Raw genomic sequence first — 137,771 nt, 5'->3', positions numbered from 1 at the left:
AGAAGGGAAGGCCAGGGTGTCTTCTGCCCATTTGATGAGAGGCAGAACTGAGGCTCAAGAAAGGTGCATGATCAAGGGCACGTGCAGCAGGCAGGAGCACACTGGGACTGGGGCTCCCTGGGCCTGGGCCTCACCACCTTAGGCCCTGTTCTCCCAGGCGCGTTTGGGGACATGCTTGTGCCTTCCATACCGGCAGCGGATCATCCCACACCCCAGATCAAACTTCCTGGGTTTTGTGGAGGAGGTTCGGCCTGCAGCAGGGAAGATTCACCAACATGTCTTCAACTATTTAAAGGTTTCTCAAGTAGATGCTGTATTAGGCTAGCTCCAAGGCTGGAACCAAGGAAAACTCTGAGGGGTTAATAGGAATGTGGAGAAGGAACATTAGGAATACATGGACCTGGGGTGTCTGGGTGGCTCAGTGGGTTAAGCATCTGCCTTCAGCTCAGGTGATGATACCAGGGTCCTGGGATCAAGCCCCACTTTCGGCTCCCTGCTCAGTAGGGAGCCTGATTCTCTCTCCCCCTCTGCAGCTCCCCCTGCTTGTGCTCTCTCTCTCTCTCATTCTATTTCTCTCTGTCAAATAAGCTCTTTAAAAAAAAAAAAAAAAAAGGAATACACAGACCTTACAGATGGAACAGGCTGCCTGAAGGGGTAGTGAGCTTCCCGTCACCGGGGGGTGCTCAAGTGCAGGCCTGACACAGCTCAGAGGAGAGTGAATTCTGAGTAGGGGCGAGAGGTGGGGGGGTGGGGGTAGAGGCAGGCTTCTCAGCCTGGGCACAATTGGTGTTCTCTGAAGCAGGGCTGTCTTTGCATTTGTAGGATGCTCAGCAACATCTCTAGTCTTTACCCACTAAACCACTAGCACCACCCTCCCCACACTTTGTGAGGATCAAAAATGTCTCTGGACACGGTCCAGTGTCCCCTGGGACAAAATTGCACCCCCAGTTGAGACAAATTGGCCTAGATGAACTTTAAGATGCCCTGAGATGCCATAATTCCTTAGTTCTTGACAAGGAGCCACAAGAACCACTGCCATTGTTTGAGCCCCTTGTGGTGTGCGTGATGCTGAGAGTCTTAAACACACCATCTCGTCTAATGTTGCAATCTGCCTTGGTGGGTCTGTCTTCTTACTCCGTTCTCCCCTACTCCTCTTCCTCCTTAGGTCCCAGAGTATTGCTCCACCTGGAGCCCCTTCCTGCTCCCCATCTCATTCATGCCCTTCTCTGTAATTCTATCCCAGCACCCTATTGCTCCCCTAAATAGCACAGTATCTCAGTGCCTGCCTCCCAGTCTGTCTTCTTGTTAGACAATGGACGCCTAGAGGCCACCTGGGTCTTGCTGCCCTTTGGGTCCCCACATGGTAGGGGCTCCACGCACACGCATGGAGAGTGCCAGGGGGAGGGGTAAGGTCAGTGCGTCCCTAACCTGTCCCGGGCAGCAGGGCCGCCTGAGTCTGCAGCCCTAGTCACCTACCGCCCATGCTGCCTGAGCCAGCCCCCCAATACCACCTCGGGAAGCCACCCACTGCCTGGCCGTCCCCAGCATCTCCGAGCACAGGTCTCTGACCCAGACACTGGCCAGTGTCCAGACAGCCGGCTCCACAGGAAGGACAAGGGGCGGGGGATGTGGGCAGGACTCTCCCCTGCAGGAGGAAATGACCTGGCTAGAGACAGTGACCACAGACTTGTTCAGTAAATCCTGGGTCCCTGAGCGGGTCCCTCTCTTCAAAGCTGGAAGGAGGTCACTCCAGGATAAACAAAGGGAAACCCGGTCAAATCCTGGCCAGGGGATGGTCAGGCCAGAGGGTGGTTCTGTTAACTGGGGATTCTGATGGAGGGTGAGTGTGGCACAGGGTGGCAGGAAGCTCGCCACCCTCTGTGGGCTCGGGCTGGGCTTAAATCTAGCCCACCCCCTGCCCTCCATGCGCCGGTGGCCCCGTGACCTCGGCTAAGTCTCTCTGGTGCTCGGATCCGCAGAGATTTCTTTTGTAAAGTGAGGAAGATTTGAACTACATTGGCGGTTTCTGAGTTTGGGGGGTAGGTATTTTGTTTTTAACAAAAGCAGCTCCCCTTCTTAAAGGGAAATCTCATGTGAAAACCCAACAAAACCCAACGTGTAATAAAAACCCGAGCTCTGTCTTCCCTGCGTGCTCTGTTCTTCCCCACCCCCAAGTAGTTCTGGGTTACCTCTCCTCCCCACAGGGCTCCCTCAGGGCCAGTCTGAAACCCGCAGGGGTTTCTCCGAGGCCCTTCTAGTTCCAATGGCCTGCAATTCTACAAATGACCCCACCAAATGGTGAAATGCGACCGAACATAATGGGGGCCTGGGGTATATGTGGTGGCCCCTCAGGGTCTTGCAAGGCCTGGGGGGTGGCTGTGACTTGGGTTATCCTTGAACATGCTGAGATGGAAAATTCTGGTCATCTGAGTATTCTGTTTATTTCTGTGGGTCCCTGGATAAACAGGAATTCACAGTACCCAACAAAGATAAACTTATGGAACTCATTACCCCAAAAGGGGTTATAGGCCCAGGACATGAGCACACCGCAGCAGGCCCCACTGTGTTTGGATGAGTGGAGCGCAGAGTAGAGACACCGAGGTCTGGTCCCAGCCTGACAGCCTGATGTGGCCACATCCCCAAGGTCCTGAGGCCGCAACTCTGAAACATCCCACAAGCCCTTTCTCACCCCTTTGCTTAAGAAACTGAGGCTTAAGGAGGTAGAATCACGTTCAAGTAGCAGAAGCCAGAGTCCTCAGCTCCACTGTCTGAAGCCTCCCACACCATCCCCAGGGTGGCCAGCAGCAAACTCAGGCCTGGGCTCCTCTTCTGGAAACTGGAGGTGTTTGACTGGGGCATGCCTTCCCATCAACACCTGCAGGCCCAGATGGCTCTGGGCAAGAGACTGAGTTAGATGCTGGTAGTAGGAGAGGAAGTGAATAAAGACACGGCCTCTGCTACATCAGAGGGACCAGAGGCCAGAATTAACTCTGCCAAGCAGCTGGTTGGTGAGCATTTGAAGAAGGTTTCATTGAGAGGGATTGCCTAGGTCTACTTGGAGGCTGAGTAGTCAAGCGGCAGATGGAGGCAGCAGGGAACCGCATTTCCCCCAGAGGGAAGAGCCTGTGCTAAGGCGGAGAGGCGCAAGAGAGGATCTTGAAGAATTTCTCCAGGTCTAACTGCCTCGGGTGTTGGGGGTCATTAGGGGCTGATAAGGGAGAAAAGGTGGGTGTCCCAGGATCAATACCTCAGAGAAAGAATAAGGGTCTCTTACCAGAGTCACCAGATTCTCAGGCTTCAGGGACCCTGGGACTGCCCATGAGAAATCTGTCTGATAATTGTAAGAATCTCCTAATCAGTTCTTGCAGGAGCTAGGAGAGCCCTTTAGAGATTATGAGTTTCCTGTGGCTGCCATAACAAGTCATCACAAACTGGGTGACTTAAAACAACAGAAATCTATTCTCTCACTGTCCTGGAGGCCAGAAGTCTTAAATCAAGGTTTTGGCAGGACCTCACTTTGTCTGAAGCTCTAGGGGAGAATCTTTCCTTGCCTCTTCCAGGTGGCTTCTAGAAGATGGCTCCAGGCATTTCTTTGCTCATGGCTAAGCTACATCACTCCAACCCCTGCTTCCATGTTCACACATTGTTCCATATCTCAAATATCACTCTGTCTTTCTCTTATAAAGACATTTGTCATTGGATTTAGGGCCCACTTGGATAATCCAGGATGATCTCATCTAGAGATGCTTCACTTAATTATGTAAGACCATTTTTCCAGATAAGGTCACATTGACATGTTCTAGGTTGTGGACCTGTCTTTTGCGGGGGACACCATTCAACCTTCTACAGGGATCAACCATCCCATAGCCTTATTTTGAGGACACTGAGGCTTAGCCAGGGAAAGGTTTTTGCCTGTGGCTAGCCAGTCAGTGATAGAACTGGCACAGGGACACTAGTACTGATGCCATCATTGTGATCATAGCATAACACACATACCACTTAGCATAGGCCAGACATTGTTCCATGTTGCACATTTATCCATTCAGAGTGATCCTATTCTACAGAAGAGCACAGAGGCACAAAGAGATCTAGGAACTTGCCCAAGGCTACACAGCCAGTCTGTGAGCTTACACTCTGCCCTGAGAACCCCAAGTGTCTCCTGATCTGTAGGAGTCAGTACATTTGTGAGTGTGAGCCATGGAATGGATCCTTTGTTCAACTCTGAGGCTTCAAGGGAATAGAATAGGAGTCTGAAGTCTAGGTGGAGAGATAGACACATACAAGATAATTTCATAGAATGTAGGGAAGACACCAGTCTAAGGGCTCAAGGAGGAATCTCATAGGAAAGAGGCCAACATTAGGAGGCCCTCAAAAGAGGAATGAAATCATACAAAGAAAAAAGAATGGGAGGAATGTTCTAGGCATGGGGACAGGATGCACAGAAGCAGGGAAGCATGAATGAGCATGGCACAGCCTGGGGACCACAAGTAGTTTGGTTTTTCTGGAACATAAAGTGATGGAGAATGAGGTTCAGGCGAAGGCAGAGCATAGAGCACAGGCTAAGGCTTTGGACTCCATCCTGAGTGTACTGGGAGTGCCACCAAGGATTTTCAGCAGAAGTTACATTGGTTGATTTGTGTTCTAGAAAGACTACTTGGGCCCCAGCCTTGACTCAGCCCCTGGGCCAGGCCTAGTATTGTTGGGATTAGATAGAAGAGTTTCTGCAGGGACCTCTCTTGAGGGTGCCACGTGCCCTGCACCTGACATTCAGTTCTGGTCCCTAGCTTGGCAGGAGTGAGATGAAGCTGAGATTTGGAGCAGGGGAATCTGTGCCTGGTTGTTTTCTCCTTCCTCTCCCGTTCTGTTCTAGAAGCCCAAACCATGCTGGAAGACTAGGGGCATGGAAGAGAAAAGGTCTACAGACAGAATTTAGCCCTGCACCCCTTTAAGTTGGGTAGGCAAGTGGTGGCTGCTGGAAAACATGCCTAATAGGGCATTACAGGAAGTTGGCACATCGCCATTTCCCAGACCGTGTCCATAGATGTAGTTCTGGAAGATCCATGAACGCACTGTCTGTTCGATCCTCTTCTGGATGTCTAAAGGCTCTGAGAAGTCCTCCAAAGAAAACATTTTTTTTTTTTAAGTAAGTTCTACATCCAGTATGGGGCTTGAACTCATGACCCTGAGGTCAAAGTCACATGCTCTACCCAGTGAGCCAGCCAGGTATCCCTGAAGATCTCTTTTTGATTTTGTTTAACCCAGTGTTCCCCAAACTTTTTTTTTTAATTGAAGTATGGTTGACACATAGTGTTACATTAGTTGATGCAGGGTTCTCTGAACCTGTATTCTCTGAACACCAATGAACTTCCCTTGAGAATGGAGAGCAGTGGAACCCATTTTGGGCCATGCTGGTACAGAAGAGGGAGCACCAGGCCAGGAGTCAAAAGGCAGAAGTAGAATTGGTCCTTGCAGAGACACCAACCACTTCTCCAAAAAGCCCCTATTTCCTCCCTGCTGCCTCCTTTGGGGGCAGTTGTCTTCTGTATCACAGTGACCACATGGCCTCCCTGTAAAAGGGATCTTGTGCTTTCGCCGTGGGGTCTAGTGCCCGGCACAGAGCCAGGCACCGAATGAATACATGAATGAGAGTCTAAAATGAGACCTGCCTCTGTAATAGGATTATTAGGAAATTAAATAAATGAATGCCTGCAAGATGAGTTTTACGTTAACACACTTTATAGCCTTGTTCACCTGTAAGGGACTATTTTTTATATACCCTGTAATCCAAGAGGGCTTTACCCGCCCCCTGACTTGCCATGTGCCAAAAATTCCACCATTAGTCACTCATTGCCTTTGGGTGCTGAAGATCCAATTAAAATGTAAATGTGTGACCTAGAGGTGTCTCCTTTGGGCCACCAGCACTCCGACACAGCATCAGACCATCATCGTTGGCAATTTGTCCATCAGATTAATCCAATCCAGATGAAAGAACTCAAAAGTGGGAAGCTCCTATTGTGGGAGGGGGAATGTGGGACATAAAATGATGTTGCTGGGGATTCTGGGGGGCTTGGGGAGCAGAGAGTGAGGCTCTAAATTAAACTTGATGGTCGTATCGCCAACCTCTACCACTGCTCCCTTACAGACAGGCCTGGGCCATGGTCCTTCCTCCCAGGACATCCAGGTCAGGCAGTTGAGAAGGGGACGGGCCAGGCTAGGAGAAAGGCTGGCCCATTTTGCCCAGGGCTGCTGGTCTGGCCAAGGGGTCTCAGCTGTGCTCTGCAAGAAACCCACACAATACAACCCTCCTGGTCCTCCACCTCACCACTGGGGCCAGGACAGTTTGGCGAGCTATGGGCTGAGGACCAGACACTCCTGGGACTGGGCAGAGGAACACAAGAAGGGAGGTAGCTGCTGCTGGCTGGCCGTGGTCAGGACTAGGACCTGCCTCCCATCCTCATTTCTCCCCATTACTCCCCAGACCCCCACCCTCAGCACCCACCAGGTGGCAGCCCTGCTGGTGGCAGCCCCTCCTGTCTAGACCAGAGGATTCTCTCTTCAGGATCTTTTGCAAGGGGGTTTAGAAGAAATGTTGCCTCTTGGCACGAACTGATTCATTCCTGCCTTAAGCAACCCCGGGAAGCCCCAAGAAGGCAACAGATGGGGAAACTGAGGCTCCTCCTCCAGCATGTCTCCACTCGAATGTTGCTTCTCTGGTCACCCAGCTCTGCCACAGCAGCCCTGGTATTTCCTCCAGGGCATTTCTTAACCTGTTGACATCAGCTATCGTGTGGACTCATATATCATCTCTCACCCCACCTTGAAATGAAGCTGCATTAGAGTGGGAACCTGTGTTCAGTGGCATCTAGCACACAGTAGGCATTTAATAAATATTTGTTGGGCAAATGAAGGAAATAAGATTCGGGCCCAGAGAAGGGGAAAGGGACTCTGCCAAGGTCTCTCGGAAGTCGGTGGAGAGCCAGGCCTAGAACCTGGGCCCCTGGGCCCCAGACCAGGGCTCTTTCTATTTTCTTCCAGGCTCTGTCCCCAGGGTGACACTGCCTACTTTCTTCTGCAATAATCCTCTATCCATCACCCCGAGAAAGGAGTGTTTACTCTATGGGCTCCAGCCACACACGCCACCACCCTATGGCAATCATTTCCTAACATACGCCAGGGCTCAGCAAACTTTGTCTGTAAAGGATCAGATACCATTTTAGGCTTTGCAGGTCATGAGGTCTCTGTTGCAGATGCTCAACAATATTGCAGCCTGAAAAGCAGCCAGAGACAGTATGTAAATGAATGGGTGTGGCTGTGTTTTAATAAAGCTTTATTACAAAAGCAAGCAGTGGGCCAGACTTAACAAGTCAAAATACAGGACATCAAGTTAAATTTTAATTTCAGTGTCCTGCATTTTGTCTACAACCCTAGGCTGGTGGGCCAGTGTGCTGACCTGGGCTGATTCTGGGTTGGCATGAACCTTGGAAGGGACAGGGAAAGGAATCATCATGGAATGCCTACCATGTGGGTGGCACTGGGTTGGGCACTTTCTTTTCATCTTCTCAGCAGCTCTGCAAGGTGAGATGTGGGGTCTCCATTTGACGATGTACGAGAACATGAGGACTTAAGGAAAGCAAGGAGCCCAGCTTTTCATAGCTGGTCAGAGACAGAGCCAGGATCTAAACCCATGGCAGTCTGGCCCCAAACCTGTGCTCTTTTAAATCAATCTCATCTTATTTTTGTGGAAACCAGTGCTCAAAGAGGTGAAGTGACATGACCAAGGCATAGAGCAGGGGGGAGTCCTGTCTGGACTAGAATGAAGGCTTTCTGGCCCCTCATTCTTGGAGCTTTCAGGGGGCACCCAGCAATTCTGTGAATGAAATTGTGTTGTTGTCGGCCTATTGGTTACTTCCTGTGTGTGTGTCTGTACACGTGTGGATATAGGTGCACACATGCATGAATGCATGTAAACAAGAGCAGAAGCCATGGATCCTGTCAGTTTTGGGAGGCTGGATCTTGTCTGTTGCATATTAGATGCTGCAAAATGGTGTGTTGATTGATGGATTTGTTTTGACCAGGGCTTCTCAATATTGGCACACTTAGGCCGGGGGGGGGGGCTGTCCTGTGTGTTGTGGCATGATTATCAGCGCCCCTAGCCTCTACCTGCTTGATACCAGTAAGTAGCACACCTATCATTTGTGTGTGACACTCAGAAGGGTCTCCAGACATTGCCACACATCTCAGAGTTAGGGAAGGGGATGAGTGGGTTGGGAAGAAATAGCCCCAGGCTGAGAACTACTAATTTTGCCTAATTCAGAGATTTGAATCTCCTCGGAGGTCTCCTGGGGAAACCTGTACTCACCCACCCTCCAGAGGCCCACACATCTCCCTACACTTCTGGCCCAAACATTCTGAGTCTCAAAAATGGTACCGCTGATAAACCCCAAAAAGCAGAAGAAAGAGTTTATATTAACCAAGCCATGATAAGAGTTGCTGTGAACATGGAATAAACCACAGTGCCTATAGCCGGGCTCCACAGACAGCAGGTGATGCCTGAAGCCAGAGGTTCTGGAACCTGTCTCTGCACCAGAGCATCCTGAAGCTCTTCAAAGGCCCACTCCGGGGTGTCCTCACGGACCCACATGGACTCTGGAGGGTAGGCCAGGAGCTGTCTGTCCTGTTTCCTCCTGGCCCAACTAGCTCTGTTCCAATAGGTGTTTGGGGCCAACTCCTGAAGGCCCCTCAGAGGGAATGAAATGGAGGGAATTGGGGGCCTGGGGCTGCTCGCAGCGTGAGGCTTTGGACAGGGGACTTCGGGATGCAGGACTACTGCCACGTGGGTGGCTGGCTTCTTTGCATCAGGCCAGTCTGGTGGAGAAAATGACCTCACCTGCTTGGAAGAACCCTTGGTGGTTGCTGGGATCTGGGGTCGGGGAGGGGTCCCAAGGGCCAGACAGAGAGGAGCTTAGGGGCTGAGAATACCTCCCCCCAGCCTGGCTGCAGCCCAGCCTGGCTGCCTGTGGTCTGGCCCAGGAGCTGGGGACAGACCTCCCCCGTGGCTGGCACCCTCTCAGCAGCCTCTTCCCAGCCACGGCGGGGAAAGTGAGAGGGGCTGACGTGGGGCTGACCTCACAATCGGCTCCCCATCCTCCAGTACCTCCCTAGGGGTTTCACAGCTGCTGGGAAGCAGGACCTCCCTGGGGTCACCAGGAGAAGGGAAGTGACTAGAGGATGCCACAGGCTGAACTAGGGTGGGGGTGGGGTAGGGAGGCTTTGGGGGCTGGGTCCGCAAGCCAGGGCCAGGGGCGGGTGGGTGGGGGAGACAAAAGGCTGCTTTGTACCCCAATACCTCCTCTGCTGCTGACAGGAGATCTGAGGTTTCCCTTAGGAGAGTCATCACGGTAGAGGGGCTTTCAAAGTTCTAGAAATGAATCAAGAATGGATGGCCCCGGGTGCCTGGGTGGCTCAGTGATTGAGCATCTGTCTTCAGCTCAGGTCGTGATCCTGGGGTCCTGGGATTGAGTCCCACATCAGGCTCCCCACGGGGAGCCTGCTTCTCCCCCTGCCTATGTCTCTGCCTCTCTCTGTCTCTCATGAATAAATAAAATCCTAAAAAAAAAAAACAAAACAAAAAACGGTGGATGGCCCTTGTGGACAGTGTAGGGAGAGGCAGAGGGAGGGGATGTGGTTATTTAGATGCTACCTGGCCACTCAGCCTACATCCCAGACATTACTGCATCTACTTCTCTCAATGACTGTAGGAGGGCCATGTGACAGATGAGGAAACTGGGGTGCAGAGAATTTAACAAGCTTGTCTGAGCTCCCCTAGCTGGAAAGATCAGAGCCCCAGCCCTGTGCCTGGTGCTTACTGTAGGTCAAGCCTTGTCAGACTCAAGTGAACAAAATCCCCTGATAATCACCCTGAAATACAGATTCCAATTCGGCCTGTCTCAGGTAGAGCCTGAAATTCTAAATTTTTTCACTCCCAGGGAGTATGGGAGCAGCCAGTCTGTGCTCTACTCATTTTACACAGGCTAACACAGTTAAGGGCCTGGCACAGGCTTTCAATACATGGAAGCTTTTATTTCTATTACCTGTGGAAAGTACTCACAACATGTTTTGTGCAGAGTAGGTGCTCCATAAACAACAGTTGTCCTTGCGAAACAAGATCACATAAAGGAAGAGCTTGGTGAACTCAAGAGCTCTTTGCGAACATATAATTAGAACTAAAATGGACTTTAAGACAGTGAAATTGAAGGAGTCAAGGAGGGCTCCATGGAGGAGGTGACATTTGAGCCAGCCCTTGAAGGACCAGAAAGAATTTTCCATGTAGCAAAGGAGGAAGGGGATTTTAGTCAAAGGGAAGAGCCAGAGCAAAAATGTATAGACATGTGACATTTAACAGATCGCTAAGCCACCTCATAGCCAGAGGGAAGGGGGGAGTGAGGGAGGCAAGCCCAGAAGGTTAGTCTGGCAGGAGGAGCTACATGATTCACAAAGTAAAAAATACAGAGCTCCTTGGAAGAGATCGGGTGTGTATATTAGGGTCCCTGGCTGCTGTAACACTACAAACTGGGTAGCTTAAAACAGCCATTTATTCGTTCTCAGCCCTGGAGGCCAAAAGTCCGAAATTCAGAGGTTGGCAAGGCTAAGGCCCCTTGCGAAGACTTTAGAACGATCTTTCCCCGCCTCTTCCAGATCGGTGGGGGTGGGGTGTGAGTGGGTCTTTCTTCAATGTCTCTTATAAGGACACCTGTCCTTGGATTTAAGGCTCACTCAGAACATTCGGGATGACCTCACCTGGAGGTCCTTAACTTAACTACATCCGCAAAGATTCTTTTTCCAAATAAGGACACATTCACAGGTTCCAGGGACTAGGATGCAGATGTAGTTTTCAGGGGCCACGCTTCAAACCGCTGGAGTGGGCGATGCACCCTTCAACCCACTGGTCCCTCTCCAAGATGGGACCGGAAGAGCAGACAGAGGAGGAAGCTGAGACTTCTACCCGTAGGCTGCCCGTCTGGCCTTTGCCTATGACACACTCTTCCTTCGAAGAGCCAACCGTCCTTCTGGGGAACTGGGAGGGTTCCAGCTGGCCTGCCTGGGTGGGGGGGTGGCAGAGGGGTGGGGCCTTGGTGAGCAGAGCCAGGAGAAAGCCTGCTGACAGGTAGAGCCATTCCTGGCTTTGATTCATTGACCGTCAGGGCAAGAGCTGGACCAAGCCTCTTGGAATTACAAAAATGCCCCACACATATTTTCCTCCCAGCCGGTGGTTTTGTTCTCAGCCAGCAGAGAAGGCCTGTCTGCTCCGTTAACCCCCGCTCAGCCTCCCATCTCATTGCCCGGTCTGCGGCTCCCTCATCCACCACCACCCCCCTGCACCTCTCCCCCCAAAGACACCCTCTCTCCACCACCAGTCATTGAGGCTGGAGTGGGCAGGGCTTGACCACGTCCTCATAATTGAAATATTTGGCCCCTCTAGTGAGGCCAAAGCAGGGCGGTACTTCCCCTAAGTCAAAGGGACAGATTCAAGCTGGGCTCTCTCAGGCAGGAGGGGGCGTGGGAAGTGTCCTGGACACAGAAGCCAATGGCCAGCAAAAGATTCTCTGCTCAGCCCCAGAGGATCCAAGTGGCCTTGGAGCAAGGCAGGGGCAGACACTCAAGGCCCACTGACCCTCAAACCCCTGCCTCTGTCATGGTGACATCCTTTCCACCCTCCCCTCATGCACCACCTGGCATCACTCCAGGCTCACAGACTCTTCCAGGAAGGAGGAAGTCATCTGATGTCCATTTTGTGGGTATATTATACATCCATAAAAATGTTCTTCAAATCCCTGGGGACAGAGGGTGCTTCTGAAGCATGGCTAGCCCCTGCTGCACCCTTAGGACTCAGAAGCCCAGTGCTGGGCTGGGCCAAATCTCTAGCTTGTGCCTGTGTCATCCTGGGCTCTTGGAGAATCCCCTCCTTTGAGCTGCATTGGATGCTGGGCATCAGCTTTTGCCAAGACCATGGGAGAAACAGCCCCTAGGGACCCACTCACTGCAAGGCCCATCACATGACTACTACCACCCTGCCGTGGGTCTCAAGGAAGAAATCACCTTTGGAACCAGTCCCAGGCTAGGCTCCGTTTTCCCTGAGCCTCAAGAAAGCCTCTTCCTTTCTGACTATGGGAACTGTATAACAGATCACATTTCCCTTTTTTCTTTAGCTGCCAGGACTCTCAGAGCCAACTTTGAAGCTCAACCATGGTAATTATGTGGCCCTTTGTGATTTGAAACATTTATTTTTTCTTTCCATGATCTTAGTTTTCTCACTTTACTATTATATTCTCTGATGCTGATCCTCTATCTATTTTATCGATATTTTTATTAGATGCCTTATGTTGTAAGCTGTTTTGCATGCCGTTTAGAACAAAAAGGACTATAAATAAATAAATACATCTTGGTTCTATTATGACGTCAATTTTATTGTGAAAGTCAGCCTGGGTGGCTCAGTCGGTTAAGCGTCCAACTCTTGATTTTGCCTCAGGTCATGATCTCAGCCCGGGGCTCTGTGCTCAGTGGGGAGTCGACTTGAGATTCTCTCTTGTGCTCTCTCTCAAATTGAGAAAGAGAGAGCAAGTGAGAGTGAGCACAAGCAGTGGGGAGGAGCAGAGGGAGAGGGAGAAGCAGACTTCCTGCTGAGGGGGGAGCCTGATGCAGGGCTTGATTATGACCTGAGCCGAAGACAGACACTTAACCTATTGAGTCACCCATGCACCCCAAACAAAATCTGAAGAAAGAAGAAGAAGAAGAAGAAGAAGAAGAAGAAGAAAGGAGGCAAGAGAAAGAAAGTAAGAAAGAGTGAATATTTGTGTGATAAGTGAATTCCCTGACTCCACAAATCTGAATTGAGGGCAGAGGTAACCTGGGAAATTAGCTTTCTTCTGCCACTAATCTTTGAGCTCCTTGGGTATAAAGCCTGGCACACAGAGGCCCTTACTGGTCTTGAGCAGGTGAGCGTACAGTGAGTGTACAGGTGGTGAATATAAAGATGAGCCAACACAATGGGCATCTCTCACAAGCTGAGTGACATCAAGGTAGTGCCTTAGCCTCCTGGGGCCTCTGCTTCTTCATCTATAAAATGAGAACAGTTGATAGTCTAGTCCCACCCTCAAAATGGTTGGGAAGATGCAGTGATGAGTTTGGAAACTAAAGTGCTAGACCATCACAGAGCCTGTGGGCTGTGTGTCCAGTGGGATCGCTGTTGACAATCATCTTGGGGTGGGAGTTCCCCTGTCCAGTTGGCTCCTGAGAGCCAGGGTGGGAGGAGGCTCAGCTGTGTATCTGGGCTGTCCCTGGCTCCACCATATCCCTGAGGTCAGGAGACCGCTCTGTGCAGGTGTCCTCCAAGTTGGGGACTCGGAGCACTGTCAGAGGAGCCATCAGCCGGACATTTGTCCACTCTGCTTACCCTCCTTCCCGTTAACCCGGCTCCTTGGCCCCCTGGACTCAGGGTTGTCAGATCCCCCCTTCTGCATTCCTGGGGGGAGGAGAGGACCCCTTTCCCCTGCAGAGAGAGCACCATGTCTAAGATTCCTGCTGCTTCCTCCATCTCCACCTTGCCAGGACCTGATTTCTACAGCCCTTCCATCTCCCTGCTCATGGGCTCCCCTTGGCAGCCCTGTGAAGTAGACAGACCAGCATTCATCACTGGTTCCTCTTGCAGTCTCACAGATAAGAGAGCTGAGCTCACCCAGGAGGGTCACAGGACTGCACGTGGCAGAGCCGCTGAGGACCAGGCCTCAAGGGCAGGGCCTTCCCAGCAGAGCAGATGGCCTCCCTTCCTCCCACCAACTGATTGCTTTTGCCTATTATTGGGACAGGACGGAAATCCAATAGCCAATCAACAGTGTTTGTTCTCTCTGGTGGGGGACAGAGCAAGGAACAGAGTACCTGCCCCCTCCTCGGCAACAGAGAACTCAGCAGGTGCAGGTGAGAGAAGTACCCGAGGCCCAGTGGCCCAGCCAGACCCACGGGGTGGCAGATAGGGTCAGGCATTGCTGTGCTTTGCTGTTTGTTTTCCTCTCATTTCCTAGTAAAGATTTCTTTTGTAAAGTTTCAACCTTGTCTCCCAGGAGCGAAGGGGAAGCAGGGTGATGCTGGCGGGGTGTGGCCTGGTGCTGGGATCCAGCCCACTGGGAGGGGCCTTCGCCAGTGTCCCAGGGAGGAAGAGACCGAAACAGCTGTGGGTCAAGCTCCAGGGACCAGGCAGCCTCTCTCTCCCAAGCAGCAGCCTGTGCTGTCCTCGGTGATTGACACTTGACATCTTCATAGTCTCAGGAGGAGTGAAAAATGGAAGGAGGGCAGGGTGGCCTTTCTCAGACTTGGACGGGCACACAAATCCCCTGTGATCTTGTTAAAAGGCAGATTCCTATTCAGCAGGTCTGGGGTGGGCTTGGGGGGCAAGATTCTGATCAGCTGCCGGGTGAGGTCAACGTTGCCCAGTGTCGTGGGTCAAGTCCCTGCACAGAGAGCAAGGGAGGACCGGCCACCGATCGCCCTGCTGACACCCGGTGCAGTGAGTGCTCTCTCTATCTTGGTCTCTGGCACCTTCTGTGTGCCTCACCATAGCTCACATCCTCCCAGATGCCCTCACTCATTGTCCCCATTAGCCTGTGAGCTTCCAGGAGGCCTGGGTTGTATCCTCTTCACCTTTGGAACACAACACAGGACCTGACGCTTCTAAACATTCATGAATGGGCAAGTAGGTGACTCTCAGAAGAAAAACTGTCCAGATCCTCAAATGAATCTCAGCTGGAGAAGCCTCAGACCCAAACCCCAGGACTCCTGGTTCCAACCTCCCTTATTCCCCAAGGAAGGGGTCCCAGGAGACTGGGAAGAAGGTTGCAGTGGAAGGGGGGGTCCCAGAGGCCAAAAACGGGGACAAGACAGCTGTGTCCACTGTGGGAGGGCTGCCTAGGCCCAGAAGAGCCCAACAGAAAAGCAGAAAAGCCCTGGTCTTGGTCCCAGTATCTGGCACAATTCTGGATGTGACCCTTAGATTTCCTGCTCCACAGTCACTCATGCTTATGCCCTTTAGCTCCCCTTGGACAGTCACTGGACCACTGAGGGCAGAAAATTGGCAACTGGTATCTTCAAGGTCCCTGGAGTTCCACACAGCAGAAAGAACATGAGATTTGGAGCTGAGAGGTGGCCCTAAAACCAGTGACTGCCACTGGGACCCTGGGCAAATGGCTTCATGTCTCTGAGACTCAGTTTCCCCCTCTGTTAAATGGAGATGATGACTCTTAGAAAGTCATGGGGCTACCATGAGAGATGAGGGCCAGGGGCCTTTCTGGGCAGCACCCCACAATCTCGAATCCCATCCATCTTCTTCCCTCTGTGCCTGTTCTGCCCGCCCCACCCACCCATGCTGGCCCCCTCGCCCCCTCTTCCCAGCCTCCCCTCCAGCTCCTGGTAGAGCAGAACTCCACTCAGTTGGGTGTCCAGGATAGAGACAGTCCCGGCCCCTCCAGCCCTGTCTCCCCACATCAATACAGTCTGCAGAGCTTGCCAAGAGCAGATTCTTTATTAATTTCTCTTTTTTTCTTAAAAAAAAGTATTCCTTCAGTATAAAAAATAAATATTTTAAATATGACATTGAATAAATAAAAATAATCTGTCAGTATGAAACATTCCCACAGGGTACATTCATCAAAGAGGAATTTGTCCCTCAAGGCCAAGTCCTAGCCAGTAGAAAGGAAGGAGGGAAACACAGAGGGACAAACAGAGCTAGCAGTGCGGCTGAAAGAGACACCCAGGTACTGGGGTGGAGGCGCGCAGGAGGGGGTGATCTCAAAGTGAGCGCATCTGTACCATCTGAAGGGAAATTCCCACTTGATTCTGGTCTCTGACCCCACATGCTCTATCTGTTCTGGAGAGCCAGCAAGGTGGGACTGGGCCTCTTCTGGAGCAGGGGGTGGGGGGCAGGGGGCGTCCCCCAGGAGGGCCCAAGGAGAGGGGGAGGAGAGACAAATAAACTAGCGGTGCTTCTTTTGTTTAAAATGTTTTTAAATAAATAAAAGTTCCCAGTACTCCCTTCTCCACAAATTGCAAAACTACTGTCCTACCCCCTCCTCTGCCGACAACCTCTCCCTCCTCCTCCTCTTGACGCAGGATGCAGGTGTTGGTCAACCACCAGCAGATGAAAAAGGAGGAAAAGGAAAGCTTCCTGCCCTGCAAAGCTTTTTCCACACAAAGGCTCCATAACTCTGGGATGCTGTGCAGAGTGGTCCGCTGGAATGGTTCTAGAAAGAGCGCTAAGGATGGGGGCTGAGGAGCAGAGCAGGACATAGGGACGGTGGGGTGGGGGTGGGGGCAAAGGCAGTGGGAGTGAGGCAGAGGGGAGGTTTGGGTCCCAGGGAAGAGATTCCTTTGGCCTCTGAGCCTCAGAGGCTGCGCAGGTGGGCTCAGCATGGGGAGTCCGTGTAAGGGAGGTGATGGGATGATTAGAGACCCAGCTGGCCCCCAGCCTTCTGAGCCACGTTCACGGAAAGAGCAGAGCGCAGGGACGACAGCAGGCTACGACACTGCAAGGGTGAGTATGACCCAGATTCAGAAAACATGTGGCTGTCATGGTCTCCTCTGCCACCCACCACAAAATAGCCTTGCCTCCCCCTCCTACCCTGCTGCCTGCCCACCTGCCACCCGGTGTGTGCGGGTAAAGTGCTCAGGGAAGACAGAGAGGTGCAAAGTGAGTGCAAAGTACCATAATCACATTGGCTGAACCGCTAGGACCGCCACCGCTCAGGGTTTGAGAAGAAGCCAGAATGCTGCTCTTAGCAGCTGCCCCAGCTCCGCACCCCCTCCCTTGCTCCCAGACTGGAGGGCGTTTCTCTACTAGCCTGGCCCCAACACAAAGGAAAGGATCGGGTTCCCTGCCTGGGAGCCCAGACATGGGTGGGGGTGTGGGGAGAGGTGGGGCAGGAGGGACCACAGCTTCCTGGTCGCAGGCCCAGGGCCTCCCTATGCTCTTCTCCAGAGCAGGGAGCTCCTCCCTGCACTGCCCCGGCTTCCCAGAGGGTCCAGCCAGGCCCTCTGGCCCTTTGTGGGTGTTTGGGCCACCGGAGAAGGAGCTTCCCCACTGTGTGCAAGCATGCTGGATGCTGGGTCAGGACTGTTCCAGAGCCCCTCAACTGCTGGTCTAGAGACAGTATGGGAACGAGGAAACAGCAGCAGGGCGGGCCACCAGGACTGCCTCATCCAATGCTCCAGGGCACCATTTCAACCATGAATGTTGCCCCTCACTGCACAATTCCAAGGGCCGCCAGAAAACAGTGTTGAGTGAGCCCCCCTGGAAACAAGCAACATGGTGGCCCTGGGAGAAGGCCCCCGGCCACTCCACAAACCGGCCCAGCCTGCCTCCAAGCCAGGATCCTGAAACCCCCAAACCAAGTCACAGTTGGGATGGGGTACGGAGCTGGGTCCCCTGCTCCCCCACCCACAGTGACCAGTTCTCTCGGGTCCTGACCCTTGTCTGAGCTTCACCCGTAAGGCTATTCCATCTGTAACATCTTTGACTTCTGGACCAGTCCCTGCTAAGGCTTGGCCCTGGCTCCTTTATGAGCCATTGTATTATTTCTGTTGAGTAGGAAGCAGGGAAGAGAGAGCTAATTTTGCCATTTAAAGCACCAATAAGTTAATATAAATAGGGCATCATAATAAATAGACAATCATGCTGGGTCAGACACACAGCACTCTTGGCTCTCAGGCTTCTCTGAGACCCTGACCTCAGGTCCTGCTGTTCCCTTGCTCTAGGAACCAGAGATGGCCTCTAGTCCCCATCAAGTACCTTTGTGTGACCTCACGGGACCTCCCGCGTGAGCTGCCACTCTGAATTCCCCAGTCCTTCCCATCCCTTATAGACCCTGGGCCAGAAGAAGACTCTGGGTCCCCTTAGAACCTTTTCACCTGCCCACCTCCCCAAACCCTACCTCCGGGTCCAGCCACCGGACCCCGGCCATCCCAGGCTTCAAGGAAAGACTTCAGGGAAGAAGGAGAGCCTGCCAAGGCTTTCAGGACCTCCCTTCCCAGGCCTGAAGGTGGGAGGCTCTCTGCCTCCCTATGAGCCTAAGTGCCAGTGAGCTCATCCTGGGACTTTCTGCCTCACAGTCCCATCCCTAGACCTGAGCTCTCCCCAGTCATGCTCAAGAGAATGAACATCTCAAACCATAACTCTCCTAACTTCCACTCACTATACTTGTAGGGACCAAGAAGTCCTCTGGATCCCAGCTCCTCTGGCTGGCCTGAGCCCAAACTTTCTAAAGCCTGCATAAGGGGCAGAGGCTGGATGGTGGTCATTCTGTGGGGCTGGGCAATTCCTCTGACCCCAGTTGTCTCGCCCCACGGTCAGGGTCGCCATGGATAACTTGTACAGTTTTCTTACAAAGCCCCTGGCCAAGGGGCCAACTGGGGACAGAGGTCCAGCCCCCAATCCCCGCAGCAGCCCAACACCCTGGTGCCTGGCCATAGTCTCCCAGAGGAAGGGGGGTCCTTCTTCTAATTGGTACTGTAGACAGGCCCTGCCTATGGGAGTTTTGATTCTGCTCGGCTTTGTCACAGCCCACCCTTGAGGGAGTGGACTGGCCAGGAACCCCTTGGGGTCTGCCAGCAGCCCCTTTGTGGGTCCGGCAATGCTCTGGGCCCTGGCCACAGTCTGAGAGCTGCCTGAGCCCAAGATCTCAGGTCGCCTACTGCACGCTTCAAGACCTCCTGTCTAGAAGGCCTGGGCCACCACGGCGATGACCTGCTTATACTTCCCCAGGAGCTGACAGCCCAACTTCTTCTTCTGGAAGACATCCTTGCCCGAGGTGTCGGGCCCATAGGCCACGTCCACGTGGGCCACGTGGTACTTGCTACACAGGCGGCAGAGCACGTTGCTGAGGAGGCCCCGCATGATGTCCGCAGTGGCATTCAGCTTGCTGTGGAGGCTGAGGGCATTGGGATTGAGGACCTTCTGGTCCCGGGTGATGTTGCCCAGGGAGGCACCAAGGTAGGCGATGATGCGGTACAGCTCCACCAGCCGGGTCTTCTCCGTGCTGTTGGCGTGGAATGGTGGGAAGTCTGTCACGTTGGGGCCACACAGCTTGTCCAGGTTGTTGGGGAATGGCTCCCCCTGGGCTGTGTACTGAGGAGCAGAGAGGGAGAGGGGAAGTGACGTGGGGATCGGGGACAGATGTTCCAAACCTGCCACCCAGTCTTTGGGCAAGCTCTTGGGTCTCAGTTTCCCACCCCTAGCATAGAGACCCATTACGTGCCCTCTAGGCATCTCAGGATGGTCCTGAGAGCCAGAAGTAATCACGGTGCAAACATACTTCGCAGAGAATCAAGGCCTATGTCATGCAAAGGATTTTCATCACCCTCATTAGGATCATATGGGGACCGAAAGGAAAATACCATGTCTCACCTCCTGCGGGTACGCCACACACACTTGCCCTTTCACCCACTGTACACACCTTCTTCCTGGTTGGCTTTGCACCCCAGACACCCACAGCCTACTTTCTCTCTCAGCAGCATCTCCCCAGCCACCCTACTTCCTCTCTGTCTCTCACTGGCCTCCTGCTCCATGTGGTAGAGAAATCCCTAGACCAGCAGTGCCAGGCCTCTCCCTCTCCCCACCCCCCCCAGCTCTGCCCCGACATAACTGGGCACCCTAGAAAAGTGGCTTCCAGTCTCTGAGCCTGGGGGTGGGGGCGCCAGTGGCTCGGAAGCTGGGGGGGTCTGGGTGTGGTTGAACCAAGCCCCTTCCCCACACTCTCCTTCCAGCTCCAAAAGCTCTCTTTCATGGCCAGCCCCAACAGCCCAGGTCAGTGGAGCAACCCCCCCGCCCTTCCTCAGGACCTGGAAAGGGGACTTACATAGAGAATAAAGAGGGCATTGGCGCTGCCATTGAGCTGCGCCAGTTGGTTCCTGATCTGGTTCATGAGGTTGCTGTGACATGGGTGGCGTGTGGCGCAGGTGGCGTTGACAGGGGTGATAGGAAGGGGGCTCCCTGCCCCGTGTTTCCAGTGCAGAACCAGCAGCAGGGGCACAACTCCTGGGAACAGGCAGGAAGGAGCCATGAGCAGGGAGGGTGGAGGTGAGCGAGAGGGCTCATGGTAGAAGATGCGCTTCACCTCCCCAGGGACACCAGTGCCCCAGCTCCACCTCCAGCTCTGTCTTCCCCTGGCTGCTACGAGCTTTCATGATGTCACTGCATCTGTTTCTCTCTGCCTCCCTCTCTCCAGATCTCTATCTCTGCTTCTCTAGACTTTCTCTTATTTTTCCCTTCTCCTAAGAGGAGTAAGGGGGTAGGGCATGAGCTGTGCCCACCAGCTGGGAGCTGGGTCCAGGGTGACACAAACCATCCAGCCCTTTCCCTCAGGATGGCAAAAGCCCCTGAGGCCTCCTGCCCCTCTGGTTGGAGGGCACTATGCCCCAGGCCCAGCGGGTCTCAAGTGGCCCCAGTGGCCCCTATCTTCCCACCTTGCAGGATGGTCCAGATTCCAGTGCATTGCTTCATGCTCACTGGCCCATCGCAGGCCAGAGCTCCCAGATCAGGCTCCAATGGGAACCCGGCGTGGGGGTGGGGGGTGGGAGAGGGTGGGGGGATCTTCTACTGACACTCTGTTCTCCCTCTTAAACCTGTCACTTGATGCTGGCTCCCTGGGTCATTTGTCTCCTAATTCCGCCACCCTTCCCCATCTCTTCTGCAGCGCCTCTTCTCCAGATGGGGCCATTCTCCTATCTAGGACATTCAACTCCACCCCAGTTGTCCAGTTCTGCCCCTTCTCCAACCCCAAACCATCATTCAGAACCTCCTGTCCCCCCAGCTCTGCACAGCTCCTGCCTCCATGCCACCCACCTCTCCTCTACTACTTGCCCCATCGCTGGCTTAGGACAAGGAGAATCCTGGGGTCCCACAGGTCCTCAGAGCCTTGGGGAGGGAGAGGAAATGGTGCAACCAGAAAAGAGAAAAGGGAAAAGGTCGCAGGCAGCCAGGTGGGCGGGGGAGGAAGGAAAGTGAAAGGTGACAGGAGAGCTGGGAGCCGTCTGGGCCTGTCCTGGGTCGCCCCTCCCCCCAGGGGTCCCGCTTCCCAACTTTGCTCTCGGGTCCCCTCTGAGGGGCCTTTCCCAGTGGCCCAGCAGCAGGAGCTGGGGGCGACACACCAGTGAGGCTGGAGAACCGGTGAGGCTGGGGCGAAGGGGGGCGCTGGAGCCCTGGGATCTCCCCTACTGGGACGGTGGCAGCCTCGAGTTCGCCTCTCCTGGGTCCCCTGCTCCTCCCAGCATCCCCAGGCAGTGCTGAGACCCCGGAATGGTTGCCCCCCACACACACCCCCGGCTCACCTAGCAAAGACCACAGCTTTCCAGGCACTAGCAGATGGAGGCGGCACCTGCTTCCGTCCCGGCCGGAGTTTGCAAGCTGCTCGGAGGCCGGTGCCCCTCCCTGGGCGCAGCCCGGGACACGGTTGGAAAAGAGAAAGAGGAAAGACAGAAAGAAAGAGAGAAAGAAAGAAAGAGGGAGGGTGAATCGGGAGAAAGCAGAGCGGGAAGAGCAGACGGGAGAGCGGCCGGAGCGAGGAGGAGGAGGAGGAGGAGGAGGAGGAGGAGCAGGAGGAAGGCTGCGCGGCCCCCTCCCTTGCCCGCCAACCTGCAGGCCCCCGGGCGGGCTGGGCGCGCGGTGCCGGGACCATGTGCCTGCGCTCGCTCCCCGCCGCCACCCAGCGCCTCCGGTGGCCCGGACCGGCTGCACCGGTGCCCCAAGTGTCCGTGTGTCTGCGGCGAGTGGGTGTCCCGCTCGCGATCGCCAAGCGCCCCAAGTTGCCGCAGCACCCGCGGTGGGGCGCGGAAGCCGGCGCGGGGCGGGTGGATTTACCTGCCGCCAAGACCTTCATTATGGGCTGGACTCCAGAGGGCCTTGGAGGAGACCTTAGATGCCGGCAGTTTTCAGAGGTTCATGCTCAACGGGGAATTTGCCTGATTTATATACTGGAGCCTGTGTTGTAAGACAGAGAGAGAAACAGCTATATTTAGCAGGGATCCCCGTCCAGGAAGTTGTTTGAGGTGCATCATAGGAAATTATGAATGGAAGAAAGTGAGAGTGGGGGGGGCAGTGAGGGGGGAGGGGGGAGAGAGCAGACTTTTTTTTTCCCTCTTCTAAGAATTTGATTGATAAAATTATAATGAACTCTTCAACAAAACACCCTGTGGTTTTCCTGAGTGGCTTGCCCTAGGAGCTGTTTGAAGTTGGGGAGGGCAAGGAGGGTCCCCAGGCTAGAGTCATCGGGGTCCCCAGGGGCTGTAGGTGCTCCAGACAGCCCTGACTCACCTGGGTTTGGGGAGGTGGCCTGACACTAGGCAAGCAGATGGAGGATGGCACCTGTGGCCCCCTGATCAAGGGATTTGGGGGGCAGTGGGGAGGAGGCAGGCTGGAGCTTGGCTGAGAAGGAGGCTCCAGGAAGAGGGGCTGGGGCCGGGCTTGGACTTTAGACAGTAATAAAGCAGAACTGAATGTGGGCACCTCAGAGGTAGCCTTCCCCAGCCTACCCATTGCCACTAGGCAAAGTGGGGCTTCAAAGGGAGCAGGCTGCCCAGAGTCCCCCAGGGTCTGGCCTCCTGACCACCATCAGCAAGCTTACACTGCTGACCACAGGTACCTGTGAGGCTGGGGAGGGGGCTGGGAAGATGGGGAGAGAGGGAGAGGGTTTTGTGGTCACTTAGTTTTTTGGGAACAGCCTAAGGAGGAGCTTCTGAGAAGGTGTTGTGTGTCTGTGGTTTACCAAAATTCATTGCCATCCCACCTCCCCTTTCAGGGAAAGGTGGTCCAGCATTTCCATTCTGAGGGACACCTGGAGCAGAGACCTAGGGAAGCTTAGTGGATCAGACCCAGGTTTCTTCTTCAGGATGCTGAGAGCTGGCTGGGGAGAAGAGAAATAGCCTTCCTCCCAAAACCTGCCTTGGAAGCGCCTTGGGGCTCAGCCTCAGAGCATAATGGTGACCCTCAAAAGGTGTTTCTAGAGTCTGTAAGTCAGGGTCACAAATTCTGGTGTCTATCCTGGCCAGTTAGATTTGTGAATGCATGAGGAGAGGCAGGAAGGAATGGTGGGGACCAGGGCAAAATGAGCGTGGGACTCCTCCCCCCCCCAAAAAAAACACTTCTCAATAATGATGTGAGCGAGCACTGGCCAGAGGATACATAACTGGCACCACACTGTCCCCCAAGTTTCCAGGGGCACCCTCTGTCCCAGGAGATGTCTCATTCCCCTGGGGATCCCACCCCAGCCCTCCAGCCTGACCCTAACCAGAAAACAAGGCGGGAGAGTTGGCTTTCCAAGGCCAGGGAGACACAGCCTTTCTCTGGCCCCTGCTCACCCCTTACCCATCCTCCATGCACGCTCCCAGCTCCTCCTCTTACCACATCCAGGACCTGCCCAGCCACGCGTTCCTCCCTCATCGTGCCAGGACGAGCCCTCATGCCTGCTCCCCCCACACACTCTGCCCTGTGCAGGCTCACTTCCCCCAAGCTCTCCCAGCAGGACCTGGGATGTGGGGTGATAAAAGTGCCCATCCCAGCTGGCACTTCCCGGCAGGGAGGAGGCTGGTAGAGTCACAGCGGCTCTCCTTCCTCCTCCCTTCCTGCCCCCCTCACACCTTGTCTCTTCCTTGGAGGGCCATAGAAGACCCCACCTGGCACTTGCCCCTCCCATACGCGTACTATGGGGTCAGCCTACATCCTCTGGAGGCCCACCTACCCCAGCCTGGCTCAGAAGACCCCATGGCCCCAAACATCCCAGCTCACCTCCCTCCCTTCACAAAAAATCCAACCCCCACCCCCCTACAACTCCTCTACTCTCCTGCATGAGAGCCTGATGAACACAGAGCACGTGAACATGAATGCCAGGTCAGCCTCCAGTCTTACCGCCACATCTCCTAGACCCGTGTCACCTGACTCAGCCTGGTGCTTCTGAAGTGGACCGAAAGTCCATCTGACCTAGACCCCACTGTGGCCCCATCTGTGGATCCCTTCGTTCCCCCACCTGAGACTCTCACTACGTGCCCTGATTCTCCTGGAAGCTGCCACGCTGTCCCACCACTGTCCTGCCTCCGTCCCTCCCCTACGTCCCTTCTGAGTGGACCTCCAGGTCCTCATACTGCCTTCTGGCTCCCTAGATCCCATGCCAGCCCTACAATCTACCCCCAGTCGCCATGGAATCTCAGACCCACCCCCACAGGAAACAGGAAGTAGGGGCAGAGTATAGAAGACACTTAACTCCCTCCCCGACTGGCCCCCCAGGCCTCAGTTTCCCCTCTCACGGTACCTGATTTGGTCCGTGCTCCCCAAGAGCTGTGGGCCCCTCGGCACTCTAGGCCCGGCCTCCCTTTCCTGTCCATGTCCAGGCACCCTCTGCACCTGGCCTCTGGGGGGAAGCTCGGGCAGGGTCTTGGAGCCGCCAGGCCAGGAGCTGCCTGCAACGTGGCCTTGGTCCCCAGGAATCAGCCGCCCAGACCGCGCTCCAGGCCAGCTTTGGTCTCCCGGAGTTTGTTTTCTTCCCTCCCTCTCTATGCTGTGTGTGTGTGTGTGTGTGTGTGTGTGTGTGTGTTTGTGTGTTTGTGTTTTCCCCTAGGCTTCCTCACGGAAGGCATCCTCCCTTCTTGGCTGCATGCTCCCAGGGTCATGACCCCAGGCCCCACCCTGGAGTGGCAGCCCCAGCTCGGCCCCTTCCAGCTGTGACTTCATCCCCGGCCTGTCCTGCTCCTGCACACTGGGCCTGCTGGGGATTTGACCAGCCGGAGGGTGAGGGGGACAGTTAGGGTCCACATGGGGCCCTTCGCCTCGGCAGGGCACTCCTGGGTCAGGGCCCCCGGGTGCCGTCTCCAGGTGGCTGTGCCAGCCACTTGCTCATCTCCCCTCTCCAGGAAATAAGCCCATGTGTCCGCCTTCCCAGGGGCCCTCGGGGCTCTTTTGGTCCAAGTCGCTTTGCTACATGTGGCCACCCGGTCCTCCTTTCCTGCTGATTCTCCCCTGCCATTCATAAGCCTCTCCTAGAAGGTCATGGGCATCTTATCTTTCAGATGGGTAAACTGAGGCTTGGAGCAGCAAAGTCACTTTCCCAGGGCTATGCAGAGGCAATCGGGTGGGGGCTGGAACCCAGAGCTCTGGCTTGTAGGCCACGGCGATGCCAGAAGCACCTCCAGCTCTGGGAGGAGCAAAGGTGAGGAGGAACACATAGGCCGCTTCTTCCAGGAAGCCTCCCCGGCCACAGCCCCGACCAGCTTGAGTCTGCCTGGTCCTGCCTGCTCTCCTTTCAAGTGGAGACAAGTCTTCTTCCTCACTCTTCGAGGGTTTGGATGGGGTCTGATACTCATTTGTACTCCTGACAGCACCTGGCTCAGGGTTACACCAGAGCAGATGCTAAGTATTTTTTAAAAGCATTTCACAATTTCCAAAAGCCGCCCGTGCCAAACTTCTCATAGAGAGACGGTGTGGAGTTGCGTGGTTTAAAGCATGGACTTTGGCCTCAGTGAGAGCTAGGTTGGAGGTTTGGTTTTGCCAGTTATGAGCTGGGTGACTTTGGGGAAGTGAACACCTCCTGGCCTCAGTTTCTCCATCTATAAAATGGGAATGATGGCACTTATGCTGTGGTTTGCTGTGAGGTGTCGGGGCTCAGAGTGGTTCTGAGCACCCCACAAGCCCTCTATACCTGTCAGCATGTATTCTTACCAGGTGAAGATCCTCACCACACCCGTGAAGTAGGGGTTTCTGTCCCCATTTTACAAATGAGGAAATTGCGCCCACTCCAGGGCTGAGGAGGGAAAGCTGAGAGGAACATGTGCATCCTTCCCTGATGGCTAACGGAGGCAGGACATCCTGATGGGTTCCAGCTTCAGGGGCACCCCAGAAAGATAAGGCAGGTCATACGGGGGGATGGCGTGGCAGTACTCAGTCTCCCCATGTCCCATCCTGGCCCCTGACCAGCCCCCCCAAGCCTGAGCTGAGGACAGCAGCTGACCCGGGCTCACCGCCCCCAGGAACTGATTCACCCCCAGGCCCCATCTGAGAAGGAAGGAGACATAGCTCAGCTCAGAGGGGCTTGAATCACCAGCCGCCCCCTGCGGAGCCCGGGGTGGGGGGACGTGGGGGCGGGAGACAGCCCCCTGCCTGTCTGTCTCTTTCCTGGGCCTCAGGGGCACTCAGGGGAGAGGGCAGTGTGGCAGTGGCCATCGGCAGGGGGGTGGCGGGGAGGTACCCTCGCAGTCAGGCATCCTGTGTGGGCAGCCAGTAGCAGTTACTCACCAGGTAAGCAGCTCTCTGGGCATCGGGGAATTCCCCAAGACCAGTGACCCAGAAACAGAGTACTCTGGGCAACCCCCACTGCCCAGACCGGCCCCCTCCTTCCTTCACCATCCCCTCCCCTGTGCCCAGCTGAGATCTCAGTTCTCTGAAAACCCAAGCAGCAGCTGCTCTTAGCCACCAGCTCATGCCCAGCCCCTTGCCTTGATGTGCCCACCTGGGAAATGAGCACAGGGGAGTCAGGTGGGAGGAAGTCAGGGGTCAGAGGCTGTGGGCCAGGATGAGGGCTGGGGGGGGTGGGCGGCGGGCAGCCAGAGTTGACAGAAGCAGCTCAGGAATTCCTGGCACAACCCTGGCAGTTGGCTGTCCTGTCCGAAAGGCAAAAGCACCTCATTATTCAACACTTGAGCAATGAAGGTGCAGCTACACCCGTGGCCCAGCCTGCACCCCGCGGCACCACGAAACCATCGTGGACTTCCCTGTGGCCCATGGCGCCATGTCGAAAGTCAGCTGTGGGCCAGCCAGGGCTAGGCTGGTGGTAGAGCCTGTGGGTAAGGGTGTGGCTTAGAGCCAGGAGAACCTGGGTTCAAATCCTGCCCACACCACTTACCAACCATGTGGCCTGGGGCAACTGGCTTCCTCTCTCTGAGCCTTGATTTCCCCTCTGGAAGTGGGGAACACTGTGGTGTTGTCATGAGGATGTTCCGTGGGAAACGCAAAGTGCCTAACACATGACAGTCATTCTAACCAGACTCCGAGTGGTCACAGGAAGGGGCTCAAACCCCAGCTTGAGCTAGGGGCCTGGGTCTGAGAGTTAGGCCAGGGAGCGCTCGTGGTCCTCTCAGTTCACAGAGCATAGCATGGGTCCTGGGGAAACAGGCAGCCTTTCAGAACCTTCGAGGGGGCCTAAGTAATACTTCCCACCGCAGGATCCTGGAGAGCCCATATGTATTGGAGGCTCTTGAGGCCCAGGCTCCGGGCATAGAGTCTGCTCTTTCTCACCCTCACCCCATCAAATCTCTGGCAGGGACCAGCTACACCCCTCAGGGCCAAGCATGGGCCAGAAGCCATCCTGGCCTGCTGCCAACTGCCCCCATCATCACCCGAACATTTCCCGCCCGGTTCTGCGTCAGGAATCACCCCCCTGGAGGTGAATCAGAGTGACTGCATTTTTTTCTTCAATTCTGATAGAAATTGCAAAGGAAGCAGCAGCCCACAGAGCCCTGATTACATCCTCGGCAGGGGCAGGAGCCTGCCTCCACGGCCCATGTTGTCGCGTGACCCGCTTCCACTGCGGGCTCTGGCCTCAGCATCTCCATCTCTAGACTAGATGGCTCTCCTCTCTCCCCCTTCATCCAGCAGCAGTGTCAGTAAGCTCTCTGGCCTCCTCTCGGCTCTCCCCGAGTCTCCAACTAGCCCGAGACTATAGCAGGCGGATGTGCAGAGCGATACTTTCACACTTACAGGTTTCAGAGGCCGGCCTCTTAGCAGCTCATGGATTCAATTTAGAGCGTTGCTGCCAGCACTTTCAAAAAGGAAATGGAATAGCAAAATCACTGGGCATCGCCCGGAGTGCTGCTTCACAAACTTTTTTTTCCGTTGTCTATATGTGTCAGCGCGTGCATCATCCTCTGGTTGCAAGGTGCAGTGTGTTTCTAACTGTGGGTCGTGGTCAAAAACGTTTGCAAGCCACTGGTATCGATGATGAAAGCCAGGCCCTGAGGGGCTGAGGAGTGACTTGCCCAAGGTCATTCAGCAGTTGACAGCATGGGACTCATGACTCCTGTGTCACCCGCCATCCTTTCCAGCTCAGGAATGGGCAGGAGGTGCTGCAGGCGGGGCAGGGCGGGCGCTCCTGGTGTGGGGTGGAGGCCTGTCATCACCCTGCGTGGGACAAAGGCCCTCCCGGGTCCCAGCCTCCCATTCTCCACTCCCTCCCACAGCCTCAGACCCTCAGCTCCCCACCCTCCCTGCCCCACCTGGGTGGGGCGGGGATCATCAGGAGCCTTTCCTCACTCCTCCACTGGGAACCCTTCATCCTCACCGAGGGCGAGGGCGGGGCAGTGGGAGGAAGAAGTGGCCACAGCCCCTCTTCCAGGGTAGCCTGCAACCCATAGACTGAGTCCGTGTCTGGGAGCGCCTGCCGGCCACGCCATGGGTCTGTCTGTTTGTCTGTCTGGGTCTGAATGAGCATTGACACATGAAGGTCTCTGGGTATTTGCACGTCTGTGTCGGGCTGCGTCTGATCCTACGAGGGTGCACATGTGTGTCTGTGCTGGTCTGTTTGCTTGTGGGAGAGAGCTGATGCATGCACATCTCTAGCTGACTGTGAGCTCTCTTTGTGATTGTGTGGATGTGTGAGTGACCATATGCATGAATCCTGTACAAGCATGTGTCTGACCTTGCGTCTGTATGAGTCCACATGGCAAGGGGTCGGTGGGCACAAGTGGAGAGGCATGACCCTGCATGCGTGCGTGCGTGCGTGTGTGTCCCAAGTGTGTCTCCAACATCCCTGCCCCTCACCCTCCAGCTCCCACCCCTGGGAACCGTGTGGCAGCCTCACGTCACGGGGGCCACCAGCAGCTGGTTTCCTCCCCACCCCGCCCCAGGCCCCCCCCCTGCCCCCCGCCCTGGCCACCCTGATTCTTGGCGCAGGGACAAAGCTGATGTCAGAGCTGAACTGACAGCTTCCTTCTCCCACTGGATTTTCCAAAAGAGAGAGACCACAGCTCGGCTCCTATTAAATAATCGCGGGGTGGGGGGTGGGGGTGGGGGAGGATGTTTCACTCAATGATTTCCTGAACTCAGAGGCAATAAACAGAACAGGAAGCAGCCCCGTGGACCCACTCAGCCTGAAACTGGCCGGCCAGAGGTGGGGCCCAGCCTCCCTCCAGAGTCAGGCTCACTGGAGCCACCCCAACCCGACCCCAGAGATGATGTCAGGGAGGCAATCGGGCCCTCTCTCCAAACTGTCCCTCAGCGCCTACAGGGACTGAGGAAATGTTGTGAGGACGGTGGGTGGGAGGTGATAAGATGGGGAGAGTATAGAGTGGCCCCCTCCCAGTGTGGGGGGAGGGGGGAGGGAATGAGGCCTAGTTAGGGTTGGACAGTTCTCTTCCCTGGAAAGAGAAGAAAGGAGGAGCTCCCTGAAGTCTGGGGTGGGGGGGAACAGGACCAGGTAGGGGAACAGCTCATGTGGAGCAGGGACAAGAAGGCTAGGCCTCCTCCCATCTCCCTCGGGCAACCTGGATACGCTGTTGGTCTCCCACAAACCCTGCACCTTTGGGCCGCTCCAGCCCTGCTTCCTGCCCTTTCTGGGGCACATGGCTGGCACACTGCAAACCCCAAAGGCCATCATGGGCCTCTCCCCTACCCACGTCCTCAAAAGCAAACCATTACAAAGCACTTCCCTGAGCCTATTATCTCCAGTCCTAGCCCCCACCTCCAAGGGAGGCATTTTAATCCTGTTTCGCAGACATGGAAACTGAGGCTCAGAGGGCTGAATGTTTGCCTGATGTCACACAGGGTGTGATGGAGCCAGTTCTCTACCCCACGCCCCCCACACCCCCAGGGCTTCCCTATAACAGATACCAGGATGGGCAGGGCTCACTGGCAACAGGGGACATGGGGGTCCCCAGGATGAGTCTTCCCCAGGGAGCCCCTCCTGCTTGGGCTGGCCACTCAGCCGCTTATCAGCCACAGGACTCCATGACACAATCCTGCTCTGATCTCCTGCCCAGCGGGGCCCTTTCCACCCCCGCCCCACCCCTGGACCCCGTTTCCGCTTCCTCCCTTTCTGGGTGGGACTGGGCCAGCGCCGGCATCACAGTGGGCTATCTGCAGGGCCAGTATCCCTGCCAGCCCCTCAGCAGCCAGGAGCTCCCACATCCACTCTGGCCAATGGGTGGCCAGCAGGGGACCTTTACAGCAGGCGGATGGTGGCCCACAGTTCCCCATCCTTAGACTCCCTCCTGAGAGCCCACTTACCTCCCAAGAGGACTGCGAAGGAGAAGGGAACTTACAGAGACCATCATGGCCTCTCCTGGCCTCAGTGTCCCCACTTGTAAAGGGCACGTGTTGGGAAGATGAGATTGGCAGGTGGAGGGGAACTAGGTGGGCTCAGCAATCAGCCAGACCACACAGAGCGGGGTGTAGGTCCGACACTTATGAACTGTGGCCCCCACACAGGGGGCCTCCTCGCTCACATGTCTACAGCATGGGACTCCATGTCATCAACCCATGAGGGTAGCAACACCCTCTGGAAGGTGTGCCCGGCTGATATTAACCTCACTGTTAAAATTTCACAGGTGTGACCCAGAGAAGGGAAGTCACTTTTCCAAGGCCACAGGACACAAGCACATCAGCGACACATTCCCCAACGACCCGCGGGCTGCTTGCCTCCCTTGGACTCCCAGGCAGGGAGTCAAGAACCCTGATTTTTGGTTCCCGTTAGTTGTGAGAATTCCAGAAGGAAGCTTCTTGGAGTCTCGGCTTCCCCAGCTGCAAAACAGGTCTAGAGAAGGCCATCGGTCTCCAAGGATCTAGAAAAGGCTTTTGAAGGCGGGGACTTTGGGGTCTTGTGGAAGATAGAGGAGGGACCGGCAGGGTTGAGGGCTCGGCCCGGCCGCCCGGCGCCCCGCTGCTTAGGCCCCAAGGCGCGGGCTGCAGCGCCCCCCACCGCCCAGCGCCGCAGCCGCGGCACCAGCGAGCCCGGGCCGGTGGCTGCGCGGTGCCTCCCCCGGGGCCGGGCCGGGCGGGATTTGGGGACTGAGGAAGTGGGCGGGGATGCCCGAGGCTCGCAACGGAGGTTGAGCAGAGGCCGCGGGCCCAGGCCGCGGAAGGAGAGCCGCGGAGGGTCCTGGAGGGCCTCGGCCTGGTCCTGCCCCTCCTGCGCCGGGAGGGGATAGTGAAGGGGAGCACCGGCCGCAAGGGGGCGCCAAGGGCCACCCTCAGGGGGCTGGGGTGGGGCGGCGGGCCTCGATCCAGCGGGAGATCTGGAAGGAGGAGGTGGGGAGACCACCGCCCCTCCCCGCCCACCTCACGTCCCAGGACGACCTAGTTCCCACCTAGGACAGGCCCTGGGTACAATGTCCCCGCCGTCCCGGAAGCTTCTCCGCGGTCAGGAACTGCTGATGGCAAGACTGGGGTCCAGGCCCTTCTCCGGTTATTTGTGCCAAGGTGCCCTCTCCTGCGGTGCCAAGCTCTGCATAGACTTCAGTTATGTTTTTCCTTTTTCTTCACCATGGCTTTGGGAACTGGTACTTTCACAGTTAGACCCATCTTACAGAGTGGACAAAGCAGAGCGGTCGAGTCCTTTGATGGCCCAAGGTCAAAAGTGTAGGGGGCCATGACCTTTGACTGACCACACACCCCAGAGCCTCCCACAAGGGACTTCACTTTGGTAAACACCCCTGCCTTTCTCCCCAACGCAGAGGCGGGCAGGGGCCACCCCATGCCCCATGACCCACCACAGCCCCTTCTGGAGGGACAGGGACCCTCTGCCTGCCGCATCTCCATCCGAGGAAAAGCTAGGCTGCCCCAGGCTCAGGACCCTCTACAACTCTGGGGTAAAGGGAATTTGAGGGTTCCCTGGGAATCCAGGAATCAAGACCCTTTCCCACAAGAGGTGACCCCTTCTGGGCTCATGCAATGCCAGGATTCTGGCCTCTCCATCTGGTGCTGTCTCCTCTGCTCTTCCATGACCTTTAACCCCTTAGTGACCCATGACACTTTCGCATCTGGTTTGTCCACTTTACCTCAATGTTCTTGGTGAGATGGGCAGGAAATGCCTTACCATGCCCGTTACACAGCTGAGAAGACTGAGGCTTGGAGAACCGTGTGGGCCACCAGGTACCCCCCAGACACTGGAGGATTTGCTGGTGCTGAGGATGAATTCGGAGGCTAGCAGCTACCCCCCAGCCCTGCCCGGTCAGGGAGGCCTACCGTGGTCTGTGCCCGTGCAGGACCCTCTGGAGTCTCGCAGGTGTTTTCCAGATCTTCAGTGGGACACCATCAAGTTCAGGGCCAGGCCCCCTCTGCTTCCCTCTCCTGCTGAATCTTCTCTGGAGACAGCTCCTCACACTGCCCCCCACTTGACTTCCCGTCAAGTGCTGGGTGGCCCTGAGGCTCCCCCCACTTCCACTCCACCCCCTGGCTGAAGGGCTGGGTGCAACAGAGGCAGAGAACCCCAGACTCCTGGCCAGACTGTGCCTGACAGGTGGGGCAGGGTCTTCAGGGTGGCCGAGGGGTAAAGTGAGGCTGGGGGGTGGGGAGGGGGCGACCCTGAGCCCAGCACCCCTACCCAGCGCTGCGTGGCAATGCCGCTGGGACCTGAGTCACAACTGACTGGGCCGCACCCAGCCTGCCTGGGTGACCCAGGCCAGCATAAGGCGATGACTGAGCAGCCCTCCACATGACTGGCCGGGGTCGGCCTTAGGTGTTTTGACTCAGACCTGCCACAAGCCGTGTGCACCAGGGCCATGCCCCTTGTCCCCGTCCCCAGAAGAGTCACAGGGCTGCAGCCGCCACCCTGGACCCAGCGCCCCCCTCCGAGCCACCCCACGCTGCCCCAGCACCCACCTCGGAGCCCCGGATCATCCGGGTTGGGATGGCCCATCTGGTTGGCCCTCCTCCACAGGCTCCAGGGCCCCACCTGCCCAACCCACCTCCCGGGAAGACCTTCGCCCCTCCCCGAGCCAGGGAGCAGAGCCCAGCCCTTGGGGCCGCCCCAGGAAACAGGGAGTAGGGCTGGCCTAGCGGAAGGCCTCCTCAGTGCTGGCCGTGGACTGTGAGCCTTGTCTCCGCGTGGAGAAGGGGTTCTGTGTGCACTCTGGGTCCTGGGCTTGGTGTGAAGGGTGGGAGGCAGGAGGACACGGACACGGAGAGAAAAGTTTCCCGGAGGAAAACCAATAAGGAAGAGACAATGAGAGAAAGTAAAAAAAACTCTGCTTATGCACCTGCTCAGTGACGGCTTATGGTAACGCTGAAACAACACGGTGCGTGCTTGCCTGCATGCGTGCTTGTGTGTGTGTGTGTGTGTGTGTGTGTGTGTGTGTGTGTGTGTGTTGTCTCCTGGGAAATCTTACAGCCAGGGAGGCGGGCCAAGTTAGCCCACTGTATAGAGGGGAAAACTGAGGCTCAACCCAGGAGGTTGCACAGGTTTAATGGCAGAGTGGCTGGAGTTTGAACTCATTTTGCTTGACTCTCAAGTATCTTTCTCATCCCTCGAGAAGGAGGGAAAAGAATCATGTTGATGGTGGTGGACAGTAAAGGTCACGGAGGCCAAAGACCCAACTCTGCCATTGCCAAGTCCTGAGTTTGTTTTGCGATGGATAGTAAGTGCCAGGCACCCCATGCTCCCTTTTCCCCAGCAGCTTTCCTGCCCTCTGGGCCCCCTGTCCCGGGGAACTTACCAGCCTTTTGTGTTATACGCAGTTGGCTGAGGGACTGACTGGCACCCTGAAAAACTGAAAAAGAACAAGAAAAGCTGGCTTTGAGTCGGTGCCTGTAGCAAGGCCAGGACCCCTTTATCTTCCTGAGCCTGTCCCAGCTCCCCCATGGCCTGTGGCCACTTGGTCCCTTCATGCAACCACTGGGAAGAAGCATACACCTCCGCCTGCTCTAGCGGAGCACCCCAGGGAAAACACGCCTTGTAGAGGATCAGCTCCCTCTGTGGCACTAAAGTATTATTTGAGCCCCACTCTGCTGCCTGTCACAGCAGATGGTTGTGGGAACCCTAGTCTCCCGTGGATGATCAGAGAAAGCTTACTGCGATTCTAGATGCAGATCCCAGAAATGATGGCCTGCAGGCAGCCACCTGCAAGCCCCAGGGAAGCCCAAGAAGCCCTTCTGGAAGGCAGAATCAAAGAGTAGGAGGCATTTGAACTAGGGCTCAGGGAGGGAGGGTAGGAGGCTGGGTACAGGGAAATGCAGACTTTGGGGAGGTCAGGATGCTTACATGGGTTGGGGGCCAGCAGAGCATGGATCGAACTCAGACACACGCTGGCAAAGCTGGCCGGGCATGAGAGCAGGGGCCTGGCATGTTACGTGTGATGAAGGGTTCGGAATCGGTGCCACAGCAGTAGGACAGAAGGCAGTCCCTGAAGGCTTGGGAGCAGAAGATACGGTAGCAGGGAGATTTTTTTTACCGTGTCCAGGGAGCCAGGACCTGGCTGGCTGCCGGGAGAGAAGAAGGCATGTGCCAGAGACAGGATGTGGGAGAAACCACGAGACATTATGATCAATGGAGAGAGGAGAGGCTGAGAGAGGAGATGAGGACTGGGCTTCTGGAACTTCTGTGGGGTCAAATGGGAAGCAGAAATCAGGTGTGTGAGCTTGGCCTTGAGGAATCCACAGGACTCTCAGCAGATGTTCCTAGCAATTGGGTCTGTGGGCTTGGGAGAGCACCAGGCTGGAGGTGGCAGCTTGAGGGCACCTGCAGCTGTGGTCTCATCAGGACACAGTGTGGAGGTGACAAGTGCTCAGAGACGGGGCCCCTGAGACTCCCTCCCCAGATTCTGGAGCCCCTTGATCTGCCTCCTACAGGGTGGCTACTGCTCCAGCTCAAAGCCAGACACCTCTCCTGGGGCTTATCCACAGAGTAAGGGGGCTGGCAAGGGGCCCAGGTGGGGGGAGGGGGGACAGTCACCCTGGGCTCCCAGCTACTCCTCCATAGACCAACCTTTGCTCACTCCGTGGGCAACTGCACGCCTGCCACAGCACCAACCCCCTTCCGCTCCGAGAACCTGAGTGTGCCTGGCTTTCGGTGTCTGCCACTTCCACCCACAGCTTCCCAGCAGCTCAGCCTGAGGAAAGCCCCCCACCCCCGTGCCAGGGCAGGGCAGAGAGAGGCCGGCCCCTTGCTGGCAGTGGCACCATGCAGGCTGGCCTCCCTGGTGTGCGGCTCAGCTCTCTGACCCCTCCAGGGCCCCACCTGCCCCACTCCTCACTGAGCTCCTACAGGGTGCGGGCGCTGGGATGGAGCAGAGGGAGGCAGATGCCATCTCCATGCTCAGCAGTTCCAGGCCAGCAGGGGAGCCAGAGGGTAAACCCCAGCAGGTGAAGGCACCCCCCCCAATAAGACAGGTTTAAGAGAACAAAATAAGCAAGTTGCTGGACCCAAACCATGGGTGATAGGGAAGGATAGCTGAGGATGTGCTGATGGTGGTGACAAGGAACAGTGTTCCAGACAGAAGGAACAGCATAGGCAGAGGCCTCGTGGTGGAGTGAGCCCGGGGCATATCGGGAGCCAAAAGGTAGCCTGTGTGGCAGGAGCCTCAAGAGCAAGGGAGGGCCCAGTGGGGGACAGCGGGAAGCTCTTACTAGGTACCTGACCTGGAATATGCTGGACACTGCCCAGGAAGACCACTGGTTGGGAGTCAGGGCCTGGAGCATTGCACCGACGTTCCCTCTCGGATCTTGAGTAAGACACCTTCCTTCTCTGGGCCTTTTTGGCAAATCAGTGACACCCCCCACTCACTATACACTGATCCTTGAATGCTTGGAGGCTTTGCCCTAGCTAGCTGTTCCCACCACCAGGAGGGAGACCCTGCCCCTTCTGTGCGTCATTCTGGTTCCAGAGTGGATGTAGAGGCTTCACCTCTTCCAGACGCCACCCTGACCACCCCTGTGGTCTGAGTCTCCCACTCTGCTACATCATACTGCGTTAGTTTGGCCGAGCTCATACTGCAATGTCCTGTCGGCTTTTCTGTGCGTCTGTTGCCTGTCTGCCCTCTAGCCTGGGAGCTCTGTGTCTTCAGGGACTCATCACACTGTTGGCCGAGTTACAGAGGCCAAAGGGTAGCAGAAGATGCTCCTACCCTGGCATCTAAAGGACCTTGAATTCAACATGTGCCTGCACTCCCGGCAAATTTGCTCTGAGGACGTGGGCAGGTTGCTCAGTCTCCCTGACTCATTCTTCTCATTTGCAAAGTGGATCATATCTATTGCAGAGTCCCGCCATGAGGCTCTCCTCTACCCATGATGTTAAGTCCTATTCCCATCTTGGCCTTCAGTCCCAGGAGATGGGGTGGCCAGGGACTGATCCAGGTCAAGTTCGTGCACTTCTGTTAGCTCTTCCTTTGTAGCTACTGCCTTAGCAGGTTATCGGCATATATACAAAGTCATGGTGTGTACAACTTTAGGGTTTGCATTTAATCCTCAAGTGGTCACCTTCCTTCACCTCTGTTTATACTATGTCCCCACTTATGAATTGGGGAGGGGGCTCCTTTATATAGTACTTCATCATTAAGTGAATACCTGTTCTGTTTCTGGGATATTCTTTTTGTGCATTAAGAAATTTCAGAATTAAAAAAAAAAGGTGAGGCCCTGAGCATCAGGAGGGAGCCCAGTTTTCTGGTGGCCAGATGAAGTCCCAACCTCCTGAGGCCCCTCAGGAGGCAGGTTCAAGCACACAGCAGGTCACAGGCCACTTCTGAGGCAGGATCTGTTAGTATCTTGTCTATCTCACTGAACACACATCAGCACACGGACCCAGCCACCTACCCACAGGGCCCACAGCTCCAGGTTTCTTTTCTCTCTTCCCACTTACTCCTAAACCCTGACACCCCAGGCCCCTAGCATCTTAAGGGAGTCACATCCAGATGTGATAAATGCCCTGTGTTTGAGACACCCTTACAGTCAGAGTCCCCATCTCTTTAAGAGGCCAGATTCCCCCAAATCCTTTCCCACAAGGCAGCAGAGAGATCCAAGGGCTTTAGAAACCAGGCAAGTTTTAAATATATGTTGGCACAATATTAACATTAAATACACATCATAAATAAGCCTTATAAATATGAAAAATGATAAAAACTGATAAAAATCGATAAATTAGTCATATCCTTCCAAAGAACTGGCCCAGCAGCTTTTGGGCCCCCCTTTCAGAGAACCAGGCTTTCTGCGTGAGAAAATTTCATGATGCACCACCAGGGGGAGCAGCCAGCAGCTGGGACCCAAGACCCCAGGCTTCCAGGCAGTAGTAGTAGGTCTATAGAGAACTCAAGTCTTCAGGCCATGTCCATTTGCACTGCATTTGATACCCTCTCTATGTCATAGAATCCCAGCTACTGGCAAGCCTAGAAGGCTTTGCACCGACCCCCTTGAATCACAAAGAGAAAACTGAGGTCCAGAGAGGAAAGTGGCCTGCCTAAGACCACACAGCAAGTTAGGGGTTGAGCTGAGACCTGAGCCCTGTTCTTAGACGCCCCAGATCAGTGCTCCTCCTAGGACACTCTGCCCCTGTTACAGCTGCCTAAAGTGAGGTCACCCAGATGTCCAGGTGTCTGGCCTGAGACAGGCAATGAGGCGTAAGAGGCCAGCTCAGGCCCTGACCTCCCCCTCAGAACCATGCCACCATGGAAAGGAGGAAGTCTGGGGGCAACAGCCCTGCAAGTCATGAGAGGGAAGGGCCGGCAGGCCTCTGGGGAGCAGGGCAGGGGGGGCAGTCAGTCTGGCCATGAGTCAGCCTGTGTCATCAGACCCCTGAATCAATGGAAATTTGGCCCCATGTGGCCTGACCTGGCCACCCCACCAAGACTGGGGAACTCAGGGCTAGGGGCTCAATGGCCCGACCCTTCCAATCCACCCTGGAGGAGGTAAAAGGGCCTGCCTAGCTCCCACCCCCTTAAGTGCACTTCTGAGACGTGGGGAAGCAGGGTGGGTACGTTTGGAGGTCTGAGGCAGATACCATCTTATAGAATACCTGTGGGTCCTCTATCCTCCAGGGGCGCCCCTATGGCTACCAGGGGCCAGCTGCACCCTGGGCATGAGTCTCTTGTTCCTCCCAGAGAGCTGCATCCTGCGGGCTCCCTTCAGCAGGCCCTGGTGGGGGCTGTGCCTCCGGCTCCGACTTAGACTCTTCCCCCACTCCCGGAAGACCTGCCCCACAGAGCGCATGAAGCGATGGTAGCCATGCAGGAACCTGCAGCCCTCCAGCCTGCGCTGAAAGGTGTCTAAGGTGGGGGTGGGTGATGGAGAAGCCCCTGGGCTGGTTGGAGTGGGCTCAGTCGTCTCCGAGGAGCCTGGAAGGAGCTGTGCCATGCAGTGGATGTTGTTCTTGAACCCGCGAATGTTCAGCTTCACCCCACTCAGCATCTCCAAGTCCTGGGCTTTGGGGATGTCCTGCTCTAAGGCAGCCAGTCTGAGCAGAACGTGGCCCAGCGTGGTGTCGAGGGTCCGCAGGAACACCTGCCTGCTGAGCCTCTGCAGGGCATCTTTGCTGGGGAAGGCCCCGGGGCGCTCCCGGCAGTGCTCCTTCAGCCCATTCTTGTCCAGGCCTTGGCTTCTGATCTGGAGGAAAAGGAGAATCAGGGGGTGAGCGCTAGCGCCCCCACCACACACACAGACAAGTCAACTCTGGTCTGCCTTGAAATACTGGACCTCGTGTACCCCATCCAATCCTCCCATTGTACAAATCAAGAAACTAAGGCCAGAGAGACGTGAGAACTCCCCAGTCACTGCAGGCAGGGGCAGAAGGATGCTGGGGGCTAGTTGGGGTGAGTGCACAGGCAGTGAGTGACTGGTGTGGGGAGTGCAAGAAGGGAGGTAAGCAGGGGGCCTCAGGAGGGCAGCACTCTGTTTTGTTCACTGCTACATCTGAGGCTGAGAACAAGCTGGGAAAGCTGTATGTCTCCTTGATGTTTTAGAGTTAGGCCCAGAGGGGTCAATGTGGCCCTAGAATAACACAGGGACTTGGTTTCCCCACCTGCCCCATATGGAGTGGGGGCTGGATGAATGGGAGTTGGGCCTCATCCTCCCTGGGCTCACTCCTGCCTTAGGCCTGCTGTTCTCTGAGACTCAGATGCACCAGGGGCCAGGCGCTCACATAAAGGTCCAGGAGCGTGTTGGTGTGCTGCATGAAGTCCGCCTGCTTCTGGAGCTGCCCAAGGAGCTCTGGATACTTATCCGAACAGCTGCCCATGGCTGGCATGCTCAGGAACAGGAGTCCAAGGACCAGACCTGGGGCAGAGAAGGGGGGCGGTGTCACCGGATTTGGGGAGGTGGGTGGCTTTCAGAGGGGAGGATATCCAAGAGGGCCTCCAAGGTTGTGCCCATAGTCTTAGGCCTCATGCCATCGAGGGTGGGGCTGGGCTCTGTATATGCAGTGCTGCACCTGCTGGGGCCGCTGCCACCCCCTCAGTGAGTCACTGCCCAGCATCCAAAACAGTGGCTGTGCTTCACTGAGCAGGCCCTTGAGAGGAGGCTGTGGGGCTCGGCTGAAGTTCCCATGCCTGCCAGTCCTGCTGACCTCAGGATCCAACACAGGGCAGCCCACATGGGGCTGCTCTCTGCAAAACCTCTGGGCCAAGACCCTGGGCTCCCCTGTCACAGACCCTGGCCCTCTATGCAGGTGGGCTCAGCCTGGAGGCAGCCTGGTGCCCAGAGCTATGTCTGTACAAGCAAGGGAGGCTGCCTGTACAACTGGATTCTGTCAGTAAAGGGTGTATGGGATTATTCAGACCATAGCCCCATCCTACTGACAGGAAAATCAAGGCACCGAAGGAGAAAGGCTTGCCCAGGTCACACAAGGCTAGCACTGTCCTTGACTTCTTGCACCTTCCTCTTCTCCCCATTAGTGGCCACTTTTGTCAGGCCCACCAGGGATGCTGTAAGCCAGGCTGTGTGGGGTGGTGGGGGCATAGTTACTGCTCAGCAGCCTCCCCACACCCACCCCCCAGGAGGCACCGGCAGCCATGTGGTCGGAAGGGGCCTGTGGCGCAATGGCCCGGAAGGCAGTGACACCATGTTCCCTTCCTAAGAACCGTTCAGCCCCTTGGGGAAGAGTGGCTGGGGACAGCTGAGGGGCTGGGCACCCAGGCACCGCGACCGTAGGGTACTCCTCACTGCCTCCCTGGGTATCTGCTGCCGGGCTGGCTGGGGACAGTGTGGTGCGGTGCATGTGAGCTCTCCCTGCAGGTGGGACTAAGGTGTCTTCATGGGTGGGGGTCCAGGTCTGCGTGAGGTGAGACGAAAAACTGGCCACAAACGAGCATTGTGTCCAGTCCGCCGTGGGGGCCCGGGCTGCATGTGGGGGTTCCTGGGTTGGTGAGATTGAGGGCTCTGAATGACATCACATGGCTCTGTGTGCATGTCACCCTGTGGGTGTGGCTATGTGTGCTGTGTGATTGTGTGGGCTCCAGGGTCCCCGGGCCTGGCCGACTGTGTCTATCCATCCCAGAGCCCGGGCCTGGCCGACTGTGTCTATCCATCCCAGAGCCCGGGCCTGGCCGACTGTGTCTATCCATCCCAGAGCCCGGGCCTGGCCAACTGTGTCTATCCATCCCAGAGCCCGTGAATCAGGGTAAGAAGGTCTCATCGCCCCTCCAGGCATCACGCTGCTTTCCTGCTCAGCTTCTGCAGCTTCCTTCTCTGCGCAGCACATCACTCCCCTTCCTCCTGCTTCCCTGGCTTCTCCCACAATCTATCCCCTTCCCTTATTCTCTTGCTCCCATAGTCGATTCTCTATCACCTCCCCTTAGAAGGTTTCTGGAGATATCCCTTCTCTACCCTGTGAAGATGCTGTGTTCTCAGTGGACCACTCTCTTTGCCTGACCTCCTGGCTCTCTCCTCTTCTCAGCATCCTTCTGGTGCCTGGCCTTCCCAACTCCCAAAGGACAGAAGGTGTTCCTGCTCCCCGCTGGCACCCATGGGCACAGCAAGAGGGTGCTGGTGGAGAGGAAGGAAGTACTTACTGGGCAGCGTCCTCCACAGAAGCTGTGCCTGCATGCTGGGTGCCCGAGCTCCAGCCGGCGCCTGCTGGGGGTGACACCTCCTGGCTGGGAGCCCTGCGGGCTGGCAGCCACTTTATGCCCGCCAGGGCGATTGGCCAACACCTCGTGAGGTGGGTGGGGAGGGGGGGAAGGGCAGGCCTTCTGGGAACATGACCCCAAAAACCAAACTTTCCATGGGCAGCCAATGGGTGCTGGGTACGATGGCCTGCTTGCTTCTCCTCCCATTTTCTTCGAATTCGTTCTTCGAGGTCAGCCCCACGCCCAAGGATGATGCAAACCGAAGCCTCAGCCTTCCTGGGGTGAGCAGGGAGCAAGGGGGTCTGCGCCATCTGCAGGGAGCTGTGCCCGGGATAGAGTGAGAGTATGCCCGCTGGGTCCTTGGAGCCCCTGCAGGCCAGGCTCAGCCCAAGAGCCATTGGCTCACAAGCCACAGTGGTTTGGGGCTGGAGGGGGACGAGACATCTTCCTTCTTGAGTGCCCTTCCCGCCCTCCTGCCAGGGCTGTTGGGACATCTGTGAGCGGAAACCACCGGGCTCTGGGCGCAGAGCCAGACCCAGGCTGGCAGCCCCGAGATTGTGATTCTGGCCTCACGACCTGCACCCCCAACAGGGCTCCCAGACATCTCCTTTCTCCCATCATGCACCCCCATCCTTATGCCAGGCTCATTCCCTGCAGGAGGCCCTTCCTTTACAGACAAGGTCTTCTGAGGGGAAACAAGCACTTAGAGCAAGAAACACAGGAAATTGGGGCTCAAGCCTGCTGATAAGCTGTGTGACCTGAGGCAAGTTAGGTCACTTAACGTCTCTGGGCCTCAGAGGCCCCACCTGTAAAATGAGGATTCGAAAAGCATTTCCTGGGCCAGGCTTGTAGCACTGCTGCTATTATGGACATAAAAGGCAAAGATCCTCTGAAAGAAAAAGAAAACTAGAAGTCTTAATTCCAAGTACTAGCTGTTGAGGGGTAGTGTTGGGGGCGGAGGAAGCTACGGGGGAAGCTGTGAGCTCAGAGGGGAAGCAGGGTGGGGGAGTCGCCGTGGTGACGGTTGGGGACCAGGTTTCACTTTCTCTGAAAGATAGTAATTGTGGGTTGGTCCTCTGCTTCTCGAAGACCTCGGGACGTCACAGTGAAGGAGCCCTAGACACCACGCCTCTCTCGTCAACCTGTTACTCTGCTTAAGGTAAAGTGAGGCCTGGGCTAGGGCAGACCAGAAGGAGGAGAGGCAGCGCCAGCATATCTACCAGGCCTGAAAGAGGGTCCTTGGCCTGTCCCCTCAAGAGCCCGGTAAGAAGAGGGCCTCAGAAGCCTGGGAAACCGGGGTGGGACCTCTGGAAGCTGCCAGCTGGGGAAAACATTGGGCCTCTGGAGCCTGGACAGGGAAGCTGAGGTGGCCAGAAAGAGTGAGGTGACACCCTCCTGCTCATCCCTGTCCACGACACCTATCCTGACCACCAGAGGGCTGTTCCCACCTGCTCTCTCCCCTGCATTACTCATTCATTTGTTCTACAAACTTTTATTTGGCCCTACTCTGAGCCAGTCGCTCCTAAGTGCTGAGGGTCCCATAGTGGGCAAAACCAGACATCCTCATGCCCAGAAGGCTGGTTCTCACCCCCCACGCCCTCCCTGGCACCCCAGCACAGTGCTCACCACACACACCATCGTCACCCCCGAGGGCTAGTTCTGGATTCTCCTCCTGAGAATGTCGCTTCTGCTCAATTCCTCATCTCTGCCCACCCCCGCAAGACCTGGGGCTGCCACCTCCATTTCCTGGGGCCCATGCCAAGCTGGGATCCTTCTTCATTTCACATCCCTGATCTCATCTTGCAGCAGCCCTGAAAGGGAGAGCAGCTGGGCAAGGATGCTTTGGCTCCCTTTAATGAGGAAATTGAGAAGCCAGGCCACATCTGGAAAGCCACATCTGGCAGGAGAGCTTCTTGCAGCCCCCCCCCCCCCCGGAGCCATTGAGGACCAACCTCTACACTCAGGGCAAAGCTACATGCCTTTACTCCCCCACCCCCCACATTGCCCTGGGTGGGAACAGTTACGAGGAGGTGGCATTCCAACCAGGGCGGTCAAGTCTGAAAGACCATGTTCTGAGCGTGCAGCAAACCAAGGTGCAGCATGGGGCCGAGGGCCACCAAAGGCAAAGAGGCTTATGGATTAGTTTGTTCGGGCTGCCATAACAAAATAGCACAGACAGGAGGACTTAAACAACAAGCCATCTTGGAGCTTAGAAGTCTGAGACTGAGGTGTGAGCAGGGTTGATTTCATCCTGCAGCCTCCCTCCTCGGCTTTTAGACGGCTGCCTTCTCACTATCTCCTCACATGGTTGTCTCTCAGTCTGTGTGTCTTTTTTTTTTTTAAGATTTTTGTTTATTCATGAAAGACACAGAGAAAAAGGCAGAGACATAGGAAGAGGGAGAAGCAGGCTCTCTGCATGGAGCCTGATGCAGGACTCAATCCCAGGACCCCGGGATCATGACCTGAGCTGAAGGCAGACACTCAACTGCCAAGCCACCCAGGTGCCCCTGTGTGTCTATCTTAATCTCCTCTTCTTAGAAGGACAGGGTCATATCAGATTAGGGCTCCCACCTCCATGACCTCATGGTACCTCCCCTCTTTGAGGACCCTATCTCCAATTATAGCCACATTCTGAGGTACCGTGGGGTTAGGTCTTTAACACATGAATTTAAGGGATCTTCAGCCTGCAACAGCTTACAAGAGGAGGGCATGGTTGGAGGGCTTCAGGGAGCAGGGATGATGGGGGAGTGTCCAGAACCTAGTGGGAGGGGACAGTGATGTACAGGAGGACAGGGAGTGGCCCCAAGGTAAGGAGACCCGGCTGGCCACCTGAGCAAAGCATGAGGGGAAGATGCGTCAGCGTTTCTGATGAGGTCAGCGCCTAGTGACGTCCCTCTCACCAGCAGGAAGGGCTTGCAACATGCCCAGCCTTATAAATAGGCTCCCCCAACCACAGGCCCTGGGCCGTCCCCTCTTCCCGGCCCACGTCAGCTGGGTCCGCGTGATTTGGAGGGGGAAAGAGGACTGGCTTGGTTCCTCAGAACTGCTGTTCCTCTGTCTTTCCGGCCCACCCTTCGACTGTGGGGCTCCACTGCTTTAAATGCAAGAACAGGACCTGGGGTGGCCTGGAGGATGGGCCAAAATTGGAGGCAGGAGGCCACTCATCTAGGAGAGAGACAGTGACCCCTGACCTGCTAGGGTGGGAGGTAGACACCAACCCAAATACCGTTCTCAATCTACAGTGTTGACCCAGTCGCATCCTCTTTCTGAGCCTCAGTTTCTCCTGTGGACTGCAGTGGCACAATTTAATAATCAAGTGACAGACAACCCCATTTTTAAAAAAGATTTTATTTATTTATTCGTGAGAGACACAGAAAGAGAGAGGCAGAGACACAGGCAGAGAGAGAAGCAGCTTCCATGCAGGGAGCCATGTGGGACTCGATCCCAGGACTCCAGGATCACCCCCTAAGCTGAAGGCAGATGCACAAACGCTGAGCCACCCAGGTGTCCCAGACAACCCAATTTTATTTTTTTATTTTTATGTTTTATTTTTTTGACAACCCAATTTTAAAATGGGCAAAGGAGGGGACACCTGGGTGGTTCAGTCAGTTGGGCGTCCATTCAGGTCCTGATCCCAGGGTCGTAAGATCCAGCCCCACATCAGGCTCTGTGCTCAGCAGGGAGTCTGCTGGTTTCTCTTTTTCTCTCTCTCTCTCTCTCACCTTCCGCCCCACCCTCTGCTTGCGTGCACACGTGCTCTCTCTCTAAAAAAAAAAATATAAATAAATCTTTTAAAAAATAAAATAGGGGCACCTGGTTGGTCCAGTGGTTAAACCTCCAACTCTTAGTTTTGGCTCAGGTCATGATCTTGGGTCATGAGATCAAGTGGCCTGTCAGGCTCTGTGCTCAGCGTGGCATCTGCTTACTTTTCTCTCTCCCTCTCCCTCTGCCTCTCCCCTCTGCTCACTCCCTCTCGCATGTGCTCTCTCTCTCTCAAAAATAAATCTTTTTTTTTAACTCAAAAATAAATCTTTAAAAAAATAATGAAAATAAAAATAAAATGGGCAAAGGAGAAATAGATATTTCTTCAAAACAGACAAATGATCAATAAATACATAAAAAGCTGCTCAACATCATTAGCCATCAGGAAAATGCAAAATCAAAACCACAGTGAGATACTTCTTCATACCCACTGGGGTAGTCATCATCAAAGACAGATATGACAAGTGCTGGAGAGGACACGGGAAAATCAAAACATTCACAAACTGTGGGTGGGAATGCAAGATGGTGCAGCCACTTTGAAGACAGTCTGGCAGGCCCTCAAATGCTTAAACATAGAGATGCCATACATGCAATGGTTCCACATCTACATGTACACCCAAGAGAATTGAAAACATATGTTCACACAAAAACTTGTGCACAAAATATTTATAGCAGAATTTATTCAAAAAAGCCAAAAATGTGGGAGTGACCCAAATGTCCATCGATAGAAAATGGATTTTAAAAATGTGGTCTATCCATACAATGGAATCTTATTCAGCCACAGAAAGGAATGAGGTCCCGATACATGCCACAATGTGGATGAACTTCAAAAACATGATGCTAAGTGAAAGAGAGCAGTCAAAAGGCCACATGTTGTACAATTCCAGTTGTATGAAATGTCCAGACTAGGTAAATTCATAGAGACAGACAGGAGAGGAGGGGTTGCCAGGCCCTGAAGGGGTCTGAGGATAGGAGTTATAGCTAATGGGCATGGGGTTTCCTTTGGGGTGATGAAAGTGTTTTTGAATTAAATAGTGGCGATGGTTGCATAATCTTCTGAGTATACTAAAACCCACTGAATTATACACTTAGAGTGAGAAATTTGATAGTATCTATTTTTAAAAATGCAGCAGCAAATGCTACCTCTAAAGGACAGTGAGCGTGTGAATAGTGCAAGCAAATACCTGGCCCATAAGCTAGTACTTCGTAAATATCCACCAGACACTACGGCAGACAAAGGCACACATTTGCTTATGTCATAGACTGGCTTTGAGGACGATTGGGAAAGATGTTACATAAACCCCAGGGTGAGCAAGGATCTACCAGGGCCCTCCCCGTGAGGCCAAGGAGGTCACCCTGCACTGGAGGATCCTTTGCCTTGAGACCTGACCCAGAGTTCTTCCAGGACCTGGCATGTACCCAGTGGCTCTCCCAAATTGAGTAATTGAACCCCCTTCCAAAGGCCTGAATAACCGTTCAGGGAAGCGCAGCAGAGAGAAAGGGTGAGAAAGAACTACCATCTGTTCAGGAGTCACTGTCTGCAGCAGTGGGGTTAGGCGGATGCATCTACTCTGAGGTGGGATGACCAGGAGATCATAGCACTGCTCTACTATCCTCTCTCTGGTTGGCCTAGAACAACTACCCCCTCACCATATCTTCTCTGAACCCTGGGTCCTCTCTGTGAGAGGGGAACCAGAGGGATGAACCCAGAGGGCCTAGAACCCTACAGAGCCCCATGAGGTCCTTTAATGGCTCTAAGCCCCTGAGATGTAAATTAAAACCGTAACCATTAAACGAGGATCAGGAAGCCTGATGGAATCCTGACTTTTCTCATGATAACAACATACAATGCCTATTTTGAAACATTACATTCTTGCCAAAAATGTTTTGGTGCTTCAGGCATGTGCTGTTTGCCCAGTGGTAATAAACAGACATGTTTCTGGAGCTCTCCTGTGTGCGAGATCAGTTCTGAGCATCTACTACAGGCTGGCTCTGGGAATCTTCCATCCCATCCTCAGAGAGATCACTGTCTCCATCCTGTAGTTGGGGAAGGCCTGACAGCTGGGGCACTTGGCAGGAGGTTACACAGCTGGAAGTGAGCAAAGGCAAGTTTGAGCTCAGGCAGCTGTCCTAGGGCCACATGACTAGCCAGCACACCACATGCACGGCGGCTTGCCTAGAACTGATACAGCCACATGGCTCAACAAACTTGCAATGGCTTTCCCAGTGGAAAGATGGAGATCAACTCCATCAAGGGCCAGCCAGGGAGTGATGGTGGGGTGTGTGTATGCATGTGTGTGTGTGTGTGTGTGTGTGTGTGTGTGTGAGAGAGAGAGAGAGAGAGAGAGAGAGAGAGAGAGAGGAGAATTTCTACAGGTCTGAAAGAAAATGCCAGTCTAACTGGCAGAAATGCAGGAAAGAGATGTTACAAATTCCAAGTGGAGGGAATTGCATGAGGTGCCGAGCAAGCAAGACTGCAGAGGTCTAATTGAGAGAAGAGCAAGTCTGGCTGGAAGTCTAACAGAGAAGAAGCCAGGCAAGAAGGAAATGGAGCCACCCACAAAATGGCTTTGCTGCCATTGCAGCCCCTCTTGGGGGGCTTGTGCAACACAACCTGGTGCCATCCTCTTGCTTAAAACACTTCCCTGGCTTCACATTGATGTTCAGTAAGGCCAAGGTCATTACCACACCTACCAGGCCCTGTCCACCTCCCCAGGCTCACCCACACCTCTCTAGCCCATTGCCTTCTCTGACCTTCCTCAGTCCCTCAGGGGAGCAGAGCTCTCACCCCATGGCCTTTGCATATGCTGTTCCCCCTGCCTGAATCTCTTCCTATTGAATGAACTGTCACCCAGACATCAAGGTCCAGTCCAAGCTTCACTTCTTCAGGGAAGCCTACCCTGACTTTCCTCCCCTCAGGCTGATCCCTGCCCCTCCCACTCAAAATTCCAAGAGGGTGTGTGCTGTGGTTCTGGCTCCCCATTGCATCTCCAGGACACAGCACAGACCATGTAATATAGTAGGTGCTCCACAAATCCTTAGTGACTGGATGAAAGCATGGCCGTAACAGATGTGGCCATCTGTAGAAGCCCCAGGAAAGGTCAGCCGTGACTCCCAGGCTGTGGAACCCAGATGTATGCCTTTGCCACCTAGTGTACCTGCAGCCAGGCCTCTGGAAGTACAGGCCAAACTCATGCTGGGCAGGAACAGGTTCTCTTAGAGCTTTTCTTGTGACTTCTCTCGGTCACCTTTCCCCAGGGAAATCAGATTTATATCACTCACAATACACCAAAGCACGTGATCTCTGTTTTAGGAAGCCTTGATTTTAAAGACGCTGACTTTTTCCTTTATGATATTTTGTTAAGTGAATTCAAAAAATATTCTTTCGCCCACTGCAGATTTCAACACTTTCCTGGAAAAAGAACTGAAAAAGAAAAAGACAAGGCATTTCTCCTACTTCCTTTAAAGAATTCACTTCAGAATGAATTCCACATAAGCAGCACCTGACAGCCTCATAGAAAGGGGCCCGTCTTCACTAAAGCAGACAATCCCATATTTTGCAAAACTGGGCAAATCCTGTGGTGACTTTCTGGTCCCTCATTCAACACATATTTAAGTAATTCACTGTATGTGTCAGAGGCACCAGGCTAAGTATGGGGCATAGATCAGCAAGAAAGACTAGGCATACAGATAAGTGATTTTGTGGTGAATGCCTTTTTCTATCTAGGTCTTGAAGGGTGAATAAACACATAAGTCAACATCCTACATGTCGAGGGCCTAGAAACCCACCTTTTGTCAGCCTGCTCATTTCTCATCCCAGGCCCATAGTGGGGAATGCCCGACCCAGCCTGGCCTTCCTGGTACCCTGCAGTCTAGCACTGCACCTGCGATCTGAGCAGAACCAAGCAGAGTCCTTTCCCAAGACTGATGTCAGACTCAAGAGACAGGCCTTCCTTACATGGCTCAGGATTTCTGAGCTGGGATGTTGCTGGTCTGGCGCTGTGAAAAGTCACTTCATCTCCGTGGGGTGGGATGCAGTCCTGTCCAGTGGGTGAAAAAATGGCCGGCACAGCCAGAGAGGCCAAGCAACTTCTCTAGCCCCTGATCTCTCTGCCTGAAGCCAGAACGAACCCCATCGCTAGTCCCAGCTACACAGGACAATGATGTCAGTCCATTTTCTGCTAGTTGAGCTGGTTTCCTGGCACTTGCAGTGGGGAGTCCTTTGTCCTGTACCAGTATGAGGATGGAAGCCAGAGGGGTGGAGGGTATCCAGGGAGGAAATGGGATGGGTTTGGAGCCTTCTCTTGGTGCCAGCTGCTGCAAAAGCTCAGAACCTTTGCTCAGCAAAGAAAGCAACTCGAGGAAAATGGGAGGAACCAGCCAGGGTCCCCATGGGGCTGTCTACAAATGACAGCCCTGGTCTGGAGGGGAAGTCCAGACACAGAGGTAGGACTCGATAGCAGGGATGCCTAGAGGAAATGACCTGGGACAGGTGCTGTGGAAGACCTGCTACCTTCCCCTTCTTATTCTTGGAGAAATGCTAAGGAAACTTGGGGTGTTTATCTTGATAAGAAAAAAAGAAACAGATCCTGCAGCTCCAAGGGGAGAAAAAGCCATCAAAGCTTACTCTGTCCAAAGGCCTACTGGTGTACATTCGATGCCAGCTGGGGCCAGGTGAGCCTGTCCACAGAACAAGCATGTTAGGAAGGAAGAGAAGCAGAATATGGCAGTAAACACAAATATTGGGTGCCCCCACAGCCAAGAAGGCAGAGCTTAATAGCCAAAAGGTGGGAACCCAAATATCCATCAACAGATAATGAACTAAAAAAAGAGGTTATGTCCATACAATGGAATGTTATTCAGCCACAAAAAGGAATGAAGTACTGATACTTGCTACCACCTAGATACACCTTAAAAACATTAGGCTAAGTCAAACAAGTGAGAAGCCAAAAGTCACATATTGTATAATTCTGCCTACGTGAAATGTCCAGAATAGGGAAATCCACAGAGATAGAATGCAGATTGGCAGTTATCAGGGGCTGGTGGGAAAGGGAATGAAGAATGACTATTGATTGACGGGTATGGGGTTCCCTTTTGGGGTGACAAAACATTCTAGAACTCCACAGGTAGTGGTTGCACAACATTATGAATATGCTAAATGTCACTGAGGTATTCAGTTTAAAATGGTCAGTTATGGATTACATGACTTTCACCTCAATTTAAAAAATATATATTTTTAAAGATTTTATTTATTCATGAGAGAGGCAGAGACAGAGGCAGAGGGAGAAGCAGGCTCCCTCTGAGGAGCCTGATGTGGGACTCAATCCCAGGACTCCAGGATCACGCCCTGAGCTGAAGGCAGATGTTCAACCTCTCAGCCACCCAGGAGTCCCCCAACAACAACAACAACAAACATTTTTTAAGGCAGAGCTTAAAAACAGGGCAATGCCAGGAAAACCAAGGGGCTGGAAAGCAGTGAGTCAGCTATAAGGGAGCAGGAGAGAGTCAGAGGCCTCCCGCAGCCCCTCCTGTTACTGCCTAGTTAGCACCTGTCCGAGAGCTCTTGTTTGTTGACTTAGAGAAGGCTCACCTCCACTTAAAAGGCCAGGGGCAGGGACACCTGGGTGGCTCAGGGGTTGAGCATCTGCCTTTAGCCCAGGGTGTGGTCCCGGAGACCCAGGATTGAGTCCCACATCAGGCTTCCTGCATGGAGCCTGCTTCTCCCTGTGCCTATGTCTCTGCCTCTGTGTGTGTGTGTGTGTGTGTGTGTGTGTGTGTGTGTGTGTGTGTCTCTCATGAATAAATACATTTAAAATCTTTAAAAAAAAAAAAAAAAGGTCAGGGCATGCCAGCTCAAGCTCAGGACAGAGTCTGGCAGCTGTCCCAGGGAAGCTCCCAGCTTTGGGGGAGACCAAGTCTAGAGCAAGGCACTGCACAGCACAGCAGTCGGAAGAGCTGATGCAGCCAGGAGGTCTCAAAGGCAGACCTCTGGAGCAAGGATCAGGAAGGGGACACAATCGAAAGATGAATGGATAAAGAAGATGTGGTTTATGTATACAATGGAATATTACTCAGCCATTAGAAACGACAAATACCCACCATTTGCTTCAACGTGGATGGAACTGGAGGGTATTATGCTGAGTGAAGTAAGTCAATCGGAGAAGGACAGTGTATGTTCTCATTCATTTGGGGAATATGAATAACAGTGAAAGGGAATATAAGGGAAGGGAGAAGAAATGTGTGGGAAATATCAGAAAGGGACACAGAACATAAAGACTCCTAACTCTGGGAAACGAACTAGGGGTGGTGGAGGGGGAGGAGGGCGGGGGGTGGGGGTGAATGGGTGACGGGCACTGAGGGGGACACTTGATGGGATGAGCACTGGGTGTTATTCTGTATGTTGGTAAATCGAACACCAATAAAAATTAATTTATTAAAAAAAAAAAGGAAGGGGACACATTAAGATTTTGCTGGGGAAAATTCACTTGTGCAGCCAGATGACAGGGAGACCAGTAGGAAGTCTGTGGAAGCTCAGGGTGGATTTCTGTGGACTGAATCAGGGCCCTGGGAAGAGGATGGAGAGGTTGGGAAGCTGATGGGTGGGAGGGGGAGTGTGGATTTCTCTGGGTCATGGCAGAAGGCCGGACTGAGAGGCAGAAAGCCAGGCTGGGCTTGCTTCTGGCTGCAGACAGAAGAGGAGGGACAGAGGAGTGGGCAGAGAGGTAGGAGGGAGACTGGGGAGGCTGAGGCTGCTGGGGCAGAGGACGAAGGTCGAGGGGTGGAGCTGGGGAGTACCCAGCACTGCCCGTCAGACCCCCAGTGACTACTGGAAGCTGGGCCTCCTGAGATTAGGAAAAGGCAGGAAGGCCTGAGAGGATGTGGGTCCAGAGAAGGAAAGTGGACAGGAGGGTCCCCTCGTACACATATGTGAGCACAAAAACACAAGATGCAGATGCACGTACCGGTACACACGGACATACAGAAGCAGACCTACAGAAACCAGTACCACAAATGTTCACATGTGCACATGCAGGCCCAAATGCTCTTCAGCCATACATCCACGGGACACGTGCAGAAACGGAGCCAGGTGCACACCTGCAGTTCATACAAAATTGGATGCATGGATGGCCATACAGCACAAGTACACACACATGTGGACAGACAGACATACACACTTTCTAGCCAAAACAGGCTTGTCTGTAGAGATGCGCACAGAGGTCTATTCTGACTACAAGTGTGGATACCCACATAGCACCATGATCAACTCCCTCCCCAAGAAGGAAGCTCTGGGCAGCCCCATGTGAGGCACCCTTGGCTCTAGAACCCCAGAACCAGGGCCTGCCTGGGAAAGTGAGACAAACCATGGTCATTGCAACACACCCCCTAGGCCCAGCCCAGGGTCAGGAAAGAGCCAGGGGCCAGGCCTCACGTGCCTGCCCACACATTCGCTGCCACCAGCAGACACCCAGCCACCGACGCAGACAGCTGGGATTGCGAGGAATCTTGCAAAATCATCCCTATACCTTAGGGTTCAGCTAGTGTCCCTTCCCCCAGGGGACCTCCCATGGCTATGGACGGCGGGGGGGGGGGGTGGTTTAAGATGTTATTTATTGATTCATGAGAGACACAGAAAGAGAGGCAGAGGGAGGAGAAGCAGGCTCCATGCAGGGAGCCCGATGCGGGACTCAATCCCGGGGAATCTGGGATCACGCCCTGAGTCAAAGGCAGACACTCAACTGCTGAGTCACCCAGGCGTCCCTATGGCCTCGGTTTTAACCTTTTTGAATTCTGGTTTTACCACATCCAGCTTTGTGACCCCGGGCAAGTCACTTCACTTCTCTTCCCCTTATGTAAAGGAGGGGGGATGGATAATGAGAACGTGTGTTGAATATATGAATTAATGGAGAACATCTCCCACCTTTTGCACAGAGCAGGGAATCAGCTTCTCTGTACTCGCAGTCAGCTAGCTGCCAATGGGGCTGCCCTCCTGCCTCCTGCTTGGTCCCTTCCCACCAGGTGGGATCTTGGGGCCAGGTGGGACATCCGAGAGGGTTATGGGTTTATTCTCCCTTCCACACAGGACCAAGAAAACAGCTTTTGGAGCAACTTGGCAACAAGCTTGGGACCATACAGCCTTGCCTGGCAGGGGTGGGGATGAGAACTTTGAACACTGAATTTCTGCTCAAATAACTTCAAAGAGGACTTACAAGGTCATTTCCACTGTTTGGGCAGGTAAAATCTGAGGGTGGAAACAAGCCACTGACTGACCCATCTGAGCTTTCCTCATCTCCTGTCCCCACCCATCCAAGAATAACCCTCTCCCAACCCCCAGGTGCACATCCTCCCAGCAGATGCCAGACACTGGGCTGGCAGTCAGAGGGCTGAGAACACCTTCCTAGTCCCCAAGGGACTGTGGGCAGGGCCTTCCCCAGGCACAGACTGCCATCTTTATGAGGATAGGCACACAGGCTCTGCAGTCTGGGGCCTTGATCCTAGCACTCAGGAATGGCTGTGCTGATGTGGACAAGTGAATGGGGGCACCCATGATTGGAAGGACAAGGATGTGGACTGTGCTCTAGTGAGCACCCCAACCTCAGTTATAAAGGACCCAAGCTGAGCCCAGGTCCAGACCTGGGCTAACCAGACTGGCTTCCTTTGTTCTAGAACTCTCTAGGGACCCGGGTGGGTCAAAGAGGTGATTCTGTGAGCCCCTACCTCAACCTGGGACAGCTTAAAGCCTATCTGATGGCATCCAGAGCATCAGCCACATGTGAGGTCCAGGGTCATGTCCCCCTCTCAGGTAAGTGTGCCCCAGTCACCTCCCAAACCCTGGCTCACCCCAGGTGGGTCCTGGTATCCCTGGCAATCCCAGAGCAGATCTCTTCATTTATAACCTCTTGAAGGTCAAGCTGACCCAGTGACCCCCAAGGACCCTAATGCCCTGGGAATAAAACCCTCCACAAAGACCCACACACATGTGGCAAAGAGACACACATGGGCTCTAGGCCTGGGTCTAAGTCAGACTACCCAGGGGGCGCCCCTTCCCCAGGCCAGTCCTGTGGGCACTACAAGAACTAACTGCTGCCAGATTAGGACCTGGTTTGAAGGACTGGGCAAAGCCCTAATGTACCTGGAAAGCCATGATAATAGAAACATCTAAATCAGGCAGTGACTCCCAAGCAGATAGATGGACAGACCCCTCCACCCCCCGTCCCCCAAAGATGAATGTGGGGCCCAGGAGCTCTCAGGTCAGGAGCCCCAAAGATTCTGGTTCTAAAGCCCCCACTCAGCCCGAACATCCTCTGACCCAGGGTCCAGGCTGTGCCCTCCAGAGGGAGGCCAGAACTTCTCACTCCACCCCCTGACATCAAAATACAAAGCAATGCCCCTTTCCAGTGTCAAAAAGCAGAGGGGTCCTGAAAAAGCTGCCTCCTAGATCTTGATACATTGGAAATGGAGTCTGAAGGGAAGGGGCAGGCCAAGGGTCCCCGACCACTCACTCACCGGGCTGGGCTGTGCGTTCTGCTCTTGTGATCTGCAGCCCCTTGGGTTCCCAGGGGCAGGGCGGGCACACTGCCAGAAGCCTGGCCCCCGTTCTGTCTTTTCTGGGGAGACACTGTGACCTCTAAATACGCCGAAGTCACACCCTTCTTCCTTTCCTGAACGTGGGTGGGTCTGGGCTGAGGGTACCTGATAACCTCCCCAGCACATCTCTAGGGTCCCATCTGGCCCACAGTGGAAGCCCGGTATCATGGAGCAATGAAGCAGCCCCTCTGTGACAGGAGACCCAGGCCCACATGTGCTAAGTCTCTGGACCAGGAAGGCAGTCTCTGAAGGCAGAGTGGGTTCCAGGTGGCCTCCAGGCCCATGTCCTGTCCTGGCCAGGGGAAGCCCAGTGCCTGGACTCTCAGGTCTCCACTCTGGCTGGCCCCCTCTTCCTACTACTCCAGGAGAGCCGTGGTGACAAGAACTAACTGATCTCTTGGCCAACAGGGACTCCTGTGAGGGACCTCCAGGACTCAGGCATGGTCCAAAAGCAGGCAGGCAGCAGCCTGGAAGAAGTGTGCTTTGGAGCCCTCCTTGAGGGGTTTCACAATAGGCCAGTCACACCCAAGGTGGCAGGAAAGGCTGGGAAGCGGGGAGGATCTCTAGGTGGGAGGGTCTCAGAGCCTCTAACCATGTTCAGAACTTTCTGGGCTATTCCAGAAGCAGCAAGGAAGGAAGGAAGAGGCTGGGCTTCAGAGGCAGGTAGCCCTGCATGGGAATAAGTCACTTCACTTCTCAAAGGTTCAGTTCTCCCTGAGGTGAGAATTGAGTTAGGTGAGCCCAGCCAGAGTCAGGTACATAGGGACAGACCCGGACTTCAGGTAGAGGGGCTGGGAGCAGCAGCAGAGCAGCCCTGTCTGAGCTCAGACAACCCCTATAGACCACAGTCCAACCCTTTAGAACTACAAGCCCTTTATTAACAAGTCAATAAAAAAGGGAGAAAGATGTAAAAATACTTTTCTTGGAGGCCCCCTGAGGGGCAGGCACTGTCAGAACTCACCTGGCCAGGGAAGGCAACCCAGCCAGAGGCAGAACGGAGATAAGGACCCTGTCCAGTGGCTGGCCCAGGGTGCTGAGAGGGGATGGCTCGGGCCTCAGGCAGGGAATGTGCAAACACTGAGGCCGCGCAGGGAGTGATGGGGTGAGGAAAGCCCTGAGCACCGTGTTCCCCTGCGTGGGCAGACACGCATGTCCACATGAGAGCCGGTGCCTTCACGCAGCTTAATACAGAGAGCAGAAGGAGGGGGTCCCCCGGCAGGAATGGGGGTGGGGAAGGCTCATCCCAGAGCTTGAGGAAATAGCTTAGAGAAGTCTCTGGAAGCCTGGGGTGAAGGGAGAATGTGGAGGCCTCAGGAGCTCTGGCCATCCTGCCGTCGCTGGAGGACCTCAATGACACTGCTGATACCATCCTCAGGCACCTGTGGGCAGGTGGGTGGAGGGAGGGATCAGGGCCATGTCAACTTCCTGGACTACATTCTGCACCCTCCCACCCTCCAGGGCCTCAGTGTCCTTCCAGGAGCCCAACCCACGGTGCTTACCAAGGCATGGTCAAAGTTGAAGGTGCTAATGTAATAGGCAGAGATGTCGGCTGCAGCCAGGGGGCCTGCAATCTGGGCCACGATCCCACACTCATCTGAGGGTTGGGGCAGGGGGAAGGAGTCCATGTACATCATCCTGGTCATCCCCTTCGCAGATCTTCCCCAAGTCCCCAACACACAAGAAGCAGCCCTTACCAAAGCCCAAGGGCTGTCCACCAATGCGCACCATCCTCCACAGCTCTCCTGAGGAACTGGTTAGCAGGAGGTCACTGGGGAATCTGGAAAGGCAGGTGGGTAGTGGGCAGGGCACCCACCCATCCCCTCCCTGCCCCAGTGTGAGCCCCTGGAAGCAGGCTGACCTAGTGACCTCAGAGTCTACTCCATTTCCTCCCTCCCTAGGGCTGGCCTTGGGATCTGTGGTCCCTAGGGCTCAGGAGTCACATACTTTTTCTGCGTCTCAGCGTCCATGACGATGGAGATGTAGCCCTCAATGAGGGAGAAGGCAAAGAATGTAATGGAGCTGGGTCCAGTACCACCAGAGGCTGCCTCCTTGGGGGCACTAGAAAAGAACAGGAGGCTCAAGTGCTCTTCGGGGTACCCAGCCCACTGCATCTCCTCCCCTCTCCGGGCCACTTTCCTCCCCTGTCTGAGGGCCCTGATACCCTGATGGGGATTGGACAGGGGTGGGAGGGGACGATGAATCTCGCTTGTTTCAAAGATGCTGGACCCCAGGACTGATAGAGGGTCCGACCCAAGGCCTGGGTCAGGGGTGTCTCAGCTTACACTACAGGAAAGGGTTGCAGCTGTGGCATTGGGACCTTCCCTGAACATCAGTGAGGGGCACATGGGTATCACAGGCTGCCAGGAACCCAAGATACAGAACAGGGCACAGAGTTACAGAACAAGCAGAAGGTGGTAGGCATAGGGAGCAACGGCATGAGAACACAGCTCACCTGTAGGAGTAGAAGAGGACATCGATGAGCGTGGTAGCGATGGCTGGCAGTGTCTCAGGGTCCAATGTGAGGACACAGAAGCGGTTCTGGGGGCTCTGGATGGGATGCACCGTGGGACTAGGCCCTGCCAGGAGGGACCAGGCAGAGAACTACTGTTAGGACGACTGTGGGCTGGGGCGCCCCCTGGTGGCCAGGTAGGGAGGGGCCTGGGTGGAGGGTAGGGTCCTGCTCTACAGGAACCCTCTTCTCCACCACATCTCCCTATCTTGTGAGGCAGTCTATGTCAGCCGGTATCCCCACGTCCACAGACCAGCTCTCATAAGGGAAGGGCCCCCGTGGGAAGAGGAGGCCCTGCCTAGGTCTGGGTGTGAGGGTAGCCTCACCATGCTGCGAACGGGGAAAGCCATTGCTGGAATCCTCCCTGGCAACAGGCACAGGCTCCCCACCCACTTCCCGGTAAATGTCGAACTCCTGGGATAGTGTGTGGATCACCACGGACAGGTCCTGTTCCCGCACCTGGACCACAAGAGGAGGATGTAACACGAGTCCCCAGGCACCCATGCCCACCCTGCCCCGGAGCCTGCAGAAAACTCACCAGGATGAAGTCCGTTTGGTAAGTGGACAGCATCAGGACAGACACATGGTGCTCTGCCAGTGGTGCAATGACCGAGCGGGCAATTTTGGTGACTCCGGCAGCCTGCACGGCTGCACCACTGTGAGATGACACGTTCAGCACCAGCCATGTGGCCTCAGCCACTTGAAGGAACTCAGATGGGGGTAGCTCTGTGAGCAGGAAGTATATACCAGGTCAGGGCCTACTGGGCTGGCCCCTGCCCCTTGGCTTCCCTGTCTGTCCAGGAATTGGGGGTGGGGGGTTCTACGAAGGTAATGGCAGGTCTGGAGACTGGGGCTGTCTCCCTCTCCCAAGTTCTGCTCCTGAGAGCTGCATGTATGCAAGAACTGAGAAGTGCTTCAGGTGCTGGCCTGCTAGGGATGGAAACTTCCCAGTTAAGACTGGAGCTCCAGAGTCAGACAGACCTGGGTTCAAATCCCGGCTTCACCATTTACTTGCTGTTGACCCGAGGTCAATGATTTAACCTCTCCGGATCTCAGTTTCCTCATCAGTAAAATGGGATTGAGAGTATACACCTCATGATAGCTTTTCTTAGACTAACAGAGGTTTTATACCATGTGGCACCAGCAGGGGGCGCCAACAAACCAGGTTGGCTGAGGGAAGCCCTTCTCCCTTAGCCGACCCAGACTTTACTGCAGTACAAACGGGAAACTAAAGTCTAAAAGACTGCAGTGAAGGATGGGCCGAGCCTCAGTTTCGTGGTCTGCGACTCCAGGCCTGTGAAGAGGGGTCAGGCTGGCAGGAGTAGGAGCCAGATGTCAGCTTCAGGGACCAGGGAGAAAACAGGCTGGTGTCCAGGCCACAGCAGCAGCCAGGAGGCCCCCCAGGACCTGGACATGGGCTGGCTGCCTGCTCCTGCACTCCTTTTCCAACCCTCAGACTCCTGGAGTTCCCAGACCAGCCAGGGAGGGGGTGACCGGCACCAGAGAGATAAGTGCAGGGAGAAATAATGGCCAGGGGGAATATACTGCAATAGGAACCTCTGATTCTTGCCCTAAACTGGCCCTGCAACTGGCCTGAGGCTGCCAAGTGCCCTTCACAGCCCTGTCTATAAAGTTTTCATGGGACCCTATGATCAGAACCACAACTATACCCATTTTACGTAAGAGGAAACAAACAGCTCAGTGGGAGGAAATGACTTGCTCAAGGGCACACAGCCAGTGTGCGGTGGAGGCGAATTCGAACCCAGACCCATCTGCTTTCAAGGCTCCAGCTCTTGGGACTTTGGATCCCAGGATCTAGTGAGAATCGCAAAGAGGGGTGCACGCCACCCTTTCCCGGCCCAGCCCCCACCTTTGAAGCCCTCCTCGTCCACCATGAGCGTGTAATCCTCAGGGGTCTCCGTCAGGCTGAAGAACTTGCACCTGGAGGCGGGGGGAGCATCTTCAGCCTGGGTTGGGCGGAAGGGGCGTGCAGGACTTCGCTCCAGGCGCCCGGAAAGACCCCTGCAGGACGCCTCCCTGCCCCCTCGAGCCTCAGTTTTCTCCCCGGGCCAGTGGGGCGTGGGCTTCATCACCGGAATCACTGTTTTTCGCCTCCCGACCTCTGCGGGAGCTCCCGACCCTCGGTTCCCGGAAGGAGAAGAGGCTCGCCCGCGCTACGCCCCCGTAGCCCCCTGGAGCATCGGACTTTGGGCGCCCTAGACCAGCCCCTCTGACCCGACGGGAGGGCGTCTGGAAGAAGCTCCCCGCAGTCGCCAGGAAGGAATTGCCCCCATTTGACACCACTTGGAGTTAGGCATTGCTCACCCCAGGTTGTTTGCGCCGTAACTGGCTCTGGGACGGCGCCTCACAGGGCCGGATAGGCGGCGGTCCCGGGAGGGTAGGCCCAAGCCGGATGGCGGCCTCGGGGGGGCGGGGGGGGCACAGGGAGAAGGGCCCTCCCCGACCGCTCCCGCTCGCCCCGCGGCGATGTGAATCTCCCGACCCCGTCCCAGAGCAACAGCGGAGCCCACCCCCACCTGTGCCCCCGGACCCGGGCGCGCACCGGCTGCGGCGGGGCAGGAAGAGCAGCTTGATGAGCGGGTGAGTGTAGAGCCAGAGACCTGGGCGGGCGAGGCTCAGCACCCGCACCCGGTGCTCTAGGATGTGCAGCTCCATCACGGTCCGCGCGGACCCGACCCCGCCGCCAACCAGACCCAGGCCGCCGCCGGGGGCGGGGCGGGGGGGGCGGTGCCGGGGGCTTAAAGGAGCCGCTGTGTGGCCGCGTCCACGCCGCCCGCTACGCTGCAGACCCTCCCAACCCCATGCCGCGTCCAGTTCCCTGACGGCCACGCCCCGAGGGACGGACGGCCTATCCAGAGTGGCCACGCCTCCTTCCCGAGGCCAGAGCCTCAATCCTCACGTTCCTGCCCGCAGAGCCCGCCCCTGGTGACTCCGCCCTCTCAGCCTGGCTTCGGGGAATCACGGGCTGATCCCACCCCAGGGGGTCCTTCAGGCCCCGCCCATGCCGCGCCCCCTCCCCGGGCTCCGCCTTTTCCGCGGGTCGCCTTCCTCGCTAGGGTCCGAAGCAGGAGGGAGGTCTTGGAATTGTTTCTGTCCTTCAGGCCCCCGTATAGGTCTAATAATTGATAACCTTGAAGCTCCAAAGGGCTGCGAGGCGAATCGGGGCTCAGCTGGAACCAGAGTGCTGCCCAGAAAACCCTGGAGCATGGAGGGGTAGGCTGTGCAGCCCCGGTGATGCTGAGATTCTCTCCCGACAAAGGGTCCTGCCGCCTTTCTCCCCCCCCTTCTCCTTATGGAGGAAGAAGGCGCTTACACACTAGGGTACAGATTTGGGGAGGGCCAGCCACTTATATCTGAGCAACATACTGTGGGGTAGGGGAATGAAGGTGGTCAGGCTTATGGCTTGAGACCCTTCAAGACTAAGTGCTTGGGCCAGGGATGCTCAAGGCTGACTTCAGGGGACAGGCCCATGTGTCTGGGGCTCACTGGGTACTCAGATCTCAGACCTGAGACTTGAGCCCTGTTGAAGCCTCCCAAAGCCTGCAGCCTATTAGCAGAACCCAGTTGGCCTGAGCACATGTAAGCTTGCTTCATGCCCATGGAGGCCCCGGGCATTGGCAGATGCCCCAGATCTGAGGCTTATAAGACCAACTTGGGCTCATTTCAACATTAGAACTGGGTTCTGCTCAGTTTTAAGCAGATAATCAGCACACCTAGACTGGTCCTGTAGCAGGACAGAGCATGCTCTGGGGGGCCCTTGTCTGGCCTGAGCATCCTCAGGCTTCAGATCTGAGGCTTTGAACCAAACAGGTTAAAGCCGGCCTCAGGCCTGACTGGGACCCAGCAGGCCTACACAAGCCTCCTGCCTGCTCAGAAACCTCTACTGTAGGCGGGTGGAAGCTGGGCAGCACCCTCCCTCCCTGGCCTCTCTGGCTCAAGGAACACTGCAGCTGCCACATCCTGGCCTGTCCCCTGGAGAGCCAGGGGGAGGGGAGTGTCCTCAAAGCCTCTCGTGGCAGGTATAAATGGGGTGGGAAACCACAGAAGTGAGGGGTAGAAGGCAGGAAGTGGGTAGCCTGCCCTGATAGACTCACATGACACTTGACCTCCCTAGGCCTCAGTATCCCCAGATGTATCATGACAGGGTGTTCCAGGCCCAGGCCCTGTGAGGCCTGAAAACTCCTAGGGAGGCTCTACTCCTCCCTCTCCCACTCCCTTCCACCATGGCCCAGCCCAGCTTGGTAGCCTGCCAGGAACAGCCGCTATTGTTTGACTGGAAAAGCTGCTTCCTCAGCAGAAGGGGGGCCTTTCCCAGGGACACCGTGTCCTTACCCTTGACAGTCATCAGGTCGTGACCATAGTGCCTGCCTGGGCCCTCAGTGGCATTGCCAGGTCACCAGGCACCCTGGTCACAGGGGGCTCTAGGTGCAAATTGACCAGATTCATCTTTCCCATTCAGCTCCTCTGTTTCCTCATCTGTAAAATGGGGATAATAATAGAGCCTATCTGATCAGCTGGTGACCCAACCAGCCCAGACTGGCACATGCTAAGTGCTCAGGAAGCGGCAGGTAGCCTTTCATCAAAGACCCAAACTTCTTCCCTCACCCCTCTGTGTCCAATGGAGGCCTGAACTCACCATGTAAGGGCATTCATGGTCTCTCACCCCTGGCACCAGCTCGCAACTCAAAATGAACACTCAGAACCCTACTGGGGTCTGAAGTGGAACCCAGGTGAGGCCCTGAAAACACCTCCTTAAGGAGCCCCTCCTCCTCAGAGATGAGTAGGTATCAAAGCCTGGGAAGCAGGCGTTGCTCTGCTCCGGCATTGGGCTGAGGCTCTGTGGGCTACAGTGCTAGCACTGGAGCATCTAAGAGGCTGTAGTCTCTCATCTATGGCAGACTGGTAGACACGGGGCGGAGGTGATGGGTTAAGGGAAAACGGGGTCCAGAATAAGGACTGGCCTATGGCAAAAGCCTTCTCAGAGAGCTCTGGTTCTGGGCTGGGGGGTCTAGGGCACAGAGGAGAGCTGCTGAGCGCCAGGTGGCTCCCCTTACCGGTCCCTTGCTGCACACCAACTCTCTACACAAGCCGGTTTATTTCTGTACAAAACCATGTTTCTATTTTACATAAAGAACACCCCCCTTTCCCCCCTCACCACAGCACCCCAGCCCTAGGGAGCATCCCCCAAGAAGAGGGGCTGAGTGAGGCCCTGCTCACTGGCCCTCACCTCCCCCGGCCCCAGCGGGCTAGCCCAAGCTCCACTCGGGAGGAAATAAATAAAAAGGCTCAGGCAGAGTCTGTGCTGGGCCGGCCAGACTCTCTGCCACACAGGGCCGGGCAGCTGGGCCATCAGCATGGGCAGGCCCTTGGCTGTCAGTCTGTGAGCCCCAGGGGTGTGTGGAGCCTCACCCCACAGGCCTGAGCTGCCGGGGTTACAAGTATGTATCCTCACTCTCCTGGGAGGTCAGACTCTCCTGGGAGCAGTGGTGAACTGAATCCTGGGAGCGGTGATGGGCTGGATCCTGGGAGGCTGAGTCCTGAAGGGCTGGATCTTGGTGGGCTGCATCCCTGGGGGGCACATCCTGTGGGCGACACGCATCTCCTGCAGTAGCTGCCCCCTTGGCTTGACTTGGGGTTGGGAGCTTATCCAGCTGCCCACTTGCCTTTGCCTGTTCCCATTGCTCCTTCTCCTTCTGGCTCTGCTTGGGTGTCTTGGGCTTGCCTTTGGAACCAGGGAGGGGGGCATCTGGGGGCAGGCGGATGGATGGTGAAGGTTGCAAGGTGGGCCGGGGACCTGGCTCTGCCTCCAGGATGGCCTTGGCACCATGCAGCCTGGGCGGGGAACAGCACTGCAGCTCACCCCGGGTTTCTTGCCAGCGCCGCAGCTGAATGAGGTGCTCACGCTCAATCTGGCGCTCTGTCACTGGCAACTCTACCACCTGTGTGGGCGATGACAGGAAGATGGGCACCAGGAAGAAACTTCCCCTCTGCCTCCCAACCTGGCCCTGCTCTCCCTCAGATCCCCCAGTCCTGGTCACTAAAGTCCGACCCTAGGAATAATGGTGGTCTGGTCCCTGTGGTGATCACAAGTCCCAGAGCTAAGTGTCAGGTGAGCCAGGCACTTAAGACCCACTGCCTTAAAGAACGCTGCCCATAACTCAAGTCCCCTTGCCTAACTATGTGTCACCTAAGTACCGTCCCTGAGGGCTCAGAATTTGTGGATGAAAATCCACAAAAGAAAGAAAAAAGGGAAAATAAAGCCAAGGCCATGGATCTGATACCAGAGAAGAAGAGAGGGTGATGAATTTCAGCTCCTCTCATTCCCAAGTGGTTCACAACAGAGAAGGCCCTGCAAACCTAGGCCTCTTTATGCCCCTGTCTTCTCATTCAGACAGGAGGATAAGGTCTCTCCACACTATCCTGAGCTGATGAGCAACAGGCCTGGCCTCAGAGATCCACCTTCAGAGCAGAGTGTTACCAGGTCAATTCTAAATCCCCCCACATCTCCCACTCCCACCCAGTGGTGATGGGAAGGTATGGGCCATACCTCCTGGACCAGGAAGGCCTCCTGCATGATCTTGGGGCTGAGGCTCCGCAGTTGCTCGATAGTCTCGTACTGGCCCTGACAGGCTTTGAGCTTTTCAGGGGAGCCCAACGCATGTTTCAGCAGCACCAGCCCCACCCGGAAGATGATCTTGACTCCTGCATGAGGGGGTGGTAAAATGGCCTGTAAGGAGTTTCTCTGAAAATAGAGGTCCCCTGTGGGCTGGGTTAGAGGTAGTGGTGTTCTGAGCCCAGCCCGGTACCTTCACAGAAGAACATATCCCAGACGCGCAGCACAGAGCTCCAGGGCAGGGTGCGGGCAAAGGCACACATGAACCACTCTGTCATGTACAGCAGTGGATCGATCTTCTGCCGGCTGAGGTGCTTGTGGGCCACAGGTGACACCTTCTGCAGCAGTGAGAAGAGGATCTCCCCATCCAGTTGGATTGCCTCCTGGGGAACACAGTGAAGCCATGGGGCCAGGACTGTAGGCTCAAAGCAGGCAGGACAGACTATGCCCCGGTTCCTAGTTCCAGGCAGGCATTCATTCATCCCTCAGGCAGGTACTGCCTGCAGGGAGGCAACCTTGTGTTAGGTGCTGGGATATAATGAAGAGCAAACCAGATGTAGCTGGTCCACCTCATGGAGCATGTAGTGAGAAGGGACAGACAGATGAATCACAGAAGCAGAGAGACTAGGGGCAGTGCAGGGGCTGGTGGGAGAGGTGGGTAAATGCCCAGAATATGGCAGAACCAGAAATGCTGGATTAGCATGTGCCAGAGGTCCCACCTGTCAGGGTCACAGAAAGCTCTCTGATAGCTGAAAGCTAAAGGAAAGGAGAGTTATTACAGAAATGAAGGGGGTAGAGGTTTAAGCCTAGGCCACGGCTGAGGCAGGGAGGAACTCGGTGCACTGGAGGAACTGCGATCCCGCCAAATGGCCAGATGGCTAGAAACAAAGATGGAGGCCAGGGTAGAACCAATGACTCTGGAGCCTAGAAGACCTGACCCTGGCAAGTCTTGGGTCTTAAGGCTGAAAGCGACAGAAATCTGGGAAGGTTTTCAGGTGGGGCAACAGTGGCTGTGGAAAGAAAGACCTAGAGAGGCCACAAAGAGCAGGTCCCAGGCCAGGTCTGGACCCAGCATGCACTCACCAGTTTCTCACTGTAGTAGCCAGGCAGGTACTTCTCACAAATCTGCACCAGGCACCAGAAGGCTTGCTGTGGGCAAGAGAGACATGAGGCCTTGCTGCTGAATATTCCCTGCCCACCCACTCACCTGTCCAGGGCCTGGTGGTACCTCAGCAGGCATGTGCATGAGCAGAACAGCAGCAATGGGCGCCTGGGCCTGGCAGTAGCCCTCCTCAGGTCGGTAAAGGGTATAGGCCTTCAGCACACGGAATAGATCCTGCTGGCTGTAGAAGGGCCAAGTGCGGCAGGGAAGATAGGTATGACTCTGCCACCCACTACCAGACTAGAACTGTCTCAGAATTTGCATTTCCCTGGTGACCTGACTGTGGTGAACAAGGGGTCAGTCTCCCACTGCAGCACAGAGACTTTCACAAAACAAGAAGAGGAGGCAGGGAAGGCACCTTCCCCTGTCCCACCCTATCTGACATGTGAGAGCAGAGGCTTAGAGAAAAAGCAGAGGTAAAGCCAGGCAGGATGCCAGATACAAGGGAAGGGTGTGTCAGGGCTGGCAGTGTGGGCCTCTCATTCAGCAGCTGTGTCTCCTTGGCCAGATAGGATAGCTTTGTCCTAGGTGTCTATCTTGGTCCTCTGGCCTGGCCTGCCTATCTTTCCCCTCCTACTTACCCTCTGCCCACCTAATTGTCTCTAACCCTCTTTCTCTCCACCAAAACCTGTTTTCAGAAGAAGACCAGGCAAGCTCTAGGACTCTAAATGAAAGCTGCCCCAAAGGTAAGGGAAGAAGCTAAGGAGACCCATCAGATTCAAACCAAAGGGAAACTCTAAAAGTAAGTGGAGTTTGGGGCTCTCAGCTTCTGAGCCCTTGAGATACACCCAAACCCATTTTGCCTCCTCTGTGCCCTGAGAGACAGGGCCCAGAGCCACCTCCAGCCCACAAGACCCAGTCTGCTCACCCATGGCCTCCCCGGGACACAAACATCTCATGGAAAGGGAACTGCCGGTGCAGATCACGTTCAATCACATCCAGCCACTTGGGGTCCCCAGGGGACATGTCCAGCTCCTAGAAGCAAGATCAAGACCATGTATTAGGGGTTAGGGATGGCTGCTGGGAAGATACAACTTCCAAGGTATTAGAGAAAGCCTCTGCCAGGGGCAATACCCACCCAATCCCATCATGAACTGAGCCTTCCTGAAGACAAGTCAGAAGTCTGAGAATGAGAGAGAAGCGGCAAAAAGGCAAGGAGGGAAGAGCCCTATAAACCCTGAGGGGTGATCCTGGCTCCAGGAAGACCCATGTAGTCAAGAGTGTCTGTCATAGCTATGGCTGGAAATAATCTCCAGGTACTTTATTCAGGACTCACTCAAATACCTTATGTCCTAAGATAGAAGGCTACTATCAAAGCAATAGCTACCACTGGTTAGCACTGTTCTGAGCCACCCATGGGACTCACTGACTCTTCTCAACCCCAAATAAAAGTCCTATCATTTATACTATTTACAGATGAGGAAACTGAGGATCAAAGAAAAGTTACTTGCCCAAGTCCTCAAGGTTAGAAAAAATGGTGAGGCTGGGCCTGGAAGCCAGGTTGACTTAGAGCCACTGATTTGAATTCCTCTGCTGTCTCTCCGTGCAAGTGGCATCACCTACTGTGTGTGTGTGTGTGTGTGTCTAGGAGAGAGGGATGGAGGGAGGATCTGCACAGAGTGCTATCTGGAAGGATATGACATTTGTCAAACCAATCAGAACCATCTCTAGGTGCTGGAGTTTTGACAAAGTTTTACTCTTTTCTTTGAACTTCTTGAATATCTTAACATGAGTACCATTTTTTTTTAAAGATTTTATTTATCTGACAGAGAGAGAAAGAGCACAAGCAGAAGGAACAGCAGGCAGAGGGAGAACAGGGAGGTGGATGTGGGGCTCAATCCCAGGACCCTGGGATCATGACCCAAGCTGAAGACAGCTGCTCAACCAACTGAGCCATCCAGGCACCCCCATTACCCCCATGTAATACTTAAAAACAAAGTATTACACAAGAAAAATCATTTCCCCATCATTTGAAATGTTCTATGTCGTGATTTGCTTATTAGTTACATCGATATGTATTATTTGTCAAAATTCATCGAATTACACACTTAAGATCTGTACATTTCTCTCTCTGTAAATGCCCCAACATTAAAAATAGAAAGAAAAAACTGGAGCGCTTGGGTGGCTCAGTTGGTTAAGTGTCTGACTCTTGATTTCAGCTCAGGTCATGATCTCAGGGTCCTGAGATCGAGCCCCACATCAGTCTCCCCGTTCAAGGGGGAGTCTGCTTGTCTCCCTCTCCTTCTGCCTCTCCCCCAACTCGCACATGCTTGCACTCTCTCTTGCTCTCTCTCAAGTCAATAAATAAATCTTTAAAAAAATAGCAATAGAAAAAATCAATAAAAAGGAAATCTAGAGGGCGGAGCAGGGACAGGGCTGGTGCAGCATTAGGGAAGGCCCCAGGGATAAGGGCTAGATTCTCAGCAAACACACCTGAGGGCACAGACCCAGGCCTTGGCCTTGATTGGCAGGTATGTTCATACAAGCCCCTTTCCTTCTTGTGCTCCCTCAGTGGATGTGTTCTGACATTAAACTAAAGACCTTAGGGTACCAGGTAACTTGACATGAGAGAGTAAGTACTGAGTGAAAAAACCGTTAAGAGTGTTCAAGGCTGGAGGGTGGAGAGAAGGACCAAATGACTCCACAGAGGGGTTTTGATCAGGCACACAGCTGAAGAAGTGGGTATATAAACTCTAGAGTCTCATATATTCTCAAGATGGGGGCTTGTGTCCTATGAGGCTTCCAAGTCAAGCCCAGGGCTGGATACTGTCTGAGTCCAATGCAGGATTTTTTTGTCAGAAAGTGGAGGAGGAACCCACAAATTTTCCAGAGGGTTCTGGTAAGGTAGGGACCTGAGAACCCAAGAAGTCAGTTCCTAGGATGTGCTCACCTGGTACCTTAGCAGCCCAAGACACTTGACCACGCATGGGTGGCTGAGAAAGGAAGAAGTATAGCTGAAGGGCCTGTGGGAAGAAAGGGCTCTGAGAATCAAAGGTAAGTGTGGGCTGCTAGCAGCTGATGCAGCTACAGCAGCTTCCAGGAAAGCCTGAAGACACTTCCGCCATCATGAGATGAAGCCAGAGAAGAAAACCAGGTAAGAAAAGGACAGAAGGTCTTGCCCTGCCCAATGAGGGAGGAAGAAGTAGCAACTATGAGAGAAGATGGAGCCGTGAGAGGCTGCAGAACCTGCCTTGACAGCTGAGATTGGGGTTGGCCCCCCTGGGTCTTCAGGGGGAGCACAGGAATAGATGCTGTTATGTGCTGCCACCAATAGCCTGTCATTGTACCCTTGCCTCTGGCTGTCATGTCCACAGCACCCAGAGGGAGCTTCTCATCCTTACTCACTTCCTCCATGTCATCCACAGGCAAAGTTCTTCTAGATGTGCTCGAAAACCACTGTTCTAGCCCCCAGGACTGCCTTGGGGACCCACCACTCAGCTTCAGGGCATCTAAAAGACCTTTCCTGGCAAATCTACCTGGCTGATTTCTCTCCAGACACACTACTCCCCCCACACAAAATGCACACACAGCTTTGTGCTCTGCTACTCACACAGGATGTGCTCATATTTACTAACTATGGAACCAGAAGTCTGGCCTGGCCGATTAAGCTCTTGGCTCCCATACCTATGCTCTAGCAGCCAGAGGTAAATCATGGACTTGAGGAGAGGTTCCCACGGCTGAGCTCCCCCCCTCCACCCAGGATACAGCCTCCTGAAATGAAAGGGATGAGAAGACATTGGAGTCAAGAGGCTGCTCTAGCAGGGCCTGGTATGGATGCTCTGTGGGATAGTCCAATCACCCTGATTCCCAGAGCTGCCCCCAGCCAGACACTCCACCAAACCCCCTAGCCCCATTGCCAAGTACTGCTAGCAAATGATTCTCAAGCCTCATCAACAGCAGAAACTCTAGGCTGCCCTGCCCCACCCACTCTTCTCAGGGAACAGGTTTGGCAAAACAAGAGTGTTTGCCAAAGAATGAAGTATGTTAACAAAGAGCTGGTAGCTGACAGCTCTCTCACTGCCTGTTACCAGTCCCAAGAGCTTGGGAGAAACTCTGATGTCTGGGGCCAGGTCTGGCAGGTAAGCAGGGTAATCCCAGGGGAGCCAAGTGCCTCCCATTGGGGAGCATGCTGGAGGAGCTTCCCAGCCCAGGTCAGCCCTAAGAAGCCTCATGAATGTAAGGGTGTTCTTACTCTGGCAGCCATGGAGCAGCGGGCAGCAAGTGAGGAGGGGAAGGCATGCCTACAGAGGATACCCTCTCTGACCACTGACTAGTTTCTAACCCATAAGGATACTGGTTTAGCTCTGCCACCCCTAAAGCTGACAACCTCAATAGCAGCATGGGTGAACTGTGTCTGGCCAGCTTGAATGAGGCAGGAGAAAAGAGTCGAGGTTGGGAGGCCAAGAGTTACTGAGGGTTCTGTGTCCCTGAGGGTAGGCCCTCAAAGGCCCATAGTACAGAGCCCAAGGCAGTCAGGGAATTGGTCTGAGTGTCCCCTCCTGATGAGCCCAAGAAAGCAAAATTGGGTCGTTGACAAGAGAAAGAGCTGGAATGGAAGATGGAAAATCCGTCTATCTCACTGAAGCCTGCTAATTGCTGGAGCTTTAGATGGGCAGAGCCCCCAGGAGTCACAGGTTGGACAGGCTTGGTTAGTGGGGCATTTGATGGGTGGTCCTATTAATCAGCTCATATTGCTGAGCTCCAAGTGAACACATGGAGGACTGCTGCCATGGAAAGGACATCAAGAGATGTGGAAAGGGGAGGGAAGGGTGAAAGAAGGGCCACTCACATCAAACTTCCCAGGGTTCTGCTGTAGCTTCACCTTGCCTCCTGACAGGTACTGCCAAGCACGGCCCCGCAGAGAAGGTGGGATGCCTTTCTGGCACCGCAGACGGATCTGAAAGTCAAAAAGAGGACTGTGTTCATGCATCCACCCAGGCAACTCCTCCAGAGGCTTTGTACAAACCCAGCTCCTCTGTCAGTGTTTGGTGGGCCTTCAGTTAGCACATGAGGCAAGTAGGAAAGGGAAGAAAAGAGGACTTTCCTCCTGTTGCTACTATTGCTACGGTGCATAGCCTAGGATGCCAGGGGCAGAGGGAGTAATGACTGTAGAAATGCTGTCACCAGGTGATGTCAGTCTCCATGTTCCCCTGGCCCAATGATAGAACAGATATTCCTGACATTTACCACATAATTCTGAATTCCCATGCCCACTTTCTGAATCAAAATGGAACCATTCAAGTTGGAGGAGCCCCATGGATATCACTAGGGAGGGATCTGCATTGTGTGGGACACAGCTGCAGCTGCAAGTTGAATAGCCTTTGAGATAACCCAGAATGTGCCCAGAGACATTGCCTGGGCACTTCCAAGGGGGTATTTGTTTAAGTAGTTGTGTGGCAGGACACAATCCACCTAGAGGGGAACTCAGCAGAACTCAGAAGGAAAATGAGAGCTGATCAGAATGGCTCCCTCTTTGTTTTGGTCATGAATCCTTTCTTCTGTTCTCCTTGACCCTGAGCTCCCACAATTACCAGCCCAGGGCAGAGGCAGCCAGCCTGGCTGTGAGATCTGATTTCATCTCTTGCTACAAAGGCACAGGTCTTTCCTATCACTCACAGACTAGGAGAGGAGAGGGAGGAAGTGTTTGGGGTAGCTCATGACCCAGAGCTAGTGCTTAATTCTTATACTTGCTCTCTTTATCAGAAAAAGGCTTCCACTGTCAAAATCCAGTTTGAAAAATCATGTCTCTTAAATGGGAAAACTGAAACATAGATTGGGAAAATATTAAGGTCACACCATCAGGAACCCATTACCTCCTATACCATACTAGAGGGATTCAGCCCCATGCACTTTGCACTTCACTGGCCTCTTGGAGTTAGATGAGAGCTCCACTTGGGCTTTGGGACAGAATGAGACTGAGGCAGCTATGTTTATTGACCTCAAGGCCAATGGTCATGGAGGATTTGCAAAAGCAGAGGCACCACTCCTACAGAACGGAGGTTGGGGGTACTGGCCAATGACACTCCCCTCAGCCCCTGCACTAAGCAGCATGGTCTAGGAGTTCAGAGCAGTAGGAAGAGCAACTGGATGTGACTTGAAATCCAGTGCTGACCTTAAGCCAATCAATTCTCATCAATAGTTAAGAACAGAATGGCATTATCTAAAATTCTATTAGAAGGGTGGGAAAATGCCTAGCATGGGGCATTTATACACATAGTCTGTATTCAATAAATGCCTTCCTCTCCACCCCTCCATCCCTGGAAAATGACTGAAACAAAAGCCCCAGGGGCTTGGGCTCACACCTAACTTGCCCTCACCTGGAAACCCCCTCAAACAGTCCCATTAGAATCTCTCAAAGGAACGTAGAAGCCCTAGCCTTCCTGATGACCAGCACAAACAAGAGAAAACTTTCCAAGGGTCAGAGAGTGTCAAGAACCAGGAAGGAGAGAGGCAGACAGGCTAGAGGCAGTGGGGGAAGAGCAGAGTGGCTGCTCATGGGAGCAGCTCAAGCTTCTGGGACTGCCTGCAAAGGGGTCGAGGGAAGAGGTGGGGGAAAGGAAGACAGTGAAAGGGAACTGCCCCAGACTCTAGGAATAGTTTCCTGCTGCTGTAGGACAAGGGTCTCCTTAGGGAGGCCACTTAGTCTGAGAAGGCTTTGGCAAAGGGCAATAGTATGGCCTAGAGCCACAGGTCCCTTAGGCTCTCTCCAGGGCCAAGCTTAGCCTGACCTGAGCCAGCCCCCATATCATCATCGCCCCCTGTAATAGTTGGTCTGACCCAGGGGAGCCCAGGAATACCTTCAGTCCATTGAGGTTCTCAAAGAGGCCCTGCCCTCACTCAGGCCAGGGCTAGGAAGACAGGGATAGAGAACCAGGAGTACAGTCAGCTTTTCCCACTCTGGCCTCAGGAATCTCCTCAGCACAGAAGTGACAGAGATGGCAAACTCCACCTGCCTGCCTTAGAGAGGAGGCAATGGTGGGGATCAGAAAAGATAAAGCAAGAGAAAGTGCTCAGCAAAGAGAAAGCACAAGGGATTATCATTCTCTGATTGACAGCTGAGTGAGGCCACACCCTGACTGCTGAACTCTGGGAGGGCTTGGTCACAGTTTGAGCAGAGCCCTACAGGGGAAGATAGCATTCCAGCCAGAACCTTGCCTCCATACAGTCCCCTCTTGGGGACTCAGAATAAGTCCAGGAGAAGTGTTGGGTCTGGACGCATTTCCTGAAGCCCGTATAGTACCTCCTATGCCATGACTTCTTGACCACAGGGAGAACCCAAGCCTGTACAGCCAGGCAGGAAGAGCTCCTAGGGCCAATGTGACCACAGCTAAGGTGGCAGGAGTAGAGAGCAGATGGCGAGGGCCTCTGGATAGGGGTACAGCCTCCTGCAGTGGCCCCTACTGGGCAGGGGGAGCCCTTGGCCTCTAACCACAGTTCCAGGGAAACAAAGGGAAAGAGGAAGTGATGCTGCCTGCTCTGCTGAAAGCTCCCCAAGGCTCCCCTCTGGAATCCCCATTTGCAAGGGAGGGTGGGGCATGAAGGATCCACTGTCCCTGCCAGCCACTAGTCATAACAGACAGCAGAGAGGGAGCTGAAGCTCAGGGTAAGAGCCTGAGGAGAAAGGAGGCAGGAAAATAAACCCCAGAGTCATGCAGGAAGAACAACAGTCTTTAAAAAAAATGTTTTAATAGAAATGTTTAATAAGCAAAAAATGTATGCTACAAAGCCTATATAGAACGGCAAGAAAAAGCCCAGGCCTAGGTGTGCCTCTCCTCCATAGGCACAGGGCTTTATAGTTACCAATTCATGGGAGCCTCCCAACATGACTATCATTACCACTCAACCAGGGAAACTGAGGCTGAGAGGGTGAGGTGACTCATACAAAGTTGCACAGCTAGCCATAGGCATAAAGAGGGGAAGGTAGAGGGGCTGGGCCTAAGCCCATATCTAACCTTCAGTCCTGAGCTTTCCGCTAGGCCCTGCAGCCAGTTGCGCCAGCCTGGACTAGACCAGCATGTCAGGTGATGACAAGGGGACAGCAGGTTCACTCTGTGCCCTGGGAACTTGTGCAGAGAGACCCTGGCTATGAGGTTCTAGACAGGTCTCCCCTAGGCCAGGGAGTAACTGGATCCTGCCCAGGTGGCCAAGGGCATCAACACACACACACAGTGCCGGGCAAGGGTATTCCTACGGAGCAATAGAGCTAGTGTCTAAAGAAAGACCAACTAGAAGAAGGCCACTGGGTATTCTTATTTTTATAAGACCATTAAACTGTGAGGTTACTTTTCGTTCTTTTTCCTTTGGCTGGGAGGCAAGAGGGAACTCATCACATTAATCTAGAGGGTGGTGATGAAAAATGCAGGGACTAAATGTAGGCTACCTGGGTTCAAATCTTAATTCTGTGGGTTACCCACAAAGTGGGGGTACTACTGCTACCAACCTCACTGGAGTGTTACAAGGATTACTCAAGTCAAGTATCCAGCACACTGCAAATGTTTAACACATGTTAGCTATTACTAGTATTTTAAAGTCCTCCCTGATATGTTCTAAGTAACAGCAAGAACTCCTAGGAGGGTTGGAAGAAAGCTTCCTATAAGGTCTTTTGGCTAAAAGTGGCTTTGAAGTTTGACTCTAGGACAAAGTTCTGTGTGAGTCTGAAGTCATCTTGGAGGATCAAATGAAGACTGGTCCCTGCCCTCCCGCCAGCTTCTGTTCCCTTTTCAGAGCTGGCAGATAGGGACACTCAAGGCTAGTGGCAGTTGGAGAAGTGCCTGCTCCTCTAGGCTGATACAGCTCCTCCCTCTTCCTTTCTTCCCCAGGCTGCCAACTCCCAGCCCAAGGCCCAAGGCTAGACCCCTCACCTTTTTGTGCTTCTTGGCCATCCATTTGTCCCAGTTGTTGAGCATGTCCAGCCACTTGGACTCCCTCTGCCTCAGCACCTCCAGGGGGACTTCCTCTAGCCTGTGGAGCAAAGGGCAGGGCCTGTCAGAGGTGCCAAGAGAAGCAAAGGCCCTGGCTTAGGCCCTAGCCACCAGCCTTACCAGGCCTTCATTCCTGCCTCTGTCTTCCATCCCTGTATTCCCTTTGGGGCTGCTAACTCATGAACACCCTAACATAGATGAGAGGGAATACCGCACCCTCTCTAGAAGCCATAGGCCAAAAAGACACCAGGTTAAGTGCCTGTTCCCCCAATGTGTGTCAAGGAGCCAGGGTCACTATGCCTCTCTAGGGGCAGAGGTTTGAGTGCCTGCATCTGTGCACCAAAGCAAAGCATTCCTGTCCTGTGTCTGTCTAGATAAATATACCTCTTCAGAGGGCCTACATGCAAGGTGTAGAGCTAGATGCAAAAAGAAAACAAACAAAAAGACAAATAGTCAAATAAGTACAGAAATAACATGCTTATCTCTTCACTCTAGCAAAGCTAGTTACTTATAGTTTCCCCAATTATGCCCTGGCCCTTTTCCACCTCTCCACCTTGCTGGAATCCCTTTGCTGGAATAGACTCCAAGTTGTCTCTACCTATCAAAATCCTATACATGCTTCAAAACCTCCTCAAATATCACTTGTATTCATACCTCTACTAACAGCAGCAGCTATCACAGCTGTGCTGGCATTGTTCTAGGGCCAGGGCTTCTGGGCAGGTTGTGAGGAAACTCTCCTTTGACTAGAACAAAGTCCTGGCCTTCATGGTGCTGACATTCTGCTGGGCGCTGAATGCTCACTAGAGTCCCTGGGGAAACACTGGAGCGGAGACCCACCCCAGGCAGGCAAGCAGGCACTGGAGCAGCTAAGGCAGGTTGGGGCAGGATCCCTGGCTTGGCCAGAGGGTGCTTCGAGTGAGTGGGTTTCCTCCAAGAAGTGAGTTCCCAGGAAGTCCTGAGCCCATACAACTCTGAGGGGCAAAAGGGAGGAGACTAGCACTTGCAGACTGGGTATTCTACATATACTTTCTTATTTAGCCTACAGAGCAATATTGGTTAAAAAAAAACAATGAAAAGAGATGTATGTGTAGATATACCTCTTTACACACACATACATGCTTTCATCACTTTTAAAGTGGTAGATTATGGATCTTTTGAATTTCTTTTTTTTCCCCTCCAATTGAAAAAAGTACTTGACACTGAGAGGTAAGATACCCAGGGAGGGTATCTTGCTCAGAGTCAAACAGCAAATCAGTGGAAAAACCCAGACTCAAATCCAAATTAGATCCTAGCCAAGAGTCCATACTTGGTCCTGCCTGACCTCCCAGAAAGGAGTGCAGGGTCAGAGGCACTCAGGCAGCTGGGAGGAGGCCCTTAGGAACAGGACATGATGGGGCTAGGGCTTGGCCCAGGCCTTGATTCTCTGATTCTCTCTGACGGAAGGAAATGCACTGCTGTGACTTTTACTGGTTGGAAGAGCAGAGGGAGGGGCCTTGGCAGAACAGAGGCCTCCAAAACACAAAAGGGAAGGTCTTCTTTAGTGTACTTTATCTGGGGAACTGCACAGGCCTGAGCCCAGCCTTGGAGCTGAACAGCTGAGGAGGAACGACAGCCTGGGACAAACTTGACCCTCAAAATACACTAACACAGGTCATTTTCCTCTTAAACTGCTGACCCTCTCAACCACCTAAAGGCAGAACCAGGGCAGGAGGACACTCCTTTCCTTAAGGAGAGACCACACCTTTAGATCAAGACATTTACAAATAGACAGATGCATGTCTCCAGGCAACCCCCACATACCCAGGGAATGGAAACGGAAGGCCCAGGTATCACAGGACAGGCTGCCTCCCACTGCCTACAAACCATTAGCTTATACAAGTCAGGGGATGAGCCTTCTGAAAGAGGATGCCCATACTACGTTAGCAGAAGTTTTAGCAATTGTGGATGTGGATAATATTTGATACAATCCTCCCACTGAGCAGATGAGAAGACTGAGGCTCACAGATGGCAAGGCTTTTGCCTGAGAGTACATTTACAGTGAGTTCCTCTGTGATTAAATACATGCCCATTTGATACTTCAACCTTCCAAGTCTGTCTTTGTTGATAAGATCTGATTGCAGGGCCTCAGAGATACCCATTCTCCCAACTGCAGATACATAGGGGAACACATTGAAGTTCAGTGTTCCTTTAAATGATGTCAGATAACAGCTTTGGCAGTTTCAAAGCCCCAGTATGAAACCTCAAACCGGAATTTCAATTGGTTACAAAACAAACGACCATATTTCCTGGATTCTAAGACATTACTGATTTTAAGCTGCACCACTGATTTGGCAAGATCTTCTCAGAAATAATTTTAAAAACCCCACCACTACTTTAAATGTACATGTCAACTGAAAGATGTTTGACTTTTAAAACCTTAAATTGGGAAAATTTTGAGGAAATATGGTCATTTGAGTGGCTTCTCCAGTAGTGGAGGAGTTTAAGCCACCTGGAGATGGTGAAAAGAAGACACTAGAGGTCTGGTTGTATCCAGCACTCAGCACATTAGGTGCTCTCTAACAGCAGGTAGATTTGTTTTTATGCACAGGATGTGCTCCTGGGAAGTTGAGGGCTATCCTTTTTTTTTTTTTTTTTTTAAACCAGAAGGTTCACATATCCTTCAGTCTAGTCAGGCAGGATTTCAAAAGGCATCTGATCAGACTGCTGTCTGGTATAGGAATCCCTGTGCCCTCTCTAGACCTCAGTTTGCAATGACCTGCATTGGAATTGATCCTCGAAGGATGCCCAGAAAGGAGCCATAAGATGAAGATAGAGTCAGGAGCATCCCTGAAAATAGCATGATGGTGTAGACACTATCTGAGGTAGTTTTCTCCTGGCAGTGGAGGAAGAGCATGAGCCAGCTTCTAGTGACAGGGAAGTTGACCAAATGGCCAGTTTAAAGGACCAAATAGCACACTGGGGATGCTTCAGTTTGAGAGCTTCACTTACCCTGCAGAAAACCCCTCTTTCTTTAAGGTGGCCTGAGGGAGTCTCTGCAATCAAAAGATCTTAATGAGAACAGTCTCTAGTGGCCCAGCTCATGCTAGAATTCCACCAGGGATGGCGCCTCATTATTACCAGGTGAAGCTACCCTATTGTTGAAGTTTCTACTATTAAAACTTTCCTGATACTGTTTATCTATAACCTCGACACCCCCTTTTATTTTATTTATTTTTTATTTTTTAAAATTTTTATTTATTTATGATAGTCACAGAGAGAGAGAGAGGCAGAGACATAGGCAGAGGGAGAAGCAGGCTCCATGCACCGGGAGCCCGATGTGGGATTCGATTCCGGGTCTCCAGGATCGCACCCTGGGCCAAAGGCAGGCGCCAAACCTCTGCGCCACCCAGGGATCCCTCGACACCCCCTTTTAATGCTGCATAAATCTCAGCCACACCAGTCTCATACCAGGCACACACATGCTCATCCTTGTCAATCACCCATCCTTATCTGAAATGTCCTTTTTTCTCCCTTCTCCAAGTCACAGCAACCCTTTCAGAGCCCAATATAACAGTAAAAACCACAACTTCAAATACCAGCAGCAATTGTAGTTACCATCTATATATCATTTACTATTTACAAATTTCTTCCTATTCTCATGTAATAACCCTACCATAATACCATTCTCTCCATTTTCCAGAAGTAGAATCCAAGACTTAGTAAAGTTAAGTGCCTCACTCAAGGCCATATAGCTAGAAGTGACAGAGCTGGGACTCAAACCCAGGCCTGCCTGACTCCACAGCCCATGCTCTTGACCCTTGTACTATTACTCCTCTGCTTCTACAGGTTAAGTCCTCAGCCTCCACATAGCCTCCATGCTTGCCCTGATCTCATTAACTGTCCTCCAACCTGAAGACCTCTTTCTTAATTTAGAATACCATTTCTCAAAGTTTTAAAACTGAGACTCACAGTAAGAAATACGCTTTATACTGAGATTTTATACATACACACACATAGAACTGAAATACATTTTATGAAATAATTTACTCTTTTATGCACTCTGAAATTTTCATATTCATTTTATATTATTCTATTTCTTTTTGTTTTCTTCTGACGCTGGTCCCAATCCCCTAAAATTGATTTCAGCAGTAATTCATTAATGAATCAAGACATGAAATGAGCAGCACCTCATTACAACCTGTTCATATTGTTTAGCACTCTCCCTCCCTATCTGGACTGAGTCTTGAACTTCTGTAACTCCCACCAAGCATCTCACAGGTATTTAACAGGTACCTGCCTGCTTTTTCCATGACATCATTACTTTCAAATGAATTGCATTCAGGGCTACAAACCACTGCTGCCTACACCAACTTTATCTGTGCCACTAATAGCTCAGTGAAGTAGATTCCTCACTAATTAATAAATTAATTACTAGTTGGCCCATGAGAAACTTGACCCAATGAGACAGGTTATGTGATTTGGGCAAAGTCACAAAGCTAATAAGTTAAGTTCTATCACTTAACTTCTACACTCTGCCACAGTGACTCGTGTGCTGCTTTGGACTCCCCTGGGAAGACTGTGAGGAAATCCGCCATTCTCCAGAAGCCACTGCAGGGCTCTTTCTCTGGTCCCCAAGCCCCTGGAGACAGTCTATCCCCATCTCCAGTGTTCTGACTGCCCCAGTGAGCAGCCTGCCCATACCCAGTAATGCTCAGTGAAGCCAGTATGTTGGATGGGCACAGCTCCCAAGCACAACCTCAGTTGAGGGATGGCAAGCCTGGGCAATGTGCTATTTGTCAGTCGCCCCCTCATGAGAGAGAGAGGCACAGAGGAGATAAAAGTAGGCAGCCAGGGGTGACTGATCCCAGATTCTGTTGAGCTCTCAGGCTGAGCTAGGCTTAGCTGTGCTCTGCCAGGCCACGGGCCAAAGTAACAGTGACACTCTGTTGACACCATGCTCTGTGAGCTCCCAGTTCCCTAGCCTTCTCCCCAAACCTAGAAGTTGGAAGTTTCTAAGAGCTGAGAGGAACAAGACTTGTTCCCAGCAAGACTGGAGCTCTCTCCCCACTTGTCCTTCTAGCTGTCTGCCTTCTGCTCAAGCACATCTCAGCCCTCCTGGCTAGCAGCCAGCCAGGTATGGTGTCCATGCCCATGTCCCCTTCATCCAACGGTGAAAGATAAATCTTGGTCCCAGGGAACCAGTTTATTAATCCCTTCCTCCAAGCCTCACTCTCCAAACCAGCCCAAACAGAAATCCTCTTCATTTGAAGAGAAAAACACAGCCCAAACAGAAAACCCAAGTTACAGACTCTAGGATTGATCTTCCTCATCTCAACCACTGGAGGTCAGCTGGGGTATGGGAAGAGTGAACAGAGTGGGGATCTTGAAGCCAGTCAACCTAGGTTTCCATTTCAGCTCCTCCACCTGGGAGACCATGGGCAAAGTATTTGCCCTCCTTGTCTCGATTTCTTCATCTTTAAGTGGAACCATAATAAACGCCTCACATTTTATAGGACTGCAACTGGGAATAAATGTGTATAAGGGCCCAGCCTGGCAAGTGACTGGCAAATGGTAGCTATTGGGGAACCAGTATTTGCAGCTTACCTAGTATTTTCATATCCTTTTTCTCATCTGACTGGCCCATACACATACACATGGAGCAGGGCAGGATCATGCCCATTTTTCCCATGAAGTAATTGATGCCCAGAGAGATTAAGTAATTTACTTAATGACACAGAGACTGTAATTCTTGGCTTCTGATTCCCGCTCTATCATTTTTTATAGCTATCTGAAATTGGACAGGCTGCTCCACTCTGAGCAGTTCCCTACCTGTAATATGGGGGCAATGCCACCTCTTTAGAAGGCAATGGTAATGATAACATGAGGCAGTAAGAGCTGACACATTTCCAGCAGTGGCCATGGAATAGTTCTGCCAAGTACTATATATGCACACAATTCCCCAAGGAAGTAGCTTTTATTATCTCCACTTAATAGACAAGAAAACTAAAGCTCAGCATGGCTGAGTAATCTGCCCAAGGTTACACAGCCTGGAAGTGGGGGCTGCCATTTAAGCACTAAATTATCCAATAAATATAAAGTGTCTCACCACTTGGCCTCAATATAATCTAAAAGCCTCTGTGCCTGTCACATCCTTTTCCCTCTTCTTTACCACCCAGTAGAGAACCACTACCCTCTGTGCTGAGAAGGGCAGGAATGAGCGACAAGAAAGTGTGGAAAATTGGGAAGTGGATTTGCAGAAAGAGCACAGCCAATGACAGATCCAGGGACAAGGGTGGGGGAGCTCTCCTCTCCCAGGGCTGGAAAAAGTGAGGATAAACAAAAGGCTGACCTACTTTGCACGCTGGGTAACAACCTCTGGAGTTCATTAACCTAAGAAGTGGTAATGACTGGAAGTATAAATAGTTTTTATGCCAGCTCCATAATAACTGATGATAGGTAACTGGAATGCAAGACAGGGTGGGTTGGGGGAGGGGTGCAAATGGCTGACAGTCAGGGCTGGGAGGCCTATAAGATCACCCAGTGAGTCCACCTCCTCCCCAGACAGTCAGGGAAGCTTATAGCCCAGGGGGTAAGTGATCTGCCCGAGGCCATGCTGTGAGTCAGTGTGGAAAAGGAAAATGGTCTGGGTCTGTGGCAGCCTGGCACTCCCTCCAGCATCCTGGCAGCTACTGACTTAAGGGTAGGGCAATGTCCAGGGTGTCTGTCTGGGTGAGTCTGGCTTGCTTCACTCTTCCCAATTCCCAGTGCAAGCTAGTTCTGGGCCTGCCTCCCTTTCCCATAAGGAATTCCCTGGCTTTGCTCCTTCTAGCCCTGGGTCAGTGCACAATGGTAAACAGGTTCTCTCCACCCTTCACTGGCCTTCGTGCCCTGGGCCTCTGCCCAGCTCTCCACTCTGGTCAACTCCACCCCTCTTGATTGTCAGACAGAAGAAATGGTTCCTTTAGGCATCAGCCTTGCTGGCTCCAAAAAGTAAGGAATCTCCACTTCCCAATCCAGCTAGGGAAAGGCACAGACCACAGCAGAAATCGGCAAGGCAGCTCTCCCTGACAACTACAGAAAGGTATGGAGACTATCTCAATGGAGGACTTCCCTTTCCCAAGCTGCCACACTTAGCAGGCAATGAGTCCTAAGATCACAGTCTCACTGTGGGTGCCGAGGAGCCCATCTTGACTCACATAGGGCCCCCTCACCCATCCTTACCAAATTGCTGGATCTTACTAAAGTAGTTTTGACTCACTGTTTGACTCACTGATTCCTTCAAGGCCTCCTACTCCCTCCTTGTCCAACAGAAACCTAAGGCCCTGGCTCTCAGGCCCTCCTATTTCTTCTAAACATCCTTCTTCTTTCCCTAGCCCTAACTCTACGTGGCCCTCCCTCTAAACTGCCCTCCTTCACTCATACCCCCACTCCAATTCAGTCCCACTCATCTTCCAAGGCCTCATTCAGAACTCCCTCTCATGTCTACAAAGCCTTTCCTAACTACGCCAGGGACAGAACACAATCAGCCCCTCATTATATTCTATACACATTTCTCTAGAGCCTGTGTTCCAAGCCCTGAATCTACAAAGAGATGAATAAAATGCAGTCCTTGCCCTTGAAGAGGTCAATGTGGCAGAGGAGACAGATGGGTGAGTAGATAGCTGGCACACATGGAAGTGCTGTCACAGAAGCATGTAGAAGGTGCTAAGAAACTACAAGAAGCCCCCAAGAGTGGTGGTAGGGGTTGGTGGGGGGAGTGTTCAGGGAAAGCTTTAAAGGGGAGCTGACTTGTGAGATGGTCTTTGAAGGGTGAAGGGAAGTGGCCAGGGTGAGAAAGGGGAAAAAGGACACCAGGCAGAAAACCCAGTATGAGCAAGCACAAGCTAAAAGAAAAGGGCACGGCTTGTCTGGGGAATGTGAGCAGTCTAGTGGAGCAGGTATGGCTTCTCCACCGGACTGTCCGCTCTGCTGAGGCAGCATTCCACGAGAAGGTGCGTTCCTGGAGGGCTCTGCCCGTCTCGTTCTCCACAGGGTGTCTTGGGCCTTGAACGGAGCTTGGTACCTAACTGATGCCCAATAAATGTGTGTTGACAGAATCATTAGTTTTGTGATCTCAGGAACTCTATGTTTCAGTTTTCTCCACAGTCAGTTGGGAATACTATCCTCTACCTTGAGATCAGGTAGGTAAAACACAGAAAGTGCTTGGTAAAGAACATTCCCTCTCTGGCCTGATACCAGCTCTGGTCTTCCTTGAAGCCAAACACAGGGCTGAGCACAGATGTGCTTGATGACAGCCTTTTACAACATTATAATTCTAATATTAATGTAACTGAATGTCTGTTAGAGCACTTACCAGGCACTTACTGTGCAACAGACATGGTGCTTAGCACTTAACTTACATTATTTCATTTAATCCTGACAACAAGTCCAGGAAATAGGTCCTCTAATTATCAACCCTCTTACCGCCCCTGCCAACCTTCCACAGATGATGAAACCAGTTCTCAGCAAGTCAGTAACTATTTAAGGTCCAGGGTAAGGAGAAGACAGTGAATCCAGGTGAATCCAGGTACTGCTTTTCTCCTACTCTTCACTCAACTCTAAGCACAGAGTGCTGACCACTAGGGGCTGGGTGCACACAAGCCTTGATCCCAGGGAACTTTGTGAACTCAGAGCCATAAACTGTGATGCTTGGCAAGTCACTTTACCTCTCTAGATTTGGTATCTGCCTCTGTAAAATGGAGATTATGATGATAACTATGTCTCACAGAATTAAATGGGGTGGTGTCAGTAACGCCTAGTCCACCATGCAGGTTTCTCTGTACCATGGCATTACCAAGTGACTATGTTAGGAGGATGAAGGGGGTCACTCAGAGGCAGGAATGGAAACCCAGGATGAAAGTCCACAAGGAGCACAGAAGGAGAGTGGTAATTATGAAGCAAATTCTGATTTTTTCCCCAAGTGACTGCCACTACCCAGGAGGGCTGAGGCCCCAGGTAGCACTATGGTTGCATGCTTTGAGTTGAATATTTCAGGAAACCTACCTCTATTCTCACTTCTGCTTTATCTTCACAGACCAAAGAGAAGGAAAATGAGGCCCTCTAAGTCAGGGTCACCTGAGGACTCTGTTCCAAATGACTCAAAGAGGAACTGATGGGGGGATTCCCAGCCTGCCCTGGCAGGTCAGAAAGCTCCAGACCACAAGCTGAATGGGACTGGCTCCTGCCTTACCCCCAAGGCCCAAGGGTGGTAAGCAGAGCACATGAAGGAATCTGGATCTTCACCATTATGCCAAAGGCCTGAAGTGAACCTCAAAGGATAATTCACACTTGAATTGTAAGAGTCAACCTGTATCCATACTTTGCAGCACACGTTGTGCTGGCTGTTTTACCAATATCACTGCTTTTAATCCTCAAAACACCCCACCCCCTAGTGCCACCGCCTGGCCCATTTATCTCAGAGAGGTCACATAACTAGAAAGTGACAGAGCCAGGACTTGATTGAAGCCAGGTCGGCTGATGTCTCGAACCCAGGCTCTCCCAGGCCCAAATTTAGGTTCTCCCTTTTTGTGAAACCCAGACAGAAAGGGAAGGGAAAGAAACAGCATCCTCCAAGAGTGGCTGGCTGGGAAGGATTGCTCCTGGACACAGAGCCCAGGGTCCAGAGTGTACTCAGGAAGAACAAGAGTTCTCCACACTATGCTCCTGGGCCCCCTCCCTAGCCAGCTACTCCTGCCTTGTCTTAGGGTACATGTGAGGGGCTGTGTGCAATCTGGGACAGATGTACCATTCATCACAACACCTCAAACAGCTTGACAAGCCTACTAGGAGAAGCACAATTGGGGCTGGACTTAAGTCCTAAAGCTGGGGCCAAAGAAGCCACATAGTGGCCGCAAGCTTTGGTAAGAATAAAATTGGAATAGAGGAGTCCAGGGACACCTGGGTGGCTTAGTAGTTGAGCATCTGCCTTCGGCTCAGGGTGTGACCCCGGAATCCCGGGATCGAGTCCCAGATTGAGCTCTTTGCATGGAGCCTGCTTCTCCCTCTGCCTGTGTATCTGTCTCTGTCTGTCATGAATAAATAAAATCTTTTTTAAAAAAGGAAAAGAGGAGTTCTGGGGGTTCCAGGCCCAATTCCATCACTTGCCTAGCTTTGGTTTCCTTGGCTGTGAACAGGGAAAATAAAATTACAGATTCCCATTGCTCCTGTAAGGACTACTGCAAGGCAATGAAAATGAAAGCACTATGCAGACTAAAGAGCTAGACAAATCAAAGCATCCTTTGATTTTATTTCACTCCCAAAGACATGAGGGCCACTGGTCCTACACACAAAGAGAGGTCCTCCCACAAGAGGAACAGAGCACGCTGGAAGAATTGGCCTCTGTGAGCTGTGCCATGACGACCCCTTGCACTTGCGTGGTACCTCATAAAAAATTTCTCAAAGCACTTCTCATATACTCCAAGGTCAGTCTCAGAATGCTAGAAGCAGAACTCTTCAACATCCTCCCATTAAAACGGCCTTGGTTTATATGTGAGGGAAACTGAAGCTTAGAAAGATTAAGCATTTTCTCAAGGTCACACAGCTAGTTAGGGATTCACTAAGGAGCTCGGGACTCAGGTCTCCTGACCCCTGTTCCGGGAGTCTATGTTTATGCTATGCTCTTAATCCAGTTATCTCATTTGATCCTCACAATCCTTTTGTACACAAGCCACACCTTTAATTACTTATTGAATATCTGACTTCCCTGCTAGGCTATAAATCCTGGGAGGGCAGGACCAGGTCTGCATCTCTTGAGCCAAGCACACAGCCACACACACATAGTTAAGTGCTGGGTGTGAAATAGGGAGCATTAGCCTCATGGTCAGGAGAGGGGACGTACCTAAATCACACCACAAGGGTTGGTGATGGAGCCAACACCAGCACATTGACTCCTACACCTCATTCAGAGCCCTTTCCCACTATTACCCTAAATCAACATTTCCAGCCAGAATCTTTCATCTCTGAGAAATGGCTGGTGATACCCATAAGTGCTAAGGGATTCACCCTCTTGTATATACTAGACTTACTTTCACTTGTCCCAGCTGAGGACTTACCTCCAGGAACAGAATAAAGACCTGGGGTGAGGTCAAGCCAGCCCAGGCTGTCATCTGCCTCCCCTTGGTCAGATTACCTATGCCCAATGCCCAACACCTACCCTTTCCAGCTGCATACCACCCTAAGGCTGGTTTTCCATACCCTCAGGCCTTACTCCTTTCTTCTTGGAAAGGAGTCTGGCTCTCTTTGTAACCTTCCTTGCCATCCAATATGTTTACCGGGCAGAGAGCACAAAGCTCAGTACCACTCACCCCAACCCCTCCTAACCAGGCCAGCTAACCGGCTCTCCTACTGGAGAGAGAGAGACAAAGAACCCCTGATGTGTCCTGGGCATGCCAACCATGCCAGGCACCTTGGGGAGCTCAGGGCTGTGACAAAGCACAGTCAGCAGCAGCCCACTGTCCACTTCAGAGAAAAGTCACAGCTGGCCTTCCCCCCTGTGGTCAGAGGGCCCCAGTATGGGTTCTGTAAGAAGCCAGGGCCACTTCAGCTTGTCCCAAGTCTTCCCAATTCCCGATCAGTCCACACAGCCAGTGAGGCACCAAGCCTTACTGATTTATTGGCTTCTTCGTCCTCATAGCTCCAAACCTCTTCAAGGCCTCTCCATAGCCCTTTTGGGCTGTCCTGAACTCTCTCAACTAGTCTCACTGCCTGCAGTACAGCTCTTCTCCATGCTGTCTTCCACACCAGCACCAAAATGACCTTGAGGAAACACAGGAGGCCTCCGTCTGACATTCAAGGCTAGGCAGAGTCTGCCCAGCCTACTTTCCCAGCCTCCCCTTGCTTCGCATCCTCCTCCTGCCTTCTGCTCTTGTCACGTCTGCTCTTGGCACATCACATTTCTCAGACAGCTAGCTTTTGGGGGGACTTTGCACATAGGTCCCTCCCATCCAATGAAATGTCCTTCCTTGCTCCTTCTGAGGCCTGGATCAAAGAAATGTCACTTCTTCCTGGGCTCCTATAGATGGAGCTGGTTGCCTATTCCTATATATTCCAGAGCAACCACACACCTCAATTATAGCCTTTATTGCTCAACATTGTAATGATCTGCTTGTGGTTCTATTTTCCAACACGTCTATGAACCTCTTGAGGGCAACAAGATACAAATGCCTTATTCAGTTCTGTATCCTTTGTCTCAATCACAGGGTCTGGCAAAGTGGTGCTCCATAAATGTTTGGTAAATGAACTCACTAACAAGATGGATAAGCTGGCAAAAGTAAGCCTTTGCTTTCTCTCCCAGCCTCATGAATCTGCTGCCTACTTCCCTACTTGATGAGCAGTGAAGAACGAAGCTGTGACAGCCTCTGAGGAGCTGCACAGGGCATGCAATAGAGGAGGGTGGGGTGGGATGAAGACGGGAAAGAGAAAAGTGAGATAAATAAAGCCAAAACTGGCAGCTGCCCTGAAATCCTGGATAGGAGGCTTCTATGCAGGTGAAGTATCAGGTACACTGGATTGCCACTGGGGCAGATGGGACAGTTTCATCCCTGTCAGGGAGGGTCATTGGGCCCAGGAGAACAGCAGATTTGCCAGGGACAGATGAAGCAGCTAAAGGAGGCCTCCTCTCGCTGAGGTGTACTGCTTGCAGGATAAAGTGATCTTCTAGGGCAGTGACAGTAGGTGGATGATGGCTGGGTTCTGCTCTGGTAGGCAGTGTATCCTGCCCTGGAGGCTCAATTGGCTTGTAGTCAGGAAGAAAATGGTCAATGAATGACACGTAGAGTAGCAGTGGACGGAGAATCAGATCTGGGATTCCTCCTTAATTTGGCTCCATTGTTAATTAACTGCAAGATTTTTAAAAGCCTTGGATTCCTCACCTGTACAGGTAGCATAATCCCTGCCTTAGCTACAAAGAAACAAAGGCACAGACTGATATCAAAGTCAAAAGACAATTAGGTAGTATTTAGGGGTCAAGAGCAATGCAGTGTGGACTCTGGCTAGACTAGGTCTCATCTGGCCATTCTTCCAGGGTCTCCCCAAGGATCTTTGTACTGGGTCTTTCTCTGACTTGGCTGGCTACAGACTTTTGTTGTATTGAGACCTACCTTGCCCTCTACATCAGGGGAGATTGCCAAGCTCCTTTTAACTCCTGCTCTGGGTGTGGGGACTTCAGGGACTAGTGAGTATCTGTCATCTGCCTGCTGCCACCTGAGCAAGGTTTAGTCATTGGACTTAGCATTGAGAAACAGGTTCTAGTCCTAGTTCTGCCACTAACCAGCTGGCAAATCTTAGGCACTTTCCTCTCAGCTATTTGGTGTGCTCATTACAGAATGGGGATAACTACCCTGCTCAGGGGAGAGTGAGGGTACAACACTGGTTACACTTCACTTCTGCTCAGAGGGGAATGAACCTCACCTGACACTCATCATCATATCTAGAGATGCAAGTAGAAAATGAAAAGACATGGGACACTTGGGTGGTTCAGCGGTTGAGCATCTGCCTTTGGCTCAGGGTGTGATCCTGGAATCCCGGGATTGAGTCCCACGTGGGGCTCCCTGCGTAAAGCCTGCTTCTCCCTCTGCCTGTGTCTCTGCCTCTCTCTCTCTCTGTGTGTCTCTCATGAATAAATAAATAAAATCTTAAAAAAAAAGAAAATGAAATACAGGACCACTAGCCACTCTAATCTTAAAAAAGAGCAAGAACAGAGGTGTCCAGGGGTGCCTGGGTGGCTCAGTCAGTTAAGCGTCTGCCTTTGTCTCACATCATGATTTCAGGGTCCCGGGATCGAACCCAACATCGGGCTCTCTGCTTCTTCCTCTCCCTCTTCCACTCCCCTCCCCTCTGCTTGTGCTCTCTTATTCTCTCTGTCAAATAAATAAATAAAATCTTAAAATTAAAAAACAAGAACAAAGGTGTCTGGCTGGCTCAGTCAGAAGAGCATGCAACTCTTGATCTCAGGGTAACGAGTTCAAGCCCCATGTTGGATGTAGAGATTACTTAAAAAAATAAAAATAAAAAGAAGCAAGAACATTCATTGAGCACCTACTGTGTGCCACTCTCTTTTCTTTTTATTTAAAAAAAATTTTTTTAAGATTTTATTTATTCATGAGAGACACAGAGAGAGAGAGACAGGCAGAGAAACAGGCAGAGGGAGAAGCAGGCTCCATTCAGGGAGCCCAATGCCAGACTCGATCCCAGGACTCCAGGATCACGCCCTGAGCTGAAGGCAGACCCTCAACCGCTGAGCCACTCAGGCATCCCCACTCTCTTTTCAAACATTAGCTCCTATAAACCTCACAAAAAAAAACCCTGTAAAATCAGTATTATCACAACCATTTCACAGTGAGAAACTAAGGCCTAGTAAAGTGAAGCAACATGTCCAAAACCACACAGACAACCAGACTCCATAGTTTGTGTGAAGAGGGAACATGGAGCATCTTCTTTCCCCCACCTCAGTGTAAACAGACTGGGTGACTGGACCACAGCCAAACCTCACTGGTCCTCTAGAGTCCTGTTTCAGACCCCGATGCTGGGAGGACAAAACATCAAGCAGGCCCCACTGCCTTATCTCTTTCCCACAGCTTAGGATTTCCTAGCAGGCGGACACACAGGCACCTTCCCAGGGCAGCAGCTGGTGCACTGGCCTCCTGCTTTACCAAGTCAAATCTTGTCTGAGGCCTAGAACACCCATAGGGCCACCAAACCAGATTTTCCTTTGAAGCTGGAGAAAGAGAAGGAGGAGAGAAAAATGGAGGGCCTATGGTCTAGAGTCACAGACCAGGAGGGCTCCACATGTGCAACTGCCTCCTTCCAAATGGACCACCCAGAGACCACTCTATTGCCAGTTCCATGCTCTCCTGGGAACCATAATAGCTCAAGAAAAGAGGATGCTCTGAGTTTACAAGCTGGAGAAGGTAGTGGGAAGGCAGGGAGACAGGCTCTGGCCTGCCAGGAGGGCCCTGGCCTTACCCCAACAAAAACTGGCACAGACCAAACTATAGGGATGCCAATTAAGCCAGTTCTACGATTTCCAAAGCCACAGGGCCACCATAGTTGAGTAGGAATAGTGGAGGGCCCAGGGGACAGGAGAACTGAATCAGCAGAAGACAAAACTACTGTTCCAGATGTTTCTCTCTGGACCCAGTTCAGATCCCTCTCTCCCCTAGCAGGAAGTCAACACCCACGAGATCCCAGAAAGCATAGCTCCTCATCTCATCTGGCTCACAGCATTGAGCGGACTGAAGCTGTGGGAAAAGAGGGAGGTCAGGGACCCACCTCTTTCAGGCCATCTCCCTTGGGCCAGGAGACCTGGTATCCAACTGGTATCCTACTTTTTCATCCTGACCACCTCCTCTATGCTACAGAAGGGACTTCCCTGTATAGATCTGTTCTTCCTATCCCACAGTGATAGGAATGGTAACATCACTCTTCCCACCCTACCCCGCTGAAAACACTCCTTTTTCCTCCTCTGGTCCTTCCTAGGCTTCAACAACTAGCTCAGCCCACAGCCAAGCCAAAAGAACTAATGCTGCCAGCACCTCTGTCTGTGTCCATGCCAACTATAGGGCTCTTCACTGGCTGGTTGCTTTTTTGTCTCCTCACCTACCAGCTACTGTTCATGAGCAAACAGGGACTATCACAGGCTCACCAATGTCACCCTGTAGAGCAGGCTCAAAAGACAGACAAGGTAAAGAAGTAGAAAGGGCCTAGGGCTGGGAATCAGGAGTTCTGAGTTCAATTTCTGGCTTTGATCCTAATTGATGGAAGAGGTGAGGATAACTACTTCGCGCAGGCCTCAGTTCACCTCTCCGTATGACTGCCATCTCTAGGGTCACTTTCAGCTTTCTGACTTGAAATGTCTATCAGTAAATGTCATTTAGCAAATAAATACTAACTCAGCATTTACTTCTCTGAGTTGAAAAAGGTGAATAAGCCTAGTCTCACTCTTAAAGCTGATCAGTCTAATAAACTAGTAATGACAGCATATTCTTACTCTTGCTAGCCTGTACTTTTTAGCCTCCTGCACTGACTGCTGAGCTAAGTCAGGAAAGATGAGGGCAAGCAGATTCCTGCTAAGAACCTTCTGTTCTACCTACCCAGCACCTGATTTACTGCTGGGGCCATAGACTATATTAAGGGATGATGAAGGCAATGGAAATTGTCCTGATCTAGGAGTCAGAAACCCTGGGTTCAAGTTTTGGTTCTGCTAACTAATATGCCGTGTGATCTTAAGCAAGTGATTCTCCTCTCTGAGCCTCAGTTTCCTCATCTGTAAAAGTAAGGGCGGAGCTAGGTCAATCTCTTTAAGATCCCTTCCAGTTCCAACAGTCTATGATTTTATGATCTACTCATGCCAGACTCCTAACAGTCACCTGAGCAAGATATCTTCTGATATGCTTTCTTCCCCATTCCCTAAGCCCCTGGCAACTGCCAAAACTGACCATCCTGAAATAACCTTTGGTCCAGGGTGGCTGAAATGGACCTTTAATCTGGAGCCAGAGTCCCTGCCCTCTCCCCTGCAGCCATCAGTGCTAATGTTTCACTTCTCTGGGATAGCACATGGACTCCTAGCCCTTAACCACGAGATTAGCTTTAGGGCAGTCACCCTGAAACTTCCCATAACTTCCCCTCTTATGGCCTTGGGCAGGGACTTACTTTTGGCTACTTTGGAACCATAATATAAACTAAGCAGGGAACAGCCAAGTTTTCAGACACCAGAGATTTTAGGTTGATCACCAGGGTCAAGAAAGTGAGGTAGGGAGAGAGGAGGGAACCTGGGATCCCACCTCAGCCACAGTTCTATAAACACCAGTGATGGAGAGGGCATCTGCAAAGCCTCGGTTTGTGGTTGGAGTGTGGGGAAGACAGATGTCTGGCTGCCTAGTGGGGGAATATAGCCAAAGGGAGGTGCTCCCACGGGGCGTCTCTCTGTTCACAAATACCAGAGGTACGCCCTCATTTTTCTTGTCAATTCTCAGACCCTTAGAAGGAAAAGAAAGGAAACTAACATTTTTTAGGTCACTACTTGGGTCAGGCACTGTGCTAGGCACTTTAATATATCTGAATTGATTTAATCCCCATAGTAATCTTGGGAGTACATGTTACAGCTGCCCTTTATGGTAAGCAAACAAGCTTATAGATTCAGGATCTTGCCCAAGGTCACATAGCCAACAAGTATGATTTTTTTTTCCCTAAATCTGGCCTTTTCCCACTATATCGCATTGTTCTGTACCTTAATATCTAGTTAACTGCCTATAAGAATGTAATAGGAATTCTTATATCCTAGAATTCACCAGCAAATCTGAGCTCTTCCTTCTAAGAAGCCACAAATGCAACTAGGAACTCCTTTCCCACTTCTCAAGACCCCATCACTCTCAGGGCCCTGATCCCTAGTGACTGCTCCTCAATTCAAAAAATATGGGCAGCCCAGGTGGCTCAGCAGTTTAGCGCGGCCTTCACCCAAGGGTGTGATCCTGGAGACCAGGGATCGAGTCCCACATCAGGCTCCCTGCATGGAGCCTGCTTCTCCCTCTGCCTGTGTCTCAGCCTCTGTGTGTGTGGGTGTCTCTCTCATTAATAAATAAATAAAATCTTAAAAAAAAATACCCTAAGACCCCTTTGGGCTCTCACAAGCTAATCCTGGGGAACTCTAACAAAGCATCGAATCAAGGTGAGGCATCAGAATAAGGGGTGCTCTGAGTCCTGCAGTGGACAAGGTTAGCCTGCTGTGAATAAGTGGGGAGAGGCTGGAGGAGACAGATCCAGTGGGTAGGAGAGAACTCTCCTTGAAGGAGGGAGCTACATTTCTCCAAAGTAGAAGGAGGCCTGGTAAATATGAGGCATTGGGACTGAGGAAAATCCCAGGAGTGACCTTTATGGGGCTGCTTGTGTCAGGTGGGGTTCTTAATAGATGGTCAAGTCATTTTCATAAGTCATAAGAGAGGCTGAAGGAGCCTTGGACAGTCAGAGAAGGGGAGAAAGGGCCATCTGGAGTAGGGTCCTGACTGAGTCCTGTGGGCCCCCACAGGTAATTGTGGGAGGCTCTCTGTTGAAGAGAAGGCATATCACGAGGGAGGCTTGTCAGTTCTGTTCAGAACACTAGTCTCATGTGACAGGACAGCTGGGATAGGAGTAGGGTCTGGAGTCTATCCTTAAGGGGACCGGCCAGCCCACTGATATGATCTCTGTGAGGACCAGGCTCAGAGGGCCCTGTGGGGCAGTGTGGCTGCCCAGCAACCCAGCTTGGAGAGAAGATACTGACTGCTTGACTGCCTCAAATTTCTCTGCCTGACAGACAGCTGTGTCCTAGATGCTCTGGGGGTGGGGGATCAGGGTGTGCTACCAGCAGGGACCCTGCTGGCTCCATGACTGCCCCCTTGAGTCGCTGTTTTAGGAGGAGCTTGGAGTTTCCACAGCATACAGAGAGACCACCAACAGTCTGTCCAGGAGGTGAGGCACTGTCATTCTGTGGGTACTGAGAAGGGGGAGTGTCTGCCTACCTGTTGCCAGTGACAAAGAAATCTGCCTCTGAAGGGGGAGAGCACTCTGTGACCTTTTCATGAAGAGAAGGGACTATCTGCCCCAAGGTGGGACTGTCTGGGAGGGAGCCGATCAATGTCAGTCTAGCCCACCCAGAAGTCCGTGTGTTTGGGGTAAGGGTCAGTCTGTCCTGGAGTGGAATGTGGGCAGGGCAGTCTGTCCCTTTGAAGCTCATCTGCTACCATGGTCTGAGGGTAGCAAGGTGGAGAGAAGGTGTCTGTGGGTCTTGGGGGATGAGGGTAGAGAGGATATCTGTCGAGGGAGGAGCAGCCATCTGTAAGCCTGCCAAGGGTGGCACAATCAGGCCTAAGGCCCCGGTGGCAGCAGCGAGGTTGGGCCAGGTGTCTGTCTTTCTGTCCCGCAGTTGGGAGGAGGGCACTGAGAGCGCTTCCTGGGGGCGGGTCAATGTGTCTGGAGGGCGGGGGCAAGGGAGAGGTAGGGCTGGCCTATCAGTCCTTAGGTCGGAAGCGGGCCGGTGAGTGGGGCGGGTCAGTCCGCCCGAGGAGGGGGTGGGGGTGGGGCAGAGAGGGGAGGGATTGGTGGTCCCCAGTTGGCCGAAGAACCTGTCGGTCCGTCCAGAGGGCGGCTCCGTCCGCGTCCAGGCCCCCTCGCGAGCTCCGCGCCCGCCCTCGGCCCTCGGTCCCGAGCCCCGGCGCTACTCACGCGCCCTCGGCGCCCTGCGAGCCCACGATGAAGCCGAACTTGTCGATGCGGCGTTCGGCGAAGCCGTTGGCCTCCGAGTCCGAGCCGAGAGAGCTGAGCTCGTCGGCGGCTGCGGCGTCGGAGCCCGGGGTCAGGCTCTCCCGGGTCCCCGACAGACTCCCTTCGGCCGCCGGCGCGCGCGGCCCGTTCTCTCCGCGGCTCTTCGCCATCCCGGCCGCACCCGCCGCCTCAGCCCCAGCGGCCACCTCAGCCACCTCAGCCGCCTCAGCCTCCGGGCCGCCGCGGACGCCGCCGACGCCCCGCCCACGCGCCGCGCCCATTGGCCGCCGCAAGGCCAGGGGCGGGGCCCTAGCCCTCCCAGGAGCTTTCCCCCACGCCCAATGGGCTCCGCGGACCCCAGGGCCCGCCCACCTCCCCTAGACTGGCGCCAACCGACCCGACGTGAGGGGGCGGGGCATCCGTCACCAGGGGCCCTCCCCTCCGGGCTGTCAATCAAGAGAGCTCACCTGAAAGAGCTCCCAGGGCCTTTCCGGGTTGCCTCGCCCGCCTGTCACCTGCAACGCTGCTCAGTCAGAGGCCCAAGGAGTGCGCTGGGGATTCCGCATCTGCCTCCGGAACCCCTGGCTCCTCGTGAGACCCAAGGGATTTGAGTAGGAATGGTTTCCCCCATTCATTTGTGGGAAGCTCTGAGGAGGGATTCGGGATTCGGGCACTCGCCCAGGAACACTCAACGGATTAAAGACCCAGGCTGAGCTAGAAGTTCGCTGCCCGTGATCACTGCTTCTAGGGCTTTAAATTAGCTCTTGGGAAACCTAGTTAATAAGAATAATGACCAACGTTTATTGAGCTGCTCATTGCCCCAAGTTCTATCTACTTTCTCTTGTACTCTTTTTCCCAACAGCTTGAGGCATAATTAACCTACCATAAAAATCACCCATTTTAAGTGTATAATTCAATGTTTTTAAGCATATTTGTGGAGTTGTGCAACTATCACAACCTAATTTCAGAACATTTTCGTTACCACTAAAACAAATTCCTATCCATCAGCAGTCACTCTCCAACCACACATCTACCTTCTGTTTCTAAAGATTTGCCCTTTCTGGACATTTCTTATAAACGGAATCATACAATAAGTGGCCTTTGTGTCTGGCTTCTTTTACTAAGCATTTTTCGAGGTTCATTCATGTTGTAGCATGTATCAGTGCTTCCCTTCTATGCCTGTATAATATTTCATCAAATGCAAATTCCACATTTCATTTATCCACTTGTCAGTGATGGTCATTTGGTTGTTTCCATTTTTTGAAAATATTTAGGTACAAGCTTTTGTATGGACGAATGTTTTCATCTCTTGAGTAAATACATACGATGTATGGACGAATGTTTTCATCTCTTGAGTAAATACATAAGAGTGGGAATTGCTAAGTTATATGGTAACTGTTTAATCTTCTGAGAAACTGGCAAGCTGTTTTCCAAATTGGTCACACCTTCTCTTATCATCTTTGTGCAATGAGGTAGATACAATTTTGTCCCATTTTTACATTTAAAGAAACTGAGGTATAGGGAAGGCAACTGAAATCAGCTGCCTAAGGTCCCAGCAATAGCTGTGGCAGAGGCAGGATTTGAATTTAGCTCTTACCAAAAACAGCTTATATCAGGAGACATGAACCAATTGTATCTATATTGACTTAGCTCCCAAAAGCCTACTTCTCACTTCAGGGATTGTCAACTCTTGGAGCCATAAAGATAGCTCCTCACATAAGCCCAGTACTTTATAGTTTATAAGTTGCAACCACACTGTAATCTGATACTCCCCGTAGACCTGTGAGGGAGACAGACCCCAAAACAGGAAAGGACTAGAAGAGCCAGGCCTGAGCTGCAAGGCCTGAGACAGCCTGCTAAGGGGCCCAAGGCATGGCTCCAAGAGGGGGGCCTAAGACTGATTTCACCAGCTGTTTCCTTGATGCCACATGGCTCATTCTTGAAGGCTTCACTGTGCTGTCTTCACATTCCATAGGCTTATGGTTTTCCATAAACAGAGCAATAGCAGACATGGGAGTGAGCACAGGCTATTTTGGTCTTAAATTCTCAGTCTAGGACATTCTTCCTCTCCAATAGCTCTAGATAGTGGTGGGCTCTTAGTCTTAGATCATAGGAGGGGCAGAGTGGGCCTTGCATGGGGATGTGGGCCTATCCCAGGGAAGGGAAAGAAGAGCCAGACACAAGGGAAACAGATGTGAGGCCTCAAGCCGAGCAAAGTATTCACAACCCTTTGACTTCATAATTCTGGTCGTAGGGTCATATCTCAAATATGCTCAGCCCTATAAGGGCACATGTATAGTGAGGTTTACCTCAGAGGTATTTGAGGTGGAGATGAGGGATAGGTAAGAAGTACCTGGATGTCCATCTTTGGGAGAGTAAATGTTTCTCAGGGCCTTGAGTCCCCAGCTTTTAGTTTTCTTACACAAGACCACCCAGGATTCAAATCTCTGCTGTCACTGTACACCTTAAACAAATCACTTCTCTCTAAGCTCATTTCCTTATCTGCAAAATGGAAATACTGGAAAATATACCTCTCCTCAGGGAAGTTGTTCTGAGACTTCAGTGTGACAATATGTGCTAAGCATCTGGCACATGGAAGTACTCAATAGAGCCAGGAGTGATGGTGTTTGTACTTTGCAAAGCACTCTGCAAGTCCATTATTGTCTTGACTATTTCCCACTACTGTCTCTGGCTGCAGCAGGGGAGTTTATCTAATTTAACCTATGGAAAAGGGGCTGTGCCACTCAATAACTGGGTGTTCCTGTGCAAAACTGCTTAACTTCTCAGAACTTAACTTCCTCTTCTGAAAAATAAGAATGTCAATAATTACTTGGTGAAGGGGGTGCCTAAGCTGGCTTGGTCAGTAGAGCATGTAACTCTTGATCTCGGGGTTGAGTCAAGTCCCATACTGGATGTAAAGCTTACTAAAAAACAAACAACCCCCTCCAAAACAAACAGACAAAAACCCCCCAAGGAATAACAACAAAAAATTGAAGTATGTGAGCTGTCTCTGAAATCTCCAGCACAAAGTAGACACTTATTGTATTGTTACATTTCTTTACTTCAAATTTCAGAGCCCTTTATCTGATAGTGAACAAGAGAGATGAAAACCTGGATCAATAGTTTATATTGCAGTAGAGGAACATGTGTGAAAAGGACAATAAAGCAGGGTAAGGGTGGGGGCAAGGATGACAGTGGGGACGGGGAGTAGATGGAAATAAGGAAGCTTCTCTGTGGGGATCTGGGAGAAAGGAAGCAGGGCAGCAACTGCAAAGCTTATGAAAGAGAAGCAGGCTCAGAGACTTGGGTGAAGTGAGAAGGCAGGAGTGAATGAATGAATGATAAAAAGAAATGCCCCGCAGAGTAATTAAGAATAGTAAGAGGCCTCTGGCAATGCTGTGAAACACCCAGGTAAGACTAGATGCTGTAGGTGTTGGGGATGAGATGCTTAGCCAGGGCTACAGGAATGTATGGACAAAGTGGAGACTCATCTTCCTGGGATCATTCTTAAAAGTTTAGCTCCAGGTGCTCACACAGGCCCCAGGGAAGTATCCTCTCCTGGGCCCTGGAATGTGGAACTTGCATATGCTTAGAAAACCTGTCAGCATTGACCATGAGCAGATGTCCAGATGTCATAGCCTTGATTTGTAATAAGAACAGAGCTGAGGTTCAGAAGCTAGTGCCCAGAAGCCAATGAAGACTAGGAAAACTAGGGATCCCTGGGTGGCGCAGTGGTTTGGCGCCTGCCTTTGGCCCAGGGTGCGATCCTGGCGACCCGGGATCGAGTCCCACATTGGGCTCCTGGTGCATGGAGCCTGCTTCTCCCTCTGCCTGTGTCTCTGCCCCTCTCTCTCTCATTCTATGTGACTATCATAAATAAATAAAAATTTAAAAAAAATAAAAAAATAAAAAAGTCTAGGCAAACTATTGGCTCTTTATCCCTACACTGAGAGGAACAGTAAGACTTTTGGTCCAAGTGGTAGGGAACACAACTTGAATGGGCTTAACCCAACACTGCATTTAGTGGGTTCTATAGCTTAAAAAAATTCATAGGCAAATGAGCTTCAGCAGCAGTCTGATCCAGAGGTTGACCAGAATAGCAGCCTTACTTTCCTCTTTTCTTTGTCCTCCTTCTTGTGGTTGCTAATCTCAAGCTAGAGCCCCTCATGGCAGCAGCTCCAGGCTCACATCCTTCCTTCACACATCCATACAACAGATTCTTCTGGTAGTTTCTGCTCAATAGTGAGGGGGGCTGCATTCCTTCATGTATCCTCTGCTTATACTAGGACACATGCCTATCCCTAATCTAATCATCACAGCTCAGGGAGGGAACACTCACTGACTTTACTTAACTCAGTTTAATGCAACAATAGTACCTTCTCTGCAATATGATAGGAATAGGAGTGTATCTTGTCTTGCTTCAGATTGTACGACTCAGACGTATCTAGAATTATTCACTTTTTATCAAAATATAGCAATGTAGTAAAGAGCAAATTCTCAAAATTAATTATCTTAACTTTGATGGTACATTTTACTTTTATTTAAAAAAACAAACTCCTAAAAATCTTATATATCAGTATGCATAACCTTAAACATACTGTGTAAGCCATATATTTTGCCTTTGATTTTTGATTTATAGTGATTAAATATTACATTTAAGAATTGCTATAATTACAGTACACCAGATATTTCAAGTATATACCCTATCATAATATAGCCTTTGTATATATTCTCTAACACAATTTTTTTTTAAATTTTGTTTATGAGAGACAAAGGGAGAGAGAGGCAGAGACACAGGCAGAGGGAGAAGCAGGCTCCAGGCAGGGAGCCCGACGAGGGACTCGATCCTAGGTCCCCAGGATCAGGCCCTGGGCTGAAGGCAGCGCTAAACTGCTGAGCCACCAGAGCTGCCCCACAAATTTTTTTTTTAATTTTATTTTTTTTATTTTTTTTTATTTATGATAGTCACAGAGAGAGAGAGAGAGGCAGAGACACAGGCAGAGGGAGAAGCAGGCTCCATGCACCAGGAGCCTGATGTGGGATTCGATCCGGGTCTCCAGGATCGCGCCCTGGGCCAAAGGCAGGCGCCAAACCGCTGCGCCACCCAGGGATCCCTGCCCCACAAATTTTAACTAAAAAGTGAAATGGGTCAGGGTGCCTGGGTGGCACAATTGGTTGAGTCCCAACTCTTTTGATTTCGGCTCCTTTCATGACCTCAGGGTCCTGAGATTGAGCCCTGCATCAGGCTCCATGATGAATCTACTTGATTCTCTCTCCCTCAGCCCCTCCCCTCACTTTCTAAAATAACTAAGTAAGTAAAAGTGAAATGGGTTTAATCATAGATGGCCTCCTTGGTCTACATGACAAGCACTCACTTGAAGCAGTCAAAATGAAAGTAAAATTCCTTGATGTCTATGATTCCAAAGTTCCCTGTGTGTGTCTAGAATGACAGGCTGAGAGCATCAAAATCACGCCCAGTTTCCTAGCAGTTCCACAACAGGAACATTCCTCCCCATTTCATGTCTGGTCTGGAGAGGCAGTGAAGATGGTGGTGTCACCATGAATGGAAGAGCTGCTTTGGCCTTCCAGAGCCTCATTGGCCAAATGACCTCAGGTATCTACCTAATCTAAAAAACGGGGCAGACAATCCTCAGAGGATTGCAGTGAGATTCAGAAAAGCTGCGTCAGCAAGGTATTGCCTTCATGTTACAGGCCCTAAACCAGAAGTGTGGAGTGTTGGGCCTGAGTGTTGGGCCCATGGCCATGAACAGTCATAAGGCCACCGTGGTCAAGGGATTTCTTTGACAGGAATAAGCCAGGACAGATGTTCATTCAGGAGCTTCGCCAGACTGGGTTCGGGCCCCAGAGGGTGGCTCAAAGGACCCATTCACTCATATTCCACCCAGCAGCATTCCTGGCCTCCAGTCACAGCCTTGGGCTGAGGAATCTGACATCTGTGGGGGAGAGTGACCAACACCACAGCCTATTCCCCATCCCCAGAGCCAACCCCAGGAAGAATGGAGAGCCTGAAGCATAAAACACCCCCAGGTCTCCTGACCCCCATTCCAGGTGATGATCAATGCAATTTTGAGTGTTAAGCAGCCAGCACTTCATTTTAGGCACCCAAACCATAGAGCCCACTTCAACCCTGGCTGCTGGGGAAACATCCAGTAAGCAGGTGGGAGGTAGAGGTCAAACAGGGTGAGGAATAACATCCCTCAATCAAGTTAAAAACGTGAGGGATCTAGCTGTTTGTAATGGAGCCATACAAAAGTGTCACTGTAGAAAGGCCACCTGAGCCCTAGGTCTGGAGTCAGAAGCTTTGAGCTTGTGAGTATATATGGGACTAGAGGGGTGGTGGTAGTGGTGGTAGTGGTAGAGAGCAGAGTGGGGTGGTAACTAGGATACTGGTTCTATGACCTTGGGAATGGCCTCACCCCTTTGAGCCCTGGAGTCGACCTCGTGAGGCAGCTAGCTGGATCCAATGGAAGGACTGCAAAGAAAAGGCATAAGGTACTCTCGGGATAAACACGAGTGAGATCCTCTCAGAATAAAGTGAGATTTAGGTTTCAAACCAGGAAATAGTTTTCAACAGGCTCTCACCTTCCTCCCTCTAAACACCCACAGCAGCGCCTAACTCCCTGTGATAGCACAATTCCAAAAATAAGCCTACATCTGGCTCTTACTAGGGAGCAAGCCTGTGACAAGGGTTTTAGCACACATTCTCTTTTCAGCTTCTTACTGTGTGACTGGGAGGCATGCAACCCACCGTCTCTGTTCTCAGCTGACTCAAGTAGAAAACAGAAATACTCAATATTATATAAGTTAAAATTGTTGAAGTACTTAAAACAATAAGATGTAAGTTGGTTAAGTTTTATAAAATCTTTAAAAGGGTTCATGGCTGGAGCACCTGGGTGCCTCAAGTTGATTATGTGTCTGCCTTTAGCTCAGGTCATGATCCCAGGGTCCTGGGATCAAGTCCCACATTGGGCTCCCTGCTGAGCAGGGGAGCCTGCTTCTCCATCTCCCTCTGCCTGCAGCTCCCCCTGCTTGTGCTCTTTGGCACTCTATAAAATAAATAAATCTTTAAAAAAAAAAGTTCATAGCTGTGGCACAGTTAAGTATTTTTTTTTTCAATTTTTATTTATTTATGATAGTCACACACACACACACAGAGAGAGAGAGAGAGAGAGAGAGAGAGAGAGAGGGGCAGAGACACAGGCAGAGGGAGAAGCGCAGGCGCTAAACTGCTGCACCACCCAGGGATCCCCAGTTAAGTATTTTTTAAATAAATATAATTTAAAAAAACTTCATGTCCCTGTGCTCTCCCAGGGTAAGCCACCAGCCTAAGGACACAGGGCCAATCAGGTGATGGGTGATTTCAGGCCTGTAGGAAACTGCCACCTGAGTCTCACCTACATGTGTTTCTCTGTCACTCACTAGCCTAGGAACTATTATCACACTTGTCCTTGTTCTTCTGTGGTCCTGGTATGCTAAAAGCATTTTGTAGCAGTCTATTAAATACATACAGTATGCTTTTGAAAGATCCGAGTATTTTAAGAGCTATAAAAATAAATCTTTCTAAAATTCATAAAAGACTTGGTAGTGATAAGAATTTAGTTCAAAGTCCAACATTCCTCGGAGCAGAAGAAGAGCCACAAGGTAGCGTGCCTGCTCCCACTGCCTTGGGTCTGGACAGGACACAGGTGGCCAAGGGACAAGTCTTCGGACACTGATTTCACAAGAAGGATACAAGAGGTTTATTAGACAACCATGGCAAGATACAAAATGATTAACAATGAGAACAACCATATTCTATCAGCCACGTGCCACTTAGTACTATGACACTATCCCACAGGACATTTCTGAGTTCACATCTCCTAACATGCTACTCAAAGAAATGAATCCCCTCAAGTCAAGACTCAAACACAAAAGGATTCCAGAGACCACTGGGGAGAAGACTGGCTTAGAAAGCTCTCCCTTACCCATGTGAAAAAGAAAACTTGTCAGGACAATTTGAATTTCCAAATTTAGTTGAGAGAGAAACAAATGTGCAAGGCAGGGTCTCCTGGGGCTGGGGCAGAGAATAGGGCAGTGGGAGACAGGAGAGGCAAAAACGGCAGTGGCTGAGATCTAACAGCAGGTTTCTCTCCTCTACTTCTTCCGCCCGCCTCTCTCCTTGAGGGCCAGGTGGATAATGGCACCATTGGCCATGTTGTAGTAAGCCAGTGAGTTGGAATCCTTGATGAAAATACCCTGGAAAACAAATAGTATGCTTTAGCACAGGGAATCCTGGCCCTGAGTAGCGTACAGTCTCATAACTCCCAACATCCATTCACTCTGAACTCAGTGAATACAGCAGCCTGCAAAAGATGGGGCACTGGTGGGGGTGGGGATGGGGGTGGCAGAGGGTGACATTGAAGGTCTCTGGTTCCCCCTAGAATGCTCTGCTTTCCTTCCTTCCTACTAACCCATGCTTTTCCTCTTTGTCAACTCCCCAGATGTTGACCCAGACCAACCCCATGGAATTCTGACTCTCAAATCATAAGACCTTTTAGAGATCAATCCAAGAGTCTCATTTTATAGAACAGAAAACTGTCAAAGTCCTGAGAGGGAGAATAAAGCAGCCCCATTGTGGCCAGGTGGGTACCAGGTTGAGCTGTATGATCAGTTCTGTGTCCCTGCACAAAGCAAGGCTACCCCAGACCACACTGGCTGAGATGGCTCCACCACTGGGCCTGAAGCCCACTATAGCATTCCCAAGTCTAGTTCTTGATGTCCACCCTAGCCATTGAGGCAAAAGATTTTGGGCCACACACAAGACTATACTGCGAGGGCTCCCCCTACCAGAGCCTCGCCCTGTCTGGCTAACCTGCCCTGGCACTCCCAGGGAGCATCACTTCTAGGACAGACTCATGTGGCCACCCCAACATCTCCCCATTCCTTTATTCCACAGAGGAGTTAGCTTCTGGGATGGCAGAGGTGTTGAGACCCAAGGGGCAGGACCACTGACTTATCTGACTTACCTCATACTGTAGCTTCTGTTTCCCTGCAGGCATACCCGTGGCTTCATGAATCTTCACCTTGATGACAGAGACCTGTGGGACCAAAAGATTACTCACCCCTTTGCTAAGGTCAGCTGAAGAAAGCTGCCCCGTCTCCTTGAACCCCCTGCACCTGATGCCAGTTAGCCACAGAACTCATACCTGGTCTGTGAGTGGGAGCGTGAAGACCAGCACTTGTCCGTTCAGTTTCCATTCAGTCTTATCCTGCATGTTGGGCACTTGAACTTTGATAGACACTGGACCCTACAAAACAGGACATGGCCATTATGCCCTGGGAACCCTGAGCCCATCAGGAACTATGCTCTCCTATTCCTGGGCCAATCTAAACAATGTCACCTGTCCGTCTGGGCTCTTGGACTCTGGCCCAAATCACTACTAATGTAACTAGTGACATGGCACAACTGACTCCCCATTTTCAAGATTTGGTTTCTCTTTAAAATGACTTCTACCCTGACTCCTGGTGAGTCTGGAACTCAAAAAGTGGTAAGAAAATGCCCAGCAGTGGTGCCTGGTGGCTTAGTTGGTTGAACATCTGCCTTTGGCTCAGGTCACGATCCCAGGGTACTGGGATCAAACCCCAGGTCGGGCTCCTTGCTCAGCAGGAGTCTGCTTCTCCCTCTCCCCAGGCTTATGCATGCTTCTAATATATAAAATCTTTATTTTTTCGAAGAGATTTTATTTATTTCAGACAAAGAGAGCGTGCGAGAGTGATTATGGGGAAAGGAGAGGCTGAGGGAGGAGAAGCCGACTCCCTGCTAAGCAAGGAACCTGACGTGGAGCTTGATCCCAGGACCCTGAGATCATAACCCGAACTGAAGGCAGATACTTAGCCAGGTAGTGTGTAACTGCAGCAGGATTGGATCCCCCAACTAGACACCACGGCCACGGGTAACACTCTGATATCACATACCTTGTTTCTGCGCAGGAACTCCTCCTCAGGCACGAGACTGTCCTCTGTCTTCAGTTTCTTGGAGGCTGGTTCATCCTCCATGGGAGGCGGGGGATGGACAGGGGGCATTGGGGCTGGAGCTGGGACAGGTGCCACAGGTGGAGCGGGCACAAATGCTGCAAGGACAAGAATAAGTAGTCTCATGAGTGGGAGGAAGGCCCTGGAACTGAGGGCCAGTGAGAAGTGAGGGGAGATTGCAAAGGTTTCCTGCTCTTCCCAGTTAGAGGTGCGAAGGGTCAACTCCTTGTTAAGTCTGGCAGCCAGCAGGTTCCCTGGCAGGGAGGCCCGGGAGACTGCCCATAACGGACAGCAAGTTCCCTGCCAGCAGGGGCCAGTGGACAGCAAGCATGACAGGGTCTCTGCACCTGTCTGGGGCCTGACCATTCAGTACACAAACCCCACTATCTCCCCTAGGACCTGTGGCTGCCCAGCTCCTAGCCCAGGGATCATTCATGTGGGGAAGCCATGGCTTTCCTCTGGGCTGGGCCCCAGCTAAAATAGCTGGCCACTACCATTAGCCACTGCTCTGCTCACAGAGTTTGGTCTATAGTGGTGACCCAATAGCCTGGCAAGTGATACAAGAGACACTGACCTGTTGGCACAATCATGGGAGGTGGGCGGGGTGCCATGATAGGAGGGGCCGAGGGAGGCATGGGCACCACGTTGATCCTGGGTGCATGGATGATAGGTGGCATGGGTGCAATCACTGAGCCTGGGGGTAGTCGGACCACTGATGCCATCGGGGGTCGGGGCATGACAGGTACTGCAGACACAACTGTGGTACGAACAGGAGGCGGCATCTGTGGGGGAGAAGGGGTCCATTAGGTCACAGGAAGCCAAAACGGGACCTTAAGGCCATATAAGGCCATATAAGGCCACTGACTAGCCACCTGTAGCCTTTGAGGATGAGGGCTGGACAGCTCTGACAGAGTCCCCTGGGGCTGACAGACTGCAGTCTCACAACCAGACTCTGACAGGAACTATGCCAAGAGGCTCAGGAGGACACTCTTTCCACTTGCGAGTCAACCAGCTGCTTGTGGCAGACACTGAAAGAGCCACTAAAGAGGCTGACCGGGGATCCCTGGGTGGCTCAGTGGTTTAGTGCCTGCCTTTGGCCCAGGGTGTGATCCCGGAGTCCTGGGATTGAGTCCCACATCGGGCTCCCTGTATGGAGCCTGCTTCTCCTTCTGCCTGTGTCTCTGCCTCTCTCTGTGTCTCTCATAAGTAAATAAATAAAATCTTAAAAAAAAAAAAAAAAAGAAGCTGACCTCAACTTAGTTTTCTGGAGTCGGGCCATCAGTACGTGAAGACCTGTTAAGCCCTGTAGCCCTTCTCTGCCCCAAGCCTGCTTCTCACAATTTGCCTCTTGCCTCCCTCCCTATTCCAATCCTCCCACAGATGGAAGATCAGACTAGAGGTTCCCACTGAAAATTAAAGAGTCCTTTGTCTCTCGACCCAAGCAGTACTTGGGCTCTACCATAAAGAAGTTGTCTTTCACAGCCAATAGTGTCTGGCCCCAAGAACCAAACTCTACAAGATCAGTCCCAAAATAGATACTGGCTTACTGCAGGTGGCCGGGGCACAGAGGTAATGGGTGGGGCAGAGCTAGGAATGTTGGTGGCTGAAGATGGAGGTGGTGGCTGCTGGGGAAGTTCATTGGGTTTGCTGGGGCCAATCTTCTCTTTGGTATCATCCTCTGGCACTAGGCCCTTGGCCTTGTGGATGGCTTCTATCTGCTCCTGGAGGGTAATATTGGCCTGGGCAGCCTGCTGGGTCCGGGCCATGCTGCCTGAGTGGCCATCCCAGGTCACCTGCAAGGAAAAGCAAGGCCACAGATTGTCAAGGGTCCTAGAATACAGCCCAAGTCTAGGTGTGTGAGGGTGCGGAAGGCACTAGGATCCATCAGAACTGTACCTTTTCCTCTGGCTTCTGGATCTCCTCCTCACCGATCTTCTTACCGATGGCTGTTTCCTCTACTCCAAAGATGTCAGTACGCCGCTCAGCCAACTGTTTCAAGCTGCTCTCGATATCCAGACCTAGACACAGTCACAGAATAGAGGCAGGGAACAAAAAGGAAACTAAAACCAGGTGCCTTTCTAATAGAACTCTCCTGGTGCAGGGTATAGGGTAACCCCATGGGGGCAGGCTGAGTCTGGGTCCCAACAAGGCATGCCTCTCCTCTAAGCCTGGGGAAAGCTGCCTGGTCAGCACTAAGCCTGTACACTAGAGCTTGTCCAACCACTTGACTTAACGAAAAGCAATCAGAGACCAAGTCACACAAATGGCAAGTAGCAGTCAGGACTAAATGCTCAGTCTCCTGCCTCTGGGACAAAAGTATTCTTCCTATTGCGTCTCATTTCAAAGGCACTCAGGGTGCTCCAGCCACCCGAGCCCTCATTCTAAGACAGCCCCAAAAAGGTCAACTTTCCTAGCTCTGAAACCTCTGGGATGCCATCCATGTCAGGTGCCTGCCTTTAGAGGAGTCTTATAAAGAGTCTTTATAGAAAATGGGAATTCTTTTGTAGCATCACAGGATCCACTATCCTCAAAGTTTTTTGTTGATCTTAGTTGTTGCCGTTTACTTAAAGCAAGTTTACCATGGTCTAGAGACTCCTATGGGTCAAATTGAGTCAGGACTGAGTCAGAGAAGTATGGATGGGGTGGGAGAACCACCACCTCACCTGGTGCATAAACTTCATCATCACTCTGCTTCTCACGGATGGAGCGGTCTCGCTGCTCTAGCCAGCGGGGATCAAGGAGTCCAATGCGCATATGTTCCTGCATTTTGCTGGCAGGAATCTTCTCCCCCGTGATAGGAGACACAAGATATTCATCTGGAGCAGGAGCTGGAGGCAGGGGCTTGGAAGCTAAAAGGAAACAGAGATGCCTGAATGCGAACACTGGAAAGTAGTCAGGGTTAAGACTGTTGTTTCATTTACACATCACTCATCTGAGACACATCCATTTAGTGCCATGCTATACCTGGTACTGTGCATGGCACCTGGGCACCAGAGATGACTCAGCTCTGTTCCCCACCGCTAGGCCTGCGAAGGAGGGGTTATCAATGCCTTCGAGACAAGCCACCTCACCCTCTCCTAGAAACAGATAGCTCTGGGGAACGTTTGAAGACAGTAATGCAGGCCCTACCTTTGGGGTCATAGTCCTTCCGAACAATGACCTGGTCTGGAGTTGGGGGCAGAGGAGGCGGCATCGGTGTCTCTGGGGGTGGGGGCACTTTTTGCCCTTCTTCTTCATCATCTGAACCCTGAAAAGCAAAGCAATGGTAGGACTCAGAGAATGGCTGACAGGCCACCTCCCTGAAGCTAAGCCCTGATGTCTCTCGGGTGGCAAGGAGCTTAGGTCTTTGCCAGCCGGCATCTATGTGCTAAGCCTCTGGGGGCAGCCGAGGCCAGCCGGCAGCTGGCCAAGCTGTTTCCTCACAACATGAATGGAAGTGCTGGGGGCCGTGGTGCTAACACTCCGCCCAGGCATTTCCAGCAGCTGGCACCAGGCAGTCCCAGGAGACCAAGGGCACTTAAACATGCTGGGGAGGGAGGGTGCGGGGGGCAAGTCAGTGCTCAATGGTAGCTGCTCATGGAGCAATGCTGGGAGGGAGAGAAAAAGTTAATTCCCACAGACACAGGGGCCTTTCTTCTCACACACAATTTCTTTCCAAGAGGAGGAGAGCAGCTTGGCTCCGGAGACTCTATGCCTGCCTGGGGCGGGAGGGGGGGTAGGGAGGGTAGAGGCGGCCGAAAAGCAGCACAGTCTACACTGAGAAAAGCTCTGGGAACCGCTAATCATCTGGGCCTAGGCTCAAATGCATCAAAGCATGTGGCAAAAAGTGTTCCCTTACTGAGAGCTGGCATGGGGGCAGGGGAGAATAGGGCCTCTGGGCCAAGGGGGGGAAGGTCACAGAACAGAGCCAGCACAGCTTTTAGATCCTTGCCTGTGAATGAATCTTTGTTGCCAGAGCTAGAAAGAAGCTCTATGCTGCCTGGGTATGGACAGCTGCTCAGTTGGGATCCCTTTTCGGGACCCATGCCTCCTTTCAAGGTTCATAAGGGAGCTGGATCTGACTTGTGGAAAGCACCATCTCCTTAATAAGCTCCAGAGGGAAAGGCCAGCTTGCAGGACCTCCCAGGAGCATATACCTCATCCATATCTTGCACTTGAGTATCCTGGTCCAACTGGGAAGGAGGCTCCTCTGCCTTCTCCTGTTTCTCATCCTCTTCATCAGACTCGACCTCCATTTCAACCTCTTCACTCTCCCCAAACTTCTCATAGCGCTCCTGAATGAGGATTCGGGCCCCCAGCTCCTCCGGGGTGGTGGGGGGAGGGAAATTACCTGGCAGAGGGTGATTCAGAGTCAAAGGCAACCTCCACAGACAATCCTTAGCAAAGACCCATCAGTCTGCCCTCCCCACACTGTAAGCTCTCCAAGGGCCCGATTTCTCTCCCAGCTCCAGACGTCCACCCGACATCTGGCACGATGTTTGCTCTATTGAGTTTAAGTGGGGGCAATGTGGCAAATCTGAAGGTTTCTGATAGCAGAGATGAAACAGACAGATAAAACTCTGGGGGACTGTGCTGCTCCCTGGGAAAAGATGTATACCTGAGATGTTCCAGGATGGTTCCTGGCTACTCATCTGGAGTCACAGATCTACCTTGCTCATTGGGTTGGAAGTCCACGGTTTCCACCACCACAAAATCATGCCAGTCGATCTGTGCATAAGCCACCCGTTCCTTCTCCTTTTCCTCCTCTTCCTTCTTCCTCTCTCGCTCCTGGAACTTGGCCCACTCCACCCGGTAACACACCTGAAGAGACAGAAATGTCATGATGCTAAGCTGATCAGGGTCTGCTGCTGATGGGGCTGTCACCTCCAGGCCCTTCACCAAAACCAGCATCTCCTTTGAAACAGGAGGCTGTTCTGTCTACAGGGAGAACTTCCTGGAGGAAACGCTGGTATTTGCATTTGGTTTCAGTCAGGCCCACAGATTGGAAAGAATAAAAATTCTAAATGTCACAGAAACCTTGTGTCTGGGCCCCAAGGGCAGCCATTTGTTATAACCTCAGTTTTCTGCTTGAGTTGGCAAGGAGGTCTATGTTCACAGAGCAACAAACTCTGTCCCAGGAAGTGTGTGTGACAACAAGTACCCACAAGAAAGCAGCAATCTGAGAACCTGAGAAACAAAGGCTTCATGCAGCCACCCAGAACAGGCAGCACCAATATGCCTTCTTTCTCCTTGACTTTGAAAACTTGGGGCAGCAAAAGGCATTTGTCACCAGCAAGCCTATTCAGGAGTTGGCTTCTAATCATCTAATCTAATAATCAGTTGGCTTCTAGTGAGGACAGAAAAGAGGAAGATCAGTAAAGCTGAGAGAAAGTAGAAAGAGAGCAGAGTCCAGGGTTCTTCAGCCTTTGTGGCCATAAGGCCTTTCTTCCCACCACTCCTGTGCCTGAACTGAATAAGGTCCACCTCAGAGCCTTGTTCCAAGTATGAAACAACCCACACAAAGTCATTCACACCACCACTAACTAGCTATTATTCAGTTTACCTGGTCCAAAACTTCTCGGGGGTTCTCCGCCTCTTTCTTGAGCTTTGTAAATAAGCCTTTAGGGGGAATCAAGATCTGCAATATGAAGAGTTAAAGCAGGTGTCAGTGCCACACAATATAGGACAAACAAGTGGCCTTCCAGGACCTGTAGAAAGGCACAGGAAAAGTGAGAGGATGGGGTTCCAGGTCCCAATTCCAGCTCCACTTTGCTGTGTGACTTTGGGCAAGTTACTTAGCCTCTGTAACTTGGCTGCCTTCTATAAATAGTGACACCACCACTTAAAGCTGGCAGAGTCAACTTAAAAACTGTTGCAAGGATCGGCAGGAAAATAGGCAAAAGCACTGCCCATCACTCAGCATATAGTGTACATGTGCTGGCTGGTCTCAGGGCACAGGGCTGTTCCTACCCCTTTGCACATACTCCCCTGACAACCCGGACTCCAGACTGCTGCCTACAGACTTCATCTCCTACATTCCGTCCCCTGCTTTCTATTCTCTGTAGTATTTATTACCATCGGACATCCACTGATGTTGCACTTGCTTGTCCCCCTCACCGGAACAGAAACTACACAAAAACAGAGATTTCTATCTTCAGTTTACTATTTTATGTCTAGCATTTGAAATAAAGTCTGACAACGAACATATATTTGATGAGACAACGAATGATGGCTTTGTTCAAAACAGCACAAATTCCCAATAGTATTTATTGTCACTAGTAAAGTGGTTCAGCCCCACTCTATCCTCCCTATACCTCTACCTCATGAATAAATCTATTCCTAGGGTCTCCAATGACTAGAGACAGACACCAGTGACCTCAGGTTAAAATGCTAATGTCAATACCCAAATCTTGAAAGAGAAGAACAGGAAAATAACAGAATAAAAAGGAATCTCGAGACCTTCAACCCTGGAAGTAGTACATAAAGGAAAAATAACACAGGGCTTAATTAAAATTGCTCCTGGATAACTAATTACACAAAACCTTTGGCTTTCATGATTGTTATTTTAGCTATTCCACCACCATTTTTGGATTTGATCAATTTCCAAACACACGCAACTTTATAATCCTTTCTAGTTACATACTTAAAGTGAACTAAGAGTAAATCATTACAAATCTTTCCAAGTCAGATCTTTAACGTACTGCTCTGAAAAACAAAAGCAGATGTATAAACCACACCAGTAAAGAGGGAAGACAACCTCAGCTACATGTGGAGCAAGAAAAACAAGCCACTGGCAAATCTGTATCAGTGTACTTTGCAAGAAGTTAATCTGATTGTTTTTAAATACTAATATTGACTTGTCCCAATCTTGATTCTAACAATGTAGCATGATAATTAAGATCTTCTTAATCCAGACCCTAACACCCAGATCTCAGGTTCTGGAGTAAAAATGACCTAGTTCAAGTCCCAGTTTAGCAAGCCCTAGCTGTGTGATCCTGTCTGAAGTTAACTGTGTGCCTACTTCCTGTGTAAAGTAAGTATGAGTGGCTACCTTGTAAATTACTAGAGATTAAATGACAGAATGCTACATATACAAGTATCCCAACAATACTAGCTTATCCTTACTTAGGTTAAATTGTTTTCCAGTGCTTTTTTTTTTTTTTAAATTCAGTTTGCCAACATATAGAACACCCAGTGCTCAACACATCATGTGCTCTCCTTAATCCCCATCACCTAGTTACCCCAACCCCTAACACCAGTGCTTATTTACATTATAGTTCTAATTTAAGGTACTCCTCAGGGTGAAAAACAATATAAGTATTTGAGTGCAGCTACTTACTAGCTGACAGACCATGAGTAAATGACTTCAACTCTCTGAGCCTATTTCTGCTTTTGAAAAAGGGTAGAGGGGGATGCCTGTGTGGCTCAGTGGTTGCGCATCTGCCTTCAGCTCAGGGCGTGATCCTGGAGTCCCAGGATTGAGTCCCACATCAGGATCCCTGCAGGGAGCCTGCTTTTCCCTCTGCCTATGTCTCTCTGCCTCTCTCTATCTCTCCCTAATACATAAAATCTTTTAAAAAATTGCCTTATAAAGAAAAAAAGGGGAAGGAGGGAATATCTCCTAGGTTCTTATGAAGAGCAAACTGGGCAAAAGGAGGTAATTATTAAGGGCTTGCTTCTTCTCACATCTGTGCTAGGCAACTGAATATTTCAATATACTTTAAAAGCAGCTAGCATCACTTGGCCTTGTCACACAGCAGGCACCAGCCTAATGGCAGTTATCAATCACACATTTTACTTCTATTTAAAACCAGCAGTCTATGTTACATTTAAGAGACAGAATTGAATTAGAAATCAAGATCTTACACTGAAGTATAATTTTTAACACCTGCCTGAGGGTCCACAGAGGACTCATGTCCTTATAGACACGAGTAGATCCAGGGCTTATTCATTGGGCCTTCCTTCCCTAGGCCCAGCACCCCCACCCCTGGCCTGGCGAGGCACCTTGGTGTACTGCTCCACCAACTTTGTGAAGTAGTTGAAGAGGCTGTGCTGCGGGCGAAGGAAGTCAAACTGGTAGTTGCGCTGCTCTTTCTGCATCAGTTGGGTCAGAAACTGGCGGCCATTCCTGGCCACAAACTGAGCTGTCAGCTTTACCACATCCAGGTCGAAGGCTGAGATGGACGGGGGGTCTGCGATGAACTCAAACTCAGGAGGGGGCTCTTTGGGCACGATGGTTTCTTGGATCACCTGAGCTTGGACCTAAGATGCAGAGAGAATGTGAGGCTTGAGAGGTGATGGGAAGACACCCCAGACAGGATGGCAGAGACCTCTACACTCCTGTTAATCATGTAAACACCTCTGGCCCATGGTGTGAGAATCCTAACTCATAAGAGTGCCAGTTTCTTGGCAAACTGTGGACTCAAATTCCCAAATGGCTTCAAGCAAGAACCTTGCCCTTCTGTATTTTTGCTGTTGCCCTGAAATCAAGGGCCAAAACTGAGGGGCAGAAGATCTGATGGGAAAATGCCTTATTAAACCCTACCCGAGGAGGACGGAGGACACAGTAAAGCCCTACATGTGTGCGGAGGACCCCCTGGACAGAGAACTTCCATGTTTGTTACCTCATCTGGCCTCCACATGAACCATGTGGTGGATAGAACAGGTACTGTGAATCCCTTTTATAGATGAGGAAACTGAGGTAGTCTGAGGCCTTAGCAGTAGTAAATGGTAATGCATGGTCATAGAATCTATCCCAACCTTTATTTCCCACTGTAAAACAGGAGGTAGCTTTTTCCACCATGGTCCAGGAATAGAACAAAGAGAAGGGACCAGACTAGGTCTATAAAGGAGGCAAAATGTGCTAGCTCTTCTTGTTCTCATTGACAACCCTAACTGTCCTAAGTGATGGACCTAAAGAGGATTAGGGTATTACAGCAGGCCATAAGGAAGGGTCCTGGGAAGATGGGATGGATGAGAGGGATGGCTCAAGAAGGGGCCCACAAGCCACATCACAGCACTGTCCTCACTCCATGGTCAAGGCAAAAAGTACAGGCTAAGAACTTGAACTCTGTGGACTATTGACTCTATGGCCCAGGTAAATCCTACTTCCCCAAGTGTCAGGTTCCTCATCTGTAAAATGCTCACTTTGCTGTTCTCCTCCAGCAGCTTCTGTGCGGTGCCAACAAGACTCCTAAAGTACTGAGCATAGAGCCAGATAAGCAATGCTCAGGAAATGTCAAAGGTGGCAATACTATGCTGCCTGAGCCTCAGTGTCTGCCTCTGTGGATAAAAACCTCATGTTTCTCCTGACTAGCAGTGAGGTTTGGATAACAGAGTTCATTGTCCTTCCCTCCCTGGCCTGGCTTCCCTTTCAGCCCCGGGGATATGAAGGGATGGCTCTAACCTTCTGGGGCAGCTGCTGCTGGGTGGCCTGCTGTTGCTGCTGCATGACCTTGGGGATGGCGGCTGAGGGCTCCTGAGCCTTCCCCTCCTTGAACTCGCTGACCTTGTGGCGGTAGTAGGCATGGTAAGGGTCGTTGGGGTTCAAGAAGTTAAACTTGGGGTTGTTGATCTCATTCTGTCGTATCCTAGCTTCAAATTCAGGTCCATTTCTACAAGGAGGAAAAGAGAAGAATTAACACTACAATCCTTACAACTACCCAGATGCAGAACACTGCCCATTCAAGCCCCCTCCATGCCACTACTCATCACTCAAACTAGCCCATCCCTGAATGAAGCAGAGGTCCTCCACAAAGCTCCTGGCATCAGTGGTCAAAGTCATCTGCCTCCTCCAAGCCCGAGCCAGGCCTCCTTTACCATAAGGTCTCTCAGACTTGTCGCTCCTATAGTTCTTCTGCTAGTCTTGCCATCCAAAACTATCTAAACTCACTGTTTTCTTTTAATAAACTTATTTTAAAATGTACTTTGAAAGAAAAACATGTATTACTACTGCAAATAAAAATCAGTGTGACTTTACTAACAAAAGCATAAAATTAAACACAATGAAAACAAACTAATATAATTAAAGTCTAGTTCCAAATTTGCTGAGACTGAGGCAGGTTCTTTTAGTTAAAAAGAGAGATGAGGGAAGCCTGGATGGCTCAGCGGTTTAGCACCACCTTCGGCCCAGGGCGTGATCCTGGAGATCCTGGATCAAGTCCCATGTCAGGCTCCCTGCATGGAGCCTGCTTCTCCCTCTGCCTGTGTCTCTGCCTCTCTCTCTCTGTCTCTCATGAATAAATAAATAAAATCTTTAAAAAAAAAATAAAAAGAGAGATGATGGAGTGCTGGAGTGGTGTCAAAGACATACTAGCACCAAACTGACACTTTGTCCTTTGGGTAACCACAAGGACTGAAAAAAACATCGAAATGTAAACAATTTGGTGTAATGTTTTTCCAAGTACTACCTAAAATCACCTCATTTAGTACCAGGTGGGGCTCCCGCAGGAAACACTGCTCTCCAAGGACCTGGATCTGTGCTGCTGCATAAGGCACATCCAGATGACAAGGGGAGTGGTAAGAACAAAAGGGAGGCCTCTCATCTCTCCCCATACCAAGACCGTTTCCCACATACACCCCAAGTCCCCAGTTTGCATGCCTTAAAAAAATCTCAGGGTAACAATTTTTTAAAAAAAATAAAAGGTGCCTCCCATGATTTTAGGGAATCCTGGCCTTGCTAGTTGGAGCAAGTGAGAGATAGGGTACAGGCAATGCTGTGCCCCAGATTAGCCACCATAACAAACTGTCATGGCAGTGGTCATCAATACCCAGGCTAGCTCCTTTGCAAGTTCTGGTCACACACTGTAGCATGAATAACACCACGAAGTCTCAATTAGGCAGTGCATGAGTCCAACTGGAACCTAATGCTGGGGAAGAAGCATCTTCCACCTTCTCAACTAATACAAACCAATTACAAGGAAAAAGATGAGTACACACTTAGATACTGCTAAAGTAGGCCGTCATACCCAGCAAACATCCAGGGCAGACAAAGGGCTGCTAGAAAAGGAGGGAGCTCTGCTTGTCTCCTCGATCACTGCCTCCTAAGTCATAACCTCACCACATCTGGGAATAATCTGAAAGAAAACAAGGCAGGAATGCTCATTCCAACCTATTCTGTTCCTTTAAATTAACTTAATGTTAATTTTAGAATTATGTTCTCTAACACAAGGAACAGATTTCAGCAGAAAAAGACATGATTCTGAGTCAACCCAGCTGGTGGGACTTTTTAAGGGTAATTTCCACTTCAGTTTCTTGACAGGAAAATGCAGGGAAAGGAAGACCAAGTCTAGAGAGAAAAAAACTTCTTTCGGAAAAACATACTCAGTAATTTTAACTGTATGCTCCATCAATTGATATGTGAGACCCAACAGAAGTGAAAAGATGGTCTTGTATGCTTCCTTTATCACAGAGCGAGATGATGCTGGTCTGTTCCTTGATTGCAATGTAAATGAAAGCAAGTCCACAGTTTTTAGAAATGCCTACAAGGCAATCACCTTAGCCAAAAATAAATCTAGAAATATGGATGCATACATTTTTATTTTAAAGAAAACTTGGATACTCATTTCTGTGGCAGCAGAGATTGGCACAAAATAATTGGAAAGCTACTTGGCAAAATGCTTAAGAAAATCTTTAAAAACACTCTTTCAGCCAGTAATGTGCCACACAGAATTTTCTTCTAAGAAAACAATCTAGAAAGAAAAGAAAATGCTCAGATTTCCCCACAGCTTTGTTTGCCAAATTGAAAAGTTGGAAACAACCATGAAGGAAAATAGGAGACAGCCAAGTCAAGAAAGGCCCATCACCTCCACATGGTGCATCAAGGACGACACAGCATCACAGAACCATGGAACAACATGGGAAAATGCTCATAACACAGCACAAAATGGAAAAGCAAGATGTGAAAGTATCTACTAGTATTACAAGGATCTAAAAAAGGATGTCAAGGACCAGAAGGAAACAGGAAAGTGAAAACAGCTGGTAGAAACTACTCTGGTAGATTGTGATGATTCTTCCTCTAACACCCTTTTCCTATTATTCTGTTTTTAAATTATCAAGGTGAAAAGAGAAGCATGAGCGTTGCTATAAGACATTAAACATTTATCATAAACACAACACTCACAGCCCTAAATCTGACACTGTTCAACCAAGCACAGAGCAGACTTAATGTAATACTCAGGTTAATCAAAGCCTTTGAAATGTGAGGATATAAATTTGCATGGACCCCAACCAACAAGCAAATGGCCTCAAGCAGAGTAACCTCTAGGTTTCACTTTATTAGGAGGTTGGAAAAGAAGGAGCCCTCTAAATCTTAAAAAAAAAAAAAAAAAAAAAAAAAAAAGGAGGGGGGGGCAACCCGGGTGGCTCAGCGATTTAGCGCCGCCTTCAGCCCAGGACTTGGGGGCCCGGGATCAAGTCCCACATCGGGCTTCCCGCATGGAGCCTGCTTCTCCCTCTGCCTGTGTCTATGCATGTGTGTCTCTCATGAATAGATAAATAAAATCTTAAAAAAAAAAAAAAAAAGGAAGGAGCCCTTTATTAAACAATGTACTATGATGGGGATGCTGCCTCAGGGTCAAGGCATGGCCCTCTGGAAAGCATTTGCCCTGAGGGCAGTAGTCTGTTCTAGACCAGCTATTGCTTACATGCAATGAGCTGTCCAGTTCATTGACAGAAGCCAGAAATCTAGATTTATTGCACAATCTCATTTTTAAATGGTGGTAACTTATTCAAGTTAAAAAAAAAAAATACTGTGATGGGGTGCCTGGGTGGCTCAGTTGGTTGAGTGTCAAGATTTTTGGTTTTGGCCCAGGTCATCATCTCATGGGTTGTGGGATGGAGCCCTGTGTCAGGTTCCCCACTCAGTGGGGAGTCTGCTTGAGATTCTATCCCTCTGACCCTCCCTTCTCCCTACCTCCTCTCCCAGCTGGAAATAAATCTTTAAAAAATGTATACATTGTGAGGACAAACAAAAGCTCAATAGGCTGCATGTGGCTTGCTAGCTGTCAAAAGAATACTTTCAATACTTTAAACCAGGGGATATGCTGACCTTTGGAGTCAAGTGGCCATCAAGAGAATTTCACCTGAGGAAGTGGGAGCGTGTAAAATATGATGGGGAAGGATGAGAGGAACTCTGCAACTGATTTCCATGTCATCCACGAAGACAGCTGACACCTGTATGATGTACTTGAACTGCACTCAGCCTCATTCCTTCTCTCCTGCCTCACAACAACTCTGAAGCATTATTTTATTCCATTTTGCAGATGGGTCAGTTGAAGGTTTAAGGAGTGCAGTTCTTGCATGGTGAGAATGATCAACTCCCTTTTCATGTCTTCCTCCAGTCAGCAGCTCAGACACACACACACATTATCCATGACAGCTTTCCAGGCACTTCCTCAGGCCTACTTTGGAAGCACTGGCTCCTGGTGACCTGGGGATGGCGTGACTCACATTCTGCCATGGCCATGTTGTCCTGGAGATGCCAATCTTGCCCACTGCCTACCTCACGACCCTGCTGTGGGGTTAGATAAGCTACCGGACCCAGGTGACAATGCAGAAGCAGCTATGTTACCTGGCCACAAAGCTGGCAGTCTTGTCAACGATATTCCTGACTTCCGGAGGAGGATAAATAATTCCCACCACTGGCTTGGAGGGGGTAGAATCCTCCTTTGAAGAAGCTTCTTCTTCTGTGGGCTGTGAAAAACAAAAGGAAAATGATGTCTCGACACTCCTGATCTGGGGGACTGGATCCCTACTGTCAACCTCCTCTAAAATTTATTGCCAATATAGACTCTCTCTTACGGACTTTTCTTGAGTCGGGACCCATTGCTCCAGAAAAGCAGTTCTCTTAATTGTACAGCGCTTGCATGGAACTCTCGCAGGGAACCAGTGAAGAGAGCAGCCTCCTTGGCTTCCTGCTGCTAGCTGGTCTCAGTGACACTGAGACTCTGCATTTGTACCAAGAGTCCAGATAATGACTGCTGAATAAAGATAGGCGACTCTTTGCTGGCAGCTCCTTATGTCGTTTTCCTCTGCATCTATTCCAGTCTTTACCACTCAATGCTCAAATGTTTTGTGAAACCCTACTGGAATATACAACATCAACTATCCTGTAAATTCCAATATTCTTTCTTCACCAGTTTCTTTCCCTTAGTAAACAAAGGGTCAGTCTCTCATCTTAAAAAATAGCAGTTCCCTGCCCTCATATTCTTTTCTGTGGCTGTCCTCTCCTCCTCTTCCTCTGATAGCTAAATTTCCTGATTTCTCTGTCTTGCCATTCCTACCTATTTCCTCAGCTCCTGTTTGGTTCCCATCCATTTCAAGTGCTCTTGCCAAAGTCAAATATGACTGCCCACAGCCAACTACAGCAGTCATCTATCTGGTCATGTGACCATGACCATTCCTTCACAAACCTCTCCACTCAAATCCCAGGCCCCATTCTCATGTGTCTTGCCTTCTTGCTCACCATTCCATCCGAGTTTCCTTCCTGGCTCCTGTTTCACCTCCTGCCCTATGTTAGAGTTCCCCAAAATTCTATTCTCCACAGTATTCACACTGTTCTCAGGCACTCCAACCATGGGTCCTTCACTTCCCCTACCACTTCTAGGCTGAACAATCACACACAAATTGATGTCCCCGATCACTCTTGTGTGCCACAGAACTCCAGATCCAGCTAACTCCCAGGCACTTTCCTCTCTAACCACTTTTCTCATAACTGGCCAACAATATACTGTCATCCAGGGCAGAAACATGGGCCTCCTTTCCCTTCCTCAGCCTCCACATTCAACGATAACATTTATCAGGCACGCAGGTTGGTTCCATATACTTTTCTAAGAACTTTAAATAAATTAACTCTATAGCCTTTATAGCCCTTTCATGCATCTTTTGCCACCACTCTCCCAATCCTATGTTTCAATCACACTTTTTAATTTACTCTTTACCAGAGACATCATCTGATTCCTACCCTGATGTCTTTGCAATTATCTGGTATTACTTTGTTTACTTTTCCCCAAGTGACTTGGGAAATGCCAGGAATACAGATATATTTAAAATACTTGTGGTAAGGGTATAGACCTCTTCTATCATGTACTCTGCTGTATTCTGAACCCAAAGCAGTGGTCACCATATAGTATGTATTCAATAAATGCTTACTTAATGAATAAAGGATGCCATTAACCTTTTCCAATCACCTGTCTGGCAAACTACTAATTCATCCTTCTAAAAGCCATTTACCTGTCACTCATGTAGGCTTCACCTACTTTAATTTCCCCTTCACTCCATCAAAGAAATGTTGCTTTGTTTCTTTTGTACCTGATGCTAAAAGTGCTTATCACACAGTACTGCAATTATTTACACACCCTTTTCCTTCTCAGCTAGTAAGTGCTGACTGTGATCGAAAAAATAAACATTTGTAGAATATTCATCTTATATATGCCTCCCCACTAGAACCATGAGCTCCCTACACTAGTTGTGCTTCATTCATTCTGGGTAAGCCGGAGCATGGTACGGTGTTTGGCTTAGAGTAAGCACCAAGCAGATGCTGTGAACTGTCTAAACTGTACCGTACAGGATGCGAAATTAAGGATTGCTGGGCAAAAGCCGGCGGGAAAGGCAAGGGTGAGGAGGGCCAAAGGTGGGCCCAATAACCACAGAAAACATGCGAATGGGCAGAATCATTGATTCTCAAACTTTAATCAATCACCTTGAGATATTATTAAAAATGCATTAATATTTAGGTCTAGCATTTCTAATGAACTCCCGGGCAACGTTGATGCTGTTGGTCCGCGGACCACACTTTAAGAACGACTGTTCCAAGGGCGCTTTCGTTACCGAAGGCCGCGCAGAGCGGGAAGCGCGCTGCCTCCTGGGACTTGTAGTCCTCCAAGCCCTCGTAAGCGGCCGCTTCTTCCTCTGCCTTAAGTGAGGAGTGCCCGCGCCGGAGGGGAGGGCCCAAGCCGAGGATAGGGCTACCGGTCGAGGTGTGGGGGTCGCGGTACCTGTTTGGGCTCGGTGGCCGCGGGCGGCGGCGGGGGCACCGCCTGCACGGGTCCAGCCGGCATGACTGCGACGCTCAGGGCTGCCAGTCCGCCTCGCTGAAGGTGAGCGGTGCTGCGTCAAAGCAGCTCCCCGCACGGACGATACAACAAGCTCGCAAGATGGCGGCGTCCGAGAGACTCGACGCCAAGGAGGAGGAGCTGACGCACTTCCGGGACGGCCCCTTATTCATAATGCAACTTCCTGCTCCCGCCCTGGAATGGTCACCGCGAGACGCCGTTGCCATGGCAGCGGTCGAGGCACCCAGCTAGGATTTGTGGGAGTTCCCTGGAGCCGTAGGCGCGTCGGGGGGCAGTTCCATGAGCCGACCAGACCACAGGGGCTGAGGCTGCGACGCAGGATCCTGGGGAGACGTTCTACATCACCCACCGGACGCTCTCCGCACGCACCCCACGGCCCTGGCCCCCCTCTCCTTTACTTTAAAGGTGGGTTCCTCTCTCTCTCCGACCCCGCCTTCAAGGGCCTTCCGCTCCCTCCCATTGGCCTGTCATTTTGGAGAACCCCTTCCCCTCCAACCTGCCTCCTCAAGGCCCCGCCTCCTTCCTCAGCCGGTTTCGCTTCACGCCTTCTTCCTTCAGACTCCCTTCCCAAGTCCCGAAATCAAATTCCCACTGGTTTCTCTTCCCGTGGGACTGCCTTTCAAGGTTCCATCCTCTGCCTTCCATAGTCCCGCCCTCAAGCCCCGTGGACCGTCTCGAATCAAGACTTCTTTAAGCTCCGTCCCTCACTCCCAAAGGTGCGTTCCTCCTGACCACTTCCTTAGTTTTACCGAGCTCACCTCGAATCCCGCCCTTTCCATTTCCTTTCCTGAGATCCGGTCCTCCTCCTCCCCTCTCCTCTCCATCCCAGCTCCGGACCGCGGGTCGACTTTTAGCATTTGCTTGGATAGTTTAACAATTTCTTTACTCGCGAAATGGAAACGGGATAGGAAAAGATGCCCTACCAAATGTCTTACCCCATCTCTCTTTCTCACAAGCACACACTCCGTAGCTGGTTTATGTCGTTATTTTTTTAAAGATTTTTATTTTATTTTATTTATTCATGAGAGACACAGAAGAGAGGCAGAGACACAGGCAGAGGGAGAAGCAGGCTCCATGCAGGGAGCCCGATGTGGGACTGGATCCCTGGTCTCCAGGATCACACCCTGGGCTGAAGGCGGCGCTAAACCGCTGTGCCACCCGGGCTGCCTTGTCGTTATTATTAATGTAGAATGATAATGATAGCTAGGACTTATTGTGGGGTTTTTTGTTTGTTTGTTTAAATATTTTATTTATTTATTCTCGAGAGACACAGAGAGAGAGAGAGGCAGAGACACAGGCAGAGGGAGAAGCAGGCTCCATGCAGGGAGCCTGATGTGGGAATGGATCCCTGGACTCCAGGATCAAGCCCTGGGCCAAAGGCAGGCGCTAAACCACTGAACCACACAGGGATCCTTTTTTTTTTTTTTTTTTAAGATTTTATTTATAACTAGGTTTTATTAAACGTAAGTTTATCATGGACAGCTATTGCACCAAACACTACACGCAGTACATCACTAATTTCTTACAGCAGTTTATTTACAGATGAGGAGAGTGAAGTTCAGAGTTAGTGGCGTGGGAATCCAAACCCAGGCCATTCTTACTCCTCTCCCAGTGCAGCGGCTTATTCCTTTGTCTTCACCAAATCCCTTCATTGTCCCTAGGGATCCAGGCAATTAGCAGTCCTGAGTCAGAGGCTGACAACTGGGATATATAGATAATTTCAGAGTTTTCAAAATGTTTTCATGGTTGTGACCTTGAATCTCAGGAGGGGCATTGACCAGGAGGTAGGCATAATCTTTACCAGCGGGGTAGAGTCCTATGACTCAATGAAGGAAGGGGCTTGCATGTTGAATGGGAGTAGAGAAAAGGCTCCTTCCCTTCTCTGCAAGTCAAAAGTCTACCTTGAGCATGAGGTAACTGAGGAGAGGGCGAAGTCCACCCAGTTAGTGCCATCACCTGTATGATCTCAGAAATAGTCAATGCGGGGCTGGCAGCTTCAAGCTGAGGGGTTCCACTCAAGACCCAAGAATTACAGAGAAAACGCATGTCAAATGTTCCTTCACTTGTCACACACCTAAGTGATTCTCAAACCATGTTTCTAACTTAGAAATCCCCAATATTCAGAAGAAATGACATAAGATAACTGGCTACTTTTCAATGTTGTTTTCCTCTTACATATTATTGATGCTTCGGCATTTGTGGCTGCTTATCAGAACCAGAATCTAACAGGAGTTGGTATCTCAGATGGCCCCAGATAGCAGCTATAGTTATTTGACCTGACTCTGACCCTGAACCCCAGAGCCTACAAGCTAGCCTGACAGCCAGACATCCAGCTTATTTGAGGGTGAGCAAGTCAGTGTTTCTTGATGTCTTCACAGACAAGTTCTTGAGTTTTAGGTGCTTTGCCTCCTGAATATGCCTCCTCCCAGGGCAGGATGGCTTACTTGCTTGCTTGCTTTCCTCCCTCCCATTCCAGGAAGGAAACCCAGAATCTTTCAGTCTGTTTGTTTCTGCTTCATTCCTTGGAGATATAAAATCTCACAGGTGGTGGCCATATCTCATGAGGCATCATCTCATGTGGCAACATATGTGTGCGGGCATGTGGGCCTGTGTGTCTTTGTGAGTGTTGTAGGGTGGATACTCATTGCCCTGTGGATAGAACTGACAGAGCTAACACACCAAAACTTGCCACCCTGTACAGATCCTCAGAGGTAGGCGGTGGCTCTTAGGGACAGGGCTCTGTGTGTCCTACTCTGTCCCTATTCTTGACACGTGCCCAAAATGTCAAAGGTATACAGTCACCATTTGCTTAATGAACACACAGGGTCTGACCCTCTATACCTGCACTGTCCAGTAGGGTAGCCACTAATCCGTGTGGTGGTGCATTTGAAAATGGTAGCTGGTCCAAACTGAGGTGTGCTGTAAGTGTCAAATAGATACTGGATTTTGAGACTGAATGTAAAGACTGCAAAATAATCTCCTTAATGCTGTTACATTGATTTCATGTTGAAGCGATAGTATTTGGGGTTTATTAGGTTAAATAAAGTATTTAATTAAAATTAATTTATTTGCTTCTTTTTGCTTGTTTTGTGGCTAGTAGAAAATTTAAAATCCCATATGTGGGTAGCATTATATTTCTTTTAAGTGCTGCCCTACAAGCAGCGTGGCCTGAAGACAGAGCAGAGATGTTGGATTCAAGAATCCTAGCTCCCTGAGTGACCTTGGGCTAATCCCTTAGTTTCCAGAACCTCAAGTTCCTTGTCTGAATATGCATGTATTTTTTATTTATTCATGAGAGACACAGAGAGAGAGAGGCCATAGCCAGGGGGAGAAGCAGGCTCCCTGCCAGGAGCCCGATGCAGAACTCGATCCCAGGACTCCAGGATCACAACCTGAGCCAAAGGCAGATGCTCAACCACTGAGCCACCCAGGGATCCCATCCTCATCTGTATTAAAGAGGCAGATTCAGGAGGTAGCACACAGTAGGTCCTGTGGTCAGGGCCTAGCACTGTTAAAGCACAACGTCTGTGCTCAGGCTCAAGACAGATGACCCCACATAAGCATTCCTCCAGCCCAGGACACGCTCCCCTTCTGGGACAGCCTCGTCCCTGCCCTCCTCCCTGCCAGGAAGCCTTCCTGAGTGCCCATTCACTCATTCTTGCCTTCATCCATTCTCAAGTTGAAGAGCTACTTAGGGCCAGCTCTGCACTAGAGACTGGAAGCCAGGCACCTGGATGAGCCTCTGACCTGAACCCCAGAGCCTACAAGCTAGCCTGACAGTCAGACATCCAGCTTCATAGGCAGGCACCTGTGCAGAGGTGAGTTGCCTTTTAAATGATCACCCTGGCCATATACAGAACAGAGTAGGTGGTGCTGGGTAGGATGGGGGTGACCCCTCAAGGAGGCTGTGGCAGTGGTCTGGAGAGAAAATGGAGCGTGGAACAGCACCAACAAACACAGTGATGGGTTCTCAGTGTGGTCTGGACACGGGATTGGCAGCCCTGAGTGCTTGGATAGGGGGTAAAGGAAGTACCCCGCTGCACATAGTAGGGGTGCCATTTTCTGAGATGAGTGAGGTTGGGCTGGAAGTGGGTTGGAGTAAGAGAGATTCCTGGACTTGCTGGGGATCAGAGAGACCAGCCATGGCCTAAATACTGCCCACGCAGCCCCTGCAGTGCAGGGAGGAGGAGTAGAAGTGCTTTCTGCTGCTGAGAAAGGACACAGGGACCCTGCAGCAGGGTGAAGGCTGCAGGGTGGAGAGAGACCAGGCCTGCCCAGCCCTGAACAGAGAGAAGAGGGTGAAACTGGCAAGTCATGTGATGAGCCACTGGAGAGCCCAAGATAATGTCATGCTTCTCCACCTTCTGAGTCAAGAACCAGGGACCATTCATCCAAATCACTGGCTTCAGATATCCGCAGACTCCAGAGGTGGATGAGAAGCATTATGTGTGGGCTGCAGGGGGAAAGGGGAACATACAGAAGGCAGGCAATGGCTGCAGACAAAGATGCTCTTTGCTGTTGTTGCTGCTAATAATAGTAATCACAAGACTAATGGTTACGATTGCTTGTATACTTTTACTGGTGTCTTGCCCTAGATCAAACACTTTATTCATGGATACCTTTAATGGCCTCACAACCCCCCGGCCTGGCTGGGGATGGTGTGCCCACGTTACAGCTGAGATAGCTAGGGCTCATAGGGGTACAGTGACTTACTTGCCTGAGGCCATACAGCCAGGAAAGGGCAGGACTGGGATTCTGTATTCACATATGATGGGCCCCCTGTCACCAGAATGATCAGGTTTGGTATGGATAAAAATATTTAGATTTTCCTCTCTTACACCTTAGAACTTATTTTTCCCCCAAATCAACATATTTTTCTTTGTGGAATCTTTTCATTTCTCTATTCAGTTACTCAGTCATTCACTTGCCAGTGAGCCTCTACAATGGGCCAGGCCTTAGGCTGGCCATATGGGGGATTCCAGTGGCTAAGGTAGACTGGGACCTGGCCTAGAGTGTGAAGGCCATTCCAGCAGAGAGGGATCACAGTCCAGATGGGGGAAGCCTAGAGAGAGATTATCCGACCCAGCCTGGAGGGTGCTCAGGGAAGGCTTCCTGGAGAAGGTGATTTCCAGAAAGCCTGAAGGATGAGAAGAATTAGGCGGCTGATGGGAATTGGATGAGGAAAGCATGATTCATACAGAGTGGACAGATGGGCCCAGGTTCAGAAATGAGTGCCTGCCCCTGAGCCGCTCCTTGGAGCTGACAGGAGTTGGAATGCAGAGTGTAGGATGGTGGTATGGGGACTAGAAAAGGCTGGGGGGAGACTGCAGCCAGAGGTGGCCTTTCTCCTAAGGGAGCTCTGAGGGGTGTTGGCCAGTATGACATGGTCAGATCAAGTTTGGCCCAGATCTCTAAGGTTGAAGCGCGTCATTTAGAGGGGGCAGACCTGTGGCCCTGTCAGAAGTGATTGCAATGGTCCAGGAAGGAGATGATGGTAGCTCAGTATGATCCAGCACTTCCTGTCACACTGTAGCCACGACTCTCAGTCGTCAATAGCCTGTTCAGTGGTTTGCTGAGGGAGAGGACTGTGGGTACTTCTTGTTCATAGATGTATACCCAGCCTTTAGTAGGGGTGTGGCACACCCAGGCCCTTGGAGGAACTGGTAGAGCCATGGGATTGGCAATGTAGACGTGGGACAGGTTGAAGGAGAGGGATTCTGGTGAGGTCTCTCCACAACCAGGTAACAAAGGGCTCTAGGCCTGCAAAAGACTCTTCCTCAGGGTCTAGGTTGGACTTTTAGCCTAGATCTAACCAATTGGGCAGATCCGGATGCTGAAATTTCCTCCAGCAGCAACCATGTGGCTCTGGCTAACAGGGATCCTCTCTGCTCACCCCAGGAATCACGAGGATGGCACACCTGCTGGGCAGCCAGTCCTGCATGGACAATCTGCGCAAGGACCTTACTGACCTTCAGGGAGCCATTGTGGACGTGTTCTCTCGTGCTGGGCCTGTGCGCTTCCCCTCCTGGAAGTTCCCTGACCGCGTGGCCTGTGACCTGGACATGGTGGCCCTGTTAGAGCACTATGACCACGTGCCAGGTGACCCCGAGTTCACACAGCTGTCCCATGCTGTTCTGCTGGAGCTGGTCATCGACAGGTGAGGGCCTTGACCAAACCTGGTGATCTCAGGGTGCTTGCATCTACCCCTAAACCAGTAGACCAGCCTCGGGATCCCCACCCCCAGCAGGGATCACGTTGGTAACAATAGTCACCTTTAACTGAGTACCTGTCAGGAGGCTGGCCAGCTCAGGGCCTTCAGTGATCTCAGCTTCTGTCATGTGCTGTGCTTTCTGATGCTCTCCACCCTCAGGGAGTTGCTAGCCCCCCTATAGGTCCCTGCAGCCCTGCACCTCCAAGGGCTGCCTCTGCAGCTTCCATGAGCTGCCTCCTTAGGGTTTCCGTGCATCGGGGATACCACATGCTGCTCAGAGTTTCCATCCCAGGCCCTTTTTCCTAGTGTTTCGGGGGCTATGCTGTTCCTACTGCAGGTCACCAGGTCAGACTTGGGATATGATTTTCCAGACTCTGGCTCTATTGGGAAGATTGCCCTGCAGCCCCTCCACTTCTTCGCTGTCATTAAACTTAACATGGCCATCAGCCTTCCACTTCCTGGGGACCACAACCCAGGTTCCCCGTGTTCCAGAACCATATACATACTGAAGTCATGGAAGCCTAGCAGGCAAGGACACCAGCAGCTTGGGGGTAACCTGCCTGGGGACACCTGTCCTCTATAAGGTGAAGGCTCTGAGCCACATGAAAGTATTATTTGTAACCTGTGAGAGGCTAATACATAAGCATAGAACACATCATCCTTATTCCATGCCTTTACGTGTGCTGTGCCCTCTGCTAAGAGTGCCCTGCCCACCCCTTCCTGGTCTCTGGCCAAGCCCTGCTCATCCATCAAGGCCCAGTCTCCCCATGTGCCTGTGAAGCTATTGCTGACATGTCTTCTCCACCCTCTCTGTCCAGGCCATGCTGTGTCTTTCCAGGTGCTTTCCCACCCCTGAATGCCACCCCAGGCAGGCACAGTCCTCCCATTCATAGTGGAAGACACCTTGGCACAGATTGGGGCAGGGCCTGAAAGCAGGTGGTGCCTTGTCCCCCAGACCTTTTTTGCCCAAGACTCCAGTAGGTTTAGGATGACCTCTCTGCGCCTGGAACAAGACAAGGTTGCTTAACCTGCCCAGATGTTTTGTAAATACAATACCTCTTCCTTTAAGATAGCATGGTTCCCATTCAAATACAAACTTGTCCTTCTAATGCCTCTCTTCCTTAAAAGCAGCTCGACTCTAATTTTGAAAATCAAAGTTAGGGATCCCTGGGTGGCGCAGCAGTTTGGCGCCTGCCTTTGGCCCAGGGCGCGATCCTGGAGACCCACATCGGGCTCCCGGTGCATGGAGCCTGCTTCTCCCTCTGCCTATGTCTCTGCCTCTCTCTCTTTCTCTCTCTGTGACTATCATAAATAAATAAAAATTTTAAAAAATTAAAAAAAAAAAAAAAAGAAAATCAAAGTTAGGATAGACACCTCTAGTGTCTAGATGACACTTACATTTCCGATGTCACAGAAGCAGCTTGCCCTGCAGAAGATGACCCTGACTAGGATCAGGAAACTGCTGGGCGCCCCTGCCCTGCATGCTCACCCTGAGGCTGTGGGCAGGCTCACAGGTGCTCGCAGGGTCTCAGCTGTCCTCTGTAAGGTGAAGGTTCTGAGCCACAGCCACCCACCTAGCACTTGCCGAGCATGTACCATACAACTGAAGCGAGACCCGGTCTACCAGAGCATCCAGTGTGGTGGGGAATAGCTGGGCAGAAGTGCTGTCAGCTGGGAGGCCCAGGAGAGGTCCCCAAGTTCAGCCTTTGGGGAGGGCTTCCTAGAAGAAGTGGCTCCTGGATTGGGTTTGAAGTGGGTCGGGCAGAGGATATTCCAAGGTCCTCTAGGCCCCCAGAGCCAGAGGCTACTAGTCGTGTGGTGGTGTGCAGGCACACTGGCACCAGGTTCTGTCCTAGCTGACCCTGCCATCTCTGCCCACAGGCTCCTGCTGCTGCTTCAGAGCTGTGCAAGCTACTTGGAGAACCTTGGTTTGGAGCAGACGGTGCCCCCTGCCCGGGCTGTGGGGCCCTGCATGTCTGTGGGGCTCACAGTGCGGCGCTTTTGGAACAGCCTGCTGAAGCTGGGCATGATCTATCAGCAGGCATCCCCTCAGGTGAGCTGGCTACCCTCACACCTGTCCACCCTGCCCCAGTCCCAGCTTCCTTGCACACCACATGTGTAACTTCCGCGGGCTTCATGCTGCTTGAAGGAGACAGTGTTAACTCTGGAGCCTCTCAGTCGAGGGCCATGCAGTATGTAGTCAGCAATGCAGGCCTAGGGAGTCATGTCTGGGCTACCTGGCTGTGCTGTTTATGTTGTGGGACTTTGGGAAAAGTCCCTACCTATCTTGAACCTCACTTCATCTGTATGGTGAGAATAACAACAGTCTCTCCATTTTGCGGGGCATTGTTGGGTAATGTTAACATTAGCCCCATTTGTTATGGCTTATCCTGTAATCTTCACAAATCTCCGTGAGAAGGACCACCATCACCATAACATGGAGGAAAGGAAAATTGAGAGCACCTATGGTGACATTAAGATCAAGCTAGTCCACTAGGCGAGAACCCTATGATGTGCAGCTGTGGCTTCACTGTTACACTCCTGGTATCATGGATGTTATTACATGGAGCCTGGGGCTGGGACAGGGAGCAGCAGAGAGTTGGCCTTTGCTTGGTAAGTTGAGGCTACATAGAAAAAAGGTTCTCTCTCTCTCATTCACATTGGTATCAGATAATATCTAAGGATCTGCACATCAGGAGAGGCTGCACAGAATATCTCCAGGATACTGATCACCTCCCAGGCCTGTCTCCCTCATCTGCTTTCCCTTTCTTTTCCTGACCACAGAAAAGGGTAAACCAAGGTGAGAACCTCACCTCTAAGCCCACAGCCAAGGGTGAACCAGCCAGGAGCCCTGAATTTGTGACTGCCAAGTTCATCAAGCCCCCCTCCCCGATGCCAGACCTGCCCCAGACCTGCCAAGAGCTGGACAGCCTCCCCATCAGCGTCCCCCTACAGTGTCCAACCAGGACTGCCAAGAACAGTAGGAGCGTTCACTCCCAGACTGTGGAGACAGCGCTGGTGCCCTGCGATGCATGCATCAGCGTCCAGGGCAGCCTGCGGGAGGTGGGCAAGGTGATCATCAGCCTGTGTCAGAGCCAGAACTTGCCCTCGTCCTTAGGCCAGTTCCAGCAGTTGGTACAGGACAGCATGGGCCTCAGGCCACTGCCGGCCACCACCATGGGCCACTGGGCAGTAGAGCAGAGCAAAGACTTGACACGCCTCACTAAGCACATAGGTGCCCTCACTCAGCTTGTTGGGCCACTTAGGGCCCAGCTGGAGGAGGCTGAGGGGCAGAAGAATGGACTGAAGAAGCAGGTGGGCCAGCTGGAACGGGCACTGCAGCAGGAGCAGGGGGAGCGGCGGCGACAGGCGGATGAGGCTGCACAGCACCTGGTGGAGTGGGAGCAGAACAAGCAACAACTGCTCAAAGGTCTGTGTCCCTAGTGCAAAGGCCAATTCCTCCCAGAAGCTGTCCTGGAGACCCCTAGTCTCAGGGCTGGCTACAGCCTTAGCGCGGGCCCTCCCAGGACCCCATAACAGGGCTGCAGGTACAAGTAGTTGGTGTCAAGAAACCCAGGCCAGGGAGTGGCTAAGAGATACAGAGGGAAGGCTGCTCATCAGGCTGGTTATACCGCAGGCATCTGGAGCTTAACCCCATGGAGGAACACTGGAGCTGGTGCTATAGAACACATGGCTCAGAGTTGTTCTGTCAGAGGGCAAGGGAGCTGGAGAATTCATCTGCTCACTCCTGTGTGTCATCGAAGGGGACTCCCTGGGGAGCTACAGTCCTGGTACCTCCAGCTGGCAGAGCAGCTGCCTGAGCTTCAATGAAAGCCATCAGGCAAAGACACAGCTATGGCACCGGAAGTGGGCCAGCACCTGCTGTTGTTGTGAGGCCTGAGGGATTTGGGCAAGTCACTGGCCTTTTCTGAGCCTGTTCCCTCTGTGGAGGACGCTGAGGCCCAGAGAGGTGTAGAGACATGGCAGCTGGTCAATAGGAAGCAGGGTGAATGGGGGCCCAGGCCTTCTGGCACCTGCCCAGAGCTTCTGCAAACCCAGGCAACCCTTCCACACAGCAACAGCTGCCACTACCCTGCAGGGTGCACTGGGAGTGAAGGCGCTGGCCAGGCCCAAGGGAACCTCTGACGGACCTCTCTCTCTTGCCATAGAAACAAGTGACCTCAAGATGAAGGTGGCCACCCTGGAGGGGGAGCTGGAGCAGCAACAGGAGTCCATGCAGGCCATGGGTGAGGAGCCCCATCATGTGGCCCTTTGCCACATGCCCTGTGCTCAGTGGTGCAGCTGGATAAGCACCCTCTGTCTCTTGTCCCCTGGGCTTCTGGGGCAGAGAGAAAGGGACCACAAGGATGGGCCTGACTGGTCACACTGTTGGGTGGGGTGCCATCTCCCACCCAGAGAGCAACTTCTGTTTGCACAACCCACTTCAGGAAGGGTTCAGAGCCCCATTTTGTGGCTGAGGACACTGAGGCCCAGAGACAGGCTGTGACCCTTCCCACCCCACCTGGGTCAGAGGCAGTGCAAGGACTTACACCCAGGATTCCCCTGCTCTGTCCCTTCCCGTGCGCAATCAATTCTGCAGAGACAAAGGCCCGGCAGCTTCAAGAGGAGGCTGTGCGCAGGGCAGAGGCCGAGAGGCAAGTGCAGCAGCTGGAGGAGCAGGTGCAACTGCTGGCCGGGCGGCTGGATGGGGCCAGCCAGCAGATCCACTGGGCCAGCACAGAGCTGGACAAGGAGAAGGCCCGTATTGACAGCATGGTCCGCCACCAGGAGGTGAGGCGCCCCTAGCACCTGGAACTTCTGCAACAGAGGCTGCTGCAGGAAGAGAGCTCCACTGGTGGGGGTAGAGGCTTATCTGTGGAGTACCTGCTCTCCAACACACACCCACTGGGGAAACAGTGACCCAAGGACAGATACAGCCAAAGGAGGCCTTGCCTTGTTCTGGAGGAGCTCCCCAGCCACACAGCTTTGCTGCCAGATGGCTAAGAGGTGCAGGGAAAGTATAGCAGGGGGCCACAGAGGGACAGTCACCCAGGACAGCTTCTGGGAGGAAATGGCCTTTGAACTGGATGCTAAGGGCTAGTGACTAGTCTATCAGGAAGAATAGGGAGGGCAAAGGGTGAGGCAAGGCATTGGATAAGAGTAGGCTGAGGGAGCAGGTGACCTGCCATCTAGAGAAAGGGATGGGTCCGGAAACTGTACTGACTGGTCTTCCTCTCAGAAGCTCGGTGGGGAAGCTAAGACCCCAGATAGAAGGCCCCAGTGTCAGGCATGGCCCAGGATGGGAAAGCCTTTCAATCCCAAGCAGGTGCTCTTCTCAGTGCCCTGCGAACAGTCACAGTCACCAGATAGCAGATGTGTGCTGTGAACGAGGTGCTGGGCTTTGGCCTCTGTAGCCCTCTTTTTTATTCCTTACCACAATGGTAAGAGGTAGATACTCTTGTCATCCCTATTTTATGGATGAGGAGACTGAGGCGTGGTGAGATTAAGGAAATGCCCAAAGCGCCACAGCTAGCCAGAGATGGAGCAAGGACTCAGAGCAGACCAGCACTGGTTCTTCCGGCTTTGCATTCAGCGGGTGTCAGGAAATGGGGGTCCCAAGTGACATGGGCTGATGGGACACAGGAGACCTAAGGAGAAGCAGCACAGTGTATTGGCCAGAATTCCTCTCCAAGTGGAGACTGTGACTAAAAAGAAGAGGGGACTAGACTGATAGCTGCTTTCAAGGGGGCAGGGGTTGGGGGGCCTGGCCCTGACTGGGCTGGGGGAGTACAGTGGGCTATGCACCTGTCTCCCCTCTGCCCCTTCTGCTGCACACATGTGCACAGCCTCCCCTGTATGTGAGGCACAGGGGGAGGGTGGAAGATACTGTAGCCTCCTTTGTCCTGTGGCTGGGCCTTGCCCCGTGGGCCTCACAGACTCCCTGCCCGCCCACTCTGGCTTAGTCCCTGCAGTCCAAACAGCGAGCCCTGCTGCAGCAGCTGGACAGCCTGGACCAGGAGCGTGAGGAGCTGAGGGGCAGCCTGGATGAGGCCGAGGCCCAGCGGGCCAACATGGAGGAGCAGCTGCTGAGTGTACAGAGTGAGAGGGAACAGGGACAGAGCCAGGTCTTGGCCCAGCAGGTAGGAGCTAGCAGGGTAAGGGTGTGGGCTGGCTCTTCCCTTTCACCAGAGAGGCCTCTGGCCAGCTAAGTGCCTATAGACCTGTGCTGTGTCTGGATGGGAGGGGGGTGCCCCACGGGAGCCAGGAGCCATTCCTTGGGCAAAACTTGAGCCTCTCCCTGCCTTAGGAGCTGCTGCAGAGCCTGCAATGGGAGAAGCAAGGCCTAGAGCAGGCCACGACGGATCTGCAGGTGACCATATCGGAGCTGGAACGCGAGCTTGTGGAGCTGAGGGAGCGGGAGCGGCTGCTGGTGGCCTTCCCAGACCTGCACAGACCCATCGAAGCCCAAATCCCAAGTAGGGGCCCGGAGGTGGTGGCCAGGGCATGGACAGGCAGCTGAGGGCTCACCTGGGCAAGACACTGGAGTTTGCAGCTCCTCAGCCTGCAGCATGATCCCTACCGGGTCCCCAGAATGCACAGGTGCTTCATGTGTTATCTACTCTGTGTAGATGGGAACATGGAAGCCCAGAAGGGAGGTGACTGCTCATTGTCGCATGGCTGAGTCCATGTGCAGGTCTAACTGTGTCTGTAGCCTGTGCTCTTTACCGTATCACATACCAGTCCTTGCTCAGCGTCCTTGTGTCCCCCATCCTGGTGTCTCCCCAAACCATACCATGGAGCTATCTCCATGGGCACAGCCTCAGGTGTCCAATGTCATGCATCCCATGGCATAGGAGAGCTAGGTACCTGTCTCAGCAGAGGATGGGATGCCAGGCAACCTAGTTTCTCATTCCAGGCCCTCCAGCCCTCATCCCGGGAGGGTGAATCCACTTGAGAGCTCTTGGAGGATCCACCGAAATTTAGCTGGTCACAATAGGTCATCAGTCCTGAGTCCTATGTGCCAGGCCCTTCCGTTGTCTTCTGATCCATGCCACAAGATGGGTAACAGCCCTTTTACAAACCACAAAACCAAGAAGCAAAGCAGGCAGCAACTTGCTCTGGTTCATGGAGTCAGAAAGAAAGCATATTATCTTCCAAGTGGTGGGAAAGAATGTCTTTGCTGAATTCCTGTGACTCATACCCCGGAGCTGGCTACATGACTTTAGACAACTCACTGTCTCTCTGGCCCTCTGAAAACAGAGAGCTTTGGAAAGAGATTCACTCTCATCTAGTTACAAAGTCTCCAGGGAGTTTGAGGTCCCACTCAGTTCTTAAATTCTACAATGCTATGGTCACCTCCCAGCAGGTAGAGAGTGGGAAACAGGGATCAGACCTCAGGAGAAGGAAGACGAGGGGAGAGGCCTAGTGCACTGACCCAGCTCAGCTGGTGTGTGTACCCTAGGAGGTCCCATTCTACTGGGCACAAGAGGCAGCCCTGGCGGGGTGAGATAAAAGACAGTATGTCCCTGCAGGCTCCGGCAACGTTACAGATGACATGGAGAGGCAGGTCCAGGCCAACGACATCCGCATCCAAGTCCTGCAGGAGGAGAATGGGAGGCTCCGGTCTATGCTGTCCAAAATTCGGGAGGTAGCTCAGCAGGGGAGCCTCAAGGTGTGCAGCCTGGCTCCCCAACCTGAGAGGGCCAGCCCTTGGAACTTGGAGGAGGCCCCTGACCCAGCAGGTCTTCCAACCCCTCCCTGGGAACCTATTGAAAGCCTGCCTCGTCACATGATTTCCATGTTTCAAGCAGGCAGGAGTGTTACAGTACTTGCCAGTTCCAAACTCCCCCCCCCCCCCAGCTCTTGTTACTTTTATTTCAACTACAACCTGGAGCCTTGTCAGAAAGCAAAACTTCCCACACTTACTGCAGCTGAGGTGGCCCTGGAAGGCTTCCCAATCCCTGCCCCTCAGAGGAAGGGGCTGTGGGTACTGGTTTGGGCCCTCTCTCCCCCTCCACGGCAAGGACACCCTTGCTGAACAGTGCAGAGAGTTTTCCTGGGCCTTTCTGAATTTGGCTTTCTTTGCAGCTGATCCCGCAGGACCAGCTCTGGGCCCCTCCAAGCAAGGGAATCGAGAGAGCAGTGCCTGCAGCTCAGGCCCAGAAAGCATCCCCAGGGTGAGTAAGGCTTTGATAGAGGTGGGGCAGACAGGGGTGGGCTGGTCCCCCTTACTCACAGGGGATCTTGCCATCTGGTCCTCCCTCAGGCCCCTGGGCAGGCGGCACCTGCCTAGCAGCAGGACACCCAGTGCGGGCCGGACCCTACCATGCCAGCTCCAGGCATCCCCACTTCAGCAGTCCTGCAGTCGGCCCAGCAAGTCCTCCCTGGAGGACATGACCCACTCAACCAACTGTGCTCAGAACCCCATCCGGGCCTTGGCCAGGCTGAGGAGGAGACTGTCACCAGGCCAGGGACAGGCCAGCCCTGCATACCAGCCCCAGGAGCGGCCTACATAGCCTGCTGTGCAGTGGGACTGGGGGGCAGGTGGCTGGCAACCCATTCCATGTAATAAAGCCCCGGCCATCTCCCCACAGCAACCTTGGCCTTACATCACTGGCTGAGCCAGAGGCAGAGTCCTCCCTTCCCCATTTTGGGCAGGGACCACTGAGTCCCCAGCCACAGAGGTCATCTGCCAGCAGAGGCCTGGCACACTGTGGGCCTTCAGTAAATCAGCACTACCTGCCTCCGTCCTGACAGAGCAGTGGGAGGAGGGCACACCAGAGACAAAAGGAAGCTGTAGCGCCTGGGCCAGATGAAAGGCAATCCTTCAGCCCCATGGGCAAAAGGATGGCATGGACTCAGCGACCCCTACCAATGAAGAGCAGGGTCAGGATAGGGGGTATGTCAGGGAAGGAGAACAGCTACCAAAGTAGGCCCAGTGAGGAAGGAGTCAGAAAAGGGGGTCCTGGCTCTGGGCTTACAGGAAGGCAGAGGGCAAGGAAGCCTTCCCCAATGCTGAGCTGGGCCTGGGGCCTCCTGCCCCAGTTCTGAACCTGGGACGGGGACCTTAAGGACCGAAGAAGTCAGCTCTCATTTTACTGAGGAACTTCACATTCAGGAAATATGAGTCAGAGGGTTTCTCTAAATCCAGGAGGTTGGATCCCTAAAAGGCAGGGCAAGGCCTCACATAACCAGACCATGGGACACTCAGCAAGCTCTGGCTTTCCCAGGCCTGTCTCCTGGGGCCCCAGCACTGATGCCACCCACCTACATCAGGCCCGCCATCCAGTTTTCTTCACAAAGCCTCCAGCCTGTCCTGAGTTGCTGAGTCCCTCGTCCGTGAAGGATAGGCTCTAAGGCCTTGCTGAGGACTCCTTAGGGTGGGCACTCCCAGCTTGATATGACATTTTCCCCTGGTGAGGCCAGCAGGTAGGGTGCCTTCACTCAGAGAAGGGTTGAGAGGGGCCACATGTGTAGGTGAACTGGCAGGGCCACTGTCTGCCCTACTCTGGCTTCTGTCAAACCTGGCATTCCTGAGGGAAGCTGGGAGGCCCTGGCCCTGCCCCTCACAGGTGAGAGCCAGCCCTTGGGGTGGGGTTCCGGAGGCAGGAGGCATGGGCCCAAGTCCAGAGGGAGCACCCATCACAGCGCAGCTCCCGTCTGCTCACAGTTCTGAAGGTCAGAAGTTCAGGCCTTGTGGCTGGGTCCTCCATTCAGGATCATCCAAGTATCTGCCATGTTACCTTCCTGACAGCTCTGGGAAAGAACCCACTCCCAGGCTCATTCTGATTTTGGCAGAGCTGCTGTCAGCAGAGGCCACTCCTAGCTCTTAGAGGCTACCTGCCTTCCTTGCCCGCGGCCCCCTCCATTTTCAAGTCAGCAACAGAGAATTTCTCCCGCACTGAATGCCCTTCCTCTTCTTCCACCAGGCCAGAGAAAACTCTGCTTCTAATGAGCTCTCATGGTTAGGTTAGGCCCTCTTGGATACTTTCCCTATCCTAAGGTCAACCGTGCCATGTAAGATAACCTAAGCATGGGAGTAAAATCCATTAGACTCACAGTTGCAGGTTTATAACAAGGTGTGTTCATTAGGACTGGTGGGATCTTGGGGCCCGTCTTAGAATCCACCTCCCACAGGCAGTAGAGCCCAAGGCGACTTTTCTGTCTTGAGACATCCACACACATCTGATAGCTTATGCTAAAATATATCCATGTTTACTTCAATATTAAACCTCCCCTACCCCAAATCTAAAAAAAAACCCGGCTGCCCCTGAAAGATGCACCACATTTATCCTGCAGCTTCAAGTATCCTGGTCAGCAACCTGTAGCCCGGCCAAGAAGCACAGGACTGGATGGCTTCAGAGGCCTCTGGTCCCAGCCAGGCCTGGGAAGGGAGCCCAGCTGGACAGGCAGTAGCAGCACTTGCAGCTCCTAGTGTCCAAGGGTTGAGGGCATTGTCAGGGGAGGGGCCTCTTGGTTGAACATCACAGCTTTGACCAACATGTCCTGAAAGAGGGTCAGGCTGCGGTGTCCCCAAGGCCAGATAGCTCCTCCCACAATCCAACCCCCAATAAATAAGCATAAAGCCTGGCCAGCCACTGCAGCCTCAGTCCCCAGGGGTCCCCCAACAGGCAAGTCAGAGAGGTGCCAGGGCCCTGGGAATGGCTGCACGCCCCACACCCCGGGCAGGGTCCTGGGGTCCTGGGATCTGCCTGTGAGGAGGACAGATAGCCCCCCATGATGGAAGAGAAAGGCCCCAACGTGGCTTCTCTTTCTTGACTGGCAGGTCCAGACCCTGCATCACTGGACTGGGGGGCTGTGGTCTCTTCTTCCAGTATATGATGGGATGGGATGCCTTGCCCTCTGCAGGGGAGGCCCCTATCCTTCCTCCCACCAGCAGGGCTTCCTGTCCATCCCGCTGTTCTGATCCAGGAGCCCAGGCCTGGGGCCAGGGTGCAGGTGGGAAGGTCCTGTGCCCACATGCAGAGACCCAAGTGGGGCAGCTAATCATCTGAGTAGCGGTTCCCTGTAGGATAGGAGGGAAAAACAGGTAGGGAGGTGTCAGGTGGGGAGCAGGTGTAGCTAGCCAAGGGCCTCCACCCCAGGTGCTCACCCAGGACGTTGAATTTGCACAGTGGGCAGGTCTGCTGAAGCATCAGCCAGGGGTCCACGCAGTCTCGGTGAAACTCATGCTTACAGGGCAGCACCCGGAGCCACTGCAGGGTATGCAGGAAGGGTTCAGGCCACAGAGTCAAGGGCTGGGGGGATCTCCAAGTGGGGATGCCTGGCCCCCACCTGAGCGGTGGAGCTGAAACTTCTGTGGCCGATTGCACTCCCCCACCCCATTCTGCTTTCTAGTTACAGTAGGAGCTGGCAGGATAAGGACCCAGTAAGCACGGTTCTGGGGTCTCGGGAATAGAGAGAGACATCATAGGTCAGCTCATGGCTGGCCATGGCCCAGGACACTAACCTGCTTATTGCAGAAGTAGTCCAAACACACAGCGCAGGTCTCAGCACCAGGTTCTGGGGGGCCCTGTGCTGCCTTGCCCAGACGGCAGCGCCGGGTCTTGAGGGATGCCAGCCTCCGCACCACGCGGTGCTTGAGCAGATCCATCTGGCAGGGGAGGGCAGGCACAAGGAGGCCAGATGGAAGGCTGGGGGCACCCGGGTTCCTGGGGGAGTAGGGGGTGGGGGCTGGCTCTCACCTGGCCTCCAGGTTCCCGCTGGCTCTGCCTTGATGCCTGCCGCTGGGCCTGGAGCACGAGGCCTGTGCAGAGGAGCATGGCCACCAGCAGGATGGCATTCCACAGCTGCTGCAGGGGCTTCTGGGGAGAGGAGCAGGGTGTCAGGAGTGCCAGGGCCACTCTACACTCTTCCCCCTAGGAAATCCAGTCTGAGGACCTGTCAGGTAAGATCCGTTGACAGCATGTTCCCTGCAGGCTCCTGGCTTCCTCTTCTGAAGCCTCCATGCCTCCCATTTGTGCTCCCAGGTTCTGCCCCTGCTGTCTATACAGCTCCTTGTCCAGCTGCTAAGGGGACCCACATCTGTCCCCAGTGCAGGCCTCTCCTGGGCAACAAACTCAGTGTTTTTTGCATCCTTGGAAGCTTCTTTCTGGCAGCCTCACAGACTCCCCAGCCCAAGACCCTATCACCTTCCCATCCCTATCCCTACCCCGTACTTCTGGCCTACTTTTTGTCTTGGGTGCGATCACCCACCCACTCATCTGGGCTGAGCATTCCCATGGTTCCCTCTTAGGTGTCTCAAGCACTCCTCCCCTCCATCCCACATCTCTGCTCTTTGGGTGCCCTACTCCAGCCTCACCAGCCCATTTCTCACAGCTATAAGAATGTCCCTGGCAAACCTGATCACGTAGGACCCCTGCTTAACACCCTTCCCTGCGATGCCCTCACCCTCAGGAGAGAACCCGAACTCCTCTAGCAGCCATCTGGCAAGGCCCTAGATCTCCCACCCCTTTGGTCCTTTCAGGGTCCCAGGCTCTTTTTCACGTTCCCAGCTCTTCTTCACCCCTTCCCTCGGCCTTTGGATGCCCCTTGCTCCAGAGCTCTCCCTGACCTCCCCTGCCCAGCCCAGCCCTC

General features: G+C 52.3%; 7 protein-coding genes across 17 annotated transcripts in view; 1 reads left to right on the top strand and 6 right to left on the bottom strand.

The window, feature by feature from the left end:
* Positions 1-15,565: 15,565 nt before the first annotated feature.
* On the bottom strand, positions 15,566-22,002 carry LIF (LIF interleukin 6 family cytokine). 2 transcript variants are annotated; one of them, XM_055321850.1, is made up of 3 exons: positions 21,896-22,002; positions 19,896-20,074; positions 15,566-19,165 (listed from the first exon to the last, which is right to left on the bottom strand). In XM_055321850.1, exons 1-3 carry the CDS (start codon positions 21,912-21,914, stop codon positions 18,755-18,757), a joined length of 609 nt encoding a protein of 202 aa, XP_055177825.1. In that variant the 5' UTR covers positions 21,915-22,002; the 3' UTR covers positions 15,566-18,754. The 2 variants fall into 2 exon arrangements, with proteins under 2 accessions (XP_055177825.1, XP_055177824.1); XM_055321849.1 differs by lacking the exon at positions 21,896-22,002 and having other exon boundaries at positions 19,896-20,242.
* An 11,755-nt stretch (positions 22,003-33,757) lies between these two features.
* On the bottom strand, positions 33,758-41,073 carry OSM (oncostatin M). Of its 2 annotated transcripts, XM_055323038.1 has the most exons (4): positions 40,999-41,073; positions 39,132-39,265; positions 38,010-38,596; positions 33,758-33,777 (listed from the first exon to the last, which is right to left on the bottom strand). In XM_055323038.1, exons 1-3 carry the CDS (start codon positions 41,030-41,032, stop codon positions 38,021-38,023), a joined length of 744 nt encoding a protein of 247 aa, XP_055179013.1. In that variant the 5' UTR covers positions 41,033-41,073; the 3' UTR covers positions 33,758-33,777; positions 38,010-38,020. The 2 variants fall into 2 exon arrangements, with proteins under 2 accessions (XP_055179013.1, XP_055179012.1); XM_055323037.1 differs by lacking the exon at positions 33,758-33,777 and having other exon boundaries at positions 37,064-38,596.
* A 14,185-nt stretch (positions 41,074-55,258) lies between these two features.
* On the bottom strand, positions 55,259-59,705 carry CASTOR1 (cytosolic arginine sensor for mTORC1 subunit 1). Its single transcript, XM_055322276.1, has 9 exons — positions 59,475-59,705; positions 58,782-58,852; positions 57,450-57,637; positions 57,238-57,370; positions 56,855-56,978; positions 56,347-56,460; positions 56,097-56,179; positions 55,902-55,996; positions 55,259-55,781 (listed from the first exon to the last, which is right to left on the bottom strand). The coding sequence occupies exons 1-9, from the start codon at positions 59,585-59,587 to the stop codon at positions 55,713-55,715; spliced, it is 990 nt and encodes a 329-aa protein (XP_055178251.1). The 5' UTR covers positions 59,588-59,705; the 3' UTR covers positions 55,259-55,712.
* A 106-nt stretch (positions 59,706-59,811) lies between these two features.
* On the bottom strand, positions 59,812-93,130 carry TBC1D10A (TBC1 domain family member 10A). 3 transcript variants are annotated; one of them, XM_055322274.1, is made up of 10 exons: positions 92,841-93,130; positions 73,569-73,668; positions 69,497-69,604; positions 65,576-65,682; positions 64,774-64,888; positions 64,629-64,694; positions 63,739-63,928; positions 63,480-63,634; positions 62,596-62,871; positions 59,812-62,514 (listed from the first exon to the last, which is right to left on the bottom strand). In XM_055322274.1, exons 1-10 carry the CDS (start codon positions 93,047-93,049, stop codon positions 62,365-62,367), a joined length of 1,476 nt encoding a protein of 491 aa, XP_055178249.1. In that variant the 5' UTR covers positions 93,050-93,130; the 3' UTR covers positions 59,812-62,364. The 3 variants fall into 3 exon arrangements, with proteins under 3 accessions (XP_055178249.1, XP_055178250.1, XP_055178248.1); XM_055322275.1 differs by having other exon boundaries at positions 62,793-62,871; XM_055322273.1 differs by having other exon boundaries at positions 59,812-62,871; positions 92,841-93,129.
* Positions 93,131-100,001: 6,871 nt separating this feature from the next.
* Positions 100,002-119,060, bottom strand: SF3A1 (splicing factor 3a subunit 1). The gene is made up of 16 exons (XM_055322317.1): positions 118,886-119,060; positions 116,461-116,582; positions 112,297-112,504; positions 110,895-111,152; positions 108,454-108,528; positions 107,561-107,711; positions 107,048-107,241; positions 106,041-106,158; positions 105,575-105,760; positions 104,808-104,929; positions 104,459-104,704; positions 103,486-103,693; positions 102,855-103,009; positions 102,086-102,187; positions 101,906-101,977; positions 100,002-101,135 (listed from the first exon to the last, which is right to left on the bottom strand). Exons 1-16 carry the CDS (start codon positions 118,946-118,948, stop codon positions 101,034-101,036), a joined length of 2,382 nt encoding a protein of 793 aa, XP_055178292.1. The 5' UTR covers positions 118,949-119,060; the 3' UTR covers positions 100,002-101,033.
* An 82-nt stretch (positions 119,061-119,142) lies between these two features.
* Positions 119,143-133,767, top strand: CCDC157 (coiled-coil domain containing 157). Of its 6 annotated transcripts, none has more exons than XM_055322313.1 (11): positions 119,143-119,368; positions 124,862-125,120; positions 127,056-127,227; positions 127,959-128,604; positions 129,344-129,421; positions 129,775-129,965; positions 131,138-131,314; positions 131,482-131,650; positions 132,707-132,846; positions 133,263-133,351; positions 133,441-133,767. In XM_055322313.1, exons 1-11 carry the CDS (start codon positions 119,143-119,145, stop codon positions 133,688-133,690), a joined length of 2,397 nt encoding a protein of 798 aa, XP_055178288.1. In that variant the 3' UTR covers positions 133,691-133,767. The 6 variants fall into 6 exon arrangements, 4 of the variants coding, with proteins under 4 accessions (XP_055178288.1, XP_055178290.1, XP_055178291.1 ...); XM_055322314.1 differs by lacking the exon at positions 119,143-119,368 and adding an exon at positions 119,473-119,679; XM_055322315.1 differs by lacking the exon at positions 132,707-132,846 and having other exon boundaries at positions 133,441-133,586.
* Positions 133,768-135,367: 1,600 nt separating this feature from the next.
* The window catches only part of RNF215 (ring finger protein 215), a 7,075-nt gene continuing 4,671 nt past the window's right edge, over positions 135,368-137,771 (bottom strand). The window contains exons 6-9 of one of the 2 annotated variants that reach the window (XM_055322320.1): positions 136,880-136,996; positions 136,645-136,788; positions 136,288-136,390; positions 135,368-136,200 (exon numbers count right to left, since the gene is read on the bottom strand). In XM_055322320.1, the coding sequence (XP_055178295.1) occupies positions 136,178-136,200; positions 136,288-136,390; positions 136,645-136,788; positions 136,880-136,996 (387 nt within the window). In that variant the 3' untranslated portion in view covers positions 135,368-136,177. Of the gene's footprint in view, positions 136,201-136,287; positions 136,391-136,644; positions 136,789-136,879; positions 137,000-137,771 lie in introns of both variants that reach the window. The other variant, XM_055322318.1, reaches the window with a different exon arrangement.

This window comes from Nyctereutes procyonoides, unplaced genomic scaffold, assembly GCF_905146905.1.
Source record: "Nyctereutes procyonoides isolate TBG_1078 unplaced genomic scaffold, NYPRO_anot_genome, whole genome shotgun sequence".
Classification (NCBI taxonomy): domain Eukaryota; kingdom Metazoa; phylum Chordata; class Mammalia; order Carnivora; family Canidae; genus Nyctereutes; species Nyctereutes procyonoides.
Note: the sequence above shows the minus strand (reverse complement) of the source record. Positions and strands in the feature narration are given on the sequence as shown.

What these genes read in the sequence shown, in the direction of transcription:
- LIF (XM_055321849.1), bottom strand. Translation starts at nt 20,099, where the DNA reads ATGGCTCCTTCCTGCCTGTTCCCAGGAGTTGTGCCCCTGCTGCTGGTT. An exon ending in ATGCCCTCTTTATTCTCTAT is followed by an intron (nt 19,166 to 19,895) that starts GTAAGTCCCCTT and finishes TCTGCTCCTCAG; the next exon opens with TACACAGCCCAGGGGGAGCC.
- OSM (XM_055323038.1), bottom strand. Translation starts at nt 41,032, where the DNA reads ATGCAGGCACAGCTTCTGTGGAGGACGCTGCCCA. An exon ending in TCTGTGGAGGACGCTGCCCA is followed by an intron (nt 39,266 to 40,998) that starts GTAAGTACTTCC and finishes TCTCTGCCCCAG; the next exon opens with GTCTGGTCCTTGGACTCCTG. An exon ending in ACACGCTCCTGGACCTTTAT is followed by an intron (nt 38,597 to 39,131) that starts GTGAGCGCCTGG and finishes CTTTTCCTCCAG; the next exon opens with ATCAGAAGCCAAGGCCTGGA.
- CASTOR1 (XM_055322276.1), bottom strand. Translation starts at nt 59,587, where the DNA reads ATGGAGCTGCACATCCTAGAGCACCGGGTGCGGGTGCTGAGCCTCGCC. An exon ending in TTCCTGCCCCGCCGCAGCCG is followed by an intron (nt 58,853 to 59,474) that starts GTGCGCGCCCGG and finishes CCCCGCCTCCAG; the next exon opens with GTGCAAGTTCTTCAGCCTGA. An exon ending in ACCAAACGGACTTCATCCTG is followed by an intron (nt 57,371 to 57,449) that starts GTGAGTTTTCTG and finishes CTTGTGGTCCAG; the next exon opens with GTGCGGGAACAGGACCTGTC.
- TBC1D10A (XM_055322273.1), bottom strand. Translation starts at nt 93,049, where the DNA reads ATGGCGAAGAGCCGCGGAGAGAACGGGCCGCGCGCGCCGGCGGCCGAA. An exon ending in TCGCAGGGCGCCGAGGGCGC is followed by an intron (nt 73,669 to 92,840) that starts GTGAGTAGCGCC and finishes TTTGCTCCACAG; the next exon opens with GCTAGAGGAAGTCCCCCTGG. An exon ending in TCATGCACATGCCTGCTGAG is followed by an intron (nt 64,695 to 64,773) that starts GTACCACCAGGC and finishes TCTTGCCCACAG; the next exon opens with CAAGCCTTCTGGTGCCTGGT.
- SF3A1 (XM_055322317.1), bottom strand. Translation starts at nt 118,948, where the DNA reads ATGCCGGCTGGACCCGTGCAGGCGGTGCCCCCGCCGCCGCCCGCGGCC. An exon ending in TCCAGAAGCCAGAGGAAAAG is followed by an intron (nt 104,705 to 104,807) that starts GTACAGTTCTGA and finishes TTTTCCTTGCAG; the next exon opens with GTGACCTGGGATGGCCACTC. An exon ending in CTGTGCCCCGGCCACCTGCA is followed by an intron (nt 103,694 to 104,458) that starts GTAAGCCAGTAT and finishes TCTCCCCCACAG; the next exon opens with ATGCCGCCTCCTGTTCGTAC.
- CCDC157 (XM_055322313.1), top strand. Translation starts at nt 119,143, where the DNA reads ATGGTCACCGCGAGACGCCGTTGCCATGGCAGCGGTCGAGGCACCCAG. An exon ending in CCCTCTCCTTTACTTTAAAG is followed by an intron (nt 119,369 to 124,861) that starts GTGGGTTCCTCT and finishes TGCTCACCCCAG; the next exon opens with GAATCACGAGGATGGCACAC. An exon ending in GGAGTCCATGCAGGCCATGG is followed by an intron (nt 129,422 to 129,774) that starts GTGAGGAGCCCC and finishes TCAATTCTGCAG; the next exon opens with AGACAAAGGCCCGGCAGCTT.